Genomic DNA, 144,179 nt, shown 5'->3' on the forward strand with positions numbered 1-144,179 from the left:
TGCTAGGTTGACTAGACATGCAAATATAATTAATCCCTAATCATGCAGCGAATAATACTTATAATATAATCATGAGTTATGGAGAAGCAAATAACTTATCAAGCATTTTCTCTTTCTATTTGTTGTGCAGTGGTTAACAAGGTACATTACGATGCCAGGGGTCCTGGTCCGAATCCCGGACTGGCCGTGTGTGTTCTTTATGATGGTCCTCTCATCAATTTCACATCATTCATTTTCATCTTCATCTTCACGATTAGCCAAAAAGTCAGAAAAGAGAAGTAAAATAAACCAAATCAATCGTTTATATATTTCTATATTAAGTCGCTTTTCTACTTCTTGGGTTAAATGCGACGATGAGGATGAATGATGAACCGAAGGAATGGCGATGGGACAGACATGATACAACCATACCTATCCAATGTCCGAACTTTGGACCTCTGGTTTCGTAGCGTGTTATACTCACGTCAGTGGAATTCTTAGGAAGATAAACTGTAAAAGTAGGGTGAAAAGAAGCAAAGTTGTACGATGCATAAAAGGCCATATTTAGTTCTTCTAAAATCTTCCAATTATCGAGTTCGTGTTTTAAGTCCACTGTATGCACAGTAAGGCGAATCGGGTATCCGAACCACTATGTGCCTCCATCTGGTATCGAACCCGGGACCCCTTGATTACAAAGCGGCGACGCTACCACTGCGTCATCGAGGAGGCCGAGAAAAACTTACAATTAGCCAGTCAAATTAATATTGAGGGACAATGCCTGTGAAGAGTTATTTCATTCGGTTGCACGTGGTCATCACATCGAGTCCCATAGTTTCGAGAGCAGAGTTTGATTCCATATCGCTTTCAAGTACTTCCCAAATTGTCCTCACGATGTTGGAACAGCACAGAAATTGTGGAACTAATACAAGCAGGCACATACCCAGGGAAGGGGCTCGGGGGCTGCAGTCCTTTCTCGAAATCCTACAAATATATGATTTTAATAATGTGTAGTAGTAATTAAATTTACTTCATTAACAGGATTAAACATCTTGTATATGGTAAGTTGCAATATACCAAGAAATTCATCTTCAGCGCATTTACTCCTCCCCCAACCTTTTCGTCTTTAGATGCCGGCTTCCAATAAGGGATAAGCCCCTTCCGAAATCAAATTCTGGCTACCGGCCTGACCACCAGGGACCGAAGCTTGAACCTTTCGATTGATTGATTAATTGAACTGGTGTTTTAAGTCCACTTTATACACAGTAAGGCTAATCGGGACTGGACCTACAGTTTAAAGTGAGATCCGAACAACGAATCGAACCCGGGCAGGTTCTTGAACCTGCCGAACCAAAGACGAGAGCGTAATTATTTGAGCGTGTGGGAACTTTGTTTTATCCAGTGCCATCATATATTCAGTTTTCCACACACAAATGTTTATTGTTAAGATTAATTTTAAGAAATTAAACGTGTGCATATAATTTCTTATCGTCATCATTTCCCCAAGTGAACAATCAGATGATTTAGAAGACTCGGGCCCGCCCTATAGAATAGTGTTTAACGCGGTCGCCTTGAACTAAGAGATACCGGATTCGATTCCGGTATGAACTGTATACATGAGATGCCTAGCTTGAACTCATTACGCACACATTTCATATTTGCACTGTTGCCAATATTTGTAAACCTCGTTCCAGCACTTTATATCTAAAATCCACGGAAAAGAGTTTTATCTACTTCTCAATTTTCTTCCAGTAAATTTTCAAATCTAAAGACTAATAACATTGTTCTTGGTGTATCAGCCATTAAGCTAATGAGTTCATTCTGCATTTAGTTTCTCGAATAATGGCTGTGGATTTCGCGAGAGTATATTCGTAGACTGTTGGGGGCTACAGAAGAAAATGATGTTCCTTTCCAATTTATTGATTGATTGAGTTGATGTTTTAAGTTCACTTTATATACAGTAAGGCTAATCGAGACTGGTTCTACAGTGTAAAGTGGGATCCGAATCACTATGAGCATTCCCCGGGTATCGAACCCGGAACCCCTTGATTACAAGGCGACCATGCTACCATGCGCCACCGAGGAGGCCCTTGCTCCTTTCCAAGACTATATATATATATACACATAGCCTTATATGGTGTATAAATAGTTTGTTAATTTATAATAGTTTGATAGAAAAAAAAATCTTACGTTTGGGCCCCCCCAAATTTATCAACCTAGCTACGTCCCTGAAACAACTAGAGATATAGTGTAGTGGTGAGTAGAAAATTGTTGGCTGACAGGGAATGGTTTATATATATAGTATATAAAGCACACACACATTACATATATGTAGGCCTATGTGGTATATATATATATATATATATATATATATATATACAGGGTGACTGGTAATTAGATGTATTCCCTGAAAGGGGTTAAAGTAGAGACAATTTGCAATAAATTTGACCATATGATACCCCGTCCGAAAATTAGTAGTTTTCGAGATAATCGAGTTTCTATTGTTTTTTCTAAAAATGATAATTTTCTACATAAAAAGATGAATTGAGAAAAAACTGATAATTGTAGGGAACTTATTTAAGCGTTTCCTGATAGCTAACAAACAAGTGGTTCGTTTAAAAAAAAAGTTTTTTCCAAATAACAATCACATGTAAGTACCGGGTGGGTCTAAACTTACAAGTGATGATAAAAAAATGCACTCTTAGTTTACTTGGCAACGTATTAATAACAAAAATGGTATGACACGAACCGTACAAATTACTTAAATTACTTCCTTGAGTCATCAGCTATCCAACAAGGTACAAATGTTGCTAACATTTACATTTGTGTACAAGAAATAATACTTCATTCATCTTCATGTGTATGGAATCAATGAACAATACAATTAAATATATATATATATATATATATATATATATATATATATATATATATATATATAGTTTGCTAGTTTTTAATGGTTGGATAGAAAAATATCTTAGGTCCCCCCCCAAAACAACTAATTAACCTAGCAATGTCCCTGACTGTGTGTAACCAGTTAGGCTTATATGTGAAAAAATAAGAAGAAGAAATATCACGTTAACAACTATGACACTATATTGTGTGGCTTTACGTATTTACTACTACGTAGTACTTATGTCATTGTGATGCAGTTTGTAAAGAGCGTCAATGTCATTTATTTCATGCCTACAGCATTGCATATATAGCTCCTTCCCACCCGGTAAAAAAAAATCCGGTGCCGACCTTGTTTCATCTTACTGCAACAAAAATTTTGGCCTTACCTCGTACAATTCACGGAGAAGCGCGTTCGTCGAGCGTGAATGGGTCGACAAACGCACTATTCAGTGGAGTCGCATGTAGAAGCGACATATTCTACTATGATATCTAACGTTATCGCATGAAACACACTATAACGGGGATCATAGTATGTTCCGGTGACAGGTGACGGTGAGGACACGACCTGAGTGTAAACAAACAACCTCGGGCGTGGCAGTCTTGGATAATTGCTGACGCGGAATGATACATCGATTCGAGATGAGATAGTTTGTTTACAAAGAGTTGGGGAGACGGGAAGAGTCCTAACAAGCCATTTTACTTCAAGCTCTGCTGCGTGTGTGGCTCTTCTTTGCGACGGAAACCTTATGAAGTCGTAAATCAAACATCTGAAAAGAATTGTGCGCTTTATACTGCACAAGGAAAAAATAAATACTTCATGGAATCACCTTCTGGTTTACTTGAGTTAGCAACTCTGTATTAGAACTTCAGCTGCGAAATAGGTATATTGTTGGACTTCATCACAAACTGAGAAGAATGATACCACGTAAGTATTATTATGTGAGTATATATTATTGTTATCTTTTCTAGTGTACATTTCCCTCAATTTACATAAACGTTATCATCGATTGGTTTCTACGTTTATCTGTTATTTCTTCCTATCACTTGGTTAATACTCTCTTTATCGCAATACAATAAATGTAAATACTGTATGTATAAAACTACTTTCTAACACCGAATTTCAGAAGAGGAATATGTATGTATTGTTGAATGCTGTGACAATAAGCATGAACTCTACAGTGAGATGTGAATAGGTGTTCGAATTGAACAAAATATCGGGGAGGCTTTAAAGTTTACTCTTTTTTCACATTTGGAATTAAATGCAACCTTTCGGACCGGAGTAACACTGCAAGCTGCACTGCAGGCATCATTCGGACTAGGCCGTTTTCTCGGTAGTATACATTGTCTCGCCCCGGTCTCTTGGGTTATACTCTCTGGATGGGACCCGTGTTACTTGTCGCTCGTCACTTCGGTTTCAAAATGCTGTGTCACGTGTCGCTTTCTCTTCGGTCTTAAAGCTCCCTAAGTCCCTTCCAACCTTTCCTGTGTACTCAAAAATTATTTTTTAAAGCCTACTTTAAGCTTAGAGGGCAATCGGGAATAGAACTACAATTAGGTGAGCTCTCAACCACAGAAATGTCTCAAGAACACATCTGTGGCGGAGTAATCGGCACCAGAGGTGCCCACGGGGGGATTAAGGCGCAGGTTGCGCCATATTTTTCCAAAATATATGTAAAACTTTTACACCTTATATGCACCATATTTAATCCATTAGATGAAAAAAAGAAAGTGTTTAAGGATATTATCGAATGGGTGGGGGGGGGGGAGAAATATCCAACTCCACCAGAAAGTATTGACACCCCATTAAATTAATATTCTTGAAAGCCTGCAAAGAAATGGATGTAACAATTTTCTTGCTCAATTCGCTCGCAATGATCTGCTGCGTGGATGCGTGTTTGGCACATTACTGAATTGAATGTGAAATTTTACACTACAGCTGCATTACAAGACATAAGCGATGTTCTCGATATCCATTACTTCTTAACGCTTAGTGTTAGTATGCTGCTTAATTTAAAGCAGATGCATCATTTGAAACAAAAATATATCGAATCCACAGTAAAATTTTACTTTAACGAGTTAAATTTACACTGAATATAAGTTATGAGTTAATAAAATATATTTACCCCAAGAAAACGTGGGTTGGTTGGGGAGGGTTCTTTGAAAGAAAAACTGTGTTATGTTATTGCCCTGAGCTTAAGAGCTAGGGTTCTGTAATGTCTCGCGAAACAATCATTGAATCGGTGATGTGGCTGGAGCATGTTACTGTATTTGGTTTGCCAAGGTTGAATTTTCTATCTTTATCTTAAGTTGTGTAACAATTTGTGTTAAATACTCAAATTGTGAGTTTTATAAACCCACTCACAAACACTATTTATATGCATATTTACATAATTTAATTTACTACTTTTAATCAATCAATGTGCGAGCTTTAAGTTTTTTTTGAAAATCAAACAATTAAAAAATATGGACAGTTTAACATGGTATTTCATTCAAATAAACATAATTTATTAAGAATTCAACAAAAATATTTTGGGGGGATTGTGATGAACGATATTAGGGGCGGCCTTGAGTGATGGACCCCCCTGTTTATGGAGGAGGGGCAGATCAAGTGTAGTGCTCAGTAAAGCTGAGGAAAAAGGTTACTTTCGGTAGACACGCTGTAGTAATTAAATACTTTGTGTGGATTACGATATGTTTTGAGGACACCAATGATATGATTTGGGGAGACACATATGATATGATTTGGGGGGACGCATTACGTGATATTGGGGGGATTGCGCCATTGGCCTTGAAGGAGGGGGGATGGGCACCCCTGATCAGCACTGCGTACTGCGATGGCAGGGCTCTTGGGTTCGAATCCCGACCTGGGCGTGGGTGTTATTTGCGAATGTCCCTTCATCAGTTTCATCATTTCATCACTCATCCTCATCGTCGCATTTAGATAGATACAAGTAGTCAATGATAATATTCAATTTTAACTTTTTCAGTGAAACTCACTCTAACTCATGGTCATTTTATTACGTCACGTGTTTCATCTCTGTTGCGAGTTGGAGGAATAAACTTAGTAAATTTGAGGAAAACTACTTCAATTACTCAACCAGACACAAAAGGTAAGTCAATTTCAATAGACCTTAGACTAATTTAATTTATCTCTTTCACCTTCAATAAAGTTAATCTTAAAAAGAGACCATCTACTATGTAATAATGAAGTTTTCTGTAACCATATATTTATGTAGACAGGACAAAGTAATGACGAAATAGCAGAATATAATTTTCAGTTTATATTTCATTTAGGATAAAAGGTTTAGCTTTTTTTTAATGCTATAAAGATGTCAGAAAGTGTAACAAAAAGTTATCCAAATTTATTGAAATCTATACCCTGGCTAGGAAAAATTATAATTAGACTAACAATGTGTATACATTTCAGAAATTCAATTTCTGTCCGTGTTTTGTTTACAATAAATATAATCTGATTACCCTAATATGCCATCCGTACATCGTTATGCAAATAAACATTAATATGAGCAACTTGTTTGCCATCCTGAAAGTAATAGGAAGACTTCTTACGCAAACTCATTTTTTTAATACTCTTGTTTGTTGTGTTACAAGGGCCGACCCTAGGTGGGTACAGGGCCTGGGGACATGCAATATAGGCTGGGGCCTAAAATCCAAAATATTTAGACGTCTGAAAAACTCGGAGATTTTTATTCCTTAGTGTGAAATACAGGTGTCATAATCACAATACTATTAATAAACAATTAATCGTAATATTATCTAAGGGCAATAAACGGAAAATGTGAAAGGTAAAATCCAAGAATTATGGGATGGCAATAAAAGTTTCTTTTCATTTCAAATGTTCCACTGATGCGACGTTCATTATATTTAATTACAAAACTGATTGTGTTCAAAATCAAACTATCATCTTACGTATCAAAGTGCCAATTCTTAATCATATCCAATACCATTCACTATCATAATTCTCTTCTCATTGAATCTTGACGCTGCAGTGAATTATATTGTTTCACAGGAAATAATATTTTCACTTCATGATTTCATTTTATAATTAAATGAATAGTGCATATTAACTATTTTTGATCGAAATAATTGAATGCGATTTTTATGGAGTTCTTTGTTTAGAATGTTATGTCTTTGGATATTTGCTTTTTGGGTTTGGAATGTCAAAACAGTCCACGAAGCCAGGAAAAATCAGATTAGTTGCTTATTTGGAAGCACCAGCTTGTTTCAAATTCGAAAAAGAAAAAAATATACAAACAATTATTTCTATCTGGCACGGGGCCTCGAACGAATGCCCGAGTTGCCTCTCCCTAGGGTCGGCTCTGAGTGTCACAAGCATAGTTGATACAATGTTTATATTGACATTTTTTGTATCAATTTACATGGCTTTACAGCTGTTATCCATAGGAAGGCTTACTCCCCATTTGAAACTCCTGCTAACTGGGCAGAGTATGCTGTAGTTAGGCTGGATGATTTATTGAACTGGGGAAGAAAGGTAACAATCCAGCTTAATATTTTATAATATTTTTTTTTGTAATTTTGATGTTAAATGTGTTATTTGATTTTAAGCCCTTGTGATTCAAGGTACATATTTGTTTGCTTTTGATGTGCATTTTTGTCTTCTGCTCTGTGGAAGAGTGCATACCCTAGTAGTTGTTTTGAAGTCAGAGGATGGCATAGAGTCATTTAATAAGATTACCATTAGGACTCGCTCCGTCGTTGAACTATCACCAATTTTCTACTTAATTTTTGCTCAGCTTTTCAGTGTAGTAAATGACCAGAAGGATAGATGTGTATTTCTGTTACTTTTATCTCAAGCTTTCTGAAAGAAAGAACATGTGATCAGAGGCCCAACCACGAATTTTAGTCTGGGGGAGCTGCAAGTACCAGCATAAACGTACCAACAACAATAATAATAATAACAACAACAATAATAATGACATTATTACTATTATTATTACTACTAGTGGTGGTAGTAGTAATAGTAATATCAAAGACGTTATTATGTTATTATCTTCATAAATTACGGAAGTAGGGGGTAGAATTCGGTGCTAAGGCATTTTTTTGGAACAAACAATTTGAAATATTTTTTCAACACGTTCAATTTCACATTAGCTAATAATATAAAACAAGCACACAAACTGTATTTTTGAATAGCAGAAAATGAATGATAAATGCATTATGGGTACTAAAAACCTCTCAAATTGGCACCAAAAATGATGAAAATATGCACTTAATAAGGCACTATAAACTAAGAAAGGCACTAGAATAGGCACGGAAAAGGCATCAAGGCATATGATGAAATTGGTGAATGGAGACTCGCAAAGAACGCTCATGCCCAGGCCGGGATTCGAACCGGGAACCCCTGACGTCGTTGGCGTCGTTTTGTCCAAGTATGAGTCACAAACAGGTTGTCCAGTTTGCTTACCCTGATTAAACGACATTTGTTATTTCCAAAGATATGACCCACTTTAAACTGTAGGTCCAGTCCCAATTAGCCTTACTGTGCATAAAGTAGGCTTTAAACACCAACTCAATCAATCAGTCAATCAATTAATTAAAGATCTCACATCCCTTGAGACCCTCAAATCTTGGGAATACCATATTTCTGTCACTTCAACACAAACAAAATCATACCTTCTTCAATGTAGGGAAAGCCTAAGGTGCGTAAAAATATCTGAAGTAAACAAAAATGGTAGAATACCTTAGTTCTGTTTAGGCGCACGATTAAGCAAAACAGGGGCTAACCCTGAAAATAGGTATTTCTAGGCATTATAAAAATGCATTTTCGGACTACAAACACCATGAAACGAACTTTAAATATTAAAGCCTGTGTTTTACTACAAAGGAAGCAAAAAGGTAAATAGTCAAATATCCGCAACCTACACATTATATATATATATATATATATATATATATATATATATATATATATACATACATACATACATATACATACACACACACACACACACACACACACACACACACACGAGGCACAAGTAAGTTTCACGACGGACGGGGTGATCCCCTTGTGGCGTCATTCCAAGGACTGATCCTTGGTCTCAGGATCATATATATGTAGCCACGTTTCATCCTCAGTCACTAATCTGTCCAATAAATTCTCTTCACCAGCACGAAACCGAGCCAAAATGGTCTCCGATGACTTCACTCTCCGCAGTTTCTGATCACTGTTCAAGCATTTCAGAACCCGGCAGAAAGTTTCTTCATGTCTAGTACATCATGTCTGATGAATCCTACACGGTCTCGAGAGATGTTCATTATCTCTGCAATCTTCTTGGCTGATATTCGCCGATCCATAAGAATCATGCACAGCATCACATGTTGCCGTATCCGTCACTGATGAAGGGCGACCACTGCGGACCTCGTCTTCGACGCTGAAATGTCCAGTCGTGAATCGAGCTCTCCAGGATTTTATGGTGCTGTATGAAGGACACTTATCTCCCAGTGTTTGTGACATCTCACCTTGAATGTCCTTCGCAGACTTTTCTTGGAGGATCAGAAACTTGATCACACCTTGCCTCATGCTTGCCTCCGCCATGACTACTTCAAACCCGAAAAATAGAAAGAAGCTATTACGGGAGGAATATTATTTTTGCACCATCACATACTCATATTACACACTTTCAAATTAGATATGAATCGCTAATGGGAAACGATGGGAAGAGACCAAAGCCAGGAACTTGTCAGCACCCCCCTCGTACACAGTAATCCCCCAAGTTACGTAAGTAATGCGTTCCGTAAATCTTTACATAACTTGAATTTTAAGTAAGTCGCGTATTACGTAAGCTATGTTACTGTATGTATGTGTGTGTGTGTGTGTGTGTGTGTGTGTGTGCGCGCGCGCGCGCGCAATAGTACGATACATTCCTGTGACTTCAAGTCGTATTATTTAAGAAATGGGAAAGTACTTCTTGCAATCTAACAAATTACTAGAAATATATATTTTATTTCTCCCAGTAAGTTTTGCAGGCTGGCCAGGCTTTTGCGTCTGGATTCACAGCCAGTATAATTCTCTGTGGGGCTCGTGTTGTGTCGTACCTATATGTTTGTGATTCCCACACCATCCATGTCATCACCATTCATCCTGATCTTCGCGATTAGCCAAAAGTGTCAGTATAGCGAAGTTAATTAAACTACCTAAATCAACAAATCCATTAATGAAAGTCATATTTTAGAATTCATGTTTGTAGGATAAGTTTAGTAATAAATCATTTTATGCAGATCATTAATCACATTACTTACTTTTGACTGAAAGCACAAGTTGAGTCACTTAAGAACTTGTTAAAAATGTCTCGCATTTTATTTCCCCATTTTAAACGGGGAGAATATGTTAAAACTAGAGTATATTCTTAATTAAGTTATTTTGAATGACTGTAATCGAAACTTATTATCTATAGTCCATCCGTATTTCAATTTGACTATTAAAAGAAAGTCAAATTAATTACAGTCATATCGATGCATTTTACATTCAAAATCAGGTAGAAATAGAAATAGAAATATTTCAATTCTCCTATATATATTTTTTAAAATTAAATTGGTCCATAATATGTGTGTATTATAACTATATATTCGTGCCTTTTCCACAGGGTTCATTATGGCCCATGTTGTTTGGCCTGGCCTGCTGTGCAGTTGAAATGATGCACATTGCGGCCCCACGATATGATATGGACAGGTTTGGTGTCTTGTTTCGAGCCTCACCCAGGCAGATTGATTGCCTTATTGTTGCTGGTACGGTTACTAACAAAATGGCGCCAGCACTCAGGAAGATTTATGATCAGGTATTTTTGTTTTCTTCTATTGTTGTCTTCAGGCATTAATTAATAGCATTTATATTTCAATAAAGGATATTAAAATATATAAAAAAAATAAGTAGTCTATGCCTGTGGACGGGTCCGAATGGTTTTCATAATATGCAGAATTTGAGATCATGTCCTTATATTTTGGTCTATTTATTTATTGCTTGTTTTCAAGATGCCTGAACCACGGTGGGTGATATCTATGGGAAGCTGTGCAAATGGAGGTGGCTACTATCACCATTCTTATTCTGTGGTCAGAGGCTGTGACAGGATAATACCTGTGGATATTTATGTACCTGGTAAGTTGTAGATGAATGTATCTTACACATATTGTAATGAAAGTTTTACTTTAATTAAACATTATTGTTTTCTCATAGTCCGTGTTCTTAATTTCGTTTTTTGTCATTCACTTACATACACGTCAAATTAATTTAGATAATTTACATCAACATTCACTCACTAGCGTGCGCAGAATTTTTTCAGGGGAGGCTGGACTTGTAAAGGTGGATAGCTGCATTCTAGGAACGGGGATAGACTATTCTTAACATTCGTTTTAAAAGTTGTTCAAAGTAAAAAATGATAATCGGGGGCCATTTTAAGGAGAGTTTACATGTACTAACTCTGCTTTTTCCGAGTTCTTACTGCTTACACCAGATCCCCCCTCCGAACGCAAGTACATTCACTCGATCACATATTCACACGCTACATGCTGCAAAATATATTATTACCTCTTATTAAGAAACCAAAGGAAGCATGAAAAGCTTTTAACCTCTGATACTCCTTTGATCTTTGCAAGCAAACCAGAAACCAAATAAGCCTCAATCTAATATCTGGGAATACACAACTAGAGCCTAAAAAAAATTCAAAATTTCTGGGTATCATTCTGGATGAACACCTTAGCTATACAGAACACATAAACACGTTACAATCAAAATTAAGTAGTGTGTGCTATGCCCTTCGAGAAATGGTAGACATCTCAAGCACCCAAACTGTAAAGTGCCTTTATATGGCAAACTTTGATGCTTTACTAAGATACGGTATTATGGTTTGGGGTAACAAGGGCCACTCCAATGTCCTTTTTATGCTTCAAAAAAGAGCTATAAGAATCATAGCTGGAGTAAAGAAAACTTATTCATGTAGAACTCTTTTCCGTAAACTTAATGTGTTAACTCTCCCCTGCATATACATTTATGAATGCTTAATTTATGTTAAGCAAAATATTTCCAACTTTGCCACAAATGAGGAAATACATGGCCTAAACACAAGAAATAAAGACATACTTCACATAAAACAATGCCGCCTTAACTTATGTAAGAAAAGGTCCCTCAAACTCTTCCATAGATCTCTACAATAAACTACCACAAGATGTGAGGAAAGAACAAAAATTGATGATATTCAAGCACAAGATATAATCAATGCTTCTGAAGCATGTTTTTTATTCTATAGCTGAATACATGGAAGCGACTTTTACATAAGACAAATGTACATAACGTAGTATAATCACATATTATTCTTGTAAAATTAAATGTCAAATGAAAGTGGATAATTAGTATCACCTAGAAGTAGGCTGCAATATTCTATATCTTCTCATGTTATATTTTTTTGTGATTTTGATATAATACCAGAGTAAGACCCAATTTTTTCTACAATTTTTGGCTATATATTTTGTATTTGTAAAATCTATTAATGTAATATTGTATTGTAATGTAAGTATTGACATGTCCTATATTACCATGTACTGTGATTTGTACACACCGGTAGTCCTTGGATGCAAATAAACTATACTAAATTAAACTAATTAATTACAACTACTAATTATCATGCGACTTTGGTACTTTACTAACAGGGTCATTATACAAACTATTGTTCATCTCTCAAGAGTGAAAATCTGTAATTTAAACATTTCTTAATAATTTGTTGGTTGTTCAGTTTCACTAACAATAGCTTTTCAAAATTATCTCTCCATCCACTCCTGTCAACGTCCAATAAGAAACTATTTAGTTATCATGAGATTAGATAAAATTATTTGTTCTAAGTTAATATTGTTCCTAGGTTCAGCTTAAACTGACAAATTCTTCTTGTGTTTCAAGGGTGCCCGCCAACAGCTGAAGCGCTTATGTATGGAATTCTACAACTTCAGAGAAAAGTGAAAAGAATGAAAACTTTGCAGATGTGGTACAGAAAATAACTTATTTCTTCCTTATTAATGTAAGTGCGATTATTTTGTATGAAACAGTGTACATAAATTTTAAAATTATTGTAAAAATAATGAAAAAGCTGTAAAAATAAAGTTAAAAATTAAGATAACAGGGGATATTATGCTGTATCTTCTCAATTGCTTTATATCACCCTTTTTGTTAATCAATGTAAATATATGAGTAATGGTCATAAGAATTTAAAGACCTTTCGTTTTCATCATTGTGAGAATTCCTTTTAAGACACTACATCATCAAACTAGTTTTGCCATATGATACACTGCGTTATTCACTCACCCATTATCGATAGTAATAGCCCGTGACTCGACAGCCCTTGAAGGGCCTAGGATGATCTCCCGACTGCCAGTCTCCCTCCCACGATCCTATAGCTCGACCACAAGGAAAAAAACCTTCCGTCCAAAGCGTTCGCGCAACTTCCCTGCCGTTATCGGTGTTCGGGGCAGTGTTGCCAGGTCAGATTTGAAAAATTCGGGAGATTGTTCCTTGGAAACCAGAAGTTCTGCTACAAAATCCGATGATCTAATAGAAGAGGATGAACGACGTTCCTGGGGGGGAAGGGCGGCATAGTTGTGCGCACTGGGGGGGGGGCAAGGGGGAGTGGCGCGCATTGTTTACGGTGTAAACGTCACAGATACTTTTGTAACAATGGTGCTAAACCCAGCACCCTGTGTTTGGCGAAAATATACCGAAGATCTCCATTTCAGGAGTGGACATGTTTCAAACAAAAGAAAGTAAACCGCCCGAAGGAACCGACCAACATCTTTCATCTCTTCCGCATTTTCCAGTTAGAGGGTGCGTGGAAAACACCCTCAAATTTGCCCTTTCTCAGCATCGACACAAGGGGTTGGGATGCCTCTATTATCGCGAGGAATTTTTATGACAGGAAATGGTAGAAAGTTGTGTTCACAGATGAAGCTAACGTGCCGCCTTTCGTTGTCAGCGATTTTCCACAATCTTTCAAGTCGAATGCTAACAATAACAAATCAATTTGCCTTCTGATGGTGTTCGTGTGCAGCTATTGATAGGGGTGGGCACGCGTCCTGCACCATAATGAAAAAATGCATTACGTGTGTGAAATATATTTGGTGAATTAGACAGCATGTCTTCCTCAATAATTCAAGATAGCAACGCTTATGCTAGGGTGCCACCCATCCTCCCCATCTGCTAGAAATACACACCCACACCCACAAACACATACATGTATAACATAATTTGCCCACGCTACGAAGTCAGTGTTTCTACCTCGTAAGGCAAGGACGTTTCACTGTGTTTGTGTCACTTCATCCATTTCATCAGTTTTTCATTCATCCATATTGTCGTACTTACCCGTAGAGGCACAAAAGCGACGTAAAATAACTAAAATAGAAATAGAGTTTAGGGTGGGACAAAATACAGCCATCTAAAAATAGTAATGTAGTAAAAGTAATAAAATAATGTCCTAGCACAATTGAGTAGCGTTTGACATAATTTCACAGTTCAAACAGCACTTTTCAGGGCTGAGTGGAGTTCCACTCCACATCTCCCCTCCATGTTCAAGTAAAGATGAGCAGGAAACGTGTTTTTGAGCTGGCCGTCGGAGGTGCCATAGCAATAGTTTATTATAGAATCCTACCGAGAAATCAATAGGTCTGGCAACACTGACGTTGGCGACTCTGAAGGCATCTTCCTCCTGTCTTTTTCCCCCACCCGCCAGCGCGATGGGGTCTGCGCAGGTTTCTTTCCTTGTGGTTCCACTATACCTAGAGGTGTGGAGATCTTCAACCGGTAATGGGGTGACGTGGAGTCAGCACGTCAAACCCCCAGCCGTTATGGGAGATTTTCGAGACCGGATTACGCTACTCGCACTCATAGCTCCCCAATTTCCTCACGATAGTGCGTTGCCACCGATCCTATACACAGCCCGAGAACTCAGAGACTGAACCCAGGTGGACTTGAACCCAAGCCGTCCCGCAGTCGGAGTCCAAAGACCGCACGGCCACGGAGGAGGACTCCATTATCGATAGTGGCGTGACAAATATATCATTGTTGGACTTCATATTTTGCTGTCTTCTGTGCAGAAGGGCAAAAACAATTAGAGAATGTCTTAATAAATGATATAGAAGTATAGATGATACTGATGGTGAATAATTACAGATTTGTTGCGAATTAGAGTCTTCCCCATAGGCGTAACTTGGTAGGGACAAAGGGGTACGTGTCCCATCCTAAAGTTGTAATGAGTAGGTTTTATAATTTCGCAAATTTAACAGTTATTTAGCAAAATTGTCCTGGATGCTATTTTTATGGGATAGAAAACTTTTTTGATTCTGTCTCCCCCTCCCCCCCCCAAAGTTAGGTTCCAGGTTACGCTCATGGTGTCACTGATGGCATAGTGGTAACCTCGTCGCCTTGTAATCAAGGGGGTTCAGCTTTGATAGCAGTGGAGATCTGTCTGTGCATAAAATGGACATAATCAAACTAAAAATTGTTGAGAATAAAGAATTTATTGCTTAAATTAATAACATTTCATGTGTATATTCAGGTATGACACAAAATTGAAAACAATAAATGTATGCGTATAGATATTTCAATACAACTTATAAGAGTTGCACCTATCATTAGAAGAAGAAATATGGACAATATCCTGGTCCATTCGGTGGTTGAGCAGGAATTCCACGTTTCACCATCCTGCAGCGATGTTCTTCCAGTCGAGGTATCGCTTGGTTAGCATCTGTAGTCGAATTCAAAGACGACCACAGTTTCTCTGCCACAGCGCTTGCCCTGGGCCAAACACGTTGATGGACACTGTTAGAATCTACCCATTCTCCCCACATACATGCTTCGCCACCCATTATTAGATTCTTCTGTTCTTCTGTGCCTGTGAAATTTTGAGGATCGCACTTGTAAAATTTTTGCCAGTCCCCACCATTTTGTAAATCGGACAGATACCAACATGCAGATAGTAGGGTGCGGAAACCACTAGCTGTTACCTAGATCGAAAAAAGAAAAACATAACGTTGTTTTTAAACATATTTTAATATTTGAAATAACAGTGACAGTCCAAAGTGAATAGTAGAAATATGACAACAGTAATAATTTTTATAATGGTTGTTATAATTACGTATATAACTATTAGAAACTAATAAAAAAACAAATTTATTCAAAATTAAATTGTAATTAAACAGTATTTCTTCCATTGTGAATAGTTATTACGTGACTTGGCTGCAATAGAACTTCGTTGCATCAGTGACAATGCACTCTGGACAGATGCACGATCTCATCACTGCCACCTCTGACGACTTCACTAGCGGGGTGTTTACGTTAGCACGCTACGGCGCAAGGTTTCCGGGTTCGAATACCGGCCTGGGCATGGGTGTTCTTTGTGAGTGTTCCTTCATCAATTTCATCATATCATCACTTATCTTGACCTTCGCGATTAGCCAAAAGTGACAGAAAAGCGAAGTAAAATAAATCAAATCAATTAATCGAAAATTAGAAAAGCAAAACGTGATACACAGTAGACTTTGGGCAGTAACTGCAATATCCGCAATAGATTCTGCAACCAAATAATTATAATGGCTAAAAATAGATACATACATGAGAAAATTAATTGAGACATTGTCAGAGAAATACAAGTTACAAATCCACTTACACGAGCAAGTTCAACTCGATATGAGCCCTTCCACACATGAACAACTGTATCTTCTTGAAGAGTGACTTTGTTGTCGAACACCTCTTGCCATACTATATAACTGGAGTTGAAATCTTCAACAATTCTCAACAAATTATGAATATAATAATCTTCCAGTGCAGCAAAGTCGTCTGACATGTTATTTGCTTGCATATAAGCATTGATTTCTGGATTGCTGGCCCTTCGAAGTAGAAAAATAGAAAAAAACAATGTTAGTAACATTAACATTTTCATAAAACAGTTTCACTGATCGAAACGATGTGGTAGTAGTGTCCGATTGCAGTCTGACAAAAGTGCCATTATATGGATACAATAATCACAGCTCGTGTACAGTGGTGGAAAAAAGTTCTTCCCCATAAGACTTTAATGGCAGTAAATAATGCCGGAAAGGTAGGCAACACACATTGCACCTTTAGGTGATCGGGTGATTCTGTCTGTCTCAAGGGCCAACTCGTCTTTTATGCAATAGCCAACAGACACAGGAAATGTAGGAAAGTCACGTGACATCAGGTGGAATGTTGTTCGTCAAAAAATCGCCTTTTCTCAAGCCAGGTCGCAGAACCGACAAGAGTTATAGCCTATGTCCGAAAATGATTCCCCTAAAACCGTTGAACGAAACGCTAAAATAATTCTTGCCTTAATTACAAAGGCTACTATACTATATGTGCCGCGGTAGCTCGGTCGTTTGGGAGTTTGATTACCATGCGAGAGATCTGAGTTCGATCTCCGACTGGGGAGAATTGGAATTTTGTCCACCTGTTCAAGTGGCTCCGGCGCCCACCCAGCGTCGTATAAAGTGGGTACCTCTAGGAAATTTGTGGGGGGAAGGGGTAAAGGCGGCCAGGGGTGTGGTGCTGATCACATTATCCCCACCTTCGGCCGTAACAAGAAAGTGTGGGACCCTAACTCCGCACCCCCTACACGCCTTCATGGCTTGGTGCAAAGCACAAGGTAGCACTTTGCTCTTTCATTTACTAAACGTCCCGATTTTGTCGGAACAGAACTTTCTAATTTCTATGTGGACTTCTTCCAAGTTCCGTAGGGATGTGAATAGGCTCCAGTTTTTCTTGACACAATTCATTCATGTTATATTTCGTTATAAAAACCACGGCCGATGTCCTGTGTGTGTGTGGGGGGGGGGGGGGCTATAATTCAAACATGTGAGGTGATACTTTTCTCACTACTCCATTCCCCAATTCTTCGTATCCGAAATAACTCTCAATTCCACACACTGAAAATGTAGCATTTCCTAGATCTTAGCATGCAAATATCTAGCAACAAAGTAATGTGTAGGCACATAGTGGTTCGGATACCACTTTAAACAGTAGGTGCATTCCCGATTAGTCTTACTGTGCATAAAGTGGACTTAAGACACCAAATCAACCAACCAACACATTCCCGTTATCGTCCAGATTATTGAAACCAGAAGCTCCGTCGCGAATAACATAAGCAGGAAGACAATGTGAAATTACCCAACAGAAACAGAACCTACAACGGCTAGATTGGATTAAATCGACGATACAGCACGCGTTCTGAAATGAAGAAGAATACGAAAGTTGAAGGACCTCGATACACACACACACTTTTCCTCCCCTCAATGGTAAGATTTCTTTCTTGCAGAGAAGCCTTTAGGTAGGGATTCAAGGCCACGACGAAAAAGTGTTTACATGCAATGACGGGACCAAAACAAGGGTCTAGTTTGATATGAAAGCTGTGTTCCTCCTTATTTCGTACGTCATTGATAACAGGAATGTCTGCTACCCCTAGTTTCGTAGAGCAGACGCTTGTTTGCCACCCTTTGGTTCCGTGACCTTCGCTCGTAGCAAGAGTGAATGACTCACCAGATACCTGTTGTCTGTAAGCTTATGCAAAATAGATATTTCGTTAGCGTTTGGAAGTATTGTTTCATCTGCAGTTATATCAGTTAACGTTCGAATTGTTTCCTAATGGTTAAGTTATTTATAAATTAGTTCTCGAGAGTGAGCTTTCTATCTATTTGTATGGGGGTGGTATACAGCCTGCATGTATTATTTTTTTTCCTGAAACAACAAAAAATTCCAAGACAAAAAAAGAGTCGTAGAAGAGTAGTTAACAAAAAAGAAAGAAGAAAACGAAAATGTAAATGTTTATATAAATTATTGTATAGATCGAGTAAATAATATTTTCTCACGGGGCCTCCTCGATGGCGTAATGATAACGTCGTCACCTTATAATCAAGGGATCCCAGGTTCGATACACGGTGGATGCACGTAGTAGTTCGTATGTCATTTTAAACTGAAGGTCCAGTCCAGATTAGCTTATCTGTGCAGAAAAAGTAAAAAAAAGAAATTGTCACAGTGTAAGAAAAGTTCATGTTCAACCACATACAAAAGGAATAATTTATTCCATGTTGGAGTTCACATTTATAGCATCTAACCAACACAATTATGGATCGCAACGTATTTTCTCAGATCCATTTTAATTATACGTGCATGATAAAATAACAGAAGTTGAGGAAAGAGAAAGCCAAGCAAAACACAGATGCCTTCTCCAGAATTTCAAATCTCGTTACTTAAGGTTCTGGGTTGAAGTCCCGGGCACGCATGACTCTCTTGTTCTTGCCCTTTTATCTGCTTTAATGTATTTAATCATAAATCGTCGTTATGGTTTACCTCCAGGGGAGGAATAATGACAATAATTGCCAATACAAAGCCAATAACGAACAGAACAACAACTCAATTAGGGAGATGTCAAGAAAGAAACAAGACTTTACAATGTCTCCGTCTCTCGGTTTCTCGAATTGAAAATTGCTCTCCCGTTCTCGGTCGGCTAGTTACATAGAGAAATCGAAAAAGTATACATATATTTCATATATCCCGGTTTTATAGGAGATTTCGTGAGATATGAAATAAGTACTCTTCGATCATGTTTATTTTTATTAGTTTTGTTACGTAACATCACTTTTCTTCCCAGCCGTGGACTACTGACCATTACATGAAATTAATGACGAAATACTCAAACACCTGTGACAAGGACGGTACTCAAATCCGGGAACTTTGGTGACGAGATCGAAGGTTGACCACTTAATGAGCTTGCCCACAAAGTCTGCTTAATGTTGCTTGTGTCAGGTAATTCGAAATAACTGTCAATATCCCACATTCATTATCATTTGTTTCATAATTTATCTTATTGATGTTATTAACCCGAAGTCGAAGAAATAGTTGAAAGGCAATAATGCAAGATTGAATGTCTATGATGTTACTTCGTGCCGAATAATATGACGTGATATTATGATATGAATATATTAATAATATAATATGCCTAGTCATTCGATTGATTGATCCAAATGCGCACACAAAATATGGTATAATGTCCACTCCTAACCAACCTCCGTGGCGGAGTGGTTAGCACAGCGCGCTACGACAGCATGGGCCCCTGGTTCGAATCTCGGCTTGGCCATGGGTGTTCTTGGTGAGTGTCCGTTAATCAATGTCATCATATCATCACTCATTACTCATCTTCATCGTCGCTATTTGCCAAAAGTGAAAGAATAGCGACACTAAATAACAAAAATCTAATCAAATGGAACATCTTCACCGATTTAATTCTATACCGTACCAAATTCCCAGTTTATTACTGCTTCTTGCTTCATTTTACAGCATCTCAATTGTTTTCCGGTTCGAAAACAAATGGAATGTTGTTTTGTGGAGTTGATTGTGCATTGTTTCGTTGTTTGGATTGTTTAATTAACGTCGCATTAATTAGTTTTAGACCAATCGTGACAGAGGGAATCGAGAGCACAAAGGAAGGGGAAAAGACAAGTTAGAGACCACGGCTCTCTTTAAAGGTAGGATTCCTTGAACACGACTGAAGTGACTGCAGAATATTATGGATAAAATTTGTTTCGCTTTTTCCTTTTATTTCTGTTTCAGTTATTTTACTTCGCTTTTCTTCTCCCACTGACGTTAATCGTGTCGGTGAGGAAGAATTATAAACTCGTGAAATGGACGATGGGACAAAATAATATATATGTCTCTCCCACGGTTCGAAACTGTAGCCACAAAATATTGTCTTATTTTTAAAATTTACGTCAAATATGGTTTCACTCGTCTCTTTCTCAAGGCGTTCCATTGCCTCTCCGATGGCGTAGTGGTAACGTCTTCGACATGTAATCAAAGGCTTCCGAATTCAATACCAGATAGAGGAACATTTGGTTCGGATCCCACTTTAATCTGTAGGTCCAGTGCATAAAGTGGACTTAAACCATTAGCGTGTGGCATGTGGCCTGTGATGAGAACCATCATTTCAGTGAACCTTCTTGACAATGACTAGTATCACTCGAAAAATATTTTCTTACGAGTAGATCTTGTTAAGAAACCAGTTGCTGAAATGTTCTTCTTGAGGCCACGTAGCACCCAGCTGTTGTTTGTTGTTGCTGGGGCATGAGTCATGTGACTCATGCTATCAATGCTCAATCCTTCCCGAGAACTCAGATCCACCAGACAAACTTAAGCGAATAATTTGTTATTTGGGTTGCATAAACAACAGGCTTTAAGACGTTACGAAATTCTAGGTACCGTGACCCAGGTAATTCTTTCTCCGACTGTACATTGTGGCAGATATGTTGCAAGTTTAGAACTATTTTGTCCTAATTATCTTTCAATAAACGGTTTCTTATATCGAGTGTTAGGTCCCGTGTAATCTCAGATTTACATAAAAATGAATATGGATGTACGAGGCACGTCCAGAAAATGTACCCGTTTGGTACGAAGCAAGTCAGAAAACCTTTTTACACTGAAAGTGCGTATCTTGAGCTATTTTTTCTACATTGATACCCATGGCAATGAGGCACTTATCGTGCCGGGAGACAAAGTTTTGCATACCCTCGTCATACACTTCTGCCGCAAGTCCATTGGCCGAAGGATACTGTATCAGCGGAAGGACACACATGTGACATCCAAGGTCGCTGGTATGAGTCAGTTGTGCGTAAACTTTCGTGCAAGTTGGTAGTCGGTAGTTAAGTACTTTCGGAGTAAAAAGTTTTGTTCAACTAACTTCTTCCGTTTCTTCTTTTGTACAATATCCATATTTTCCTAAATGCTCAAATATTTACTACATGAGACATGCAAATAAATAAAAACTTACCAGCAATCAAATGGGACTTCATCTCCACCTAAATGTATGTATTGGTCCGGAAAGAGTTCGACGGCTTCTTCAAAGAACTCCTGCAAGAATTCATAGCTCGAATTCTTGGTTGGGTCAATGGGTCCAACCTCCCCGTTTGGTTCATCTTCACTGTAACACTCGGTTAATAAGTTCTCCTGGCCAGGACCCCAGGATGTTGTGTGACCTAAAATATTAAAGAGAAAGAGTTATGATTCCATTTATGTTTATTTCTCTTCACCGAATTGCATTTCTTTTGCACTGTGAGTTACATTCTTTATACAATTGTGCATTATGCATTAAACTTTTCATTCGCTAGAATCTGCACAATCGACGGCTAAATTAATGGTAGGAAAATTTTTCTTCTACATTCTGCGTGTATGTTTTTTAGTAATTTTATTTTATTTATGCTGGATCAAAAATTGTTCTCTGTTTATTGACGATTTTGTCAATACTTGAACCTCATTTTGGGGAATACAGAGTGCGTTAATATGGTGATGAACAATTTGTCAACTATTATGTTTGCCATCGGTTGTACTACATGTTCGACTTACATTTAATTTGAGTGATGTTACATACCTGGAGTATCGAACTCTGCAACCACTCGAATTCCTCTTTGACGAGCGTATTCTATTACTTCTCGTATCTCATCTCGAGTGTACACATAGGTAGGGAAATGATAAGAGCCCTTCTCGCTAGAAAAGCAAATGTAATAACGCAAGTCATGAATATATTGTACGGTTACATTGAGTTCATTGATACATTAGTTGTCCTATTCGGTTCTTAAAATTAATTACCATAATAATTGTCATAAACGGTCCACAATAAGCAAAGCAAAATCTTTACAATTGTATTACTGTTGGAAATACGTAGTGAAATCTCATTTAATTGGATGGCGAAATCTCTTCCGAAAGAACTTATCAAATACGAAGTGAGAAGTGAATGTAAGAACAATTGTTTCTCTAGTATGAATCGATCCACATTTTTGTTTTTAATATTATTTCTGTATCTTATGTGGTGAGCAAATAATTTCTATTATGGATCCAATGTTATGCCTGTCATCCGGACTTGTCACGAGGTTAGAAGTTGAAAGAAATACTGGCATGGCTGAGTATTCTTGAGATATTTGCTGCATATAATGTCGTTCATTGTTTGATGGAGGATCATGCTTCTTCAGTTTCTTCAGTCAAAAAGCACATTCATCACTATCCTATCAGAGTTAGTTAATTTCGCCTTCAGTGCCTTATTCAAATAATTTTCCTTTTCAATCTGGCGGTTTTTATAGGTTTCTTTTAATGCATCCTGTGAAAAACATCCTTTACATAGTTGAAGTGATATACATATTTCCGCCACTTAAGGAAATTTCCAACATTAGTATATATTTTGGTCATAAGCGTACAGTGCATAACCATCATGCTACCCCCTAATATTTTGACGATATTTCTTGTTCAAACAAAAAAAGAGTAAAAAGGAAATAAAGGAATCAACTTACTTCAATGCCGGAAACCTGGCACTCTCGTAAGGAAAGCTATGGTCGTCCACAATATGCCAGTGCAAGACGTTGAACTTGTTCATCTCCATTGCATCCAACGTCTCTAAGATAGTGTGCATTGGGAGAAAATGCCGAGAAGTATCAATCATAAGGCCACGGTGAGAAAACCTGGGAAAATCCATGATGGATGTGGCATTTATCTGCAACTGTAAGTTAACATATCCATAATTAACGTAGTAGACAAATTTGTTAAGCGATGGTAACAATCTATAGTTCTTTCTATGAAGAAGGTACGAACTCTGTAAAATTTTTGCGCATTGTGTGAGTTTATAATTTGAATTGTGCATGTTACGCATGAAAGTTCATTGACGTATTTAATGAAGTACAAGTTAAGTTTTGTGTGACTCTGTGAGTCATTTTCTCAAGACTGATTAGATTTGATTAAAAGCGATCTTTCTTATATTATAACGCAACAGAAAAATTTTGACTCACCTAAACTTGCAACTCCTACTTATTTGCTATTGACTAACTGCAGGGTTATCTGACCCTACGATTGCAAATATAAAATTAAAACCTATTAGTTGAAAGATTTAAATATTTTCATCTTCGAGGAGACTGGACCTCGATTATTAATATGATCACTTTCTCCAAATATGACTTGAATCCGATAACTTATAATCATAAAAAAGCTGTAATTGACAACTTCTAAATTTTCGAATGGCATTTACAGTATCATTGGTTGGTGTACTGTAGTGCATGCTTTTAATATTTAGTTGTCGATTCTACTTACCCCAACGCCATCATCAGCAATTGTCAAAAGCTGATAAAACGTTTCTAAGCCTCTCAAAATGCCCCAAATTGTTTGACTTGTTAAATATCCCTCTCCAGGGAGATTAGGACTATCTACTCGAAGTTCATCTACAAAAGAAGATGTAATCAATCAGGAAATTCAATTTTTCTATGTATTTAAATTGAATAGAAATGTGAACTTCAACTGTATTTACTTATGTGTATTTACTTATAAAATGTGTTTGAATAATTGCACTCGACTATTTCGCAAGGTTTTTCTTGTTTCTCCATCACATACGTACATAAATAGCAGACTAATACTTTGTACTTACACATTTCTTCCATGTCTGCTGGCGGCATGTCTTCGCATCCTGCCATAAGTCTGATGTCCAAAGCATCCAGGTAGCCATCGGAAGCCTTGTTTTCCTTCCATGATTTATAGTTATTCCCATTATTTCTACTTCCCTTAGGTATATCGGCTATCAACAGAGAGTAACGTCTCAACGCCGATTGCAGGAGATCACAGCTATTTTCAGATACCTGAAAGAAATTAAGAACATAACTATTCAGCACTGAGTAAAATATCGGAATGTGCCGTCGTCACATAAATTAGACCGAAAAGGGGCCTCCCCGATGGCGTAATGGTTACGTCGTCGCCTTGTAATCAAGGGGTCCCGGGTTCGATACCCGATGGAGGCACAAGGTGGTTCGGATCCCACTTAAAACTGTAGGTTCAGTCCCGACTAGCCTTACTGTGCATAAAGTGGACTTAATACACCAACTCAATCAATAGACCGAAAAGGGACGTTTACTGTTTTGAAAGCTAAATGTAAGAAACTTGATCGGATATACATTGCCTTCATTTAGTTATTGTGTCATTCGAACGCATGCTCGTGTAGCGTCTGGAACCACACCGTGTAACGACCCCGGATCGTCACAAGTAAAGACGGATCCACCTCTAAGTTTGTAGCTTCTATGATCAACTTTGTAACTGTTTAATGTAAATATTGTTAGTTCAAGATTGTGACGAACTCGGATCGTCACAAGTAAAGACGGATCCACCTCTACGTATAATCAACTTTTGTAACTATTTAATGTTAATATAGGTAGTTCCAGTGACGTGCACTGAGGAGTAGCTAGTCTAGCAGAGATAGATCAATCAATCTCACATCTCGAATTATATTCAAATCACAATATTTATTGTCTTGTTAAAGCCACCACAGCTCATACGCAACACTTTCTTTTCCACGCGCTTCTCGTCCATCGGTGTTCGCGGGCAAAGCTGGCTGGATACCCTAGCTCGCTCTTCTTCCGCCAGACCAGTTTTCAGGTAGAAACGGCCAGCCCAAGGAAAAGGAAGATTTCTACCTCTACCTCTCTTGTCCCCTCGCCCCCCGCTGCAATGGTTGAAAGCCCAGGCTTTCAGGTCCCCCAGTCTATCTCCTATAGGACAGATAGGGGATTGGTTTCTCATAGATTTTTTGTAAATACTGTAAAGAACTCAGGGTAAAATTTTCTGCAGTACTTATGTTCTCTGTATTTACACAACCTTTTACACGTTGTACAATATGTGCGTATGGGATGTAGTTTTATTATTTATGAAATGGGAACGTGTTATGTGCAGACAATGATGTTATGCTTTCTTTCTTTTTTTCTTTTACAAATATGAAATATATAATGATTAAATTACAAATATATGCTCAGGCTCTATCTGACTCTCGTTTTAGTAGTGTTTTATTTAAATATACTACTCTTGGTCTCTAACAGTCATAAATACGGATGTATTTATTTGGGCAAGAGAACGCGTGTTCATATTGTTGTTGGTTTGGTTTATTTTACTTCGCGTTTCTGCCACATTTGGTTATCGCGAAAATGAGGATTGAGTGATAATATGATGAAATTGGTTAAGGGACCTCATATGAACAATCCAGGCCAGGATTCGAACCCGTGATGAGTGCGCATTCTTGTCCTATGTGTTGCAGTGAATAATGAAATAATTTGGAATAAAAAATGTATCTCAGAACTCAAAAAGTCAAATGAATATCATTGAAGAAACTACAAAAAAGTGTGTTGTGTTTTGTTACCTGTCACCAAATCAACCAAGCGTTGGGGAGTTGTTATCACAGCGCGCTACGACACCAGGATTTCTGGGTTCGAACCCCGACCCAGGCATTGCGTTCCCTGTGCTCGTCCCTTCATCAATTTCATGGTATCTTCGCAATTAACCAAATGTGACAAAAAAGCGACGCTAAGTAACAAAAGTGAAATCAAATCATTGATTGATTGCTCAATTTGGTGTATTTTACTTCGCTTTTCCGCCACCTTTGGTACGACAAAATTGATGAAGGGACACACACAAAGAACACAAATGGCCAATCCGAGATTCGAACCCAGGATCTCTGGCTTAGAGTCAAATCAAATAGTTTTTTACTTTCGAATGTGGGTGGGGGTTACGTGTACTTTTTTCTAGTACTCATTCATAATTTTGCAATCTTTTCCTGTTATTGACATTCTTCTTTTTTGTAGAAATACTGGCCCTAAAGGGAGGAGGGGTGTGACCCACACCAACCCCCCCCCTTGAGCACGCCACTGACTGCTACCCCAAGTGTCGACGTCACCGCACGTCACTGGGTAGTTCAATATTTTCCCGCTCGCTTACGCTAGCATCGCCGACCTTATATAAAGTCGAAGGCCTGGCGGGCCCAATCGGACCCAAAACGCCGGCCCATTCGACAGGACGTACCGGTGAAGACACCCGCCCGGGAATATCGTCCGAGAACTGCACCTAATTCGACCAATCAGAAACCCGATGCAAGCCAGAGAGACCGTCGTTCTCACGCACCTCAACAGGCCCCTCCCCCTGCTGCAACTTCGACTTCACATCAAGCGTCATTGTTGGAACTGCTCCAACAACTGGCGCAACCTGACGTGATCCCAGGACTGCTACGATTACTCCAGGGACTACAGAAAATCCGGGAAGCTCTGGACTCCTCGACTCGACGTCGGGTAATTATCCAACTCGCCGACGAAATGGTGTCGTAAGGCACAATGTGTTGTATTGTTTTGTTCCTTTATGTATTTTCATGTATGGGTTATTTCTAGGGAATACCAACTAATTCCACCTCTTGCGACAGATGCAGAGGACTACTGTATATGGTGATTGTAAAACTTTATTATTGTAAATAAATTGTATAATAAGACACCTGTAAATGACTAGTGACAGCAAGATGCAGGTCCCCATAATAAATGACATCCTGACCGACAAAGGTCAATAATTAAAAAAAAAATACAAGTTAGTTAGACTCCGCCTGCGGGCGAGAGAAGGTGCCCTCCGCTTATGCGAGAGACCAAACACCTAAAGGAGAGAAGGTGCCTTCCGCTTATGCGAGAGTCCGAGGACAAAGGAGAATTTCTGCTCCGCTTTCGGGCGAGAGAAGGTGCTCTCCACTAAGGCGAGAGTCCAAGCACCATAGAGAAGTTAAACTCCACCTTCTGGTGAAAGAGATAAAATGCCCTTATAATATTTAGTTTCGGCTTAATCCCACCTAATAATGGGGAAAGTGTCTCGGTTGCTTTGTAAGAAAGAGGTTGAAGTAAGAAATGTGTTTTTCCGTTTGCCTACTTGTATATATGTATAGGATAATTTTAGTAAGATTAATGAGTAAGCTTCTCAAGGTAGCTACTTATTATTGTTAACCCTGGGTACTTTTGTTTTTAAAACGTGTATATATATATTATTTTCTTGTTAAGGAAATAAACTGGATTATAAACTTCCATCACCTGTTGTTCATGGCGTTGTGCTAAGCATAGGGGAGCACTTTACCTTTTTTTTACCACCTGTTGTTCTGTTGAGGTAAAAGCTATTGGTCCCATTTCATCTGAAATCTTTGGAGACGCTCTTTTAACACCCGATCCCTGAGAACTATGGAGTCTCATCTCTCCGCTGAAGAGACAGTTAGCATTATGGGTAAATGTATGCACATTACGAAATGTTGTCGTTCTCCGCAACGCGCTCGCCGTGCTGGTGCGTGTCTACGTCGATGACGGTGGAGTGGAGGCCATCCTAAGCGGAGTATGTTGCAACCGCTTGCCGGCGAAATCGGACGTGCGTGCGTATCCCCTCAAGTCAAGTGCATAGAGCATTTTGTAGCTTTCAAAGCCGAGGTTTCGTGAAGTTTCCTTTCGGTAAGCACACTGCAATTGAGCTAACTCTGGTCAACAAACATGGTATCGAGAACAGATCTACGTCTACCACTCTATCTGCCTGTCTGCCATGGATCTCAGTATAGCTATTCTTTAAACAGGTTCATGCGTGTTAAAGAAATATTTATTTGGCTTTTGTGTAGTTCGCTGAAGTGATGAATGATAAACCGGTAAGTGTTATTAGTGCTGTTATAATACCGCAACATAAGTAAACTTTAAAACATGATTCTTATGTGAAAAGAAATTCGTGCGGAAGTATGAGGAGGTGAAATTAAGTGAACTTTCTCAAAATATGTTAAAAATATGTAAACAAGGAAAGATTTCCAAAGTCTTCTGTGACTTGTAATTGTAAAATATTTGAATTAAAATAAATATATGTTCTTGAGTTGAGGTGCTACGCTCATCCGCATTCCCCGGCAAGTGACGTGGTTCCAGCCCCTACACGTGCACTCGTTCGAGTGTCACAATACTAAATGAAGGCACTGTACCTGACGAGGTTAGACTCCCATTGCAAATTGGTTCAGGTTCCAAGAAAGAGGAGGCCTCCCCGATGGCGCAGTGGTAGCTTCGTCGCCTTGTAATCAAGGGGTCCCGGGTTCGATATCCAGTGGAGGCACATAGTGGTTCGGATCCACCTTAAACTGTAGGTCCAGTCCCGATTAGCCTCAATGTGCATAAAGTGGACTTAAAAACACAAACCCAATAAGAAAGAGGACTCCGGATGTATGGAAGGATAGTAAAAATATAGCACTGACCGCTAAAGTTACAAGTACAGCATAAATATTCTCACTAAATTTCTGACCTAGCAAGGTTTAAAATACAATACAAGCATGGACGCCTGCAGATAACTTTCTAAGAGGAATCAAAACCGAAAAATGGTCTCTTTAAGATAGATATACTGACATATGTTTACGTCATCATAAGGAATATGTGTTTTAAGGGAGATAGGAAAAAGATAGATGAAATAAGCTGTAGAGAATTAGAGAAAGGAAGAGAAATAAAAATGTCAAGCTGAGAGAGAGAAAAGGAAAGAGAATAGAAACATGAGAGGCAGATAAAGAAAGAGACATAAAGAAGCGAAATCTACAGAGAAGGGGGGGGGAATGAACTGAAATACAGATCGAGGCTAACACGAGAGGGGAAAGGAAAACGCAGTAGAGAGGGAGAGAGAGAGAGAGAGAGAGAGAAGTAGGAAAGAGATAAAGAGAAAGAGAAATACTATTAAGCGAGAAAATAGAAGAGAGGAGATAGAACGAAGAAAGAAATAGAGGAGCGAGAGGGAGAGGGAGAGAATCGTGACATAAGGAGAGATAATAAAATAGAGAAGCGAGAGGGAGAGAAAAAAGTCGAAATATAAATTTGTACTGTAGAAGTGAAACAAGTAGAAAGAGACACAGAAGGAATAAGAATAGCAGAACATCGATAGAGAAAGAAAGAAGAAACAGAAAATCTGAAGGAAATCATAAAAAAGGAATGATCAAGAAGAGGGGAAATAGATAAAACTAAGTAAAGAAGAGAAGTAAGTTATAAATAAAAGCGCGAGAGAAAGAAGAAGTAAGTCATTTTCCCCTTATTCAAAAGGGAGCCGAAGTGTATCCCCTTGATCCTCTCTGCGGGCAACCATTAACACGAGTATGATAGACGTTTAAAATCAGAGCATGCATTAAATACGGATTGCCAATTGGGAAACCTTACCGTGAACTGGAAAGTGGATGGTCGCACAAGCATATAACCATCGTAGACTTCTCGCAATTGTGGCGCGGGCCATGGTTCTCCTTTCGTTGGCGAAACAACTGATTGGCCTACGAATGCACTAACACTGGCCAACAGGCAGCTCAGTGACAGGACGCCAACACTAACGAGACGCATGTTTATCGCATTTGCCCATACAAAGCGTTTTGCTGGAACTTAAAAAACAAATATTAGAGTGTACTTAGAGTACTGTACTTTGATATGTGTTCTGTAGTTCAAGTATTTTCGAGAGAAATCAAACACTATTGTAAAGAGATATCTTAATTTCCTTTGAGAGTTTGGCTTATGTTATCTTTGTCAAAGCAGATGATATCTTTTCTTTGTTATCAGAGAATATACCTATGTTATGATCCAATCATACTTGACTTCTCGTCTCCTATACCAAAGAAATATTTGAAGATCTCAACAATTTACAAAAGTTCTAAGTCACTTTGTGCACGTATGGGCTAAAATGGGAGAGAGTTTACACTTTCAAGTGGAATTCGAACCACTATGTGTCTCGACCGAGGATCGAACTCGGTAACCTTTGATTACAAGGCAACAACATTACGACGACATCGGGGAGGTCCCAAAGGTCTCAAAACAGAAAGAAAGGAGAAGATAGAGGGAAATAAATTTTACAAGTCGTACAAAAAAGGAACACCATCCATATGAAAGATTTATTCATTCACACAGATGAATTTAGTTTCCTCACTTGTAAAGGGGTCAATCCATATGAAGTCATACAACCTGGTTGCTTGACCATTTCTAAAAAAGTTTATTTTTTGTGAGGTGTGAGCTTCATATATTGACAGTTCAGAACCACTCTTATTTTATTTTTACTATCACCGATTTGAAGATGGCGGGCATTTTTTTATCATGGCGCGCGTCATTTTCTCCATTCGTAAGCAACAGCGGCAACTTTTTTTCTCAGCTCTGGTAAGTCCTACGACAATGAGACAAATCTGTGATGTTAAGCACATTATAGGCTACAATTATATTTCTGTGAAATTTTCTAAATATTATTCCTTCATAATAAATTTGAAGGTCAAAATTGTGTATTTTAATCGCTCAAAATGACATTTTCGGACATTTTTTTTTGGGGGGAAGGCAGTTTGTTTGACACTTGAATTTTTTTGTGCAAGTACCTGTGTACAAAATAGAGTATGTCAAAATTATTTGAAGCTTGAGACTTTAATATTTGTTTTTCTACAGGGTCATAAACATGTACTTTTTGTTAAAAAATTCCAAGTTCAGGGTTAAATATCTCTGGTGGGCAGTTGTTTAAAAATCTGAAATTTGTACACAATACAGTACTTCATGATAAGTAACTTCAGTAAAAATTTTGAGTTTGAGATTTAATTGGTTTAAGAGATACAAAACTCGTGAAAAATTCAACATTTTGCATTAAATATGGCATGTCTAATTTCATTTCTTATTAACATTTTGTGTTGAAATTCTGCAAACTGTAATTTGGAATGTCAATGAACAACATTTCAATCCTGAAATGGCTCTGAAATAAAGTATATATACGAGGGCGTGCTGAAAAGTAACGCTTCCTATGTTTTTTATTTTTTTATTTCACAATTCCGATGACCTCCATCAGTTGCATTTCGCGGCCTTTCATTCCATTCTCTCACATAGCTGAGATTTCTTCAGCTGGGGTTATCTTTACGAGCATGAACAGCCCACGATCGCACAGTACTGATGTCTACACATTCATCCCCATAAAGTGCCCTCAGTCTCAGATGAATGTCAATTTGTAGCACATTTTCTGCGATTAGAAACTCGATCACTGAACGCTACTTCAGGCGATTCACCGACATTGCATGGTTACATGCTGCCATTTTCCTCGCAATAGTTCAGCACCACCTGGCGATATAAGTTTGAAACCTTCAATTGAGAAGCGGGAAAGTCTTAGAAGTGCAATGTATGGTTGCTCAAAATCCAAAATGCGTTTACAAGGTAACAAAGAAAATAAAAACATAGGAAGCGTTACTTTTCAGCACGCCCTCGTATATATACTTTATTTCAGAGCCATTTCAGGATTGTAATGTTGTTCATTGACTTTGCAAATTACAGTTTGCAGAATTTCAACACAAAATGTTAATAAGAAATGAAATTAGACATGCCATATTTAATGCAAAATGTTGAATTTTTCACGAGTTTTGTATCTCTTAAACCAATTAAATCTCAAACTTAAAATTTTTACTGAAGTTACTTATCATGAAGTACTGTATTGTGTACAAATTTCAGATTTTTAAACAACTGCCCACCAGAGATATTTAACCCTGAACTTGGAATTTTTTAACAAAAAGTACATGTTTATGACCCTGTAGAAAAACAAATATTAAAGTCTCAAGCTTCAAATAATTTTAACACACTCTATTGGTACACAGGTACTTGCACAAAAAAATTCAAGTGTCAAACAAACTGCCTTCCCCCCCCCAAAAAAAATGTCCGAAAATGTCATTTTGAGCGATTAAAATACACAATTTTGACCTTCAAATTTATTATGAAGGAATAATATTTAGAAAAGTACACAGAAATATAATTGTAGCCAATAATGTGCTTAACATCACAGATTTTGTCTCATTGTCGTAGGAGTTACCAGAGCTGAGAAAAAAAAGTTGCCGCTGTTGCTTACGAATGGAGAAAATGACGCGCGCCATGATAAAAAATGCCCGCCATCTTCAAATCGGTGATAGTAAAAATAAAATAAGAGTGGTTCTGAACTGTCAATATAAGAGGCTCACACCCCACAAAAAATAAACTTTTTTAAAAATGGTCAAGCAACCAGGTTGTATGACTTCATATGGATTGACCCAAAGGCGCTATTTTTCTTTGAGGTTTGTTTTCAGTGTTACGTTACTGTCTCAAAATGCTTGATAATTTAGTAAGTACATATGTAAACAGGCTTAATAATATATAATCCATCATGGGCAAAACCATGGACAATTGTGTTCGTAAACTTCAAAATCAGATAAATCCCCATGAGAGAAAATTCATTGTTTTCTAGTAAGTGGCTTATTTGCTGCCGCACTAGGCGATACGAACGGAATACTCTAATAGATCGTGCCAGATAAGGGACGGTAAAATCACAAAATGTCATACTTCACCTCGCTTCTAATCTTTCATCATTATCCACTAGAACAGAAAACTCAAAATCGCACGGCAATCAACAATATCTCCCGACCATCGCCTTTTCCTTTGCTGTGTCCTTTGCACCTAAAAGGATCGGAGCAAACAAGAAACTTAATGACGGTTTTTTATCTATTGTCCTCCTGCAATTTATCTTATCTACAAGCAAAGAGAATAAGACTTTGGATCAGCCAACAGAATATCCACCAATTACAATGTGCTATGTTGAATCCTTCTCCAAGGTCGTTTACCATGCTTACAGATAGGAGTTAACTACATAAATTTATTTCGAAGTATTAAGTTTATAATTACTACTGTCATGTGTGTTTTTGTTAATTATGTGAACAATGTAACGGACACACTATGCCCCGAAGTCCATAAATACTTATTCTATGCGGGTAAATGTCCCCGTATGTCAAGAAAGTGGAGAATATTAAGAGAACCATAACTTTTATTTTTTAAAAAAGAACTGAAATTAAGCTGATGATGAATTTGCAATAGGCCTATTCACAATAGAATTTACTTTTTAAAGCGAAAGAAACATATTCGGCTGTTTCCAATATTTTCTAAAGTAAAGAACGGACTATGTAGAATTTTTTAACGAAATAGTGCAGGACACTGGTCCAGGTCTTTGGCATTCTGCGTCATTTCTCTAACAGCTGAGCTACCATTATGCCAGAGCTCTTGATTCGAGTCCTGCTCGAGCCTGCACTTCTAGATAAAATTTCTATATAGTTCATCTTCTGCGTGTGTCACAACCAGAGGCGTATATTCGGGGATATCTAGGCTATCTGCGAAGCCCAGACTCAGGGAATAAAGTACAGAAAAAATATGTATCAGAAAATGTGCATAAAATTGTTCATTTCAATAAGAAGATGAACCTGATTTCTTAGAAGTTGGAAACATTGCCCGCTTTCTTTGAATTCGCGAGACGCCTGGCCCAGTTGGCGGGCAACTCCACGGGGGTGACGGGTAAGCTTGACAGGGCTCCGATCAATGTTGCAAACCAATTTTTCCCACCATGTAATTTCCCCAGGATCGGGGAATTGTGGAGTCAAACTGTTACAGGAGAGAGAACAGGGTTGCATATGGCGGGGTAAAAACCCTCTGAACTTCCTCAACAGTCTGGGTCAATGTTGCAAAACAATTTTTCCCAGAATGTAATCTTCCCAGGAATGGGGAATTATGAAGCCAAATTATCGCGACCAAATGGGAAAGTGTCATGTGGCAGGGACAAGAACATCATTGAACGCTTGCAGAGGAGTTGAAAAAGAGGTCGTTGACCTTCAAACAACTAGATAGAGTGCCACACACGTAAATTTGCCGTTGCGTAGAAACGAATTTTCGTTTCGTCTCCCTCTCTCTTAGCATCATGTGTTCTACCCTGCTCGAAAACCTTCGCTATTGTTGCCACATTGTCATTCCATTCCTGGACACACTCGCGCAAACATCATTGAAAACAATTGAATAGCGCTCCAGCTCGTGGTTCCCACCGTTCGGTAGGGACGCTAATGTGGCAATATAGCACGGCGTAGTGCTTGCTTCTTTTATGCAGTGCATGTTCATTGGCTAGCTAGTAACTAGTGTTGCCAACTGTAATAATGAAGCACTATTTCTGTCACGGAAGGGGAAAAGGCAGGTAAAGTGGCGGTGAGTTTTGTTGGATTGGAAGCACCATATTTTTATTTTATACTAAGTATTTGACCGGTTTGACGTTGTGTGCGTGTATTGCGTGTGTGTATGTAAAAGTGTGTGTTTGCTAATGAACGTTAAATTCCATAATGCCTCCAGTTCTGTCGAAGTTGAAATCAAAAACCTTGCATAGCCAAGCTCGGGAAATTCTAAGCAACGTGCACGAGTTCATGAAGGAGGAAGCCAGTCATGGTGTTAGCATCCCAATAAAGCATTTTGGCAAGAGAGCAGCGAACAGCAGCAACAAATTGTTCATATTTCATAATTTTGGAATTATTCAAAATAAATAAATTATGTGGCTCCAACATCATTTCAACTCTGGCTCCGGCACGTGTTCTTGTAGAAATTGCATAGAGGAGGCTGTCATTTTTGCTGCTTAATGCGATACATATTATTTTCTGTGTTAAAATTGCCATGCTTTGATGGGTGACCAAGTTCATAGCAGGGCCGGCGGAAGGGGAGGGCGAACCGAGCGGCAAAATTTGAAGAGAAGAAAAAAATAAGCCTATTGAAAACTGTGATCGAGCGAGATATTCTTTTGCGCTGAATAGTATTGAAATAGCATAAGAAGTCTCATTATTTATTTTATATTTTGATGTTTTAGTTAGGAATATATTGATTTTCAATTTTCCGTTGCTGCGTAATGACCGGGGGGGGGGGGAGTCGAAATAGAGCGGCATCTGCCGCCACCTCCCAGGGAGGCAAAATGACTAGCGCCGGCCCTGGTTCATAACAAAAGAAAAAGCCGCGCAGCTTATCTTCTAGTGGCAGTATATGTACTTGTTATTGTTGTGGAAGCCGGCATCCTTTGTAAATGTACAACAAAGGCAACCGACTGTCGCAGATCTCAGAGAGGAAATAATAATACTGTTTGAGGAGGAGTGTTATGGTGCAATTGTAGCGGTTTAACACGTTGGCATGTTATTATCTGCCGTTGCAGTTCCATACCAGTGTATACGGGTTTTGGGAGTGAAAAGTTAGAACGCCACCATTGCATTAATGCAATGAAAAATAATATATACGTATATATTTTTTTTTATTTTGTTTGAAATCACTCAAATAAGGAATCGTATGAAGAAGTCTTCTTTGCAGCATTTTTGGTAATTTTACTTATGTGTTAGTTCATATTTTGCGAATTTTTAGTTCATATGTATGTAGCTACATACAAAGCCACTTGTTATTACATATTAATCCTAGTCCTGGTATAATGCATGACGTTTAAAACTCAACGTTAGATAGACCTGAATTCTCTAATTTTATTGTTGTACGTAACAGCTGTGCATCGGAGCACTGCAGCGATTTTTCTATCTGCTCCATTAGCAACACTGCTTCTTTAGTTGTTTCGCGCATCGCACGGCAGAATTAACTGTGCTGGACTCTACAGTGGGGAGTAGAAAATTGTTGGCTGAGCGGGAATGGTTTAACGAAATGACAAGGACCAGTTCTAGTCTAGATCGCGTCGAGTCGTGGTGAGTGGAATTTATTTAGAGGCAGCGTGTGAATACAGTAGTGAGTGGATTGTATTTTTGTGAATTATATGTGCTGTGTGTTGTGTAGTAAACTGAAATGAGGGACATAATTAACAAACTGTCTTTTCGGCTTATGAATGACGATAAGCTCCAAATCGTTGTGGATTTTTCTTTTATGTCCACTTTATGAACAGATAAGCTAATGGGGATCGGACCTACAGTTAAAGTGGTATCTAAACCACCATTCATCGAACCCGGGACACTTTAGTTTCAAGGCAGCGACGTTATTACTGCGCCAACAAGGAGTATCCGAACTTAAAATCGTGAAAATAGGTATGTTGAAATTTTATTTTTATTCTCGTATATAGGCCTACATAATATTTCACAATATGGGCCTCTCATTTATGCAAATAAGAATGAAATTCTTGAAATCTTTTCCTTACTAACAGTGTATATTTCCATGTTTTATTTATGAGGTATATATTTTTAATCACAGAGTCACATCACTTCAACCCGCAACCCCCAAATGAGTTAAAAAAAAACACCCACACCAGCAAATGTTTGTCCATTCGAACACTATGATAAGGTGCGATAGCCCAGGTTCTTAACTCAGTATACGCCTCTGGTCACAACATAAGACAAAAAACGAATGTGTCGAGTTGTCCAATTTCACGTGAACTCACTCTTTCTCTCCCTCGCTCGTTTTCATTCACGGTCATTCATCTGGATCTAGAAGCAGAGCTAATCCAATCACCTGATACAGAAGATGAAATAACCTCCTGGTTCAAGGGAGAGTCACATTTGAGATCACCACCGTCACTCGTATGTACACACTACTTGACTGCACATTCCATTACGCTGACATCATAATCAACACTAAACTTTCGTTTATCGTTGGGTATTTGAAACTAAATATGAACCGAGAAGGGTATTTCATGAAGTAAAATTTTTCGAAAGCCCCTATACTGCCTTTGTAGAAATACATCCTCCTTCCCTCCCGTAGTTTTAACCTCTTGAAATCCTGTTTCAAATTTACTAAATTTAACCCCTTTACCTAGATATTTCATGGCGAGGGTGCAGTGGTAACCACTCTGACCGGGGTCCCATATTCGAATCACCGCTTGGGTACGGGTGTTCCTTTTAGGTATCCCTTCATCAATTTCATCATAGCATCACTCGTCCTCGTCAATAGACAAAAATGGCAGAAAAGCGAAGTAAAATAAACCAAATCAATCAATCTAGATACTTCACTTCTTATATTCGCGGATATACCCAACCACACGCACTACTCTTTTAAGCAATAATGACCTGAAATTTGTTAGTAACTTGGCATACTGGTAAAATATACAAACTACATTTCTCTTCGAGGGGTTTTGATTTGATTTAATCTTTGTTATTTAGTTTCCCTTTTCTTCCACTTTTGACTAATCGAGAATATGAGAATGAGCAATGATGAAATCGATGAAGGGACACTCAGAAAGCACAACCATGCCAAGGCCGGGATTCGAACCCGGGACCCCTGGCGTTGTAGTTCGTTATGCTAACCACTCCACCACGGAGGTCGGCAGGAGGGGCTTTGAAAAGTACAAACAAGATATATCCATGTCCTTATTTTTATGCGAGCTGCGAATGTGTTCCAAGCAAAAGGGAATATGCCGAACCAGTGACAAAGTTTTCCTACCACTATCCCTCCGTTCCAACTTTTCTGAAGTTAGCTACATAGTAAAATCCAAGAATCAATAACACAACACACACACATTTATGTATGTGTGCATATGTACCGTATAAATCGGAAGCCGTGGCGCTCCCAGGAAGGGGAGGTTACGTATACTTTTTCAGCAGTAAGGCAAAGTTCTCAGTGCCGTGAAGGCACATTTAGGGGATCAGCACCACGCTCCGGCCGCCTTTACCTCCCCAGCGTTATCACCACGTGTTCATTGATTTGAGACTGAGGTAGCTCCAGAGCCGCATTATGCGGGAACATGGCCGGAAAAATTCCGAACTTAGATCACTCACCCCGGGAATCGATCCCGGGTCTCTCGCGTGGCAGTCAGACACCCAACTTTTTATTTATTATTATTATTAAATATTATTATTATTACTAAAAGTAATACCCCTATGCGGTAGCATCCCCAGACAAACACAAACATCCATGTCCTAACCGAGATTCGAACCCGGGAGCATTGGCGTCGTACCGCGCTGATCTAACCACTCTGCCACGGAGGCAGACTTAGATCACCGCGGCTATTTTCAGTAGTCAGTCTTGCCATCTTTTATTGCCTTTGACATTCTTTTTTTGTAGGAATACTGGACCAAAGAGGGGGTTATGGCCCCCACTAAGCCCCTCTTGGGCACGCCACTGATCGGAAGCCTGAAGTTCTTCAAAGCTCGAATCCTACGCGTTGGCACGCGTCCAGTGACGGCGCCAGCCTGAAATAAGTGTGTGGGGGGGTACAGATTTCGGAGTCAAATTCTCGGGGGGGGGGGTAACTAATACCGGATAAAAGGTATTTACTTAATACTTTACTACGGTGTAATTTTACCAATGACATATATTACAGTCAGAACCAAAAGATAAACCACCGAGATGTTGCATTTTGTTCCATTACATACAAAACTACTTTTAGGTACGAATTTTTTTGTGTAAAATGAAATGCAATGATTATATTGCATTATTTTCGTAAGCCATTTTTAAGTGGAATAATATCACAGACTTACTATGAACAGAACAAAATAAAATACACCATAAAACCTACACTCATTATCAACTTGCTCGATATACGTATAAATATACACGTAACACTATTTCTATGCAAAGAGTTTTAGTACTTCTTGCTAAAATGAGAGAATGAACCACAGCAAGAAACTGCGATAAGATGTGCCCGTTTTTATGAACAACTACAACCTTGTTTAAATCCAAAGTTTTTGAAAGCTCTTCAAAGAACGGAATAGATAGAGCACTCAAATCTAATTATTGATAACAACTCGTTTGAACCAGTCTCCAAATTCAAATACTTAGGAGTAATATTAACAAATGAAAATTATATTAAAGAGGAAATAAAAAGTAGGCTTAATTCAGGAAATGCATGTTACTACTCTCTTCATAAACTTTTGTCTTCTCGTTTAAACTAAAAGTTAAAATATATAAAACAGTAATTTTGCCTGTAGTATTATATGGATGTGAAACTTGGTCCCTTACATTGAAAGAGGAACAGAAATTGAGGGTATTTGAAAATAAGATCCTTAGGAAAATCTTTGGACCTAAAAGGGATGAGGAGACAGGTGAGTGGAGAAGGTTACATAATTTAGAACTACATAATTTGTATTCATGTCCAGATATTATTAGAATAATTAAATCAAGAAGACTTAGGTGGGCAGGCCATGTGGCACGAATGGGAGAGGAAAGAGGAGTTTACAGGATTCTTGTTGGGAAACCTGATGGTAAGAGACCTGTAGGAAGGCCAAGACGAAGATGGAGGGACAACATTGAGATGGACCTAAGAGAAATCGGTAGGGATGGAAAAGAGTATATAGATCTTGCTGAAGATAGGGAAAGATGGAAGGCCTATGTTGCTGCAGCCATGAACCTTCGGGTTTAAGAAGGCTAGGGAGTTAGTTAGTTAGTTAACCTCTTGTTACCAATTCAATTACAAAGGTATTTGACGCAAACAGACGTTAATGGGATGGGGGTATGTACATTAAGAACTAAAAATTAGAATTAGGAATTCTGTATTCATGGGCGAAGATCAGCCTGTGGCTGCTCTACCACTTCACAATAACACAAAGCTTATAAAGTTCGTAAAAGGCAATTTTGAATGTTTCAATAATTTCGAGCAGTTGCTGAAGGGTCTTTATTTTGAGTTCCTCCTGCCTCATAGTATGTCATAACTAAGGAGCGGAAGTTGATGACCTAAAAATGTAGGTATATGACCTATGAAATGTCCTAAAAAATGGACCAAATAATTTTAAAACAATTTAATCATATATATATATATATATATATATATATATATATATATATATATAGGCCTATGTTCACCTCGGTGAAAAGACTCAAGAATATTACCAAAATGAAAGAAGTGACAAAATATGATGAAACAATACACCGAATATTGCGAAAAATGACGAATAAATGCCGAAAATAGGAAAAAATTACCTAAAACCTGAAAATTGTCAAAAAATGCAAAAAAATGCACTTTTAATTTAAAATTAACTTGTTTGGGTTCTAGACGAAGTGTAATATTGTGTATATTTAATGGGCATCGTGTGCGAGATGTCAGAAAAAAGATGACATTTCATCAACTTCCGCTCCCTAGTCATAACTCTAAACTGTCCAAATCACAACAGTAGGGAGCAGCGAGAGATTGTAGCCTTTCGTTCTTCAGAAAAACGGCACTAACTTAATAAAGTAGCATCAAATAAGCAATACCACTATTGAATAGGAAGTGTGTTAATGATTGATTGATTTAGTTTATTTTACTTTGCGTTTTGTGCATCTTGGCTAATTTGCGAAGATGGGGATGAGTGATGAAATGATGAAATTGATGAATGGACATTCACAAACAACCAAGCCCGAGCGGGATTCGAACCCGGGACCCTTGGCGTCGCACCGCGATATGCTAACCACTCGGCCACAGGGTCCGGAAAAGTGTGTTAATGATACCATTTTCTCTGTCATGATGAAATATCTTACGCTTTCTATTCAACAACTGGAATTCAGAACTTAGGGCTAAAAATGGGGAAGATACGAGAAATACCATTCACTTAGGAGGTGCCACTCTCTATGGGGACAAACATATTTACAGTACTAATTCACCTCCACTAGGAGACAAATATATTGACAGAAAGTAATGATTGTAGTTGCAACCACATGCAACTCTTGTACTGGGCATTTTGATTAGCGAAAATAACTGCTGAAGATTATAATTTTATTTCAGAAAATATTATGCGTAAATTCTGATCAGGATAGGATGTGCTTCAAAAATTGCTTCTCTTGCACTGAATCAAATTTCGCCACTATAACGGTTCTGTAGAAAATATTTTCTAACCTCGAAAATTATAATTAATTAACATAATAGGACTAAGCCTGCGATCAATAATATTCCCAAAGCGTGCTGATTTTCGGACTGTAATGCAATGGTTACTTGATGGATTTGCATTGCATTGAGGTTCACTATATGCACAGAGGCTAATCGGGACGAGAGATATAGCTTCTAGTAGAATCCGAACCACTTAATGTAATCGTGCCCCACCGGGGATCGAACCCGGGACAACTTGATATCAAGGCAGCAGTTTTATCGATAGACTAGCGGTGCTGGGAGCCCAATTTCAATCTTTCAAATTCTTAATATTTGCGAATTAGGTAGTTTGTATAATTTTTGACTCCTTAACATCGTAATTCTCCATCTCTAATATTTGCAGATATGGATAGCTACAACGATGAAACTAATGAGAGCGCATCGCTGACACTCATGTAATTGTCGGTACTCGAATTATAAACTAACAAACATAAAAGAAATAGATTTTCAACGTCGCCCTACTTATAAAAAATCATTTGTCACTCCTGTTAGATCTATTCCGAAATATAGTGAAACGATTTTATCCATTTAGCTATACACGCCAACAAAGAACAATCTCACAGCTACTGAATACGTCCACCTATCAGACAGACAACATATTTCGTAGTAAGTTTGGCGACTCATGATTGACCAATTAGTCTACTTCGTATCAAATGATCAGTGGCAACTGATATCCAGGCATATTTGCAACTTCCCTACCCCCTTTTATTTTATAGAACACATCGTAATAAAGTATACTTGCGATCTAACCAAACTAGAAAATGTACTTGAATATTTTACTTGCGCCAATGAGTTTTATAGTAGAAAATGTAATTTTTTAAAATTTTCATATCGGTCAAAATGCATCTACCGTACTATAAAAATCTAGGGGGACTACAGAGGGGGTTGAGACCTATTTTTGGGGGCTCGAGCCCCCCTAGCTCCCCTGTAGCGCCGTCCCTGTACGCGTCCCACCCCTGGTCAGTGGAATACCGAAGTGCTAACATGGTTCTTGACATTTGTCAAGTGTCAGTGCAGACGTATGTTAGATCTTGTTGCTCAGTGCAGATAGCAACACTATGAAAAAACCCGCGATAGATGGTAGATGATGCGACAAAAAAATATCAAAATATCAGATGTTAATCTACTTGGACAATGGCAACGCAAACTAACCTCTCGAGCAAAGCTAGCTAGCTATCTTCTCACAATAGTATCAGACTTCCAAAATACGTACTTGAGCTGTAAAAGTACTCGAGAAACTTCAGTTGGAGTCTTGCCAGCAAGAGCAATTGGCTCAGTTCCTGTCAAACGTCCTCCACAGGCAGCTGTGATAACCATGCCTTCCGCAGCGTGCAGCGTTCTGTTATTGTGCGGTCTGCTTGTCAGCGTTAGCGCCTTCATCGGAGCGCCGATTGTCCCTCACTCGAAAGGCGAACCATGGCCTGCACCGCAGACTCGAGAGAACTACGATGGGTATTTGATCGTGCGGCCATCTATTTTCCAGTTCACGGTGAGTTATCCATGTAAAGGAGGATATTAAGGTTTCTGCACCCATCCTTTACCTTTTTCTTTTAACCAGGAGACAAACACGAATACGATTGATTTGTGACTTCGATGTATAATTTTATATAAAGTATGTATGTATGTATTTTGTATGTATAAAGGTATTATTGCAAATTACAAATTGAAGAAAGAGAGTTTTATCTTGACATTATTACATTTAATATTGATGTATATTATGATATAATTATATTATATATAAATATCATTATATAATTAATTATAATATATTAATTATATATAGATCTCAAAAAGAAATGTACTATCGCTACCAAGTCCATTAATTATTATTATTATTTTGAAATAAAATTTCTACACACACACACACACGCACACACATACATACATACATACACACAGACAGACACACAGACACACACACACACACACACACACATGTATGTTTGATGTGTGACTCCATTTTAGCAGTGGGGGATATATATATATCATAGTGCGTAATAGGCTTTATTGAATTCTAGAATGTTTTCGAAGACCACGTTCGGTATACTAATCTATTTTTAAGTCTTAATCTTTAACAGATAAGAAGGGCTTAAGATTGCAACGATCTTATCCGATTTCCGGTAGAATATCACATATTCGATAAACGAATTTTTTTACACATAAAAATAGATTCACACATGTGATGTGTGGGGTGTGTAATATTGTGCCTTTTTCCCTGTTGAAACATCAAGTTTTGACAAAACAAGTTGATATCTGTACTTTGACCTTGTCGTATCATGAACGAATGACCTGTAACTTGAACTTTTAAAATTAAATCAATTGTATTCTGAGGTTTTGTGACGTCTGCGAAGTGCAAATCAAACTACTTGACTCGGTAGTATTTTATCTTGCTACAGTGCCAAAGTAAGCATTGTGCCAAGTTTTCTCTTTGAAGTATTTTTTCTACTTTCTTCTGCACTGAATCTCTAAGTTCAAGTACCTAGTTGGGATATGAAATATATCATTAAAAAGTAAATCTTTACCAATCCAATGAACAAAATTTTGTAACTGAACAGACTGTATCGATATCGTATCGAACTGGAAAATCATCGGATACAATTTGATATCAGTTGCTAATAAAGACTTCTATTCAATTGAACTTTACCCAACAAATGAATGTACAAGTCATTTGACAACCAAAAGATTCTCAAGCAAATTAACAGAGCTATTTTAAATACATAGTCCGTTACACTTACAGATTAATTGATATGTTGCTATAAACAAGTTTCGTGATATCAATCAGCAATTTCTTTTTAAAATTGTTTATTCTTTGCATGAAAATTATTTATCAGCATTTGTACACTAATATCTACAATAAGTTACAAAGGTTATAAAATAAGTACATATATTTGATAGCAGGGTCGGTGACCGATTGCGTTAAGTGGTCAACTTTCGATCTCGCCTTCGAAGTTCCGGGTTCAAATCCCGGCCTGGTCATGGGTGACGCTAAATAACGAAAGTATAAATACAAATATATTTTCAAATAGTAAAAATATGTGTATAAACTGACGCTTTTATTATGACTAATTCAAATTTTATGATTGTTCTGTTGCCTTTTTGTTTTCTTCTCAAGCTCTGTAATTGCCCAAAGGCAAGTCCAAATAAATATGGAAGGGAATGAATGTGAATTTTTTTCTCCCCCTCCCCTATTTATTTACATATCAACTAAGAAACTAACAGAGAGTTTCCGTGACCTTGAAGCTACAGGGTATAGGGGAGATGATGATGACATGGCTCAGTGTTTACCGATTTCATCTAACTAAAGAGGGGATAATTTTGTGTGAAGTAGTGAATACATTGTGATAGAAAAATATCAATAATCGGCATGTTATTGTCCATCTATTGTGCAATAGTTGTTTTTAGCACAAGGAAAACTTTTTAGTCAATAAGTAATATATATATATATATTAAATATCGATCCAAGTAGAAAGTATTAATCGCTTAGCAACAGTAACAACAAACAATGCAAGGGTGAGTCACAGTAGCTTTCGTCTGTATTGCTACTGTGTGTGTGTGCACGCACCTGTCAAAAGTAGCACAACAGTCTTTTTCTCACAAGATAAAACCGGTATTTTGTTTTCAAATCATGTGATAAAACTGCCAAACCTGAAAAGCTAACCAGAGGCATTTCATTCGATTAGTGCTGTTAAATACTTGGCGCTGCTACCTGCTTGGATCAATATGCTGCACGTTGCAAGTATTGCGTTGTTATTAAGTTGCTTGACTGACCTGGCCAGTGTTGGCCAGGCCGTTCAAGCAACCAAAGGAGAAGCGTGGCCACTACCACAGAAGAAGGAAAATTATGATGGTTATATGATCGTACGACCATCCATTTTCCAATTCACGGTGAGTAGTTTGTTGGTGCTTTTTAAGTTACATGTATGTAGTGGAGGAATTATGTGTGATTTATTTCAAGGTAGATAGTAGAGATAGGGGTGGAAGAGAAGGGGAAAATATTAGGATGAATAACACGATTAAGCATTAGTCTCAAATGACGTAGCCTTGAAATCAAGGGGTCCCGGATTCGATACCCGGTGGAGGCACATAGTTGTTTAGCCTATTTGTGCATAAAGTGGATTTAAAACAATAAACTCTCAAATGAGTTTATACTTTTAACCTTCACTGCCGCGCGCAATTTATTATATTTACTAGTGAATAATTACAACTTGTTTTAGGTATCCGAGAACAATTGTGATCTTCTGGAGTCAGCGTTAAGACGTTACTTTCTGTTGATATCTGACTCAACCAAGAGAAGCAGAAACACCGGCAATTACAAATCATGGAAGAAAGACAAGGCTTTCGATGGCTACCTGGACACTTTGGACATCAGGCTTATGGCAGAATGCGAAGACATGCCCTCACCAGACATGGAAGAAATGTGTATGTAAGGGTATTAGACCTTATCATTTATCAAGAGCGTTGCTGTTTACCAGCAGTAAAGAGGTGTGGCCAGGAGTCTTGTTTCAGAGAGTCCTGAAATTATCTAAATTTATTTGATGATAATCATACGTAGATAACTTTTACAATACCCATTTGTAATCAAAGTAAATGAAGGTTATTCATTGCTTATTTACTAATTGATCATTCAAAATATCTTCTAATTTCTGTTAGCATCTTTCGTTTATTTACCATCCCACCAAAATATTTGAAACAGATTATTTTCTCAACTATTTTTAATCCAATAAGACGGCATTTTATTTGATTTATTTTACTTTATTTGATCTCGAGTCCTATTGTCGCCTCTGTACCTCATATTATATCTGATAAAGTTACTATATTTTTTCCAATTATATAATGTGTGCATACGCACAGACTTGATTTGTGAATATTGCTGCCTTCTGATCAACCCTCATAATTGCATAATTTATATAAATTATAACAGCAGAAACACCAACCCCTTTCTTCACGTCAGCATTTTATTTTTTTCTTCCAACTTTCGTTCTTCTTTTACTTTTGTATAAGCAGTTTTCGGCTACCTTACAAATGTTAGGCTAATAGTACGTAATGTTCATCGTCGGTGATAAAAGTGAGGAGGGATGCGGGCGGATGCTAACCCCCAAGCTATGAACATTTAAGCAAATCATCTCCCTACTGTCCCATTGTCATCATGTTATGGTTGCGCTGGATCTTTTGCCTACGCCAGTGAAGCAGTTTTCGTAATTTCTTTTCCTATCAAAAATCCGCTACGATTTTCCAAAATATGAAAAATTATATCGCTTAGAATTCCTTCTACACTCAGAGAACTAAATACATCATATCGATTGATGCACCAGAATGCATCGATTGATGCACTAAAGTGTTATTTATGACTTTTTTCGAAGAATCAGATTCACATTTGATGCATTTGGGTGCATTTTTGTATGTCGTGAAAGAAACACCGAAGTGCATCATTTGATTCAAGCGAGGATTTCTTTCAGTCGAGATGCACTTCAATGCATCAGTTGATTTTCCTTGATGCACTCCTACAGAGTTTATGTAGCTCAGACGAAACGTTTAAGCGCATCATCAAAGAAGATGCAGGAAGGTGCATCAAAACTCATCAAGGTGCATCAAAACGCATCAACTGATGCATTGAGGTGCATCTCGACTGAGAGAAATCCTCACTTGAAACAAATGATGAACTTTGGTGTTTCTTTCACGACATACAAAAATGCACCCAAATGCATCAAATGTGAATCTGACTCTTTGAAGAAGCCATAAAACACACTTTAGTGCATCAATCGATGCATTCTGGTGCATCAATCGATATGATGCATTTAGTTCTCTGAGTGTAGAGATTTCACGCGAATCTGCCGCACAAATATTCACGTGACGTGAATGCTCTGAAAGAAATTCTTAAGAGATGCAACTCCTTAGCTAGACTCAAGGCTCGAATGCCGACATCTGTGGAGTTGTTATTACAGCGCGCTACAAAGGCAGGAATCCCGGGTTCGAATCCCGGCCTGGGCGTTGATTTTCTTTGTGAGTGTCCCTTCATCAGTTTCATCATATAATCACTCAGCCTCATCTTCGCGATTAGCTAAAAGTGACAGAAAAGCGAAAGTAAAATAAACTAAATCAATCAATAAAGACTCGAGAAAAGATCCCCACCTAACAATTTCTACTCCTAGCGCTGTTCGTCATATTGTTGTATTGTAACATGATGAATTTGTGAATCAAGAAATATAAGAAATACTTCAAATATGACAGTGATATATGCATGTTTCCTGAATAAAATAAGTTTGAATTCTTTGTCGTTCAATGTTTAGCTGTTATTAATTTATATTATCACAATCTCGTTGAAATAAAATGTGATCTTAAACTAGAGCCACTGTAAATGAAGTTACTTTAAGGACGTCACTTATTCACTTTTATTTTTTCATGAAACATAAAATGTACACCATAATATTTAATTTAACTTTTAATTACTGTACTATATTCAATTTAAATACTTTCTATCACTAGATGAACTTAGAATCGACACCCCTGATCTTCCTGGAGAAGGCTACCTGACTAGTCAAACAGTTTGGGGCATCATGCGAGGGCTTGAAACATTCGTTCAGCTTTTGACAGTAGCCGATGATGGCGTTGCGGTAAGCGATTTGATTCGTAACTTTAATGTTTTCTTTTCTCTTTTGTATAAAGAAACTGGGAGGTAATATTGATATTAACAACAGTACATGGTTAATAATATACCTAAAAATTCAAATTACAGGGGCTATCCAAGAGTAAACAAAGACAAATCGAATCGCACAATCGATTGTGGAACTTTAGCACAGCAACTTCCGGTTAGGTCCAAACATTACTGTAGGCGGGTATTTCAAGTTCGTAAATGTGGCTTTTTTGTGGATTTTTGTGTCAGATGAAATGGATAACATAAAAACACCTCATGACGAGGAAGAGAAGAGATATTGCATCAAGTAGAGGGGTTTTAGATTCACTGGATGAACAACTAAGAAGTAATATGGGATAATTCCAGGATGACATCAGTTTTGCAGCCTGCTGTTATGTTTGGCGATATTTATACATACATATTTGAAAGTACTGTTACCCAAACAAGGCAGACGCTTAAAGCATATAAATCTTTGGATGCCTACAATTACGTTTCAAGAGAAAAAGTGCGAGATGTAAGGATATTAGGTTAAAATGCGGGAAAATATGTTTGTTTTGTTGTTCCTTCGTTTCATGTGTTCATCGAGAAAGTAATATGTAGCTTAACTGACTATACACGGCCCTTAGACCACCTTTTTTTTTTTTTGTTAAGACAAGCAATATTTTTGCTTTATCTTATCCCTAAAACAGAAAGAGAAAATCGATCTTTCAGTGATTTTACTTCCCTGTAATAAAGTGATCACTGCAGACATATTCTAAATTTTCTCCAAAAAATTGAAAAGCTCCTGAAAAATGACAAGATTAGGTAAAGAACATTAACATTTTTTCTTTTTTCCACCAAGCGACAGATCGTATTGTGAGAAATCCACATGCCTAAAGTTTATTAGCAGTTGTACAAGCAACATTGTGACAGGAACACATGTCACAAACTACTCATATAACAAATTACTACAAGGTCTTTCATTATATGTAATGGAACCTGTAAGGTAACTTTGCAAGAAAACTGCTGACATTTTCTCGTGTTATCAGTTATCATGGAACAAATCACCTTCATCGATCAAATTAACATGCATGAAGCATGGCCTAGTTCCCAAGAATACAGCTGTTAATGTTTTGTGACGTCAGTGAGCTGAATGGATCTTGTTCTTCTAGAATTATAAGTTCTGGTTATAAATCTTAGCAATACATACTTATACTTTTGGACGTGCTTGGTAAAAACTGTAAGCTTTAACTCTTTCCCCTTTACACTTCCAACACCACATTTAATATTTGTATTCTCATTATTTTTGGTAGTTTAACGTTACTTCCCTACATTTCTAGGTTAATCACAACAAGGAAATGAATTTGTGACGCATTATTCAGGATTCGAACCTGAACCTCTGATTTGACAGGGCGTTCACACTGTTCCACCATATGAAGGGGAGGGGTCGGGAATACTTTGTGAGGGACCGTAACATTTAATCATTGTTCAGAAAATTATTTTATAAAAGAACTGAGTTACAGTTACTGGGTTCAAGAAGTAACTGGCAATTGAAAAGTAACTATTAGTTACTTTTACAATGATGGTTAATTGTAATGACGACTTAATCTTCAAATATTTATACTATTTAATAAAATAAATGATAGAACAAGGTCTATATTTGAATAAAGTATATCTTAAACAATAACTTCTTTGTAGTTCGACTACCATGTTCCAAATGAATGCAGCAATCCACTCAAAACACTGAAGCCTTCGCGCGCAATTACAAATGACGAATTACAATAAAGCGTGGATGTTCTAAATTTGAAAGCAACGAAGCCTAACATACTTGCCTTAGGCAGTATCATTGAAATAATTTCACCTTAACATCCAGATAAGACACTTACTTGCCTCAGGCAGTCACTAAAATCCTTTCACCTTAACATCCAGAGAAGACACATAGTTAGAAACTGAATCTACAAAACCTTTCCCCACGTTACAAATTTTCAAGTTAACAATTTTAGTGTTGTAAAGTATTATCTGTTGACAACGTTACTTCTATTGCAAAAAGTAATGTACGAGAGAGTTACAGTTACTTACTTTTAAAAGTAATAGAGTTAGGATTTCTAAAAACTAAATGTTACTTCCAAAAACTGCATTTCATATACACCTACAAAGATGCATATTTGAGCTAAAGGAGCATTTATTTATCTACCTTTATTGTTTGCTAGGGGGTGTAAGGGAGTAAACTATCGGTGGGGGCTCCTATCCCTGCTCCCCCTTTGCGCTAGCGTATTAATGAACAAAAATCATTATATTTTAGCAACAAATTGACATAAAGATGACATTTACTAATGCAGATAGAAGGCACGTGTAAACAATATATAACAGTTTTATTAATCTCAGATTTTTATTAGGACTTACATAAAATGAACTTTATATTACCTTCTAGTTGCAGATAAATGCGACATCTATAATGGATTTTCCTCGCTTTTCGCACCGTGGTCTTATGATCGACACATCTCGCCATTTTCTCCCAATGCATACCATCTTGGAGACGTTGGACGCAATGGAAATTAATAAGCTGAACGTCTTGCACTGGCATATTGTGGACGACCAAAGCTTTCCTTACGAAAGTGCAAGGTATCCCGCACTGTGGTAAGTTGATACATCTTAATGGTATTTATTCATTTTTGTACACTTAGGTAAAAAAAAGGTAAAGTGTTCCCCTGTGCATAGCACCACGCCATGAAGGCGTATAGGGGGTGTAGGGGTAACGCCCCACACTTTCTTGATCCGGTCGTGAGTGGGGGTGATGTGATCAGCATCACACAAAAATTAAAGGTAGAGTTAAATCAAATTGGAGACACAATGATTATGAAATAGTTTGATAATAACAATCACTTAGTAATTAATTTACAGAAGGCCGTAGCATAACAGAAATTCTTCAAAGTTTATATTACATAAATCTTTGTTTTGTTAAACTTAGGTGCTTGATTTAATTTTAAAGTAAAGGTGAGCGAGCACTGGCTCACCAACTGAAAATATTAATTACAATAATAATAGGGAATGACTGAGCTCGAGTTCCACGAGATCTTATAAGTTGGTTGCACGGATTGATTTAACAGGTGCTACGTTTATGTATAATGGTAAAAAGAAAAGAAAATTCATTTTGCGAAGGAATCCGCTGCTAATGTATTTTAATTCACTTATTTTTGTTTCAGTGAACTGGGTTCTTTTCATTATCCAACTTACGTGTACACCCGAGATGACATGCGGGAGGTCATCGAATATGGTCGCCAAAGAGGAATTCGAGTATTGGTAGAATTCGACACTCCAGGTATTTTTCCAACTTTCTAAAAGCTTATTGGTCGTTTAATGATCACATTAAGTGCTCGAAGTGGGGGGTGGGGGTACGCGAGAGGTGCTATCCCTCAGTTAGGACAATTTGCATAGATATCTCCTCACCTAGTGCACTGTCTCCATGTTAATCCATAAAACCTTCCCCCATGTATTCCCCAATTGGACAAAGCATCCGCCCTGCTATGAATTTCCACTTCGAGCACTGACCACAGCAATTTGAAACCATGCATATCAGATGCTAATCAATATATTTCATTGAAGAGAAAATTATAAACACACCAGTGTTGCCACTATTGTTTTTCTTTCAGTATCTATGTGCCGTATTTGAATATTAATCTTTCGATTATTTAGGTCACACAACATCTTGGGGGCCTGGGCAGGAGGGCTTGTTAACTGTGTGCTATAGTGGAGAAGAACCGGACGGACGACTTGGACCAATTGACCCATCGAAGAACTCCAACTACGATTTCTTGCAGGGATTCTTTGAGGAGGCTGTGGAACTCTTCCCGGACCAATATATTCATTTGGGAGGAGACGAAGTACCCTTTGATTGCTGGTGAGCATCTTAACTGTTCCATTACTTTCTAGCACATTTCTCATTTACTAAGCTTCAAAATAAACTGATTGGAAGTAATTTCTAGGAGAATAAAATGGGGATTATATTAACCCATATACAGACCACTCCCCTCCCCCCAAAAAAGCCTGAATAACCAGAAAGATGCCAAGTTTAGAGCAATGGAGAAACACTACCAAAAATTGAGAGGAGAATCTTTGAAATTTGAAAGGAGCACAGGACTTTAAGAGGGTGACTGTCTGTGATAAGATAAGTTGTTTAATGTGCTGGAAGATACGTGCTACCTTACTTTTATAAGTATTTTTTAAAATACATTTTTATGTTTTTCTTATTTCGACTGACGAAATCGAACAGAACGTGAATGGATATTAAATATTGAGACGAGACCGAGAACGAGATGGACTTCGTTCATTCCCATCTCGTCTCTGTATTGTTCCTGAAAAAAAACTTTATGAGCCACGAACGAGTAACTATTCTTATCATGTTTAGTTAATTACTTTGCGTATTTTCTACTAAAACTCTGTAGTAAACGCTGAACTTGATACCAAACTGCATGCCCTTCTTACTAGATTACTCGTTCTCGTTTCTCAGTACCGCAACTTGTTTCTATCAAGCACAGAGCATTGTAGACCGCCATATTTGCCATGTATTTGAACTTGTGGTATTTTATGTTGATCCTGTATACATCTCTTAGTTAAACGCGACAACGATGAACAGTGAGTTATGGAAATGAAGGAACACACAGAATGTTATTTCCATGCCATACTCAGGAATCAGTGCCGAATCTACAGTATACATCGAATGCCGTTTACATATTCAAATATGTGTATGTAAAACAATAAACATACAGTAAATTAATTGCCCAACACAGCAGAGCAGATCAGAAAAGACCACCTGAATATTGTAAGGTGAAAGGATTTGTTATTAATTTTAAATTGGCTAAGATGTCGTAGTTTTAGGTTAATAACTTCTGTTGAATGCTCCATACCGCAAACTGAGTATTAATTTAATTTTAACCATGAGTTTTTCTCTTCCCTATCTGTGTGATGTGGGATTGCTAGTTGAGATTGTACTGTATGCGTACATATGAGTTACGAGGTGCAACGGGCCTTACTAACATTCCAACACAGCGGAGCAAGGGAAGAAAATCCCGTGGATATGATTAATTACTATACACTTGAGGGTCATCAAACCTAACCGAACCCAACGCATGACAAACTGATAGCAAAAGGACAGCAATTACAGAGATATTATGAAACATGTATTAGTCCATCATTCTCGGCTGAATGGTCTCTTTACAAAAGTGACTTATCAAAAGTTTCATCTGTGCGCACTGTGATAAAAACTGCCACGGCCCACGGAGATATACTCAGGAGAGATTGGCAGAATTGTATTATGCTTCTCATACATAGATACATTTTGCAAAATCATATATACGGGGTCCAGTGTCTTGAATCCCCGATTGGGCATGGCTGTTCTTTGTAAGTGTTTCTTTATCTATCAATTTCATCTCTCATCGTAAGCTTCGCGATTAGTGACAGAAAGCGACGCTAAATAATATAAATAAAATCTTTCTAGCGGGCGTGCGCACACCCACTCATCCACCCACCCACCCCCACACACACAAACTGAAAAACAGCAAAAGCTTTGACATTTCCTTTTGCAATTGTACGTGTGTTTTATATAGTAACTTAGTAATATTTTGCGGGAGGGCCCAAAATTTATAGATCCGGCACTGTCAGGAATCTATCTAACGTCTAACCTTTGTCGAGTAACGCGTGGACTCATCAAAATTTACCACCTAGTTGAAGATTTGTTCTGAATAACTACCTTCATATACGAGGGGAAGTCAAAAATTATCTACACTTTTGCCACAACTTTTCTCAGGTTGGCCACACTGCCTTCAGCACTTGTGTGCTATAAGGTTGTACTTTTGTGGTCATGTGGCCGAGGTTTGATCTTAATCGCTCCGTTTTTCTTTCATTTGTTACAGATTAAACATGGCTGCTCCACTGGTAGTGTGCACCTAGGAAGAACAGCGATCAGTGATCCGATTTCTCTGCTCTGAAGGTGTGTCATGGACTGAAATTCATCGCAGGCTAGGCTTTCAGTACATCTGATGATGTCAGAATAATCTCTTTGGATGATGGGTGACCATCGGTTCATCAGAATCATCTCTCAAGTTTGTTGAATCTTCCCATCAGTGGTGGAGGTTGATGGGCATCCTACGCTTCGTGTTTTACGCTTCTCCAGCCATTTTTAAACCTCTCGATCAACTTATACACAATTCTACGTGGTAAAGCGCTGTCCCTGTATTGTGCTGAAAGACTGTGATGAATTCCAGTACCTCACACATCTTCAGACCAGAGAAATCGGATCACTGATCGCTGTTCTTCCTTGATGCACACTGCCAGTGGAACGACCATGTTTAATCTGTAACAAATGAACGAAAAATGGAGCGATTAAGATCAAACCTAAGCCACATGACCACAAAAGTACAACCTTATAGCACACAAGCGCTGAAGGCAGTATGGCCAACCTGAGAAAAGTTGTGGCAAAAGTGTAGATAATTTTTTACTTACCCTCGTAGTACAGAAATCAGTAGCGAAAAATAGCACACGATCTTATAGGCAAAATAAGTTAATCTGTCACTTAAAAAGGGAGTAGTGAGAATAATTTCCAGTGTGCAGTGTGGTGCTAAGTTCAACAGCTAGTAGGATGCTTAACATTCCATGGATGACATGAACAAGCATCGTTAAGAAAATTGTAGAGAAGGGAGAGACCACGTGTTTGACATTTACGTACTTGGTTTACTTGAACATAAACTTCCTTGTTGCAAATATGAAAAAAAAGTTCCTATGATGCAAATGAGTCATCCGTTTCCTGGGAAACATTCAACTCATCTGACCCAATTTCCTGTTGATTACATAACTACTCACATCATACTCCTCACTGAGTGCGCCCATTCCATCTGGGTGACTACAGTGAATTTAGTCTTTGCTTTACTAGCAAATTTCTACAAATTTAGATAATCGTAGCGACAGGAAATTTATGATATGATGTAAAGAACGTAAGAACGAGTACAAACATGTATTATATTTTGAAATTCCAATGAACAACCTTTTATGTCGTAGTTACTGATTTCTAAGACCGAGGCGAGAATATCATTTGGCGCTCTTGTACCTTGTTCGGTGCCTCCGCTTGGTGCCAGTCACAAAACTTCGAATTTATGACTTCGCTATAATGACTTGCCTTTTTTCTACGTCATTCAGTAGTTTCTAGAACTAGAATTTCTCTATGAAATAAATTGGTATGCAGAGGTACTAAAACTTGTTGAGTCAGTGATGTCAGATAAGGTAAGGGAATGGGCATTAGCCGGTGTCCGCCCCCTTCCTGCAAATAATAAAATTAGATAAGGAAAGCCCTCTTAGCCCAAATACACATTTGTGCATTAGGAGTATTTCTGTACACAAACGTATTGTTGATTATGTGACTATGCCCCACAGAAGTATTCTCGTCCCTGTCCCTCAATAATTTCGTCTACGAATTTATATAGTATGTTTGAAGCATCTATTTTTTTCCCTATTTATGAAGGTGAAACAATTTTCACTACTAATATCTTGGTTCTATTTAAAGGGAGAGCAATCCAGGCATCACCGATTTTATGCAGGCAAATAACATAACAGACTATTCCATGCTAGAAGATTACTACATTCATAATTTGTTGAGAATTGTGGAGGGTTTCAACTCCAGTTATATAGTATGGCAAGAGGTGTTTGACAATAATGTCAGCCTCCAGGATGATACAGTTGTTCATGTATGGAAGGGTGACCATCAAGTGGAACTTAATACTGTGAGTTGACTTTGAACTTTATGTAAATATTTGTTTGTTATTGTTATGTCAATATTTTTTGCAACTTCGAAAAATCTTGTGCAAAATGTAGTAAACGCTCCTGAATGTTCAATCATTTTCTCCAACTTCTACATGCTCATAAAACGGAAAAATCATATGCACACTATACGGATCTGTTTTTTCATAGGATATGCTGTAAGCATATGATACGATGTAAAACTGGAAATATAATGTGCATATTTTTCTAGATATCAGTACAACCTCATGTCTCGCTGTGTGTGTAAAATATTCACATAAAGACTTGCAAGGGATCGTTTTATGTCCAATTTGTGGTCAGATAAACTAATCGGGAATGAACCTCAAAGTGAAATCTTCCGAACTATTTTACAATAAAATGTCTTCACTAGGAAACGAACCCAGGACCCTTTGGTAATAAGATTATATATAGCATTAGTGTGAAAGTGAAGAGATTCTACGTTACATGAATTAACAGTGATTACAAGAAGCGGGATAAACTTCAGAAGTCATTTCCTCATGCGAAACTGCCACAAACATGGGAAGTATTTACCTAGAATGTTCTCGCTTTGTGTCCATCAGTTAATGTTACTGCTCTGTAACCAACAAATCCCAGATTGAATTTCTGTTTTCGACTTATTTAAGAGTGTAGTAATGTAGTATTGTAGTCCTGATTAACGTATTTCTTCCAAACTTCCGAACATTTTTGTTCGTTGCAATATAATCCACTTATGCGTAATGCACTCGTCAGGAATGTGTTAAAATTAGTTCAGTTGCAGACAGTTCAGAGTGTGAACGGACAAGATAAGTGATCCTTCTCAAGTTGGCGCGATGCCATGCTGAATGAAGAAAGGACTTAAATGGTTTGAAACTTAGTAAAATGTAAAGTAATTAAGCTTCATTGCACTAATTAGCCAAGGCCGCCCGCAGGAGTTTTCTCAGAAAGGGCAGACGCGGTGAGTGGGAGCAATGTGGGGGACGCTATCCCCCCCCCTTCCCCGGTTAAGCAAATTCTTATAAATTGTCCCTGCATCAATTTTATCATATCGTCACTCATCCTCATCGTCGCGATTAATGAAAAGTGGCAGGAAAGCGACGTTAAATAACAAGAATCAAATCAAATCAAAATGCAATTATCTAAAAACTTAATTGTAGAGACATTAATATTTGTAGAAACAGAAATTTCAGTTCATTACTTTAATCATGTGGTTGGTTGATTTGGTGTTTTAAGTCCACTTTATGCAGAGTAAGGCTAATCGGGACTGGACGTACAGTTTAAAGTGGGAACCACTATGTGCCTCCACCGGGTATCGAACCCGGGACTCCTTCTTTAATCATGTGGAAATTGTAATTAGATAGAGTAAATAAATTATGTGTAGACTTTGATGAGCACTACACTAGTGATATATTCGCAGTTGGGTGGCCGTATTATATGTTAGCAATGATTCCCGATGATAATGACTCGAAATATCTCTGTTGTTTTGATATGCAGAGCTGAACTTGGAATTGTTGTTGAGAACGAGTCTCCTCAAAGGACATTCCTAGGAAACACAAATAACATAAATGTGAAACAAAGTATCTAATTCCATGCTTCTTACTCAGGTGACGGCTGGAGGCTTCCGTACTCTGCTGTCCTCATGCTGGTACTTGGATTATTTGGAGTCTGGTGGTGACTGGATAAAATTCTATCAGTGCGATCCTCAGGACTTCGACGGTACCGAGGAACAGAAGAATCTGATCATGGGCGGAGAAGCATGCATGTGGGGTGAAGTAGTGGATTCTACCAACATTCACCAGCGAGTATGGCCCAGGGCAAGTGCTACCGCAGAGAAGTTGTGGTCGGCTGCAAACGCAACAACAGATTCCAACTTGGCAGTGCCTCGACTGGAAGAACATCGATGCAGAATGGTGAAACGTGGAATTCCTGCACAACCAGCAAGCGGACCTGGGTATTGCCCTGAAGTCTTCTTCTGATGTCATATATGACACAAACAACCAAATGGAGTAAAATGTATTATTAAATTTCTTTGCATAAAAGTATTGTTGATTGTAAGCAAATATTTTGTGGAATTTTATAAAATCAAAGCAATAAACTCTTTGTTTATGATTTATTACATCTTAACGACTGTTGTTATAATGGAGTTCCCAGGAAGGGTTGGTGGGGTGATAGCCCCCATTCGTTTGGCTTCGCTGGAAAAAAAAGATATACATGGCTATCCCCTCTCACAATATTCCCAGGAACATTAATACAAAACACACACACACACACACACACACACAGAAACATACTTAGCCAAAAATAGTAGGCTAATTCATGCACACACACACACACACACGCGCTCATAAACACACATACACACACACACACACACACACCCACACACCCACACACCCACACACCCACACACCCACACACACACATATATACAGTACTTTTCTCTGGCGGTACGCAACGGTACGTCGCACACGCACCTTTTCATAGGTGAGAATAAAAAATAATAAACTTCTTGAGTCTGTTTTAAAAATAATGATGTTTTGCACACTTCATACACACTCTGATTTTGTTGAAAATCATTTACGAGTAACGTATCTAGTTATATTTTAACGAAATAAATGTGTGTGTGTGTGTGTGTGTGTGTGTGTGCGCGCGCGTGTGACTGCATAAACGCACGATCATTTATTAGCAAACCACAACATTTTGAGCGGTTCTTACACGGATGCTCGCAGAGAATTTTCCAGGGAAATGTCAAAATCGAGAGCTGCATCTTTAAGATATGTAGATAGAATAGAATAGAATAGAATGGTCTTTATTTAAGCAGGCGTGTTTCAGCCTCATAGGCCGTTCTTACAACCAACCCTTGTCAAAGATACAATAAATGAATTAAAAAAAACACATAATGATCATGATAATACAATAAAGATAATAAAAGATTATACAATGATAAAATAATACACGTACATTGAATAGATTAGTATATATACTGTGGAGTAAAGATAAGTAATAAGTCTTCCGTAGTTCAATGTGTGTGCGGGGGGAGGAGGGTAGGTTAGGTATGCATTATATGATGTATAAGTGCAGGTGCAATTGTTAACATATAAAGGTTAATGAAGTTGTTGGGACAATAGTAAGTTCTTCAGATTTTTCTTAAAACTTTGATGACAAATAATGTTAGTCAATGGTGCAGGCAGTTTGTTCCATTCCCTGATCCCTGTAACAATGAAGGACTTGTTATATGTGGCGGTTTTATGTTTGGGGATTTTTAGATTGTGCTTCTTGCGGATATTATGTTCGGCTGATGTTCTACGAGAACATCTGAATTTTTTTAAGTTTATAGTTTAGGTCCTAGGATATATTACTGTACACTGGAGCGCAATAGTCTAATGTGGATAGGACGAGTGCTTGCATAAGACGATTTTAACATTTAACGTCCAGAGTATGTTTTAAATGATACAAAGATTTAACATTTTACTTCATTATAAGTATACCCCTAATACATAGGTAAAAATAAGTCCCCACCTGATAAAGTCACAAAATGCACCCTGTTTAAATGTCTAGGAAAAATGTCATTTCAGCTAGGAATGAAATTGCGATGCGATGAGTGGAGAATTATCACAGCCTCATCTCGTCTCCTGTGTGGTGAGTTCCTTTTCGTTCATGTTTGTGCTTATTTTTGTTTCGGTTTCCACTCGGAAGTTATTAAAACTTATTCTAGATTCACTTCATGCTCAAATAGGCTAATCGGGACTCTATTTTCAAAAAAAAATCTTAAAATATAGGTATAAGTATAGTTTTCCGTACACCATCTAACAAAGTTATGAAAAATATGAGTGAGGTACAGGAGTACATTGTACCCCCAAGTTGGTCTGTCCTGCCTTGTCTCGTTCATGTAAATATTTCGTTTCGGAAAATTACATTTTAAACATTCAAAGAAAATGGAGTCAGTCATATACTCTTCTGATGAAGATTTGTATCTTATCTTCGAATCGATGCGACCACTTCTTTAGAAAAGTGTACCTCCCTTACGCAAAAGAGCATTCGTCTGCAGCGTGATTTTCTGAGAGCAAATATGGTTCCATCGTTCCACACACATTTTAAACAATTTTCATCTCCTTAAAGAGGCTTCCAAGAACACATGTCAATGAACTAACTAGTAGCAAGCACAATGCAGCAGAATAAGTTTGCAATGGATTTAATTTTTGTGGTAAGGAAGATAATGCTCATAAGTTATAAACAATATGCACTTTTCTTATTGGGCGAATTGAAAATAGGTTATTTTAACAGTAGCACCTTGCGTCTGCTGTCAAATTACCAAAAAAGGGGGTGGGTTACAGGGGGTACAACTCGATTTATGGATTATGGGGGTACAGTACCCCCTTCAAAAATTTGGGGGTGTACAATGTACCCCTGTACTCCCCGTTCCTGCGCCACTGGATATCACGTTTATGTGCCATGTGTTTCAAGGAAGATAGAGAAAAGAGATATAAAAGAAACGGTAGAGTATGAGAGAAAGTAAGAGAAATATAAGTGTCAAACAGAGAGGGAGAAAAGGAAAGAGAAGAGAAATCTACGATAAAGAAAGAAAATTAAAGAAGCAAGACAACACACACGCGCGTGCACGCAGAGAGACAGACAAAGAGAGCGAAAGAGAGAAATACAGCAGCGAGAGAGAGAGAGAGAGAGAGAGAGAAGAAAAGAATGGAAAACGAGAAAGAGAGAGAAGGAATGAAGTAGCAGAAGATCGATAGAGAGAAAGAACAAAGAAGAAACTGACAGGAAAAAAATGGTGAAGAAGAGATGAAGTAAACGAGCGACCACAAGCATAAGAACCTTCGACCAAAAGTCTCCGTGCACCTTCCCTTCCAATCGGTTCAACTCGGCCCGTAAGGAAGCATGCTCGACTCTACCCCATCCCACCACGTGGGAGGTGGATGCACAGGAGTTTGCGCCGGTAGGAAGGGGAAGTAGGATATATTTATTTATTCCAAAAGGCCGCCCATGAGTGATTATGCTGAACACAATCAGTGGCGCAACCACCAATTTTTGTCGGGGGGGGCAAGTACCAGGATAAACGTACCAATAACAATAATAATAACAACAACAATAATGACATTATTATTATATTATTATTTGTGGTAGTAGTAATAGTAGAGGAAAAGGTCTAAATATAGGCCCCCTTTTTATGCTGTCATTTTCGGAGGAAAAAAAATAATATATCGAGCACCTGCCTTTAAAATGCATATATATGAAATGTATACATGTATACATGTAATAGCATGCTAAAGTATAGAAGGTCTCCATTTTTTTTTTTTACTAAAAAGCAATTTCCAAAAAATGGTAAAATGATGTCTTTCAAAATTGTGGTCTAAATATGGGCTACTAGTGGCAATATCACGAAAAGCAATTAAAATTTAAAAAAGCAGTCATTTATCGCTAAAATCCTATAGGTTCAAATGCCGAAGAGGCATTGATATTTCATTGCACGGACTTGTTCTTTATCAATTTATCCTCACCGTCGCGATTAATCTACAGAGCTAGAAAATTGGCACAAAACAACAGTAAAATAAAAAGATATATATTTGGGAGGTTAGAATTCGAAATCTGCTGTCGACCTTGACCACTTAAGAACTGTTATTTAAGGAAGTTTAAAACTTGTCAGTTCTCACGTCTGTTGAACAAGTCAAAGGGTACCTCATCCATAATGCAATTTACACATGCTGACCAAGCTACATTAACGCGTCATCAGTCAGAACAACCGTGTTTCAAGCCCTAATACTGGACTGCTACTGGGACAGAATCGAGGCGAAGAGGAAGCGTCATTGAGAAAGATGCATTTTAAAAATTTTACCTCTCCTTTTTTGTCACTTTAGGTTAATCGCGAAGATACGTATAATTAAGTGAAAGTTTGCCCACCGGGGGCATTACATTTGATTACATGCATTTTTCTTAAAGACGCTTCCGCCCTGAATCCGCTCCAGTGTGCGTCGGTTGGTCACGGACCAGGGCCAGCGCTAGTAATTTTGCCGCCCTGGGCAGTGGCAGCAGATGGAACTCCCTTTCTAACGCCCCCGTCATTCCGCAACAACGGGAAATTGAAAAATCGATATATTCCTAAGTAGAAACATCAAACTATAAAATAAATATTGAGACTTGTTACGCTATTTCAATGCTATTAAAAAAAGGTAAAGTGCTCCCCTGTGCACAGCACCACGCCATGAAGGCGTATAGGTGGTGTGGGGTAACGCCCCACACTTTCTTGATCCGGTCGTGAGTGGGGGTGATGTGATCAGCATCACGCCCCTGACCGCCTTTATGCCCCAGGGTTTCCCCCAGGTACCCATGTTATTCGACGCTGGGTGGGCGCCGGGGCCGCTTCCATCGTTAAAAAAGTTCCCGGAATTGAACCGGCCGGGGATCGAACCCGGGACCTTTAGCATGGTAGTCAGACGCGTTACCGACTTTTTTTTTTTTTTTTTTTTTTTTAAAGGAAAGCCCCTATGCGGAAGCTTCCCCCATCACACTTCATTCACTCATATCATTTCATTCATATTTCAATTTCAGGACTTTTCAGGACAGACAATCACAAACATCCATGGCCGAGCCGGGAATCGAACCCGGGACCCCTGGCGTCGTAGCGCGATGTGCTAACCACTCCGCCACAGGGGCCGCCCACCGACTGAGCCACTGCGGCTATTTCAATGCTATTTAGCACAAAATGATATCTCGCTCGACAGTTACATTTTAAAAAACACGAATTTTATATTATTATTATATTTTATGAAAACTCTCTCTCTCTTAAACGCAGTGGCGTACGCAAAGGGGGGGTTACCGGGTTTAAACCCCCCCTTGAGCTTTTGAAATATTATGGAAAATGCTGTACGTAGAAAAAATTAAAAATGGCTAATTTATCACAGTCAAAGATCTGCGACAGTAATAATAATAATAATAATAATAATAATTTGAATTATTATTCCCATGCAGCATGAAGAAAAACACAACATTCCAAACACAATCTAAGCGGCCGCAAAGTTCAATTTTGCAATATTTTTTGCAAAAAGTCGCGCAGTGACTCTCGCGAGAATTGTGAAAATTCCTTGCTTCGTCCTTATTGCAAACGTTCTTCCCGGTACTGATTTCACATCCCCTTGTGAACTCTTCAAGTGATGCTGAGTCTACATCAACATCATTAAATAATGTTGAAGAAGTGCTTCGTGAATCACCTAGAAGTGATAAATGTGTTGGAATGTCTATAAACTTACTTTTCAACGAAAACATAGACTCAGTGGAATTAAGCAACATGTATTCTTGCGGTTCATCATCATCCTGGGCGAGTTCCATAGGTAAAGGTAATGTAAATTCCCCCGTGCATATAGCACAGTGCCATGAAGCACACGGTGGGCCCCAAAGATTCTCGATCTCGAACTATTTTGCAGGTGATGTGATCAGCACCATGCTCCGGCAGCCTTCATCCCCCAAGGTTGCTCTCAGGTACCCATTGTTATGAGGCTGGGTGCGGAGTGGATAAATTCCAACCAATTCCGGGAATCGAACCCGGATATCCCACGAAGTTGTCAGACTAGACCAGCGCGGCTCCTTGAATGAGTTTCATATTTCGATTATTTCAATAAATTTAATATATTTGCTTGTTTTTATGGATTTTCTTCACACTTAAAATGTGTCACTTATCATTTACAAATAACTGTTGACTAGACAATTATTTTGAAACAAAAGAAATGTAATTTTGTTCTATTTCTTTCATAAATAGCAGCTGCATTAGTAGTAATTAAACTAATTAATTAATTAATTAATTATAAGAATTATTAATTAATTTAATATTATTATTATTAATTAAAGTATAATAAAACAATGGTAAATTGAATTTGTAGAAAGTTTTCGAAATAACACTCCCCTTGATGAAATCCTGCGTACGCTACTGCTTAAACGTATCTTAAATGTAACAAGTATTGGGAAAGAAATGAAGGCTTGACTTCATATGTTTACCGTTGTAGGTCCATGATGTAGATTGGATTTTTAAAAGCATTACATGTAATATTCCCGGATCTCCCGCATTTGTGATCTAAGGTCTGAATGTAATATTCTCTTTCGTATAATGCTATCTTGCATAAAATGGAAACAAGTGTGTTTCAGACATGATTAACCGAAGATAGTGTTTTTATTAGCCTTAATTTCCAAAATGAAACTTTGTTTGCCACTTGCCACAGTTACCGACAATGACAAAGTTAATAAATTCGAAGTTCTACACTCGCATTAGGTGCAAAATCATGACCCTTTATCAGTTTAAGGTCTCCTTTGGTGTAATTGTTTTATTATAGCCGAAAGCACTTTTATTTAGTTCATCTATTATTTCAGTAGCCTTCATGTGTTAACATTCCGGCTACTTTTCAGACAAAAGAGCAGATGACATGTCTTTATGCTTACTAATATCATAAAAGAAATTGAAATGTCACTATGATGTTTAAGCTGCTCGTATCTTATTTAGAGCTAAAATAATCGTCTCGCACTTGGTAATAAAAACTAACTTTGTACCGTTCTTGTGGATCTTCAACAGTTTTATCATACTGTAACTGCTTCTTCTTTCGATTTCTATACAGTGTTGCCTATCTTTGGATCATCTATATCTAAATTCGAAGCCAATTCTATCTCATGAACCGGGACTCACAGGCATAGGCGTGCGCACCGGGGGGAGGGGCAGGGGGGCAAATGCCCTCCCTAATCATGGACCGTCCGCAGATTTTTTTCTACGGAGGGACAAGCAAGGTATTTTTCCATGAGGCATATTACGCCGATTATAGTGTTGCCCCTCAAAAACACCCCTCGAATTTGAAATTGTTGCATTCCTGCATCCCCATTATAATAATTAATGTAAATTTCTATGACTGAAATCAAATTATTAGTGTGAAAATATACTTTTAGGTGAACATTAAATTTCTAAAGGGGAGATGTGGCCATCCTTGCCCCTCTTCCAGACATCCATGCCCTTATATTATTATATTTTTACCCAGAAATTTAGGAAATGGGAATCTTATCGCCGTTATTATACGATATTATTCTTAAAGAAAATGAAATATTTTGAAACCGATGAAAGTTCAAAGCAACTACGGGTAAAGGAGGTGGAGTGGCGCAATCACATGGGGCAGAGTGCATTGCCCCCCCAACCTTGGACGGAAATCAATGTTAGGGGGTCAAACATGGAAGTAAAGGAAAGCAAGACTAGCAGAATTCTTCCAGACGGCCAAGAGCACCTGCAGGGAGGGGGGCCACAGAGCTGCAATTAGCCCCACGATATCAAATTTTATACAAAGAAAAATACATTTCGTAAAGTTTTCTTGCTCGTTTCGCTCGCAATGTTTGTTTTTCTCGCAGTCTTGTCAAGTTCAGAGCGTAAGCGGGAGTTGGCCCTGGACGCCGAACGGTGTAAATGAAAGAAATTGTTAAAAACAATGCCATGGCGCTCCATGAGAATTTTTTCCGTCATATTAAATCAATACCGTTTTCAGTTTGGATCTGAAAATTTTCTTGCTCGCAATTTATTTTCTGTACTGCATTATAAATTAACAAGGAGAGAAGTAAGAACAACTTACAAGGGAGGTTATCTAAGTGTCCCACTCCGATTTCCATGAAACTTGGCCCGACCCTGTGGCCGAGTGGTTAGCACATCGCGCTGCGACGCCAAGGGTCCCGGGTTCGAATCCCGGTCGGGTATGGTTGTTTGTGAATGTCCATTTTCATCCATTTCATCATTTCATCACTCATCCCCATCTTCGCAAATTAGCCAAGAGGCACAAAACGCGAAGTAAAATAAACTAAATCAATCCATCAATCAATCAATCCATGAAACTTGGCAGGTGTATAGAGGGAGCCCAAAGGATGAAATACATGTTTTGTGTTTCAGCTTTAAAAAAAAACTGTTTTAGGGGGCGAAACCCCCCTCAAATGTCAAGATGAAGACAAACTGACGCGGGGATCTGACCCCTGTGTCCCACTCCGATTTCTATGAAACTTGGCAGGTGTATAGAGGGGCCCAAAGGAAGAAATACGTGTTTTTGTGTTTCAGCTAAAAAACCGGCAACCCCCCCCCTCAAATGTCAAAATGAGGAGAAATTGAAGTGGGGATCTGACCCCGAAACCACGTAAATATGACATAGGAAGAAACAGGGGGCATAGGGCCCATCTATACACCTGCCAAATTTCATGAAAATCGGAGGGGGACACAGAGGTCAGATCCCCACGTCAATTTGTCTTCATCTTGACATTTGAGGCGAGTTTTGTTTCCCTAAAACAGTTTTTTTAGCCGAAACAAGAAACACGTATTTCTTCCTTTGAGCCCCTCTATACACCTGCCAAGTTTCATGGAAATCAGAGGTGGACACAGGGGTCAAATGCCCACTTCAATTTGTCCTCATTTTGACATTTGAGGGGGGGGGGTGCGCCCTAAAACAGTTTTTGGCCGAAACAAAAAAGGACATATTTCTTCCTTTGGCCCCCTTTATACACCTGCCAAGTTACATGGAAATCGGAGGGGGACACAGGGGTCAGATCCTCACTTCAATTTGTCCTCATTTTGACATTTGAGGGGGGTTTTGTCCCTAAAACTGTTTTTTAGCTGAAACAAAAAAAAGTATTTCTTCCTTTAGGCCCTTCTATCCACATGCCAAGTAAGTTTCATGGAAATCGGAGGAGGACACAGGGGTCAGATCCCCACTTCAATTAGTCCTCATCTTGACATTTGAGGGTGGGGTTTGCCCCGTAGAACAGTTTTTTAGCCGAAACAAAAAAACACGTATTTCTTCCTTTGAGCCCCTCTATACACCTGCCGAGTTTCATGGAAATCGAAGGGGGGCACTTAGATAACTTCCCTTGTAAGTACAAGTGCTAAACTGTCTGATGGGGATGGGCGCAAAAAAGCAATAAAACTAGAATAGTGAGATAAAATTAGGTTTTTCTTTCCGAACTGAACTTTTATCAATGCATTTGCACCCCTTCCTCCCCTAATCACAGTGTCTGCACACGCCTATGCTCACAGGTCGCCGCCTCCCGACGCCTCCACGAGTGGAGGGAGGGAGACCCTTCTTGGCTGCCAAGTGGCGCTTAAGAAACTGAATTTTTTCATCACTCCTGCTTTTTTCAAAGAGCTGATATATTTGCAAGAAATCTAACAGCATCTAAAATATCGTAGATTAATGTTTTGAAAACATTTGTTCAAAGTGAGCAAAGGAATGTAAAGCCACACAACTGGTTTGTAATACACTGAATCTCATGAGCGACCACCTTGTGGCACTGTGGTTTTAAAGTGAGACTAGGCCTCCCCTATCGCGCAGTCGCCTTGTAATAAAGGGGTCCTGGGTTCGATACCTGGTGGAGGCACATAGTGGTTCTGATCCCACTTTAAACTGTAAGTCCAGTCCCGATTAGCCTTACTGTGCATAAAGCGGACTTAAAACACCAACTCAATAAAGTGAGACTACTGATATGTTCCTTCAAAACGGTGGATTGGCACATATTAACTTCCAAGTTATACAATATAATATAATATTATAACTAAAGTCGTTTTCACGTTCAGAAGACACAACGGCGCTTATGGAGAAACCGCACAGTGTTGCCAATACAGCGCTAGCTCACGTCGCCGGGAAATGATGAGCTTCCTTCACAATGTAGGTGTTACATATTTTATATATATAATGATAATTATATGTAATTATTACTATTAATATTATACTGTGAACATTACAGTTCATTATCATGTCATTTTCCCATTAGATTTAATTTAATACACAGGCACATTTAATATTCATTCGCCTTTCTCTGTAATTATTTCATAGAATAACATTTAGATATGGTAATGTGTTACATATATATGTATATATATATATATACAGTGGTCAGAAGTAGCGAGCTACTTGTAGCGTCGCTACTGTAGCTAGCTACAAAATTTGTAGCTGTAGCTGTAGCGACGCTACATTTTGAAAATTGTAGTTGTAGCGGTAGCGAAGCTACAAAATTCCTGTAGTTGTAGCGAAAATTTCGCTACGCTACATTTTTTCTTGGCAGTGTCTGCTGCCACGTTCTTTTTCTGCTGGAACCTCAAAAAAGATGCGCGTGGCAGCAGACTCGGTTTTTGTCTTATCGTGATTTCATCATGCTATGTATGCAATTACGTCTAACCATAACACATACTGTGAAGTTGTAGCGATTACTTTCACAAAAAATGTTTTAAGATTATGTCCCTTAGCATTCTTCTGATATAAACCTAAATGTTCTTGTAGTTAGGTTAGGTTCTGTTAGCATTAAAATAATATCGCTAAATGCTTTCTAAAGAAAAAGGTTCTAAATTACCTATACATTCATTCACACTAATCATAAACTTGCATTTTTCTCCTCTTCATCTGTTCTTAAGATTTGTAACATCCTCTTAGCAGACTAATTACGTGGCAGCAGCAAATTTGACGCTTATTCTTACTGCTGACACGTGCGTGGCAGCACACTCGGCCTTTTTTCTTGGCATTTTGAGGTGAATTTTGAATGTGGCAACAGTGTCAGAAAAATCGACAATCAATAACCCTTAATGTTGCAGGAGTTAAAATAATATCGCTAAATGCTTTCTAAAGAAAAAGGTTCTAAATTACCTATACATTCATTCACACTAATCATAAACTTGCATTTTTCTCCTCTTCATCTGTTCTTAAGATTTGTAACATCCTCTTAGCAGACTAATTACGTGGCAGCAGCAAATTTGACGCTTATTCTTACTGCTGACACGTGCGTGGCAGCACACTCGGCCTTTTTTCTTGGCATTTTGAGGTGAATTTTGAATGTGGCAACAGTGTCAGAAAAATCGACAATCAATAACCCTTAATGTTGCAGGAGTTAAAATAATATCGCTAAATGCTTTCTAAAGAAAAAGGTTCTAAATTACCTATACATTCATTCACACTAATCATAAACTTGCATTTTTCTCCTCTTCATCTGTTCTTAAGATTTGTAACATCCTCTTAGCAGACGAATTACGTGGCAGCAGCAAATTTGACTCTTATTCTTACTGCTGACACGTGCGTGGCAGCAGACTCGGCCTTTTTTCTTGGCATTTTGAGGTGAATTTTGAATGTGGCAACAGTGTCAGAAAAAATCGACAATCCCGAGGTTTCGAGATTTTTCCCATGATTCTGTGCACGCTATGACGTCATTAAGAGGACAGAATGGAACTTACTTCGTTAGCGTATACGGACGCTTGAGATAAATGGGTCGATTATTTACTTATACACACCTTCAGTGGCGCAGTAACGGGGGGGTACAAAGGTACATTGTACCCCCTAAATTTTTGAAGGCGGTACTGTACCCCCTAAATCCGTAAATCGAGTTGTACTCCCTGTACCCCCCCCCCCCTTGGTAATTTGACAGCAGACGCAAGGTGCTACTGTTAAAAGAACCTATTTTCAGTTCGCCCAATAAAAAGTGTATATTGTTTATAACTTATAAACATTATTTTCCTTACCACAGAAATTCAAACCATTCTAAACTTATTCTACTATTGAGAGACCACAAGGAAAAAACCTTGGACGAAAAGTCCCCGCGCAGCTTTCCCTTCTTCCGTTCAGCTCGGGCCCTAAGGAAGCATGTTCCACTCTCCCCCTCCCCTCCACGTGGGAGTACCGCGCACAGGAGTCGCGGGTGTGCTCAGGTTGTTTTGCTTGTGGTTCCATTATACATTGTGGTTGCTACTAGTTAGTTCATTGACCTAAGTTCTTGGAAACCTCTTTAAGGAGATGAAAATTGTTTAAAATGTGTGTGGAACTATGGAATCAGATTTGCTCTCAGAAAATCAAGCTGCAGACAAATGCTCCTTTGCGTAAGGGGAAGGGGGGTACACTTTTCTAAAGAAATGGTCGCGTCGATTCGAACGGTATATGACTGATCCCATTTTCTTTTGAATATTTAAAATGGAATTGTCCAAAACGAAAAACTTACACGATCGAGACGAGATACTACAGACCAACTTGGGGGGGGGGGGGGGGTTACAATATACTGCTGTACCTCACCCATATTTTTCATAACTTTGTAAGTGGGTGTTCGGAAAACTACACTTAAACCTATATATTAAGATATTTTGAAAATAGAGTCCCGATTAGCCTATCTGAGCATGAAGTGAATCTAGAATAAGTTTTAATGACTTCCGAGTGGAAACCGAAACAAAAATGAACACAAACAAGAACGAGAAGGACCTCGCCACACAGGAGACGAGATGAGGCTGTGACAATTTTCGACTCATTTCATCGCGATATCATTCCTAGGTGAAATGAATTTTTTCCTAGACATTTAAACAAGGTGCAATTTGCGATATTATCAGAGGAGCGGAATTATTTTTACCTCCTATGTATTAGAATTCAACACAAACACAACGCTATTTTAAGTTAAACCCTAAAGTCAATCTGTAAGAAAATTACATTAGTCAGATGAATGCACGAGATAAATGAAACTCACTGCAGGTTCTATTGGTAGATTTTGGATTGGATTCGCAAGGTCTTTGAGTGAGATGAGAATGTTTGATTGATTTATTTGGTTTATTTTACTTCGCATTTCTGCCACTTTTGGCTAATCGCAAAGATGAGGATGGTCGATGATATCATGAAATTGATGAACACTCACATGCCCAACCTGGTACCTCTGGCGTCAAAGCGCCCTATGCCAACCCCTCCGCCACGGAGGCCACCGAGGTGGGAAAGTGTTTTGGATTTTCTTTGTAGATGCGAAAATCTTTAACTGTGACATTAAAGTTTACCTTTTCACATAAACGAGAAATTGACATGTCACCCTAAAACACACGCATGTATCTGCATTTAATACTACTACATACGAAAGGAAACCTTGGGCGGTTCTTCATATTGTCCACCAAAGATTGAAACGAAAAAGAAAAAACATTTTGAGCGTATGCCTTTCCTTGCTTCCTCTGACATCTGAAGTATTTCGGTTTTGTATATGTAATGATAGTACTTTCAATGCTTGAAGAGTGTCATCAGGAACAGCTAATTATATAACAAATAAATGCTTTGTTAAATGTTTCACAAATATTTCAAAGTTAGACTTTTTTACGAGTTGATCGGGAACTATCTCAACTCGGTGTTCGTTTTTTTTTTCTTTTACAACGCCTTACAGATGTCCGAGTAAATACCAAATACATGGCTTCTAAAAGAAATTGGATGTGGTACACATCTGCAAAAAAAATTGTTTAAAGATATTTTTATGCGTAGCTATGGGAATTTTAAATTAGAATGCACTGAACTGAAGTGGAACTCTATAAGTATGATATATTCATAATGTGGTTTCTATAGTCAGTGGGTGGGAGGTGATTATTCCTGGTTGGGGTGGCTCAAGATCCTCCTCACCCCCTTTAATCTCAACCTGCATTAAAATGAATAGATATATCTTTATTCGCAATTTTCACATTTCGAACTCCTGATTTTCCGTTCCGTTAAATTGAAATAAGGCCAGAATGAAGTCCAGAGCTTTATATGTTTCAGAATTCTTATCTGGTTTTAAAATCTGAGAAAAACAAAGAAAAAATAGTTATGCAAATTTTGCATTAAATAACAGGACATTCGTGTGCTGTTCTAAAATAGAATATTTCCCATGCCTTCACATTATACCTAACTATCAAGGACGTATTTAGGAGGGGGTCCAGACACACTCCCGAAAGACTTACCAAGAAATAAAAGTAAATAATCAAAATATAATTGTTTAGCATTTGTTATATAATCAATGGTTATTTCCGCTGAACGTATTGGAAGGCAGGGAATTTGGCTCATACGGCTTTGAAGGGTTCCAAAAGATTTATGCACACAACTAATGATAATATCCATAAAATATTAATCAGAAACTTTACTTTTCGTTAATTGGATCTAACTCCTTGTTTGTTATTCAATAAATAATCAATTCCTTTTCTATTCGACATTAAATTCCTTGCCAGGGCAGTTGTTTATATGCAAATCTTGGCGATCTTAACTACACGTAAGCTAGATAATGAATATATGCTTTTATATCTATTGTTTTACTATCTTTTACCTATTCATGTAAAAACAACAATACAATATTAATTCACTTACATATTTAATTAATATTTTAATTTAATTAAATATAATAATAATAATAATTATTATTATTATTGCAACACTTGGTTGGACCCCCGAAATGTATTTCTAGGTGCAGTAGTATTTGTGTTTATATATATATGGGAGGCTGAATTTTGTACCCCCCCCCCAAATGAAAAACGTTCCTGCGCCACTGCACATCTTTTCATGAATGCCGGTAGAATGAGAACAAATCACCCTGTTTGTGCTCTTGCCACGTGCAATAATAATAGAAGATAATCGCCTGGAATAAAATAATCATTGCTTCGCAAAAATGAAGTTGCTGCAGCAGGATTGATTCAATTTGTTCCTCCAAATTTCGGACTTACTCAGTGGTGCAACCAGTGGCGCAGGAACGGGGGGGGGGGTACAGGGGTACATTGTACCCCCGCAAATTTTTGAAGGGGGTACTGTACCCCCCTAAATCCGTAAATCGAGTTGTACCCCCTGTACCCCCCTTTGGTAATTTGACAGCAGACGGAAGGTGCTACTGTTAAAATTACCTATTATCAATTCGCCCAATAAAAAATGTATTATTGTTTATAAATTTTAAGCATTATAGTCCTTACCACAGAAATTCAAAACATTTAATTGTAAACTTATTATACTACATTGTGCTTGCTACTAGTTAGTTCATTGACCTAAGTTCTTGGAAACCTCTTTAAGGAGATGAAAATTGTTTAAAATGTGTGTGGAACGATGGAATCAGATTGACTCTCAGACAATTATGCTGCAGACGATTGCTGCTTTGCGTAAGGGGGGGTACACATTTCTAAAGCAGTGGTCGCGTCGATTCGAAGATATGATACAAATCTTCATCAGAAGAGTATATGACTGACCCCATTTTCTTTTGAATATTTATAATGGAATTTTCCGAAACGGAACACTTACACGAACGAGACGAGACACGACAGACCAACTGGGGGGGGGGGGGGGGGGATGGATGTGTTACAATGTACTCCTGCACTTCACCCATATTTTTCATAAATTTGTAAGAGGGTGTTGGGAAAACTATACTTAAACCTATAAATTAAGATATATATATATTTTTTAAAAAATAGAGTGCCGATTAGCCTATCTGAGAATGAGGTGAATTTGGAATAAGTTTTCATAACCTCAGAGTGGAAACCGAAAGAAAAATAAGCACAAACAAGAACGAGAAGGACCTCACCACACAGGAGACGAGATGAGGCTCGACTCATCGCATCGCGATATCATTCCTAGGTGAAATGAAATCTTTCCTAGACATTTAAACAGGCTGCAATTTGCGATTTTATCAGAGGGGGGACTATTTTTTACCTATGTATTAGGTATACTTATAATTGGACATAAATTGCTTAAAATCTAATTGTGATATCGAATGCAACACAAACACAACGCCATTTTATGTTAAACTCTAAGTCAAATTGTAAGAAAATTACATTAGTCAGATGAATGCACGAGATAAATGAGACTCACTGCAGGTTCTATTGGTAGATTTTGGATTGGATTTACAAGGTCTCTTGGAGTAAGATGGGAATATTTGATTGATTGATTTGGTTTATTTTACTTCGCATTTCTGCCACTTTTGGCTAATCGCGAAGATGAGGATGAGTGATGATGATATGATGAAATTGATGGACACTCAAAAATAACACCCATGGGCAGGCCAGGATTCGAACCTGGGACCTCAGGCGTCATAGCGTGCTATGCTAACCCCTCCGCCACGGAGTATGGCGAGGTGGGAATGTGTTTTGGATTTTCTTTGTAGATGCGAAAATCTTTAACTGTGATGCGCACATGCTTCTGCTTACATTAAAGTTTACATTTTCACATAAACGAGAAATTGACATGTCATCCTAAAACACACGCATGTATCTGCATTTAATACCACTACATACGAAAATAAACCTTGGCCGGCTCTTCACATTGTCCACCAAAAATTGAAAAGAAAGAATAAACTTTTGAGGGTATGGCTTTCCTTGCTACTTCCGAGAGCTGAAGGATTTCGGTTTTGTAAATGAACCGAATGATATTACTTTCAGTACTTGAAGAGCGTCATTAGGTACAGCTAATTATATTACAAATAAATGATTTGTCATATTTTTCACAAATATTTCAAAGTTAGACTTCTTACGAGTTGATTGGGAACCATCTGAACTCATTTTTTCTTTTTTAATACAACGCCCTAGAAATGTCTGAGAAAATACCAAATACATGGCTTCTAAAAGGCATTGGATATGGTACACACCTGCCATAAATTGTTTAAAGATATTTTTATGCGTAGCTATGGGACTTTTAAAATTGGAAAGAACTCAGAAGAACATAGAAATTTTGAATGTAATATATTTTAACAGTTTTCTAGATGACTAATTCTAAGCAAGTAAGAAGAGGCATATTTTCCTTTATGTCGCTTTCTAATGTATCAGAGAATTTTCTTTGCTTAGTTATATTAAACGATTTAAAACCAGAGAATACTTTATGTCTTTATCCAGACAAGTTGAATCATATATGTATGCACTGCACACAATAAATTTTACATCCGAAAATTAGCACCTATTTTGTACAAAAATTGGCACCTTTTTTTACCTTTATTGGCAAATTTTTGCACCTAAAATTCCTAGCTCTGCTGATCACTAATCGACAGTATGAATGAACTATCACACTTACCTTTGAATTCTCATTAACAGATTCTGTTGTACAGATCAACTTGGAAATTGAAGCCGCGTATTTTAACCTCATTATATTCTAGAATGTTCCGCAGATAAAACGATTCGTTAATGTTGCCAGTAGTTCGACTCCTTCTCTTATTCATGAACGTTCCCTCTCGCGCCTTCCACAGATTAAAAAATTACAATGAATCGCCCTACGTGTGGCGCTACGTTTGCAGCTTCCAAATGCTGACAAGTCTTTACATAGTGCAGCGACAACACCGAAAGCTCAAAAAAAGTTTTAATGCAATATTATCAACAACAGGGTTATAGAATATTCTCCGTGTTGCCTTGGTAAGTATTTCTCTCCTTATATTATCAGCACACTATTCAAGAAAACAAAAACCTAATAAATAAATAAGGGGAGACTCCAGCCCCCTGATCCCACCTTGAATACGCTCTATTAACAATAACAGGGTTACAGAACATTCTGTGTCTTGCCTCGATAATTATTTCTCTCAAATTATCATCACATTATTCAAGAAGCCATGAACCTAATTTTATGTAGCGTAATTTCCTGAAGGGGGTGCTGGAGCCCCCTGATTCCCACCTTGGATACGTGCTTGACTCGATAATTATTTCTGTCCTTAAATTATCGTCACATTATTTTATTTCCGACCACAAGAAACCAAAAACCTCATTTTATCTATTGTAAACCGAAAACTTTCGGGAGGGCTCGAGCCAATAAGCTCTCCCTTGGATACGTGCCTGCTGTGAGTGTAACTTCATCAATTTAAACTAATCATCACTCATCCTGTTCGTCGCGATTAGCCAAAAGTGAAAGAAGACGCTAAATAACAAAAACAAATTTATCCTCATCGTGGCGATCAACTGGAGAATCTTAAAAGTAGCGTAAAAATATTAAAGGGAAATTCCAGAACATTCAGTAAAAAGTCATATCAGGATATGCCCGGACAAGAACTTTCCTTAGAATTATACATTTAAAATAATAACACCATTAAGCCTTGTTTCCATTATTATGAAAAAATATAAATATGCTGACCAAGGCAGTAATTTATTTTATTAAAAACATAAACTAAACGTAACGTTTCAACCTTCTAGCAAGGTTACTTTTGTACTTTATACAGAGTCTGATGAAGACCTTGCTAGAAGTTTGAAACGTTACGTTTAGTTTATGTTTTTAATAAAATAAATTACTGCCTTGGTCAGCATATTTATATTTTTTCATTTAAAATAAATGTAATAGGTTAGCTGGAAAGAAAAGCCGGCAGTGGACTACAGCCTACAGGGACAAGATATCACTAAAAAAATAAACTATGCATTGTTTCGGGTATTCTTCTATCGCGTATTTGATCTCTTGTTGTCAAATTAAATTAACAGCTTTGGTGTATAATATCAAAAGATGCATGAAAACAACACGTTTCGTGGGCCATCTGCTACATTCTACGCATAGCTTTCTTCCGCTCGTGTCCTCTTGGTGATGTCACAAGCTCTAGCCAATAACGTGCAAGTCGCGGAGTGGTCCCCTCTGCATAAAGACAGTCTATTACATGGAGATACAGATTATCTAGATTGTAGATTATAGATATCTGCGTAATTTATTTAATTAGTATCTGAAGAATTCAGATATCCAGATAACTAAGTGACATATATGAATATATTCCTGCTAACAGCTACGTTCTTTTTAGCTGCATCGCTATTTTGGGGAGAAACATGCCTCGTTTGCTGCACCACTGGAAAAAAGTGCCTCATTTGCGTCACCCCCGGAACAAATCCTGTGGATTTTCATGGTTTAAGAGACGCCAAAATGTCATTAATTGCTGTGTAAGACACAACTTGCAGTGCAAAAACGAGCGATGGAATTTCCACTGCACTGACAAGGGAATAGTGCCAGCAATAAATGGCTCAGTACGTTAACAGCATTGATCATCGTCAGTATATAAGATCTCACCAGCAAGAAATTATTGAATGAAGAGTTTCTGGAATTACAGTTATTTTCGAGATAGTATTTGTTCACAAATTTTAAAATTACAATACGTTTAGAACACTCAGGTTTACACGACAGTTTCCTCAATAATTTTATCATATTGCAAAAAGTATGTACAAGTTATTGACTTTCCTGCAGAAACGACAATTTTCTTTAGTTAATATACATAGTTTTCAAATTTATGTATTTCTCCTACTTTTGCGTCACTTATCGGTAACTTTTGCTAATCATGACATCATCATCATCATCCTTCGCTGTTTCCTGCCTCTGGCTGGGTCGGCATAGAAGTCAAGCCTCTCCATTTTTTCCCTGGTCTTTCACAACTCCTCTCTTTCCAAGGTGTTCCAATCTTGTCTCCTAACACTCTCCACTATCTGCTCTTTCCACCGACATCTTAGTCTCCCCCTTGGCCTTATTCCCACTCCTTATGTCTCCGAACCATCTCATCTGTGCCTGATCTATTCTGTCCCGAAGCTTCACTACACCCACTGTCTGTCAAATCTTCTCATTTCTCATTCTATCCCTTCTAGTCTTCCTCACAAGACTCCTTAAAAAATTAATCTCCACTGCCTGCATCTTTTCTTTGTCTCTCTATGTCATTGTCCAAGTCTCTGCTCCATACGTAATTATTGGCACATAGTATGTGTTACATATTACCTTCTTGCATTTCATAGATACATCCCTATTCCATATTAATCTTCGAACGCTTTGATATAGTCCACCACCATTCATTTGTCCTCCTTTGTTTACCTCCTCATCTATTCTTCCACTTCTCTCAATCATAACAATGAGGATAAATGGTTTATTTAATTATTCTCTTATCTATAGTTGCTTTCTGCCACTTTCGGCTAATTGTGAGAACGAGGAAGAATGATAATGAAATATTTATTCTCACGAAAAATATGTTGATGTGAACATAAATATGTACTTAATTCTACCAAATTTTATTTGTGTATAATTGTAATAATTATGTAATTTGGGTAACAACCTAATTGCAATTATTCATATATCAAATTTGAATTGATATGCTACTTGCATAGGTATGGTATTCTCAAAAACTATAGTAAAAATAAGTAACTGAAGTAACATTGCTATCAAAATTATCAAATGACTGGAATCATTATAATGAATAACAGAATCTATTTACCAGTAGTAGGGGATTTTTTTTTAATACCCATATCGTTGTTTTTAAGTTATTTTTTATGCAGAAGTAGCTCAAAAAGTAGCAAAGTAGCGAGTAGCGAATAGGAGTAGCGTAGCGAGCTACTTTTTGGTAAATGTAGCTGTAGCTGTAACGAAGCTACATTTTGGAAGAGTAGCTGTAGTTGTAGCGAAGCTACTTTTAAAATGTAGCGTTGTGATCACTGTATATATATATATATATATATATATATATATATATATATATATATATAAATTCATTATTATCTATGAATTTATGTGTACGTTGGAAACTGAAAGGTGATCTTCATTTCAGTATTAACGTCGACAGTAATGTAAACAAAAACAACGTGTATTTGCGACAGCACTAATGTTGCTCACAACAGCAGCATTGGAAATAATTGTCAATTATTAAATTAAAGTAATTGCAATTCTATTATAACAAACTGAATGAAGTTAATATTTTTACTGAATGGAAATAAAATAACAACTCGAAAACTTGGTGGTGATTAGCCGGAATGCTGCGGTGAGTCGGCTCAAGATGGCCAGACAACGTCCCCTTACTTCACGCGCGTTCGGGTTAAAAAGAAACTCCAAATGCATGGAAGTAATATTTCTGGGAACCTTTGAGTGGTTATAAAAAATAATTTCATTATTTTCTTCACAACTTTGTCGCTGGAAATTTTGTTTTCACAGAAAATTTGAGTTTTTAATTTATCTAAAAATATGTAAACAAGTTACCACTTTTTTGTGCTCACCATCATATTCTCTACAAAATTTCCTGCAAAACTGCAGGTACCGATTTTACGTAAGCTAAATTTGTAAATCGAGAAATTTCACAACAGCGCGCTCGTATTTCCCATAAGAAAAGCATTGTCCATAAGAGCCCGTTGTGTCTTCTCAGCGGGAAAACGACTATAGGGCTAGGATTTTGATGTCCTTAAAATTGCCAAAAATGACCTTTAAAAAATGCATTTATGACCTAATGCATGCAAGAAAATGCCCTATAAACTTAGAAAAATGACCTAAAAATTCTGAGAGATTTGTAAAACAAATTTATAAACTACCAAAAGAAATTCAAATTACAAATTAACGTTAGAGTATCTGGAGCGAATTGACAATATAGAGAAAGTCTCCAATTTTGTTAATTTTCGGTATACTAACTAATTTTGGCCTCCTAATCACGAATCTGTTGTAAAAAACCGGGGGTCACGTCTGGAAATTTGAAAAAAAGCAGATTGAATTTTTTATATATATAGGTGTATATGCGTAGTTTTACGAACGAAAATGTAATCTCCTGTCATTGTTTCGAACCACGCCTTTGTTTTACAAGAAAATTATTTATGATGTTCAACTTTAGTACGAATCCTATTTTCTCGATCAATTTAGGGGTGACATGAATGCTAATGGAACCTAACCTAACAGACCTAACCTAACCTCGTGTGAATGGTTTGTGGGGCTACCCGTGGATGATTTTTGGGGCCAACGTCAATGATTTGTGGGGATACCCATGGAATGTTTCATCAAAATGTACAATTTCCAGACGTGACCCCCGGTTTTTTACAACAGATTCGTGATTAGGACGCCAAAATTAGTTAGTGTACCGAAAATTAACAAAATTACAGAATTTCTCTATATTTTCAGTTCTTACCCAGTATCTATCACATGTTCATTGCGTATGGTAGTACAAGTAAGAAAGTTCACTTTTTGTCATCTTTTACACTTTAAGTATTGAGTTGCAGTACACAACGAAAGTCATATGCAAATTTTCAAAAGTGAATGATTGTCGGTTTTCGGACAAGAGAGCCTTGTACACGGAAAAATTTCTCTCGACTTCCACCGACACAAGAAGAGCGTACTTGAAATGAACAATATCACTTGCTGTTAAGTCACTTTCAATTCCATAGAGTGCAAATTGCTTCCCTGACAAAATGTCCAACACAGAGCACAAAACATTGTACCCCCCTTTTTTTTAAAAAAAAAATCCGTCTGGCGACAATGTATTTACTGACAGAGGGGGAAATCACATTGTCTGAGCTGAAATGTTGCATAGCAACTTGTGTCAACAAGACTGCACAGAATTCCTTTGTTTCTTCAAACACAGTCCTTCAGAACCGCGCCGAAGACAATGAGACGAGAGTAGTTAACCTCTCTCCTTCAAAGGGTTACATTTGCAATGCCCCTTCTTTCACCAAAATGTAGGAAATTGCATAATATTACTTTTAAAAGACCGAAAAATGATAAACGGTTTAAAAAGTTTAAAAAATGACCTTTACTCCAAAAAGGGTCAAAAAATGAAAATAAATGTCCTAACAAAGGCATCCCAATTAATTCACTTAAGTGTAAAACACGTTCCTATCTACTTATGCAATGTGTCTGCCTTACCAAAAGAAAGATGCATTTGCATCAAAATTTTAGCCCTAATTATAACTTTCAAGTTTTCAATAAGCTTATTCTTTTCTTCTCTTCAAATTTTGCCGCTCTGGGCGGTGGCACGGTTCGACCCCCCCCCCCCTTCCGCTGGCCCTGTAGCGGACTCTACCATACCAATAGCCCAAACCGGAACTGAACCCAGATTTACCCAGTAAATCCCTGATTGAATTTATTTCCTCGAGTTTAGTCAAATTAGTCGAAGGAACTCAAGTAGTTTTGGTTTTAGCCGCAAACCGTTGTGAAGCGCCACATGCAGTTCGTTCAAATATTTGACGTGTATTTGACTGCGTTCATTTCATATAGTTCTCTTGGTTCTCTGTTACACCACTAGGGGGTCAAGAAGTGTGTGTGATAAACAAAACATGGAGGACTCTGTTGTTAAAAAGACCCCTCTACCGCCCAAGCCAGCACCCAAACCGGGTATATATAATTGTTACTACAGAATGTGGTGTTGTTTGTATTTTATATCGTAAACGTGTCTGTGATGTAAAATGCATAAATGAATACCAGAAATGTTCGCATCGTAATTTCATTTAGTCTTCCTGAAAACTTTAGTACAAGGGAAAATATATGTTATTAAAAAGTTTGAACGACATAGGTCTTACAGCCGGAGGAAAACGGACAGAATATTTCTCTGACTTTTGTTTAGCTTAAATTGTTATGAAGACCCTCCCCCTCTTCCTCCTCCGGTCTTGTCAGGGAGTTAATTGTAAATGAATGCTAGAAATTTAGGACTGATTCTACCAGTTATATATATGCCAATACTTCGACAGAATGTCGCAACATTTACTATTTAGGCTACATGTAATATTATTGTTTGCCATCCCCTCCCTCTTAGCTGTGGCTCTGATGATGTGTAAGAATTAATGGTATTCACAGTGTACGTTTTCTTGGGAGACTTATTCAGCACTTAAATTACAATTCTGTAGGTTGAGATTTGCTGTCTACAACTCTGGGTAACTGTCTGATATCGCCCGAACGGATTTCTTCAAATTTACAGGAGAAACTACAGTAAATATGCGATATCGCCCGGGCGGATTTCTTCAAATTTACAGGGGAAAGTACTTACTGAAATGAGTTTCATGAGCATTCTGGACGTTCTTGGAGGTATTTTCTTTCACGGAAAGTAAGAACTTCGTTTTTGAATGCTGCCGAACAAGAATTAATCACTTTTTACGTAAGAAATTGGCATTGCCTGCCACATTATGCCGTTGTTTCCATTGTGTGCAGGCAGATGGCGAGAGCGTTGAAAGTCACGCAACGTGCCTTTTTCTTACGAGAATTTTTTTTTTAACTATGCTTACCTAACCCAGCCTAACCTAACCATGCCGGAAATGGTCCGTGGGGCTATCGTGAATGTTTTTTTGGGCTATCGCGAAGGTTTTTTGGGGCTATCGTGAATGTTTTTTTTTGGGCTATTGCGAAGGTTTTTTGGGGCTATCCGTGAATGGTTTTTGGGGCTATCGTGAATGGTTGTTTGGGGCTATACATCAATGGTTTGTGATGACATAATAAACACGAAATTAGGTATTTTTCGGTGGAGAAGGTTGAAACACTGCATACCCACTCCAAATCTACAAAACAAGCACGATGCATGATGATCCGTGACGAGTGCACGCCATATTGTCTATTACAGAAGCGGAACAAGTAAGACAAATAATCAATCGTAATATGAAAAGTTGACACTATTTTATGGAAAAAGGCATAACTTCACCTTAAAGAATGTCCCGCAAGGCAAAATAGCTAAGTACCAGTGGTAAAATTAAGGAAATAAACGAGTGAAAGGTGTCCGGGCATTATCGCATATTTACTGAAATCACTTTCTGTATCATTGTCGAGGTTCTTTGAGGTATTGTCTTTCGCGGAAACTAAAAACTTCACCATAGAATGCTGCAGAACAATAAATAATCAGTTGTTACGTAAGGAACTTGCATCTTCTGTAACATTAGGCCGTTATTTCCATTATGTACGTGCAGATGGGGCGAGCATCTTAAGTCACACGGTCTCAGCAGTGTTTCCAAACGTGCCTTTTTTTACGAGATTTTTTTTTAACTATGCTTACCTAACCTAACGTTGCCGGAAATGGTCCGTGGGGCTATCCGTCAATGGTTCGTGGGGCTATCGTGAATGGTTTTTGGGGCTATCCATCAATGGTTTATGATGACATAATAAACACGAAAGTAGGTATTTTTCGGTTAAGAAGGTTGAAACACTGTATACCCACTCCAAATCAACAAAACACCAGCACTACTGCACGCCATATTGTCTGTTACCCAAGCATAACAAGGAAGACAAATGATGACTTGTAATATGAAAAGTTGACACTATTTTATGGAAAAAGACATAACTTCACCTTAAAGAATCTTCCGCAATGCAGAATATGTAAGTTCAATGCTAAAATTAAGGAAATAAACGAGTGAGAGGTGTTCGGGCCTTATCAGACAAGTACCCAACTCTATCCCAATAACAATACATTAAGGGAAAAATAATACTGGACCAAGTTCCTTTTGTTTTATTGCGATTTCATCATGCTATGAATGCAATTTTTACATGGTTCGATTTCGATGTATGTCTGTTAACACATACTGCGGAGTTTTAGCAATTACTTAAGGTTTTGTTCAATATATGCTTCATGGTTAGCTTATGCAGGTTAGGTTTGGTTCCCTTAGCATTAACATAAAGTCCCTAAATGCATTATACTAAGGTTCCAATTTACTTCTACATTCATTCCCACGCTTCTACAATATTTACTGTCGCTTGTCCATGAGAAGTGCGTAAAGTAATTTTCAAGTTTTTTTTTCAACATAAATAACTTTTTTTTCAAGTCCAAACAGTGCTCATTATTTTAAGGAAGGTTCAAGTTTCGTGTGACAATGATTTCCAAAATTCTACAAAAATTAGTCTTTGTGCTAGGAGAAATCATAAAACAATCAGAACCATTACCGTGTAAGGTTTTTTTTTCAACATAAATAACTTTTTCGAAATCCAAACAATGTTCACTACTTTAAGGAAGGTTCAAATTTCGTGTGACAATGATTGCCAAAACTCTACGATAATTAGTCTTCCTGCTAGGAGAATTTGAAAATGAAGAATCAAAGAACAATCTGAACAATTACCGGGTCCGTTGACCCACTGTACTTCCTCGAGAATTATGCCATTTTTTTTTTTTTTATCTACAGATTTCAATGTTTTACGTAACATAAAAGTGGGTTAAGCGTTAGGGAAACACGAATAACATTTGAGATATTTGATCCCAAAGTATCACCCGTGTAGGTAAAACAAACTCCTGGCCCTCCTAACCTAACAACCATTTCCAGTATGAACAATATATAATTTTTCATAGTACTAGCCTTAAAAAATGCACTTTCTGCTACGTGGTTGCAGGGGCAAAGTGTCAAATGGCAGATGAATCACGCCTCACACAGGGTATCTTTCACACTAAAGATGCATGCTCACCTTCCAAACAAAAATCAAGTACCATGTGACAGGAACCAAAACATCGTCTGCAGTAAATCTCATGCTCCCTGACGTAACACAGGATTGTCAACCTTCAATCTTCGATATTTCGAATACGGCTCCAAGTTACAAAACACAAACAACGTAACAACATGTCAGATTCCATTCACATTCATTTCCCATTCTTCCTGCAAGTCATAACTTTCAAAACCACTACCTTTCTGTACAAACACTACGAAAGTAATGCATAACACACAATGCCACAGATTTAGTTCATAGCACATGGAGATGGTAACAATGCACATGGTGTCATAAATAGTACCATAAAATAAACTCTTATTACTCCACTATAATACATCTCCGTGAGCTAAAAACAACAGAAATCGTTCATATGGAACATAATCTTCATAAATGATGCAAAAATTATCATATTCTCACAGGGGTAGCTCAGGATTGGTAAAGAGAGGCTTTCAAGCCAAGAAAAAGGTGAAAATATATGCGAATAACAATCTTCTAAGGTAGTTTATATGTTAATACCAAGTTTAATGATGTAAATGAAAGTCAATGATATTATGAAGATGTATGTACAGGTAAGTACTGATAAAAAAATGAAATTATAAGGGGCAAATTGAAAATTTCTCCCTGTACAAACCGTGGCCTTCAAAGATCTCTGATCATCTAGGATTTTGTAGGTACAAGGTTTATCTCCCTGTATAGTCCACATAGGCATAGCATATTCCTTCGGCACTTGCACTGAATTGAAATGTCTCATAATAAGGTATATGAGGGTTATCATGCTAATTATAATCTGTCATACAAGTTTTGTGATATAATCATGATCACTATATCTCTTGCTAGTGTAAAATCGCAAACAAACAGATTTGTGTGTATTATAATATAAGAAACCAACATAGACTTATGGTAAATCACTATGATCTTACAAGTCTTCTCAAGTTAACAGCCAGGTTAAATCTGCGTTAGCTTCCAACGTTTCAAGTTCATACATTGCTTTCATCATCAGGGAATGTAAAAAATAGAAACCAGTGTAGGGTTAAATACATGACTGTGATGGGGCGGAGCTTTGATACTGTCTTCCTATTGGCTCGCTCTGGATCCTGGTGTTCTTATTGGCTGGTGTCATATTATGACAGAGGAGTGGGTTCCAGGCATGACTGAGTTGGAGTCCCATGTTAGTTAATTGACATTAGTGCTTTCTCATGAAATGGCTATGGCTTCCTTTACTCGTCGGTTCCAGTCCTTGTAAGGGCCTCGTCCTCATCTTCGGCTTCTCTGGGTTGTGAAGAATCAACCCTTCTAAGGGACACACTTGTCCTTGGTTGGTCTCTGCTGAGATGAAACTGTTTTGTTGATATCTCTAATGTGGTATCCATTCTGCTGTAGTGTGGTTCTGAGATGAGTGAATTCTGACTGTAGATTCTCCTGGTCCGAAATGCTTACTTCCTTGTGGGTAAGAGTGTTCTGAACAGCTAGACGCTGTGCTTTATGATGGAAGCGATTGGCATTTAGGTACAGGTCGTTTTCTATACACACTATGTCCTAGGGTGCCATCTGGTTTGCGGTGGATTAGGATGTCCAGGAACAGGAGGCAGTCATAGTCTTCTATCTTCATGGTGAACTGGATGTTTGTTTGAATGCTGGTTGTTCAGGAAATCGAGGAAAGTGTGTAATGCCAGTCGTCCATGTGGCCAAATGATGAAACTGTCATCCACATATCTGTAAAAACAGGAAGATTGGTTGGGAGCGTCTTCTGGAGCTCCATGTTCAAAATGTTCCATGTAGAAATTCACGACCGTCGGTTAAAGTGGTGAACCCATGGCAACTTCGTCAGTTTGTTCGTAATATTTCCCATCGTAGAGGAAATATATGGAAGTGAGTGTGTGGCGGAAAAGATTAACTATGGCTTTTGGAAAGTGGCTTCCCAGAAGTTCCAATGTGTATTCTGGTGATTTTTTTACATTCCCTGATGATAAGATCAATGTATGTGCTCGAAACGTAGGAAGCTGATGCCGATTTAACCTGGCTGGGTAACCTGAAAACACTTGTTCGAATCACATCACCAGGAAAGATGATCTTATACCTATAATTTTTCAATTAAAAGTTTTTTCTATGATATCTCTTCATTCATTATAATGAGTTAAAATGACTGCCAAAATTCACTCTCATATAGTAGAGAGCATGATGTTCAACTAATTTCCCTTACTCTAAGCACATTTTTTTAAATACATGTAACATGTAATTTACATGTACATTCTAAAATAGTAGTTTTCCTTTTTTAAGGAAAAGTGAAAGTCATGAGGGCTCTGTACAACTATACTGCACAGTATGTAAGTACCTATTGCCATTTTTTTGTTTTCTTTTTGCTTTTGTAAGGTCAACACAAATTGAATATTATTGTGATGTGAAGAGTGTGTTATTGATATGCTTTTATACACACTTTCTAAACTTGATTTTAATTTCATGTAGAAAGATGGAAATATGAATTAAAAACAATTGGATAATATCAGAGCATGCTAAGTACTGAGTAATGCTAGTATACATATACAAACTTATGAAAATTTAATGTGGATTTGAAAATATGCTGTCAGTAATTGTTTTTTTGGGATTGTACGAATTTAGCAGTTGAACTAGAAAAAGATAAGGAATGACTTGAGATGACCGGACCCCTCTCCAATTTTCTTCATATTTGGCATACTCACTAATTAAGGCCTCCTAATCACGCATCTGAAGTTAAAACTTGTCAGAAACGTCTAGAAATTGCAAAATAAGCTAAAATAAGGCGTTAGCTTTCGGAATGGAAACTGTCGATTTTCATTTATTTTTTTGTTTCACAAGCAAATATATATATTCCTGATACTACCGCGACACCAAATTTTACCTATGTTTGCCTAACCTAACCGAAACTAACGTAACCACGTGCCAATGGTTCGCAATTATTTGCAATTTCTAGATCCTGATACTACCACGACACAAAATTTTAACTATGTTTGCCTAACCGAAACTAACCTAACCACGTGCCAATGGTTAGTGGGGCTAGCGCCAATGGTTCGTGAGGCTAGCGTCAATAGTTCGAAATTTCTAGACGTTTCCGACAAATTTTAAGGGGACCTCAATTAGTGACTATGTCAAATATGAAGAAAATCGGAGAGGGGTCCGGTCATCTCAAGTCATACCAAAGATAATTTAATAGGTGTGTGCTCTGTTATGCATATTTTACAAATAAAATTTATATAATAATATAAATTATTTCATTTTGCAGCCTGATGAGTTAAGTTTCACGGAAGGTGATGTACTTTATGTTTATGATCAAGTGTCAGATCCTAACTGGTGGAAAGCACGATGTGGGGACAAGACAGGTCTAATTCCAAGTAACTATGGTAAGTACTACATTTTTTTATATGATGGCCAAGTTTTAAAATTTCAAATAAAATACCTAATATAGAACCAGTGATCATGATGGCTGCTTTAATAAATCATAATGATTATATGCAGATTCAACTGTGTTACTATACAGGGTGGCTCAATAAGTCACTTAACACCCTCAGTACAAGGCCACTGCGACATGGAATGTGAAAATGGCGATGACCAATCATTGCCTGGCCAAGGGGGAACCACATTGACGCCACCCACACGGTTGGCGGCAATCTTGAATTCAACTTCAGAATTTTAAATGGGAAGGGGTTCATGCGACATATCAAAATGGGCTAGAATTTCACGAGAAATGCAATGGTGAAGGTTTTTTCGACGTATCTTTAACCAGTAAAAAGTTATGACTGAATTCTTGTACCAATTTGCTCCTTTTCGAGGTGTTAGAAAAATGCCTTAAAATTTGTTTAGCGCATCGGTAATGCATCGAGATCAAAGTGACGTCTAGGGAGAAAAGTTCGCATGCCATTGCATACGATATTAATCGGATACATCCATGAAGAGCTGCGCATTATAAATGGTTGTCGCGAACAATTTACAGTGTGACGCTTCCATTAAATGAAAAGTCCTTCACAGTGACAAGGCTAATGTTTATGTTCAGAAGGAAGTTCATAAACAGAATATTCGATGCTTTTTATCTGATAACCCATTTTCGACAGATCAAAGCTGAATGGTTAGTGTTGGTAAGTTAATGGTGTGGCGTGCTGTGTGGAACACGATTGGTTAGTCAATTTTCCATCAACGGAACCTTAAATGCTTAGGGCTACTTGGATTTGTTAAATAAACAGTTTTTTTCATCCTTGCTTATGGAAGAAGGTACTTTTTACAGAGTTTTTTCAATAGGGAAGAAAACCAGAACACTTATGGGAACGTTATGAACCTGTTTTTGTCCAAAGTTAGTTATCAGATGACAAGGGTCGCATATTCTGTTTATGAACTTCCTTCTGAACATAAACATTAGCCTTGTCACTGTGAAGGACTTTTAATTCAATGGAAGTGTCACACTGTAAATTGTTCGCGACAACCATTTATAATGCACAGCTCTTCATGGATGTATCCGATTAATATCGTATGCAATGGCATGCAAACTTTTCTCCCTAGACGTCACTTTGATCTCGATGCATTACCGATGCGCTAAACAAATTTTAAGGCATTTTTCTAACACCTCGAAAAGGAGCAAATTGGTACAAGAATTCAGTCATAACTTTTTACTGGTTAAAGATACGTCGAAAAAACCTTCACCATTGCATTTCTCGTGAAATTCTAGCCCATTTTGATATAACGCACGAACCCCTTCCCATTTAAAATTCTGAAGTTGAATTCAAGATGGCCGCCAACCGTGTGGGTGGCGTCAATGTGGTTCCCCCTTGGCCAGGCAATGATTGGTCATCGCCATTTTCACATTCCATGCCGCAGTGGCCTTGTACTGAGGGTCTTAAGTGACTTATTGAGCCACCCTGTATATTCATTTACATACATGAACTTCACTTTATTTGTATTATGATAGATTTCTGCCAGCAAATATCAAAGATAGCATTACATACTTTCTATTTCTAAGGCTTAATTTTTATATGCAATATGTAGAAATGCACACTACTAGAGTGCTGATGTAATTGTGAATTGATTGTAATTTGCTCTTTTTATGTTTCAGTCGAAACCCAGACAGAGGAAGTTGAACTTCCTCTACATGAAGCAGCCAGGCGAGGAAATTTGAGCTTTCTAAAGGAGTGCCTTCAGCAGGGAGTGTCTGGAACAGCATTGGATCGAGCTCACAATACGCCTCTGTACTGGGCAAGCCATGCTGGACATATTGAGTGTGTTACTGAACTTCTTTCTCTTTCAAGCCCTGCAGTTAATGCTCAAGTAAGTTGGAAAAATAGCTGTAAATAGTGCTGTAACAGGAACAATGCTTTCAAGATTCATGTCAATATTAGTACTTGAACATTGTAACAACTTACAGTTGTTTAGAGCAGGCATAAATGTTAGAATTTAGGTTTTTTATTGCTACTGTACCATGCCAGTGTGCCAAAGTATTGCTTTAAAATATTCACGGATTCAACATAAGATAAAGATAATGGGAATATTAAAATAACTGCCATTTTATATTGAAATGTGGCACAAAATTAAGGAAATTTGTGCATTTTACACTGTTGCCCATTAAATTGCTCTCTAATATTAACTTACTACCTGTTTAGGAGCTAATAATAATGAAATGAGAAAAAATGTTGGACTTTTTCTTTTAATTTTGGGTCTCTTCTTAGTCATTAAATGACTTGCCCAACTTACTATCATTGCTGAGTTGCAACTGATGAAAGTTAATCCTTTTGACTATACGTAAAGGATAATATCTTTAAAATTATAATTATAATATTTATTACAATTAAAATAATATTTTCCCCTTCCAGAACAAGCTTGGTGATTCTCCCCTCCATGCTGCTGCATCTCGAAGTCATTTTAAGATTGTCGAGCTCTTGTTACAGTGTGGTGCAGATCCTAACCTTCATAACAATGACGGCCAAACACCATTGGAACTCGCAATGAACCCTGCTGTCAGAAATGTTCTTCAAGCAAATATGACACCCAGAGCTCGCAGCAGTGATGTAACATATGCTGCAGCAGAGTATGATGGAGGAGAAGATTCAGATTAGTTAGAAACAAGAATCAGAGGAAAAGAATCTGCATTGCGAGGTTTAGCAAAGTGTCTGCAACAAGATTCACATTCACAGAAACCATCATGTTCAATATGAATCATTCCTAGTCTAATAAACTTTCCTAAAGCATATATAATCCATAGATGTGTATTCTGTTGTCATATTTTTTGGCACAATTGTATTTTTTAGTGAACTAACATATTTTTTGTAGACTTTCTTTTTTGTAGATACTCTTTTCTGAGATGAAATTGTTAAATATAAATTAAGTATTTTATATAACTGACAGGTATTATATAATGTAATATTTTTAAATAAGTACACTTTTTTTAGTATAATGTAAATGAATATGTGGAAAATCTTCATAAAACAGTGGACATTTTCACGAAATTTCTTTATATCTATTGTAAAAGGCATTTGAGTGAAAATGATTCCTGCAGTTCCTCATGTTTATCTGTGTTTTAAAACAAACGTGAGACTTCCAATGTTGTGATACCACCAGGAAGCTGTCAGTATGAATAATAATAATATTTTCTTCTCATTTTTGTGGCTCATGCTAAGGGAAATTTCAGACCAAAGAGTGATACTTGTCCCTTGGGAACAAATCTACAGAAACAAATACAACATTTCTTACCGGAGTGACACTACAAGCTTCATGTATTACTCAGACTGGGCCATTTTCTGTGTTGTCTTGGATCTTTCATGTACCACAGTAAATGCTTTTTTATAGACTGAAAAGGTCCATGTCACATGTGACACTGATGTGAACCCCATTGTCGCTTGTCATTCCGATATGAAAGCTCCATAACTTTACGAGCAAGCCAAAGATACTGAATGTTATACTAAACAAATATTGTCAGAATTGCTGTGGCAATACAGAGGATGTTTGTTTCCGCTGCTTTGATGCTGCATTCAAGTATATTTTGTTGAAGGAAATTAAATGTCTCCTAGATATTTAGCACATTTCGTTTATTTGTTATAAGCAAAATATATGGCTTTATAACATATTCCATATTCTAGTGGAAATGTCCATTATAAACACGATATTAACACGAGGACATATTAAAATTCACGCCTACCCAGCATCGAATAACATGGGTACCTGGGGGAAACCCTGGGGGGTAAAGGCGGTCAGGGGCGTGATGCTGATCACATCACCCCCACTCACGACCGGATCAATAAAGTGTGGGGCGTTACCCCCACACCCCCTATACGCCTTCATGGCGTGGTGCTATGCACAGGGGAACACTTTACTTTTTCTTTTTTTTTACTGTAAATTTTATTTTTGATTCTGCCTAACTTTCAGTATATTTATTAACAGCTTTTCAAAATGTTTTGTTTTTTTAGCTCTTACTGGCAATCGAGTTATATTCTTGTAAACAGGTCTTCAGGTATGGGGGCATACATACATTGTATGGAATCCATGTAAAACTATATCTCTGGTACCCATTGGTTATTGTTTGCAAGTATTGTTTTTTTTTGTTTTTTTCCTGTTTACAGAGATGTTGTTAGAGTTCTTAAAATAGCTGGACCAAGGTTTAATACAGTGGAACCTCGACTTTACGTTTTTTTAGGGGCTAAGCCGGAAAAACTAAAATCGAGGTACATTTGGTACAATTTTTCTATGTTGGGATCATCAAGATTGAATGTATAATGTGGGAAAATGTGAAATCCGGGAATGTAGAATCAGGATTCCATTGTATTAACATAAAGACTGCATGTGGACCAGAAAGTGTGTGTGTCACATGCTCTGGTTCCTTGCCCATGAGATTTTGTATCTGGGCTAATCCTTAATTTATAGTTCAGAGGGGTTACATATAAAGTGTATGGTAGTGGTGCTATAGAGTTGCAGGATTTAATCCTTGTAATAGATGTGCAATATCATGTATGTTAAAAAATACAATAACTTATTTTCACCAAAGAGTTTGCGCTAATTTAACAGAAATGAATTAATTGAAGTGCTTCCCTCTTCAGCATTGTTATAAACTAACTACATGTGTATTATTGCAAACTAATTAGATGTGTATAACAGTATAATAATGTTTTTGAAACACGCTTTTATATTGTGTGTCAGAAATATAATGAACATCAAATATCATATGCTTCCAATTTAAAAAGTGCCTTTTTTCCATATTCATTGTGTATGAAAAAATGATATGATTAGTAATTGATCAAATGGTATAATTGCATCTTATGGCTTATATTTCTGTAATATTGTAGTTCTTATTTTCATGCAAGTCATTCTATTGTCGGTAATGAATTTTTACATGGTTCATAAGAGTTGATGAACTTGACGTGCATGATATTGTTTGAGATTGCATGTGTTACTGAACCTAACAAATGTATTTTTGTGTTTTGGAATGTATGTACCTAGAACAGCTTTCAATCGAATTTTAATTAAAATGTTAGGTAGGCCTATCTATGGTCTTTAATTTTTCTGTAGTAATAAATCAAGCCTTATTGAGTGAAAGACTGTAACAAGAAAAACATATACCATAGAATTTATTTGTATGTACAATACTAACATATTTCTGCTATCAAGAATGAAATATGTGTAAATAATTGGATTTAAAAGCTTTATAGTGACAAATGTTATTTGGATATTGCCATCTCTTGCTTATCTGAGAACATAATTTCTACTTATTGGTACAATTAAAAATGACAGAAGTATGTATTGAATCTACATAAGCACATCAATTTGCATGTTTACATTTGCAAGAATTTAACTTGACTTGGTGAAGTGATTAACCAAAGTCTGCAAGATACTTAATTGAAATACGAATATTAAAGGAAAGATTTTTTTTTCCAGTTCTAATCATGAACATATTTTAGTACTTCTTTCGTGCAGTTAATTTGGAATGTTAAAGTATGTACATTTAGACATAGAAATGTAGCCGAAATATTATTTCTCAGTAAGCATTATAAATGGAAGGGTCAGGGAAAAATCAGGCAAGTTAATTTTCTGTCGTAAGCGACGCAGTGGTGTCATTTCTTGCCATGCAGATCCTAGGCTGGACTTTAGAACATGCTTTCTTTCATTTTATACATTTGAAACTTCCATTCGTCGAATCGTATGTTTTTTTTTTTTACATTTTCATTTACATGTCCAGTAACGTTTTAGAATGAAAATTTCATTTTTGGAATTTGACTTAGCTGTTTTTTTCCCCCAGACCCTTCAATTATTGTAAATGGTAAATTATATAGTACTTAAAGATCTCAACACAGATGTTCACACAATGTATTAAATATAGAGGGTGCTAGTAGAAATGTTTCACCAAATTCAATTCATAATAGAAAAAATTGTTAATAAAATAATTTGTTGTATGATCTCTGGAACTGTGATAAGTATGTAATAATTCACTATTCTAAGGGGCCAATTTTGTTAGTATTGTATTGAAACAAACTATTTTTGCATTGTTGCTAACTTAATAAACTTTAATATGCTCACCAGAATTGTTTAGTATTTTGCTGGTAACAGTGTTGTGGAAAGTAAAAAGATGATTAGAATTTTTCGATATCAAATTCTTAATGTTTATGATATCATCTGACACCATATGCCAGAAAAAATATTTTCATTACAGCATGTGCAACATTAAAACTCAATAATTCACTGAACCATATCCAAAGAATTAGGTATGGAAAGGCCGAATCCTTGTGGACTTTTCATCAAGTTTATGATAGGTCTGATATGAAGGAGCTATTGATGAAATTTCACAAGATTTAGTGTTGCAATAATAATATTGTTATTGTGTGTTGTATATTATCATCTTCGATTTTTTTTTACTGCATACTGCTTAGTTAGGGGTGTGTCAGATTCCAAAAAGTCTGGATTGGGATAAAAATTTCTCATCCTGATCCCAACTTCAGGAAATTATATCCTGACTTGTCAGGATCCCTAAAAGACAGGAAATTCCTAATTATTGTGTTTAAAGGTGTTTTTCACTGTAAGCGTCTGAAAAATCTTGAAATTACTAGTTTTTATTTTAAGTAAGAAGTGTAAAAATAATTACTTGAGAAAATAGTGTGTAGAATTGAGATTTTTATAGTGTTAGGCAAATATTTCCCATCCCCAACGTCGCAATTTTAAAAAAATATCATCCCAACCAAAAAATTTCCATCCCACACACCTCTATGCTTAACACAAACATTGCATTTGTGATATTGTGGTTCCAAAACTTTGTGAACACCAGGGCATTATCAGGAAAGAAAAAGCACCATCATTGCATTATATCACTTCTACTCAAAATAAATAAATGCAGTAAATTGTTATATTGTAGGAGACGAGCATATCAAATGAAAATATTAGTGGTATGCAACATCCTGAAATAATGGTACTGGGACCAGAAAAAAATGCCCACTGATTTCAGTCTGAAAATTTTGGATGGTCATGTATTAAAAATAGGTTATCGAAAGTTTTCTCTTAATTGCCAGAAATTTCTTGTAAATGGGAGTTTTCATTCCAGAAATGCAAAAACTGTCACTAGTGCAAAATAAGTATAAAATGTGTGATTTTCAATGTCTGGTAATGTCAACATGACATCCCACCCAGACGTTAAAATTCCCACCTTGCACATTAGAAAAAAATATATACCGGTATTGCATCCACATTTTTGCCAAATATGATCAACTGATTTACCAGCAAGAATTGTGGCTGGTGAATTTTTTGAATGGTCGGCTATCAATACTAACTATCTAACTCTCTAGCCTTCTTAAACCCGAAGGTTCATGGCTGCAGCAACACAGGCCCTTCCATCTGTCCCTATCTTGAGCAAGATCTATATACTCTTTCCATCCCTACCGATTTCCTTTAGGTCCATCTCAATGTTGTCCCTCCATCTTCGTCTTGGCCTTCCTACAGGTCTCTTACCATCAGGTTTCCCAACAAGAATCCTGTAAACTCCTCTTTCCTCTCCCATTCGTGCCACATGGCCTGCCCACCTAAGTCTTCTTGATTTAATCATTCTAATAATATCTGGACATGAATACAAATTATGTAGTTCTAAATTATGTAACCTTCTCCACTCACCTGTCTCCTCATCCCTTTTAGGTCCAAAGATTTTCCTAAGGATCTTATTTTCAAATACTCTCAATTTATGTTCCTCTTTCAATGTAAGGGACCAAGTTTCACACCCCCACACCCCCTATATGCCTTCATGGCGTGGTGCTATGCACAGGGAAGCAAAATAATAATAATAATAATACTACAGGCAAACTTACTGTTTTGTATATTTTAACTTTTAGTTTCTTAGATATTAAACAAGAAAAGTTTATGAAGAGAGAAGTAACATGCATTTCCTCAATTAAGCCTACTTTTTATTTACTCTTTAATATAATTTTCACTTGTTAATATTACTCCTAAGTATTTGAATTTGGAAACTGGTTCAAACGAGTTTTTATGAATAATTAGATTTTGATTATTACCTAACACTTGGTTTCGGCCTGTAAGCTATATTTAGTTTTCTCTTTGTTAACTTCCAAACCTATCTCTTTAGCAGTTTTGAAAAATATTTTAGCATTATTCTTAATTGTATTTATATCATCCCCTAATAAGTCTACATCATCTGCATATGCTAACAACTGAGTCACACCATTTAATTTTAGTCCTCCTTTAGTTTCTTTTACCTTCCTAACAGCATATTCTAAGGCAAAATTAAAGAGCAATGGAGATAATGCATCTCCTTGTTTTAACCCATCATGAATTGTAAATTTGTCAGACACATTAATACCCACACGAATTTTACTTTCTGTTTCACTGGTGCATACTTTTATCATAGTAACAAGGTTAATACTAGTTGACACGTTAAACTAGCATTTTGAAATTAATACTTTTCTGAATTCATGATGGATGCGGTAAACACGGTTTATGTATTACATACGTGAAGGTTCTGCATTGCAGAATTGGATAGGTTTTTTCCGATTAATTTTGAAGGCTCACTGCCTTCGTTCACCCCAGAGGCCATACCCATACCTTCACGTATGTAATACTTATGTAAATGTTAGTGACAATGGTTCTATGCTAGCGTGCAATGTTAATTGGAGATTACCAATTCAATCTTCATGTTTCGAGAGAGCACATCTCCCATTTTCAACTGGACAAATTCTTTATTGGTGGTGATAGGGATTGAATGTACAACTGCAATTTACTACAAATCCAGACAAGTGAGTAGTCTGTTAGCATGCTAGATTTGTAGTAAATTGAGAGGTCCAGTGTAGGCTTGATCCCCACCACCACCAGCAAAGATGAGAACAGATGCCTCTCAAAATGTAACGTTAGTAAAAGGACTAGACAATGGATAGTGTCCAATTGATATTGCATGCTAATTTTTGCATTATCAGCCATACCCAGAACCTTTCCTACACATTCCCCAACTCCAAAGAGCACTATAAAAGGGATAAACAACCTGCCTTGGGAGGAGAGCACCTGGAGCCAGTCACGAGGTTCATGTCAAATTTGCGGAAGTGAGACTGTTGCCAGTTGTGGAGAGGAACCAAGTCTACTATAGGGTTGCCAGAAACTTCAGGCCAGCTAGTCGATCATTCCAATGCCAAGACTCGATCAAGAGACCAGTGATAAGTACCTGCCCTGTTAGGGTGCTAACTCAACTTTTCACCCCTGCTCACCTCACCTCTCCTCTAAATTGAACGTAAGTCGGGTGCTCTTATACAGCCCCTAGCCAAATTATTAGACGCACCGCCAAATTTTATGCAAAATTTTAAGGATGTTATTATCTCGTCTAATTTTTTTGTTCTTCTCTATTTCTTTTATTTATATTTTATTAAATGAAATATTACATTGATTACATGTGAACCTTAACAAAAAACAACAATTACTTGATACATTAATAGTTACAAATATAATTTCTTACTGTGTTTCTTGAATATTAGCTATATAATATGTACATATGACTGGAAGTCAATTTTAATATTTGGTTGAGCCGCCTTTGGTCTTGATCAGTGCTTGGATTCGTCTTGGCATACTATCAATGCATGCTTGTACTCTCTCTTTCATATGAGGATGGTGATTCCACACTTGAATTATTTTTTCAATTAGGCCAATTCTCGTCGTAATTGTTTGCTTTGCCACGTCTTTTTTCACTAGATACCAAACATTTTAAATTGGGTTCATATCTGGAGAGTTTCCCGGCCAGGGCAAGAGAGGGACATTTTCACTCTGTGGAAACTGTTCTATTGATTTTGCGGTATGGCATGAGGCTCCATCCTGCATGAATACGAACGGTTCTCCATTTGGGAACCATTCTCTTACTTGAGGTAGCAATTTTCTTCTAAGCACTTCCCTATACTGTTCTTACCTCATTGTTCCTTGAACCACATACAGACGTCCTGTACCTTTGCCACTAATGACTGACCAAATCATAACTTTTATCGGATGTTTGACAGTCTGCACAACACAATGAGAATTGTATTTTTTACCTGGACGTCTTCTCACAAACAGATTTATTTCCCAAGATTTCAAACGTGCACTCGTCACTAAAGCAAACAGATCTCCAAAAGTTCAAATCTTTTTCTTTGTGAGCTTTTGCCCCACGAAAACGTTTACGGATCATAGCAGGGGTTAATTTTGGCTTCTTAGCAGATCTGAGTGCTTTCAGGTTCATATCAGAGAGCCTATGCCTTACTGTTCTTTCAGATGCACGAACGCTACTCTTTTCAAGTTTATCTTTAAGTTCCTTTGTACTCCCAAATCTATTCGTGAGGCAAATGTTCTTCAAACAGCATAAGGATCTTGGAGTAAAAATTGTTTTACATCCACATCTGTCCTTCTTTTGTGGCTCACTGTCCACCATATTCAATTTCTTCTTTATTCGCCTCACCGATGCTTCAGACACAATGAGATTATCGAGAAATCTCACGATTAGAGAAAATTTTTGTCTTTATTACTGTCTTAATTTCAGCCATCTTTCTCCGTGTCAAGTCACTTTTATTACACATGACTTCCTAATGTTAATAATTAAATTTTAAAAAATATACTGACAGTGTACAAAAACAATATCACTGCAAAATTTAGCACAAATACGATTCACTATTCGCAAGACATCCTCCTCTCAACTCAGCTTGAATTGAACTGCGGCATGTTCGTTCAACAATAAAGACGTTTGGTGTTGGTGGTATTGTTTGTAACAACAGTACCTCCTCTTTTCATATTGTTCATTACAATAATCAAAGTTCAGCCACAAAGAACCCTATTGCAACATTTTAAATGTGAAAAGTAAGCGAACTGTTAAAATTGTCCACTGTGTTGAATTTCAAAAAAAAATTGTGGTGCGTCTAATAATATGGCCAGGGGCTGTATTACTGACGAGAATAAAGACATTCAATTGTAAATTGTGTAAGTAAATTTTCTCTGTCTCGGCTCCCATTGGTCAACAGAACCCCACCTTCCCTCCATCCTGGCTAAGGTGGTACCGTCGGCACTCCGTACCCCCACGATAAGGTGGTGATTTTTGTGCCATTTATAAAGATTATGTTCTATACGAAAGATTTGTGTTGTTTTTTGGCTTTAGGAGGTGTATTATAGTGGAGTAATAAGAGTTTTTTGATGGGAGTAATTCTCGAGGGGGTACAATGGGTCGAGGGCCCATGGTAAGGTGAATGCATCCATTTCTCCAGAAAACTGCCCTGGGACGAAAACTTTACACCGAAACATTGAGATTTCCCACTTCTTCCTTTTGTCATTTTATGATGAAAACATTTAATACTAGAATGTCTGGGGGGCCAAATTTACCCTTTTCCAAAGTCTGTGTGTTTGTATTTCCCAAGCACCCAGGCAGAAAAAAACTTTATATTTAATATTTTGGTCTACAGACATAGTAAATAGACATTAACACCTACCTAAATTACAAATTGTGAGGCCCGTAGTCAGTAGGTAATTAGAAGTTTTCTTCCATGACAAAAATAGTCCAATAGTTGCATGTTTCATGCAGAAGCACCTGTATTTTCAAAAGCAATGATTTTCTATTTGACATACATTGGCAACAGAAAACAACATTTATTTTGCATAGCGTTTCTGGAAGCAGTTCTCTTGCAGTGTTCAACTGAGTCTGTCTTTACACACGTTAAAGGAGACAGTGGACTAGATTTCTCACCATACACACAGGAGTGATAAATTTTTGGGGAACTTCTAATAATACAAGAGAATTAATACATGTTGAATTGGGTTGCACCATGAATAGAGATGCTGAGTGGCTCTCATTGAGACACATTGTCTCAATGAGAGCCAGTCATCATCTCTGTTTGATAACTTTTTGGTAACATTATAGTATAGGGGTGACGGATTTCTTCAAATTTACAGGAGAAAGTACTTTCGGAAATCATTTTCTGTAGCATTGTGGAAGTTCGTGAATGTAGTTTTGATCCATTTTAACGCGAATACATGTTGTTTTCTGCGAAAATCTCTGTCCGACATGCTGTTTCTGCTGCCGCCATTTGCTTTCTGCACGAGAGCACAATGTTCCTTGTCAGATGACGTAACCCGTGGTCACTGTTTCAAACTCGCCGTGTTTTTTCACTAGAACATGAGATGTCGAGTATTTTTAATTTTTTTTTACTATGCTTGCTTAACCTAACCTTACGGAAAATTGTTCTTGGGGCTAACGTCAAAGGTTTTTGGGGGCTAACGTCAATGGTCAATTTCAAGTCCAAGCACGAAAGTAGGTATTTTCTGGTGAACGAGGTTGCAACACTACATACATCCACAAAACACTCTCACAATGCACGAAATAACAAGTAACAGTAAGTACTCGTAAATGTAAGAAATAGACATTATCTTAGTTAGAAATGCATTATTTCACCTTAGGAAATGTTCCGCATTCCAAAATAGTACGTTAGCAATGTAAAAAAGTGAGAAATATATGATTTATAGGTGTCACCCCCATACTATAATAGTACCAACTTTTATCCATGGTACAACCCAATTCAACATGTATTAATTCATGTTAAAATCACACATTTTTGGGAGATAAATCAATAATGGAATTAGAAAAAATATAATATTTACTGATAGAAATGCCTATATTCTTTAAAAAAGAATTACAAATCACTACAACATGCTCGATTTGTAAACATGGAATGAATCAATGTAAATTAATTTATTTTAAAATGCCTTTCTCCATTCAGAAGGATTTACATCATAATTTTCCATCCTTTTCCTCAGCATCCACCATCGATTTAGAAATCCAACATCAATAATTCGTTCACGAAAAGACGCAAGATCAGGCCTTGAATACACACATGTTTCACGGAAGAGTCCACAGCCTTCACTGCTATTATCTAACCACATCACAGAAAATACTCCAAAACTAAGCCTTCGAAGCAATTTTTGATTATGCCACTCCTGAAGATTGCTGACATACTCTGCAGAAATTGGATTTCGTACACTTTTACCCACTAGGAGAACATCCGCTCTGTTACTTATTAAATGTTGATGGAAAGTCTGTTCGTCAGGATTTTGGTACGTGCAATAGCCAAAGAATAGAAGACCTCCAACAATAATAGATGTTTTTACAGGCTTTGCTTTGGCATCTGCTATTGTTTCTACAACAACATCACGATAGTCAAAATATACACTTTCCAAATATTTACTCCATTTTTGCAAAATTGAATTACTGTGGATTTTTGGAAGTACAGAAGAAAATTTAGTACTCCAACGACTCCACTTATTGCTGCTTCGAAGCAGGTTCATTTTTTATTATACTGCAACAATCCTCTAGCAGAACACATTACCGCAGATTAACAACTTCACACAACAGATGAACGAGCGTCGTCCTTATTCAATAAGTACCTCACCGCGCAGCAGGCAGTAATTAATAAGTGACCGCAGAATTATCGTTAATTTAGGTTAAACAAATATCGGTTATGTGCCGATGATGCTCAGATTGAGATTTGTGTTCACCCTCTACAAGTTAATGTTCGATTTCCAACTGTAATTTCTTCTATTGTGCAGGACAATTAGTTTGTACACGGGATTATTCTTTAAGTAAATATGTCCACAACATGTTGAGCAGCAAATTGGGCTAAAACGAAAGACAAAAGATTGTTTTTCGATATAGTGACTTTTTGTTCCTACATATGTAATAAGGGCGTACTGTGACAGATATTTTGTAGCAAACAACGATTGTTAATATTAAATCTAATTTCATCCCATGAACTTCTCTACAGGACAAATCATAATATACAAATCGATCATTCAATGTTTCGTAGATTTGATGTTGGATTGATGTTTTATTTGGGTGAATTTGTTACTAACTTATATTTCTTTACCTAGGAGAAGAGTGAAATAAGGCCAGAACAAAAATATCAATTAGTTATTATACTAGTAACAGTGGTCGTTAATGAATGAGCAATTTGCCGTGCACTAAAATAAAGTGATAAGAAAGTACTAAGTTTCCATATGTCATCTAAGATCATCTGTTACTTGAACTAAAATTTATAGAATTGCGCTATGCACATGTCAAGATTGGAAATTAACTTACGGCGCCTACTATCGCAGTGTGAACATCTAGCTACAGAAGATCCAAGGAAAGACTGGAGACTAGCTAAGGTGTGTATATGCGTAATCGTGTGATATTTGATTATTTGAGTGATAGGCTATTGACCGTATTTTCACCGCATAATCGACGAACCCTGTTTTTCAGTCCAAAAATTGGTTTATAACATTTCATTGCGTATTCGGTGCATCAGATAACGAAACCAATGATAGCGGAATTTTTGGACACAGATGATTAGGTTTTTTTTAGGCCGCAACATCACATTTCACTTCAAGGTCACCTCGATTTATTTTACACTTATCCTTAACATTACTGAATTCTTCCACTTGTACCGCTAATTTTCCTTCTGACTTTGCCACTGCAATTCCCATTTCTTTCTTAATCTCTTCATGAACCTCGTTACACCATTCACGATGCAATCACAACTCTTCCCTATGTAACGAACCTGAGAGTTTAAGATTTTATATTTATAAGAAGTTAAGATTTTTTAAATGTTTGTTATTTCAAATAATGTGCAAGTTGTCACAGATAATTATACTTAGACTGATACAGTTGTAGTTGCAACTTTTATACATGTTTAGAAATACGTCAAAATCTGTTCGTGTTGACGTCACTTTCTAATCTCAGCCGAGGAAATGAACTAACCTGAATGTTTCTCACCTGACGACAGACTGAGTTTGAAAAACAATTGAAGGTGAAAAATAATAAGAACTTGGAAACGGAGAGAATTGAAGTATAGATTTTGGTTTTTCGAGTTTTCTTCTTGCCGATAAGTTGAAAGTAAACAATTAATTATGTTCTATTGACTTTCGCTTTATGTGAGGGAATATACCAACGTTAGTAGTGAATGTTCTAGTGTTGTACTGGTAAGTGATTATGAAATATACGCGTTTATAAAACTGCGTTTTAACTTTGAAAACAGTGTTGTGTTTTCTTTTCTACCCAGCAAGCCCTGATGATTTGCAGATTCTCATGTTCCCGACTAAAGGAGTAGCGGAGTAACTTTCTGACGACTGGTGTCCAACTGGAGTACGTTGCACCTAACACATTCCACACTAACTATTTTACTTTCTAACACTTGAAAACGCTGGAGCATTTCACTCTTATCTTCTTCGCTTTGTTTCACCTTACATTCTAACTTCTTGTTTTGTTCTTCAAATTTCACATCCATTTTCTCCGAGTTCACTAACAGCCGTCAGAGCATTTCCATCACATTCGCATTACTCATATCATCCCTTTTCTGATCTTACACTACATCCTCCCCAACGGATTCATTTTTCTCCGTCCCAATGAACTTTACACATCTAAACACTTTTTTCTTCTCATTCACAAAAGACTCTAACTCAACATTAGTCATACTTTCACATGAATTGTGTTTCCAAAGTTTACACTCGCTACATTCTATGCTTCCATCTTCGCTCAGCATCTTGCCACAACACTCTAAAGTAATGTCCCAGTTAATTTCAGGGGCGTCGTCTCTTAATTTAGGGGTAATATACTTTCTTCTTGCCATTTTTTTGCTAAACTGTCATGAAGAAATGATGTGCATTGATTTGGACTATATTCACGAGTATTCTGTGCATTCTAATCTTGCACCAAAGATAGTTTACCTAGTAATAAATAATGGCCCAAGTTCCTTTTGTTTTGTTGCAATTTCATCATGCTTTGAATGCAATTTTTACATGGTTCAATTTCTATGTACGTCTGTTAACATATACTACAGAGTTTTAGCGATTAAGATTTTGTTCCAATATATGCTTTCATGGTTAGGTTGGACAGGTCAGGTTTGGTTCTCTTAGCATTAAAATAAAGTCCCTAAATGCATTCTACTAAGGTTCTGATTTATTTCTACATTCATTCCCACTCTTCTACGATACTTACTGTCGCTTGTCAATGGAGAATACCTTGTCCATGGGAAGTGCACATGCTTGCATATGGTAATTTTTAAGTTGTTTTTTTTCGAGTCCAAGCAGTGGTTATTACTTTAAGGAAGGTTCAAATTTTTGTGTGGCAATGATTTCCAAAATTCTACGATAATTAGTCTTTGTGCTAGGAAGCGTTATCTAAATAATTATTAAGTACCTGTAATATCGGCACAATTTTTTTTTTAAAATGCTTAATATAATGGTCACACCCCACTTTTTGCCAAAAAAATTGGCATAAAATCTGCAACGATTATGCAGTGAAATATGGTATATTATGAAATAGAAGATACATGCCAGAACTGACGTAAGGTCTTTGAAAAAGATTATGACAACACCATCTTGTACTCCTCAACATTAAAATATTCTGCTGTGTGATATTACAGCATGTATCCCCCTCCCCCACATCTTCCAGAGCGAAAGATTGTAAATGGAAATAAGGTACTACTTTACTATACCAGAGACACCTGTCGATGATTTATTTCACACTTTTTTACATTGCTAACGTACTATTCTGTATTGCGGAACATTTATTTAGGTGAAATAATGAATTTCTAACGAAAATAATGTCTATTTCTTACATTAACGAGTACTTACTGTTCTTCCTTATTTCCACACAATATGGCGATAGCTTACCCGTTCATCGTGCGTTGTGACAGTGTTTTGTCGATTTGGAGTGTGCATGCAGTGTTGCAACCTTGTTCACTGAAAAATAACTAAATTAAAAAAAAAAAACACCACGAAATTTTTTCACGAAAAAAGTTCAATTTTTGACAGAAAGAGTAATTATTAAACCATTGACGTTAGCCCCAAAAACCATCCACGGGTAGCCCCAAAAACCATTGACGTTAGCCCAAAAATTCACGATAGCCCCACGTACCATCACGGGGACGAGGTATGCTTACTAGGTTAGGTTAGGCCTGTTAGGTTAGGTTCCATTAGCACTCCTTTAATTGAATTTAGCATATACGGACAACAACACGTCATCTAATAGCGAAAAGATGGCGTGGGTTGAAACACTGACTACGGCATTTATGTCATCAAACACTTGGAACATTGTGCTCTCATGCAGAAAGCAAATGGCGGCAGCAGCAATAGCACGTCGGAAAGAGATTTTCGTAGAAAACCACATGGATTCGCATTAAAATGGATCAAAACTACATTACCGAACATCAACAACGCTACAGAAAATGATTTGCGTAAGTACTTTCTCCTGTAAATTTGAAGAAATCCGTCTCTGGTATAGTAAAGTGTTACCGGAAATAACAGTGTATTCGGTCCAACTTCCAATTGGATGCTAATTTTGTTGGCATGAATGCACCTGTTCTACATCACATGAGTTAAGTCATGCATGCACACATCACGTTGTACATGGGTATAAGGATTACTCATTGCATTTTACTAACCCCAAGTCTTCACCAACTCTCCTAACGTTTTCCACTTCAAGTGCTGGGACTAAGGGAGTAAGCTTTGTTTGGAGTCTGTGCTGTAGTAGTTTGCAAAGAAGAGAAAAACCCATCTCATAATTTGTTGTAATAATGTAAAAATACAGACTTGTATTATGTGCCAGAAAAATATAAACACATGTAGGTCTTCATGTATTTAATTTATTACAATTAATGATGATTGTGTGTAATTTGTAAGAAAATTCCCATGAGTTACTTTTTGCAAGGAGTAAATGTAACTCAGATACTTTCTGAGCCATGTAACAGTAACTCAGTTACTTTTTACCTTTAACCGGTGACCACCCATTTTGTGTCGTAGAATCCTGTATAATAGTTTGACACCTGTCAAGCCTGGTTCTTCTTTGATATAAACAGCAATTGCTAAGCTCTTTCTTACTTAGTCATGAATATGTTCTACACCAATTTGTTAAAAAATAGTAACAGGTGCATTTGTGACATAGCATACTGTAAGGAGAGGTCATTGAAAAAGAAACAAAATTTAGGTAAAGAATTCTTTATATATCAAATAATCAAGAAGGATAAGAAAAGAAAACATTGAGATCCTGTTAGACTAAACAAAGAACATTATTTTTAGAAAAACAAAACTATAATGTCAAGCATGACAAAAACCACAATACATAAAAATTAACAAGAAAAGTTAGTAATTTTTTTTTTTTTTGCATCACACTCTTTGCAAATGTTGTAATTGCAAGTCAAACAAATTGACTTTTTGCACTCAAAGTAAACATTGAGGTCCTCTTAGACTAATCAAAGAAAAAAAATATTTTTAGAGAAAACAAAACTATAATGTCAAGCATGACAAAAACTTTCTATTTCACAGTCAGAATCACCACCTGCTTCACTGTCTTCAGATTCTAGGCTGTTATATCAAGCCAGAGCTACTTCCTCAGAGCCAGGATCCGTTACACGAATGCTATGTGACGTACTTGCTCTAGAAGCCATTCTAAATTATCCAAAAGCAAATGCAACCGATTCGCAAAGCACTACGTTAACAGTGACGTGGAGTCTCACCGACTCCGATGTGCTGTTTTCGTCACAAAGGCTGAACGAACACTGCCGCTAATAACATGTAGACAAACTATCCCCACTACTAGGAAGGTACTAGGTCACATGTTGCCGGCAGTGAAACCGTTTAAGAGTTATTGAAAGAATTTCTTCTTGAGGAGTCTCCCAAACTCCACGTCACCGGTCACGGGTTAAAAAGTAGCTTTATTAACACTTGTCGTTATAATAATTACACTTAACAGAGGCAGAAGGGCAACACAGAATAACCAAAATTCAATGAATTGTGTACCCAATTATCTGGAATCAATAAATATAACGCAGCTAGCAATATTTTCTCAAAGCATTCCTCCAACTGTGTCATTGACATCATAGGACCAACCTGCAACTAACTCAACACCCTTTCCCTCCCCTCCCTAACAATTTCCACGTCAAGGGCTGATAAGAACCATGTCAAAATTGGAAACCTAATGGATTAACATTGCCAAACAAAAAATTACAGTCACATTTTACGACCAGAAATTTCGAACACATTTCTCATCCTCTTGTACACATAACAAAAGTATCTTCCAGCATAGAGAAGTAAGAATCCTAGCTCAATAAGGACAATGAACTGATGCATCAAAAGTTACCAAAGTACTCAGATGTATATTTATGTTTTATGATATTACCATTACACATCCCATCCTCTTTACCTCTCAGTTTTATTTTAGTTCCAGGAGGACAACTACTGTAAATAGGAATTCATTATGCAAAGCACCATGTTTTCATGATGTAGACTCTTAAAATTATACAGAAATGGTATTCAAATAATATGTTCAATAGCTTAAAATAACCATGTAATTACTAACGGTGATTATTTCCTTTCAGTACATTGCATCCCTTGATGAAATGGTTTGTGATCTGCAGAAGATGGTTAAGTAAGTATAGAGGAAGAAGCTTAAGGCAGTAAGTTTATTGAAATTATATTCAGGCAAACATTCTTTATGCAAATAAATATTATTTTATGCACAAAGATAGGCATTTTTAAGTGATTGGCTTATTTAATTTTCCAAAGAATATATAAGAGTCTTGTATATAAATATATAAAATAGAATACATGCCATATCTTGGATGAGATGTGTCTTGTCTAGTAGGAATTACTATTGTATGGCTTGTATCTGTTATGATGCTTTCTAAATGGTGCATGGTATGAAACTCAGCCTATGTGGTAAATATAAACTTTCAGGGAGAACTAAATAACCATTGCATCTGCTCCTCTGTTCCTTCCAGCAATAGTAACCATTCTTCATTCCTCTACTAAGAAATTAAAATGAAATATATATGTATAATGAATAAGTTCCAACCTGCATGACCATTCTTATGTCATTTTCCTAATGAAGAGAGTGAGTTAATATATATCAATTACAGGGCAAAGGCCAAATTAGTTACACATACACTTCAATGAAGGAAATTACAAAATATAAGTTATTATTAAGTAATTTTTGGAGATGGTGGTCCAGTTGGTATGCCATCTGATGTAGGGTGACCAGACGTCCTCTGTTATCCGGACATGTCCTCCTTTGTTGGTGTCTGTTTGGCATCTGGGCAGATTTTTTAAGAATCTGTAAATGGCCTAATTTTTTTGGATAAATGCTTTCACTTATAACGATCAACCAGGTGTTATTTTACATGTAAAACATATCTCTTGAGGTGCGATAATTATTCTATCAATGCTAATTGACCACCTGGAAGCTCAACCACTATCATTTTGTCCAAATGAGCCTTCAACTCGTCCCAGACTGCAGTTCCTTTTCGAGTTATACATAATACGGGACACAGAAACGCGGAATGAGAAATTTGATTATTAAGTAATATTTACATTTTTAAATACCAAAGTGCAAGCCTCCATGACGGAGTGGTTAGCACACAGCGCTACGATGAAAAAGGTCCTTGGTTCGAGTCCCGAAATTGGAAAACATTGGCGGGCCTAGAAGTTGTAGTTGGGAGGGGCAAATTTCAGTTGGGTATCTCACCCCACAGCAAATCAATTCCAACCTACAGTTGCACTAATCTATACAAAGGAGAAGAAGTACTATAAACAGGAACAATATTGTTTTGCAAAAATAGGAATCCAGGGCTGGAATAGATTGTTGTTATATGGTTGGAAGAAGCACATTTTAGATACGTACCTATTTATAGCAATGGCAAATGTGCTGCAATTTTTTGCGGTGTCCTCTTTTTTGCCATGCCCTGTCCTCCTTTTTGAATGTATGTGCCTGGTCACCCTAATCTGATGACCATGTGGGTCCTTTACCTTATCGTATCTACTAACTTATTTGCTTTCTCAATTTATGAAAATATATTTAAAACTTCATCCTCCATTTTAATAGAACATTTTTGGCACAAGCATAAGAAATCAACTATTACTTCCCTTTCAGATGTGGAGATGATCCCTTGATTTATTCTATTCCCCAGTATCTCTATTTAGAGCATTTCAACCCTCAAACTTATTCAGGGCACTAACTTCTATACACTGGAAATTGGTGACAGATTTAAGAGAATTACTTAAGATAATGTGTGAAAAGTTGCAACATTAAGAAATGCAATACATTCTCAATATCATGTCCAGATATTATTAGAATAATTAAATCAAGAAGACTTAGGTGGGCAGGCCATGTGGCACGAATGGGAGAGGGTTTACAGGATTCTTGTTGGAAAACCTGATGGTAAGAGACCTGTAGGAAAGCCAAGATGAAGATGGAGGGACAACGTTGAGATGGACCTAAAGGAAATCGGTAGGGATGGAAAAGAGTATATAGATCTTGCTCAAGATAGGTACAGATGGAAGGCCTGTGTTGCTGCAGCCATGAACCTTCGGGTTTAAGAAGGCTAGAGAGTTAGTTAGTTAGTTAGTTAGTCATACATTCTCAATGAGTTATCATATATTAAAGTACAAATGCAGTGATGCATTTTATAGAAATAAATTAACATGTACCTGAATAATTGTATCTGAGATATCCAACAACTTCTCTATCCATTTGTTTTTTCCTAAAGCTTTGTATCTACATCTGGCAATGTAAGATTTTTCCCCCTCGTCATAAAGAAATTTGAGTATTCAAATATTCAGGTAGATATCAGTTTCTTTGAAGGTTGTGTTTATAATGTTGGCACAAGGCATGAAATTGTATATTGATTTATGTGATAAGTTTGTTGTAGCTTGTTTTGTACATGTATGATGTGTTGTGGACACATTTTTCTATTTGAATTGTATCATACCCTTTTTTTTCTTCAGTAAACCAAATAAGGATACAATGTCTGAGTACATCAGGAGAGTGGAATTTCTAAAAGGACTGATAGAGACCCAAAAATTGGTATGTGAACAAGTAATGTACAAAAATTAAATTTATACTTATGTTGTACAATATCCTAGATAAAATAAATTTGTCCCAGTGATTGATGATTTGTTGTGCACTTGATAGCTGTGATTTTTATTTTCATCCCCATTTCTTTGATTGTGTTCAGAAATTATAGTTTGGCATGATATACAACTTATTAAATGTAATGCAATCAGTATTCACCTTTCACATCTATAATCACCATCTATATCACATCTAAAAAAAGAGCCAACATCGAGAATATGTGGGGACCCTACTTCCACATCCCCTCTATATGTGCCTTCATGGCTGGTGCTTACCTTGCATCCATAAATTTAAATCAAAGTGTAAATTGTTTTTTTTTTTTTTAGATGTTCATATGTTGTGTAAGGGGTACTGATATTTATTTTTGACATTAGTATTATTTTCATTGTCTGTATACAAAACTGTATGTGAATAATGCTCTTATTTACACAATTTGATTATCATTTGGCATACATTTGGTCTTGCAGATTGTTCATGGTATTAGGCCTAAGTGCAAGAATAATATAGTTGTGAATACTTTTATTTGTTGACCAATGCAATCAAGTCCTTTGGCCCATTATCAGGAAGGAAATGGTGAAGAATCGATAAGTGTGTTTTTGTCACATGTTCTTTAATAGACATGCTAGGTGTTGGGATGGCTTCATGTGGTCCTAGAGGCTGACATTTTTGGAAGGCACTGGAATGTCAGCCTCTCTTGCACACCTAAAAACTGTATTCTTACAGGTAACTAGGCTGTGGCACCTTAATCCACAGACAATATAATTCTCTGTAGGGTTTACAGTCTTGTCATTTAATGTGTGTTGGTCAGGGGCGGCTCATGCTACTTATTGTTAGGAGGGCTGCATTCATAAAAAAAAAATACCTTACCTTAACTATTTGAAGATGAACTCCATGCGGCGGTCTTTCATTCAATTATTCATTTTTACTTGTACGATTTACCATTCAGAACACCAGATTATATATAACTTACTGCCAGAAAACAAATAAATAACTCTTGGAATCGATTCAAAAACTTAAACTATCACGCACTTACTGACAAGCGAAACGGATGCATTACATAACCGGTCACTGTTTCTCTCAGTAATCTCATGTTTATACGCGGTGGCTGCCATCATAGTGAGAGCTTTCTATTTCTACCACTTGGCAGCGCCACCGTACATTGGGTTGCGTTGAATGCAGACCCCTTTTTAGCATTGACAAGGGCCTAGCAGGGAGGGAAGTGGAAGCAGTGCTTACGTTAGAGATAACATGGAGATGTACTGGCAGTCCCCGAGGGGGAAGCTGCTTCATATACCAGTTTGCCGCTTATCGCGTACCTAGTGAATTTGAAAGCTCCACAAAGCGCAACGGGACGCAGTAAGATAGCGGAAGTATAAATATTTAACTTTTGCACTAATGGCAACAAAATATGCAACCCCCCTTCATCAGCCGCCACTGATGTTGGTGTTGTCCCTTCAGTCATTTCATCTAATCAGTTCACTGATAGGATAGGCACCGGGAGGGGGGGGGGAGTTTATATTGTTATGGCTGTGATTTTTTTAGAAGCAGCAATGTTTTATGTGTTAAAATATGAAAAATATAGATGAATATAAATAAATATTTACAAACCGAACAACCCCGGGAGACTCATTGTGTCCATCTACATTTCACCCGCTGAACGCATATCAGCCTTTCTAGACTCTCGCCTCCAACCCCTCGTCCAAGCCCTGCCTTCCTACCTCCGTGACACCAACCACTTCCTTAACATCATCCAAAACTTACCATCCCTACCACCAAACGCCATCCTCACAACAGTTGATGTCACATCCCTCTACACCAATATTCCCCATGCCCATGGCCTCCGTGCCACGGAATCATTCCTTAACAGCCGACCCAAACCCCACAATCCCAGCACTTACTTCTTGATACAACTAGTCAACCTTGTACTTACCTGCAACAACTTCTGCTTCAGTGACCAACATTACCTCCAGATATGTGGCACAGCTATGGGTACCCGCATGGCCCCCTCTTATGCCAACCTGTTCATCGGCAGGCTGGAACAGGAATTCCTTGACTCCCAGCAACTGAAACCACTCCTCTGGCTAAGATTCATAGATGACATTTTCCTCCTCTGGACACATGGCGACCCCTCCCTCACTACATTCCTAAACCAACTTAACGACTTCACCACCCTCAAATTCACCTGGTTCCACTCAAAAGACCAAGTGACCTTCCTAGATGTGGACATCCACATTGTGGGAGATCACTTGGAAACTTCCATACACATCAAACCGACCAACCACCTCCAGTATCTGCACTACTCCAGTTCACACCCCTACCACACCAAAAACCCAACCGTGGCTACCCCTCCACCCTCATCAACAAACAAATCACTAGAGCCACCTCCCACAACTGCACCAAACAACCCAAAACCAACCTTCCAGCTCTGATCACCCAATATCACCCCCACATTACGAAAATCAGACATACCCTCCACTCCCTCCTCCCCATCCTGCACAGTGATCCTGACACCAGGGACATCTTTCGGGATAAACCGAGGTCGTCTTCCGTCGCCCCCCCCCCCAACCTCCAAAACATCTTGGTCTGAAACACTTCCACCCTTTCCACACCTCTCCCCCCAGCTCACAGGTGCAACAAACCCAGATGCAAGACCTGCCCCATAATTATCACCTCCCCCACCCTCCTGATCCCCACAGCAGCAGGTGAGTTCACCCTTCACCCTAAGGGCACCTGCCACTCATCCAATATGATTTACACCCTCATCTGCCAAATCTGTGGCAACTTCTACTTAGGCGAAACCTCCACCCCCTTGAACCTAAGGATTAATAATCACCGTTCCTTAACCCAAAACTCCGATTTCACAGTTGCCATCCACACCACCTTCAATAACTGTTTCCGTGTTGCCATCATCCATCTTTTACCCCCCCCCCCCACACTCTGACACATCTTTCCACAGGCGATGGGAAAGGGCCTATATAGCAGGCATGCATGCCATTATACCCTCTGGACTCAACCTAGCCAACCAGTAACCCTTTCCTCTCCTCATCGAAACCACCCACCTTACAGTAAACACTGGTTAACGTACTTTTTGTTCTCTATCAACTGTTTCTGGCAACACTGACTGTAGTGATGCTACGGTCAGTATTCTGTGCCTCTACTCTACGTGACACCGATCTATCTATCTTCTACTTTGAAAATGCGATATATATCGCGAAATATTGAACTATTTCTCTTCGTGTGGTAAGCGTTTACTGTCTCCCTCATCATTTGTATACAGCGTGTTTCAAAAAGAATATACGTATTTCGCATGCATATATTTATTAAACTTTAAAACATACGAAGATTAAACTTGACACACATACTTACGAACCTCTCAAGTTCAGATTACAGATGTTCAATATGTCCTCCAGCAGTGACACGAACAATATCACATCGATACTCAAATTCCTCCCATACTCGGGCAAGCATGTCCTTCGTCACTGATGTTACGGCAGTACCGATCCGGTTCTTCAACTCTTCCAGGTTCTGTGGGAGTGGTGGTACATAAACATTGTCTTTAATGAAACCCCACAGGAAGAAGTCACAGGGTGTCAAATCTGGTGACCGTGGAGCCCAGCTGATACATGCTAAGTCGCCAGCTCCTTGACGACCAATCCAACGGTTCGGTAGAGTTTCATTCAGATAATCACGCACTTGGCGACTCCAGTGAGGGGGTGCCCCATCTTGTTGAAAAATGAAGTTGTCTTCGTGCAGCCTCAGAAACAACCAGTTTTATAACATAGAGAGATACTGCTGACCGTTAACCGTGTTTCCATCAAAGAAGAATTGGCCGTAAACAGATGATCGAGATATCGCGCAAAACACATTCACTTTGGGCGAATCTCGTACATGTTCAATGAATGCATGTGGGTTCTGTAGGCCCCAAATGCGAACATTATGTTTGTTTACCTGACCACGGACATGAAACGCAGCTTCATCACTAAACACGATGCGTTGTGCGAAAGTGTTGTCATTGTCAATAGCATCAAGAATCTCGTTACAAAATGCCACACGTTTGCGTTTGTCATCAGGACGCAGAGCTTGTAACAGCTGTACCTTGTACGGCTTCATAACCAGCCGACGTCTCAAAACACGCCAAATTGTTGTTATAGGAAGTTGAAACTCCCGACTGGCACGACGAGTTGATTTTGAAGGGCTACGTTGGAAAGCAGTTTGAATTCGTGCAACATTTTCTTCAGGAACACGAGGGCGGCCAGGACTCCTTCCTTTACATACACATCCTGTATCTACAAACTGTCGATACCATCTGCGAATGTTCCACCCATTCGGAGGATCAATTTGGTACCTCAACCTGAAACGTCTTTGCACTGTAATCAAGTAATTGAACTTCGCAAACTCGAGAACACAAAATTATTTCTGCTGCGGAGTAGCCATTTCAAACAACTGACGGTTACCAAGCAAAACAGAACACAACTGACATCTAGCGGCTATTATATAAACTAGACTATGTATTCGTTTCTCTAATAGCCGAGCCGGGGCGCAGCGATCGATAGTTTGGACAAAATAATACTTTGTAATAAAGGTAAAAAAGGTAAAGTGTTCCCCTGTGCTTAGCACCACGCCATGAAGGCGTATAGGGGGTGTGGGGGTAACGCCCCACACTTTCTTGATCCGGTCGTGAGTGGGGGTGATGTGATCAGCATCACGCCCCTGACCGCCTTTACCCCCCAGGGTTTCCCCCAGGTACCCATGTTATTCGACGCTGGGTAGGCGCCGGGGCCGCTTCCACCGTTAGAAAAGTTCCCGGATTTGAACCGGCCGGGGATCAACCCCGGGACCTTTAGCATGGTAGTCAGATGCGTTACCGACTGAGCCACCGCGGCTACATTTTCTATAGTGGCAATCAGGATTTGCAATATGCCTGGACTGGATAAAACATACATTGATCTAAATTTGAATTGTGTAAATTTTAGTGAAGTAATGAGTTAGTTATGTTGTTATACTTTGTAATACGTATATTATTTTTGAAACACGCTGTGTATATATAGATGATGAAAATGTTCCTATATTATTTTTATTTCAGTCCTTCCTTCATCTGATTAATGAAAAATAGCAATTAAAAATTTGTACAGAAACCTTAAAAGTTATTTTAAAACTGGGCATAACAGGGCCAGTGGGGAGAAAATCTGAGATATCTTGACTTTTGTTGCTTTCTGCCCCCACCTCACCCCTTGGTTCCACAACCCTTACGCTGAACATTGAACAGATGGTGTTTCCAGTTTGTGCCGGAGGCTGGAGTAATAAAATAATCTGAAACAGACAGATATATTAGGGTAGGCCTGACCTCCAGGTCTCTTGCGAGGCTTCAGCACTGAATACAAGACATGAGATGTTAGGTATTGAGTTCTTGTTTTACATTCACTTTATGCACAGAAGGGTAATCAGGATAAGACTTACAGTTTAAGCTGGGATCCGAATCACTATGTGCCTTCATCGGGTGTCAATCCCGGGGCCTCTTGCTTTTAAGGTGACTGCTTTACCACTATGCCATCTGGGAGCCTGCATGAGATGTTAGCATGCAATACAATAATGACATATATTTGCCAAAGCAGTGATTCATGGTAAAATAACAGTTAGAATGTTCCCTACCAAATAATCCAAAATTACCTTGTGATTCACCACATTTTCTATAGTGGCAATCAGGATTTGCAATATGCCTGGACTGGATAAAACATACATTGATCTAAATTTGAATTGTGTAAATTTTAGTGAAGTAATGAGTTAGTTATGTTGCTCAGCCAGGGTCCTAGGTTTGAACACTGATTGTCACACTTTTCATTAATATTTCAACGAGATATTAGAAGCAGTGATATTATGTGAAACTTTTGTGTATCTCTTCCAGTCAACTCCAGCAGAAAAAGTCGTGGCCGCTCAGCTTCTTTCCCCAGGCCCAGTGTCCTCATCAGAAGTTATAACTAAGGAGATCCATCACAAAACTACATCCAGATACACAAAAGAACTACGAGAACAGCTTTTCCAGAAAGAAAGAGGTATGGGACACCCCAAACTTTTTTTTTTATGTTCAGTACCATTGCAATATTTCTGTGATTGGTGGCAGGTTATATTACGAGGGCAGGCTGAAAAGTAATGTCTGCTATTTTTTTGTGACGGTGTAAACACATTTTGGATTTTGAACAACCATGCATTGTACTCTTCAGACTTTCCCCCCTCTCCATTCCAATTTTCAAACTTCTATCACCAGGGATTGCTGAACTAGAGTGAGGGAAATGGCAGCGTGTAACCATACTATATAGTGGACACCTGAAACTGCGTGAATTGGAAGTTGAGTGTTCCTCAGGAAGGTTTTTCATTGTGATCATGAACAGTGCTGACATTACACATTAATTGCCATAAGAAGCCTTCATTCTCTGATGAATGTCAATTGGGGACACATTTTCTGCAGTTAGAAACTCTGTCACCACATGCAGTTTCAGGTGCACCGACATAGTAAGGTTACATGCTGCCATTTTCCTCGCTCTAGTTCAGCAATCCCTGGTGATAGAAGTTTGAAACTTGGAATGGAGAAAGGGGAAAGTCTGAAGAGTACAATGCATGGTTGCTTAAAATCCAAAATGTCTTTACACTGTCACAAAAAAATAGCAGACATTACTTTCCAGCCCACCCTCGTACATTTAACTTACACTAAAGATAATGCCTCAAAATAAAGTTTCAGGTTTTGTAAGTGCCAAGCAGTGTTAGGAAAGTTACTTTTTAAAAGTAACAGAGTTACTGGTATTTGAAAAGTAATCATGAGATACTTTTACATTTGCTTTCTGTTGGCCATTTTCTTGCAAACAAATTACACACAATCAATCATCACAATCATTAATTGTGATAAAATAACTATATGTATACTTACATGTGTTTTATATTTCTGGTACATAATGTATGTTTCGTATATTTATATTATTACAAGAAATTTAAAAATGATGAAACAAGGATCTTTGCTTGAATGATCATTCATTTAATTTTACTCTCTCTCGAGACATTTATTTATCTCAACACTTACTTTCAGTAAAGAGTGACTTCTTCCTACCTGCAAATGAATGCAGCAATCCACCCAAAACACTGACATATTGCAATCAATTCTTGATCGTGCAATTCCCAGGCATTCAGATGTCACAGTGCCCCGATATTGGCAGCAATGGGTACGTGAGAGCACCTACACATACCATGGAGGTTCCTGTAGAATAAAATTGACCACACCAGGGGAAGATCGCAGTATTGTGCGTCAAGCATTAAGCAAACACGTCACATCTGCTACCTGGACAGATGTACAGGACTCCACAACACCCCATGTCATCCCGCACCACTGGGTTTAGACTGTTAGCAGCCAGACTACGGATTCTCCGTCCTATGCGGAGGCTGCCGTTAACACCAGAGCACAGGATTGGAATGGTAACATCGTAGTGTAGTGAGTCATAGGGTATGGCCTCGGATCACCTCTGGTAGTGGTTCGTGGGACTCTGATTGCACAGTGGTACGCCACGGACATCCTGCATCCTCATGTGTTACCAATCATGAGAAAGCATATTGGTAGTCTTTCAACAAGACAATGCTCGTCCACACACGGCACATGTGTGTATCGTATCAATCCCTAAGATTGTATATTTATTTTTATTAAAGTCTCTCTGAACGCTTCACGTTGACCAGGGCATTCACTGGTTTTTCTCAGTTGTCTCAACCTCTGAGGCATGTTTACAATGCATTGTGTTGTGCCATGCAAACCTCCTGAGCATTCAGGAAACAGGTAATACTTCTGGTTATAGAGTCAGAAGTTTGCATGGTAGCAATTAAATAACACGATTCGGCATAGAGGAAGAGCTCGATGGCCTGGTAATATAGAGGTGAGACAAGCTGAGGGGGGACTGACTTTTGGGATTGAGTGGAGAGAGAGAAGGTGGTCAGCAAGGCAGTAGGTCAGAAGTGGAACGACGCTCTGGTCGACGAATTGGAGAAGCTTACAGAGGACTTCGCTTATTTGATTCAGCTAAAGACTTCAGATAGACAGGTAATATTCCTACACCCAGCCATGATTCAGGTACAACGGTTCATAAAACCCAACGAGTGACCATTGTCTTTTCTGTAGTCTAGTTCCTTAGTGTGATTTTGTACCTTTCGCATTGCCAAGCATTAACTCGTCATGCCAATGACGAGTGGTCTCATCAAGAGGATGAATGATGAGTAGTTTACATCACCCCAGCAATTAATTGCATAAACAACTGCTTCAGATCCCCTCATTCTTTAGAATGACACGGTATGGACTGCTTGCATCATTTTGAGGTACTCCCATGGCCAGCAAGATCCCCTGATCTGTCCCCAATAGAATGTGTGTGGGACCAGCTCAGACATCAACTCCGACCCAGTGCCCATCTGCAGGATATCGAGGGGTTACAACTACTGTGGGATACAACGGCTCTACAACTCGTTTGATCTGATTTTGTAGTCATTGCAAAACAGTCACATTATCTGTCAAAAATTGCAGTTTCATTTCATTTCCACCACTCCTTCTAGGTGCTTCATTTTTTTTGTCAATGAGTGAGTGTACTTTCTACATCAGCATTTGTTTCGAACGGGCTCCAGATGACTCTGAGTAGGAAAACTTTAATTATGACCACAAGGTATTAAATTTGGATGTTGATAGGAGTGCATGATGATTGTTAATGCATAAAGTAACATTGATATTTCATCAAATAACATGCAAGACTTTTGAGACTTTACTCACAGATTAATGAAAACCATAGTTCCCTTGTCAATTTTTTTCTATGCATTCAGTTTCAGATGATGGTGTACGGCAGAGAAAGCAAAAGACATCAGATGAAGATTTGGATGTTCTCTTGAAGTACCACCATTCCATGCAGGAAAAGATAGCAGAAGATATGCTTATTTTAGCAAGAAATCTTAAGGAGCAATCCAAGTTGGCACATGACATCATCAGGAAGGACACAGAGGTAAGAATTCGTTAGAAACTTTTCAAACCTTAAGTGTCATTAAGAAGAAAAATAAGTTACTGACTACAGTGCAATTAAAATACATGTTAAAAATATGTCATTGTCATGAAGGTCAAAATTTGACAAAATTTCTTGTAAATCAGAACCACTCAGTTTATTGATACACTTGAGTTCCACGCTCAGAAAATAAAGTTTAAACCAGCTATTCTCTTCTCTCTCTCTATCCTAACTATTGTTGCAATATGTGTGCATAGCCCACTTGTTTATCAGCAATAGTCAGGTTTAAAGTTTCACTTACATTAGTGAAATGAGATGATGAAAAAACATTTTGAGGATCCCATGTCGTCTTTGTCAATTTATTTTCATCATACTTCACGAAACTCCAAAATAGAAAGAACTAGTAAGAAGAATCATTGTTGCTAACTATTGATTCTTTTAAACTTTCTCCATGAAACGAGATAAAAATAACTTGACAAAGCAGATCTTTTGTTCAAATTGCAGTACTTTTTTTTTAAAGTAAGAATTTTCCACTGTAGAAAACACTGATTTTACACAAATAATATATCAATATCCCAAGATTAAGTTCAGAACTAGGATGGCATCACCTCCATAACAAAAGTGTAACACTACAACTGTGGATGCAAAATAATACAGTTATTTAGGTGTTTTTATGTTTAATTTTTCATGCAATGTTTCATCTGGTTTCCAAGAACTTTCTCCAGCCAAGATAACCACACGCATACATGACAAGTTACTCTACATTTCTAAGGAATGTCCTTGTTTCTTCCTAGGAAAATGTTTTTTTTCCACCTTGCTCCACCTCCCCAGGTGTCACAACCGGTTGTTTCTTTCCTTCCCCTTCATCTTGTGACCTACTCTGTTGTGTTGTGTGGTTATCTTGGCTTGAGAAAGTTCTGGGAAACCAGGATGAAACATCACACAAAAATAAAATACAGTAAACCCTCGTTAACACGAATCCCAAGGGACCGAAAATTCAAGGGTTCGTGTTAAAAAAATTTGGTGCTAACCGGGGATACAGTTCTTTCTACACATAAACCTGATGCAGCAGAATTAAGAATTTTGTCACGATCTTTAAGTATTGCAGATAATGTGGATTTGGCAATTTCATACTGCTCAGCAATTGTCGTTTTGTTCAATGCACCACGGTCTACTTCCTCTAGAATTTTTAGTTTTGTTTGCAGATCTATGCCTGTCTGCTTCCTCTTAGCCGTGACTCCCCATCTTACTGCTTGCAACTTGATGTTACTCGTACTGGCTACGTTTTAAAGAATAGAAAAACACATCTGTACACACAACTGAATTTGTTGGTTAAATACGTATAAGCTCAGTGTTGACGCGATGATCGTGATTGTCGAGCAATTGCACCCAAGTTTTAATCTTGATGTTACTCGTACTGGCTATGTTTTAAAGAATAGAAAAACACATTTGAACACATTGTTGATCTGAATCTGTTGGTTACAATACTGTATAAGTTGATTGTTGACAAGATGATGAGATTGTTGAGCAATTTCTTACATACCTAATAGAGGAACGACACAAAGAAAATTATGAAAAACTTTGAAAGTTTGTGTTAAATGAGATCTAATGACACAACGGACTAAAGAACAGTTTGTAATTCATGTTAACCAAGTGTTAGTCTTAAGCGATTTTGTGTTAACGAGGGTTTACTGTAATAATCACTTAAAATAACTGTATATTATTTTGCATTTATAAAAAGTGGTTATGTGAACCTTTAAGAAAATCTAGATGTACAGCTGTGATGGGTTTGCACTTAAAAATAATGTAACAACATATTATTTATAGAATTTGGTACAATTTCATTATATTTACTAAATCAATGTTACATCTACGCCATCGGGGAGGCCCCTGTTCCCTCATATGAATTTTTCTTCATTACACATGATAACCATACTAGTAGATCTGTGTGTTATTTATTCACTTATCATTATATTTACAGACAATAGATAAGTCTTCAGGTTTAGCAGATCAGAATTTTTCAAGACTGAAAGTTGAATCCGAAAGGCTCGAGGATCACAGCAAGCGGGCATGTAAATGCTGGATATGGGTGATGATGGTGGTTGTAATGGCTGTATTTGTAGGTAAGTGATAATTAATTTATAATGTAAAACCAGTTTCACTTCTTTTCAATTATATGTTGTAACAATGAAGTTCACTGAAACTTTGTAGTTGGTAAGATTCAGCTATTGATAATCTACAATCTACCTCAAAACAGTAATAAAGATTGAATTTAAAATACGCATAAACATTATAAATCAAATACAAGTGCAGTAATTACAGTCAGCTCTCTCTTCAAAGACCCCAGGAATATCATGCCTCTTGAAGTAACGCCCCTTTTCCTAGGAATTGTGAAAAATTTGGGGGAAAAAAAAGGTCGAAAATTTGAAGGAAATCGGCCAAAAAATATGTTTGTTGCTGTGTTGCAATTCTCATTGCAAGTATTGTACCACATGTAAAGACCTCTATTTTTGACTACATATACTTGGCCATTGAGGTTTCGGTCACTGGGAAAACCATGCAAGGTGGTGGCCATGTGATTCTTGCCACTGTGCAATATTAGGCTGATGTGCGGTCTTGTTGGTTTGAACATTTTGACGGCAATTCAGTGGTTGTAACTGCACTTGCGGGTTATCCTTTAAAATCGGAGGATGCCCACCGTTAAAATAATAGTTTTACTTATAAAGAACTTATAATTTTCAGTGCCCAACTGTTATATTAGGTCCCTCGATTCAAAGCTTCATATTTTTTTGAAACACAAAAGGGCTGGGCTACCTTTTAAAATAAATTGTTATTTCATTAATTCCTGGGAACCATTCAAGGTAGTACAGTAAAATAGAGAGTTCACAGTATCTTGTGAAAATCTTTAAAATTATGTCTGCACTGTATCGACATGCACCTGGATTTTGATCTTTGAATTTTTGGAACATCATTGAACACCTTTAAAGTTTTTAAGGTATTTAGAAGAAGAAAATGTTTGTATTTTTTTAAAGTTTGTGCAAAATTTCAGCTATGGTTGGAAGATTTAATATCTCACAATAATTGCCATAAAAAACTAATGTCGGGTAACTTGTGGGTAGGATCTAAGCCCCACGACAGGTTAAGTTTGCAGACGGTTTTATGTATTAATCCACTTGATAATGCCACTAAGCATCCGCATGCCAGTCTCGCCTTAACCGCCGGACTGTTTATATGACAGACAGCGAGAAAATCAGCACTATTACAGCGGAACTACATGGTGCGTGCACGTTTGGGTTTATATATGCGAAAAGTTGCTGCAAACTTAACCTGTCGCGGGGCTTAGAACTCCTACCACTGGTGGAGTGACTGGAGAAGGGAGGAGGTGGTAGGTACTTCTATCACATTTAATCAGTGCTTTTTTTTCTGGGAAGAAAAGTTGGTTTGTTCATCATAAGAACTACTTTAAAAACATTGTGGTATGTTAATAAATAATCACCTATAAAACAGGTGCTGGTACGGCATACCATTGCATATCACAAGAAAAAAACCCACTGCATTTAATGGTATCTCGTTACCTGAAGATGAGCAAAAGATATCAATCCTTTTATGACCATTATTTCCAATGTTCTGTATTTATATTGTGACACAACCAAGCATGTCAACGTTCTTTGTTCTTTTTCGTAAGTCTGAAAAATTAAATGTTGAGGAATGTTAATGAGGAAGAGATATTTTCACATTGGGAGATCATCCAAGCAGTTACAGCGTAACGTGTGGTCAACACAAGGAACCCCCAGTCGTTATTGTAGGTTTCATGGTCAGGTTTCGCTACCCATTACAAGGTTGATAATATATTCAAGTATTCATTAAACTTTATTGAATTAGTCATTTCACCATAATTCCAACAAATTTCACAATTTTCTGCTCAATGCTACTGGCAGATAAATCGGATGATAAACCTAATCTCTCAGGTAGACTTTTCACAAGCCTAAGATCGTTATTTAAATATGTGCTTCTCTTAGATCATTAGTATGAATATGTGCTATTCAGCATGGCGTTGTATTAGAGAAAAAATATTAGATGATGCAATTTTACATATTGATCGTACACAATTCTCTGTTCATTAGATTAATGCATAAAATTGCTTATTTCCAGGTATGGTAATGTTTATGAAAGTCTTTAGAAAAAGATGAAAAAGGTCATTGGCCATCATCAAGAAATATTTATTGTTGTTCTGTTTATTTCATGTATATTTTGACATATGTAATAAAAAAACATCAAATTATTTTCATTTATGCACTTAATTTAAATGTAAATATGTATGCAATATTATTCATTCTGCATTACAAAGGCATAAAGTGATATTGTGACAGTATAATTTTTAATTGTTAGTACATGGAAGCCTCTTCCGATGGCCATCTTTCCAGGTGCTTGCTTTCCAAATGTGCTGTGATGAAAAAAAAAAAAAAGAACAGCCAATTGGTGTGAATTACAAGACACCAATGGAAGTGAAATTTATACATTTTCCCTCCAAATAATGAGTCCTTAAGAAAAGAAAATAATGATTATAATTTTACACTAAAAGTTCTTCATTGGTCACCACAAAAAACTAAAAGTCCATGGTTGACCTCATATCTTCGGAAGTCCTGCTTTTGCTTTAAAATGAACAGGAATGCAAGTAAGTGCAGGGGTCATTTTTCTATGCTGCAGTTTTTACAACTGAAGTAAAAACAATGACTAAAGTTTCATTGCCAACTCACAAATAAAAAATGCAATAGCAGTGTAAATAAATAAAACTATTGCAATTATAACTAAAGACATGACAGCCACAGGCAGATTTGCAAAATACCTCCTCATTTCTAATTGGTGTGTTTATTTGTAGTATTTTCTTTATCCAAACATGTTCAATCCAGTGAACCCCCCTCCTCCCAACTTTCCTTTTTTGGGGAAAGGAGACTGTAATGAAGGAGACAATGTGCTTGTTTAGGCAATTCCAAGGTAATAAGAACATCAATGGTATTATCAACTTTCAAGCAGGCACATTTGAAAAGACAACAGTGCTTTGAAACCGAGAAATCATGATCACTGGTAGCTCTGCGTGGAGTGACAAACTTGTCACAGATTAACATTATGATTTTCCATCCACACACAATTATATCATAGTTCACATTTAAGAAAAATTAAAATGCAAGTAAGTTGTGAACAATTTTTTTTAGTCATTATAGCATATATAAGCAATGCACGTTAGCAAGAAATTGTGAATGAAAAGTAGTAACCCATTCATGTTATGATTACATTGTTACAAAACAATAGTCTTATTAACCCTGTCCAGTTGGTTACAAAGGGCAACATTGAATCATCTACTTTGTTGATTTGGCATCTGCACTGTTTGCAATACGTTCTAGTGTGGTGTATGGTCACATGGTACGTGCTAGCCAATCAAATTAACAGTAAAAGCAGCAGACAGGAATTTTCTGAACTTGAAAATTGCTCTTTTTGCATACAGTATCTACTTGGTTGACCACAATTCCCTTGCACCAACCCGACACCGTGTCAATAAGTAGAATGAACTAGATGGGGGGCCATTGTTTTGTAGTTAGAATATCCCATAACTTAATATGTAGGCATATAAATGAACAAAAAGGACAACTGAAATTTTGGAGAAATGACATGTTAATATCTACTGGTAGCACATGGTAACGATTGTGTACCAGCCATTCGCAATGGTTAATAGGAATGGACCAATACAAAAATTTTGCTGATAATATAAAATTGCAAATGTTCTTGAACATGAATGGTTCCTTAACTTCCTTAATTAATATACGTAACCAGTTGGCTATAGTGGGTTTTGCTCTGTAAACAACAATGAAATGGCAAAATTTTGCACTTATAGGAACAGTTTATATATGACACTTATAGTAAATATAAAAGCGATATGCCTATAGAGTACCAATCAATATCCCATCCCTATTTTTTTAAAAAAATATTTTCACAAAGCATGAAAATAAAATCCGAAATAAGGAATGAGAAATGTGAAAAATCAAAATGCTGTGGAAATACCTTCTTTAATTTATTAATATAATTGAAAACATACAACAACTTTCCATTACTCTTCTCAGCAGTCTTTTTGGTGCAGTGTATGACACAGTGCTCTAATATCATAAAATTAGGTAAATCACATCAGACAGTTTATTTCACAGGATGAATAGTTGCACAGTAAAGTGACCATGTGTTGTAGAGGAGGCCTGAAGTGCACCCAAAAAAAAATAGCACATCTGCCTCCTTTTAACCATAGTTTGCCAGGTTATGAGTGTATAGGTAAACCAACAGACAAAAGGACCTGAGTTGTATTTGTGCTTGTAGTTATGTTCCAAACAAGAAACACTCATTTTCAATCCTTGTAAATATTAAAGCCACAGAAGATAGTTTTTGTTTACAATATGCACATGTTATTTAAAAGTGAGATCTTTGAAACATTTACCGTACAGATAGTAATGAAACTGAATTCTTATGCAGATATTGGCCACATTCGTCTATCCTTGAAGGCTTTACTTACATATGACGAATTGGATGAAATCTGATATGAAGTCTATAAAGAGTTTTGAATTAACAGATGTTTTTTATGCATTGCAGAATAAAATTTTTCGTATAAGTGACTTAAGCCTTATGTCTTGGAAAAACATTAAAAATATCTTCGTTGTGTCAATACATCCCAAATTAAACATAAATGCCAATGTTTCCATCATGAGTAATTCTAGCACACTATAATTCATTTCGGTTTACAAACCCTATATTCTTCATAAACAATCTCATGCTATTACAGGTGAAAGTTTGATTTATATGAGTAAAAATAGGCAACATTTATATATGTAATAGTCTATTCATGGTACTTTATATAATCTACAGATCACTGACATAATGTCTGAAAAAATTTAATATTCAAGCTCAGCTTACTTGTGTGGCTGAGCTTAACATACATACAAACAAGCCTTATGTCCTTTCCAACAAATACTCTTCCCATTGCAAACAAGTTTTTACCACAGCCCATCATTAGACATAGTCTTGTACATGCAATTACAGAAATGCACACTTATGCACAAAAATTAATGTAATCAATTGTATCGTCATACTTGTGCCACCTGCAATGTCTCTTGCTACAGAAATCACTAATTTTGCTTATCTGGAATGCATAAGTTGAGCATTTCTTGTTCGATATGCAAATTAAGATAAACATGCAAATAAAGAAACTTAACATATATATATATAGGTATGACACTAACATTTTTTAAAAAAATGTTTCTAACAATAACATCTACTAGTAATCACACATGTGAACAATCCAAAAGTTTATCACACACACCCAGGATTTTTATAATGGAACAAACAACCTGGGGAATGTAATTGAAATCACTATCACATACAATTTTTCTATCCTAAAAACAAAGCTATAAATACAGCCACAAAAAGATTACAACTAAAATGAAATACAAAACCTTAATTTCAGTGTGCACATCCAAGCACACAAGAAAAGTGAAGTAGTGTACAGCCAATGTAAATTATCAGAAAATTATCTGTGTGATGCTAGTACATACATAGGCTCTACAGTGGATAATACAAGCAAATTTGACAAAAAATACTGACAATGCATGAAAAAATGTAACATTTCGTTTTCAAGTGTATATCTCATTTTCCTTTTTGCCCTAAATTTGTTCAACATCCCAAACTGCAATTTACTGACCCTTCTTTAAAGTAGCATCAACAGCAACCTCTGCAGCTGCAAGAGAAAAACAAAGTTAGAATTGCATGTTTGGTTTGTTAACCATTAGATTTCACTTTAATTTTTATACAGCCAGCCGTAAATAACCTGTTACAACAATCAAACAAATATGAAAGAAAACTACTTGCATACTGTATAAAACAGATTAGGAAGTAACGAAAACAAAAATTCCAAGTACACAATAAAAGAAGTGCAATTGGCACTCTATTTGCATTGTTTTGTGTGTGGAGAGAGAGAGCGAGAGCGTGCGCTAGCTAGCTTAATAAATAATTTTCTGAAGAGTACTTACTATGCTCAAAAGAGTGAGAATCAGAGCTCAAAATTCAAGTTTTGATGGAACGTGGACCACATGCCATCTCTTCTTCAATAAATTATGTCATACTTGCTTTTTAAATTTATTCGAGCTTTCACCACTTCATGTGGCTTCCTCAAGAGTTAAGGCAAGAATAGCAAAAGTTTAAAAACTTGTACAAAGGAAGTTTGGTTGAAAGAGGTTAAAAATCGTAGGTAAAACACAATCCAGAGTTCCCTGTCACTTGCTTCCTAATTGCTTAATCATCTTCGTTGCCAGCCTAAGATAAAGCAAGTGTCTGGAATTCATTTTCATTGTTAACCTCTGAGGTTTCACACAAGCAGCATATCTTCAGAAACTACACTCAACTTACATTACAAAAATAAACTATTTTCTCACTTTCTTTCTGCCATTTTCTTTATTTAGTTTTCATTCTTACATATCTCAGGTTCACCAGTGGTGTTTTTTTATTCATTTACCTTTCTTTCACTTGTTTATGTCCAACATTCAGGTGCATCACGCTCACAACTTGATTTTGAGAACAATTCATGCATGTACACAAGTTCTTTCCACGTGTTACCCAAGACTTTGAACATGTAATTTTAACCAAGACATCTCAATGGATCAACTAGCATGCAATAAGAACTCTAGTATTCATTAGAGCGTACCACATCTTCTGTTTCTTGCAATACTGGAAAGATTTACGAAATACAGATACCATTGAAGCAAGCAATGGAAAACTATGTTGAAACCTCTTAGTCAACTTGCACTTACAGTTATTGAAATAAAAACTCTCTCCCAGAGGAGACATTTTGTTATCAACACCTTGGTAATATTTTTTATTCCTATCTTATGGCAACATTCTTTTCAAGATGTAACTAATTCAAAAATCAATAGAATGAACTTTCTTTAGAGAAATAAGCAGAAGGGATGGCAGGCCAGAATTGCAATGTTCAAAAACACCTACAAATATGATTGAAAGTAGTATCTTTGAAACAATGATCATGGCGGTGCGACTGGTTTAAAATAACACAAATTAATTAAAGAAAGGAAAAAAGGCAAGATGAAATCGGCCGATCCTTCTGCCTCAGGATCGGAGAAAAGTTGCACTGTTGCCAAACTGATGCTCGCTAAATGCTGCTTTCCCTATAGTTTCAGTACAATGCAAGTGTGTGACCGAGGTGTCTTTCTTCGCCCTTCTCTCTCCACAAAAATGAGAGTGTACAATTGACAACAGGACTATCACCATTCCCTTTTTACCCATGGATTTACAGAATCCTTCCTAGTAGATGGGGACGAAAAAAAAGGGGGTGGGCTTGTTTGTGAAAAGTTTTAGTTTCTTCTTGTCTGCCATGTTGGCAATGAAAAAATTAAGAAGGGTTTGCCAACCTCTTGTTATCCGTTATCTTTTCTATGGGCGATATTTTACTCCCTGATGGAAAAATATTCTTGTCAAAACAATTATTGGGGGGGTTTGAAGTTTCGACACTTATTTTTCTGTGGGGCAGAGAATGCCTTTTTTTAAAATGTAGATTATGTGACGTGTGTTGTAGAGTGACTGGGCCAGGAAAAAGGAGTATAAACAAGAAGGATGCAGCAATATTTTCTGGGGCAGTCAAATTTTGTACACATCTAAATATGATACAAATACATATTTGGGCCTAAATAGCACATATTTATCTACATTTTTTCGTATTTGCTGGAGGGGCGGACAGGTAAACTCAAGGAGAGAATTTACCCTCCTCATCGTCCATATGGTAATCATTACTGGTTTTGTAATTACTAAAAAGTGTCATGATTTTCTTGGGCATGTAGAAGAGAGCCTCTTACACGAGACATCTGAACCAATAACGTAAGGGCAAAAAGTGATTGTCCCTTCTCCTTTCCGTTGACATCTAAAATTAAGCAGTCACTCCTGGATAGGTACATTGAACAAACATAGCATGCTACAAGAAAAAAACAAAAAAGGCCCCCAACCTTTCCCCATGTGAACTTATTAATCTGGTGTCCACGGCTAATGCAATAATTGTATACTTCTCTTTTTGTTAATGCCCATATCTCCATAGCATTGACAGCATGAAGCAGTGATCCTTTTTTTCAGTCATAAATGTCTGGGGGCTGTTGCCAGCACCAGTGTTTGCCTCCTTGCTCCAAAGCAATGACATCCATCGTAAAGGACGAAAACGGCATTGTTTTGAATTTGCACTCACAAGGCCATTTTGCTTTGATGTTTACAAAATATGGGGAGGAGTTAAAGACAAGCTTTTTTTTCCCCTGCCTTCCGATAAACAAAACCGAACTCTATCTGACAACTAACACAAGAATAAACATCTTGAACACACAGAGCAGTGCAGAAAGGAAATGCACACAATGCTAAGTGTAATATTATAGTTGCTTTTCTTCAGAACCATTCACATGCTGAAAATAAATTACACCATGTTCAATGTAGGAATGGATGCTGATACCAATGAAAAACACATTATTTACGGGGAAACTATTAGTTGAAGGGGAGTTTGCCCTCTGCAAGACTGCTAAATCCAACAATAAATCATCTATTAATGTGAGTGTAAATAACAATCCCCCCTATTGTGACGTCCAAAGATGTGCAAGTTTGACAGCTTGTTTTGAGTTCATTTTATGCTGTTTGGCTAATTGGGACTGGATACATATGCAATTTAAAGTGGGATATGAACCATTCTACAGGTCTTCACTGTGAACTGAATCCAGGCCACTTTGATTACAGTATATAAAAATAATAGTCGCTTGATGTCCAGCTATAAATGATCACTTGCCCCCTTTACTAAAGATGTCCAAAACTAGCAACTAATTACCAATTTACAGATTAAACAAGTGATCCCACACAATCTGATGTATAAATTGAACATAATACGCAGCAGTTTGAAGCAGTATTCCACCACCCCAGTCTCATTTATCTGCCACTGATTTTCATAGTATGTCTTGCTTTTTTCTTAGGAATTCATAACCTTACTTCTTTCCCGTTGTTAAATTATATCTAACATGTTATACTCCCTCAAAAGTTGATTCTGTAGTTGTTTCTTAAACGTTTCTCAATATACATACACAACTTACCGTTATGGGCCAGGTCTTGGAGCCTTTGGGTTGCAGAAGCAAATGCACTGTCCAGCTCAGCTTCATGTTTCAAGAAGATTGGACGAACTACACGCTTATACAAAATAGAAGATCCATTCAGAGGTAGTGGCAAAAAGCACCAGAGCAGGAACGTACACTGAAAAAATTAGATGAAAAATTTGTATACACTTAGAACAGTTTTGGAAAGTGAAAATAACCTACGTAGAGAGTAATATGAAGCAACATATCCCAGAGAGATGTGAGTAGAAGTGTTATATATTGATGGCTGCCATTTATAGTTTCACATGTTTTGATCTTGGATGTCACAAAAGTGTCAAAATATCTCATTCACAAATCCACTTATTTCCAAAGAACACTGAACAATTCACATGCATTTTTCATATTGACATTTCCACCTGAACGTATTCATTTTTTGTCCTGCCACAATATGTCTCTATGAATAATTAAAAGCAATTCAGTAAGTTGTAACTAACTAGTTAAAAAAATAATTCAATATCTGATTAAAAAGACAAAAGCAAGTCGTACACAGTATTTAATTTTGTATTCAACCAAGGATGGATCTAATTGAAACTTTCCATTTGTGTCGCCCCTGTCGAATCTAGACATGTTTTCATTTGCAAATAGGGAGTTCAACATTTGTGAGTGCATAAATTATCTGTGACTTGCACAAGATTAGCATGTTCGAATTAATCTTAATTTCTTAAAAACAACAAAATTAATAATTATGTAAATGCTTTTGACATTGAAAAAATATATTAGAAAGGTACGTTATTTACAACTTTGACTATTTTATGTAAATATTGTAAAAATCTAAACTGCATGATGTAGTTATGTAAATCCATAGATATGTGTAAATATCAACCAAGTTTCCTTGGCATTTTGTAAACAACCATTTAGTATAAAAAGGAACCCAATTTCTGTATATTTCGGCTACCTTACCCTTACCCGATTAAGTCTACCTTGTAGGGAGAACTGCCCGGTCCTTTGTGGACGCAGCAATTTGCTTGGGTTAGTTTCTCATAAACCTGCTGCTTCAGCTCTAGTGTCTTGCGATACCAAAAGCAATCGTGAATAATCTTGGAAGGGTTACCCGTTTCAGATTTACCATCAAATCTGCATCAGTTAACTTAAATCCAAGATTGCCAGTGGATAAGTGTTATTGTATATTGTGCATTAACGGAAATAAACCAGACTTTATTGGAAGAAAGTTCCATACCTTTTCATTCTTAATTTAAGAAAAAGGTATACAATCCGACACCAATGACCAAGTCAGGGCCTCCAATTTAGTTACCCTAATAAGCTAACTGAGAAGTCCGATCCAAGGTAACTTAGTAACCAGGCCCTACAAGACCAGTGTAGGTGCATGTCAACTTCCAGCATATGTTTTGCGCCCTCAGTTGAGGAAGGCAGGCAGCAGAGAGAGAGAGCAAAGGATAATGTTGACACAAACAAAAAAAATAACATAGGCAGTAGTGAAAAATGTAGAATATAATTATCACTTCCTCAATCAATATACAGTGTATTTTGAAAGTCATGCAGGATTCTAAAAAGCTATAACTTTAAAGTAATATGTTTTATTACAACGAAATATTGTTGAAAATTTAAAATTCTGTTCTGCTCACACTGATGAATGATGTATGTGTACAGGTGATCACATGATTTTAAAACCCACTACATTTTGTGTCCTGAGTGAATTTGTGTGTAAAAGGAATACTGCAACTAAATAGTTACAATCTAACTTCAAAGCACGTAAAACATTTTGTAATATTAAGATAAAATGTGAAGCAATACTATCAACTAAATGAGCACATACATTCCTACATTACAGCCACTAAAGATGAACAGAAATTAAATTGATTAAAATTTTTTACCTTAGCAAGCCAGTAGAATGGGAACCAACTCAAAAATAGATCAGAGAAATATTCACAAAGTGAGAACAATGCAAATACTATCCAATAAGTCAGCCATTTGGTGTCATCTTCCCTATTTGCACTTTCAACTGCTTTTATTGAGGCATATGCAGGATATACAAAACCAATCACATTGCAAACCAATTGTGCTCCAAAACCAAAAACCATATAAAGTGCTAAGAATGCCACAACACCTGTAAAGAAAACAAAAGCTCCATAAGCAATAGTTCTAATATATAACCGTTAATAGCCGATAATTTAGCGTGTAGGAAGAGCAGTGTTGGTCTAGTCGGTAGGGTGCCTGACTGCCATGTGGGAGACCCAGGTTCGATTCATGAGGTGAGTGATCTGGTTGGAATTTTTCCATCTCACCAAGCCTCAAATCAATGGGTATCTGGGACAACACTAGAGGGTAAAGGTGGTTGGAGCATGGTGCCAAGATTGAGAATGTGTAGGTCCCTACCTCCACATCCCCTAAATGTGCCTTCATGGAAGGGTGATATATACACAGGGAACTTTACCTTAGTGTGCAGGGTCAGAATTTTTTTAAAAATTAATATTCTTTATGATATTGTGTCAATTGTACCAGCCGATCTCTGTGGCAAGAGTGGCTTAGATGTCAGGGGTTTCAGGTACAAATCCCAGCCTGAGCATGGGTGTTCTTTGTGAGTGCCCCTACATCAATTTCATCATATCATCACTCATCCTCATCATCGCAATTAGCCAAAAGTAGCGGTAAAGGGAAGTATAATAAACCCAAAAGAATCAGTTTTTCGACAATTTTAACAACTGCTGTTTATCAATTAGCAATAATTTTTGGGAACATATTTATTACAGAACCAATACTACTTCTAAAACTTAGTGTGAATTCAAAATAAGTATAATCAATTATGTGTGCTCTAATACTTGTAATAAAAAACTGAAGCAGAACTACAATTTTTCCTGTACTAACACCACGGTAAATATTTCATGTGCAATGGAACTAAATATTAAAAAAAAAAAAAAAAAAAATCGCATACAATATTCATGCACACATTACCTATACATTACACACACACACACATTTTTTGTACAGCACATAACGTCGTTCGGAAAGTAAGTTCCATCATGCAATAAAATGAAAAATATAAATAGTAATATCGCGACCTTTATAGGGATGAGAATATGTACATGGTACAACATTCACACATAATCGCCATAAGAATTCAAGCACGCATCATAGAGAGATACCAAGTTCGTTATACCCCTATCATAGAACGTTTCCGCCTGAATGGAGAACCATTGGGAAACTGCACGTTTCAGTTCTTTGTCAGTACCATTCCAGCAAGGAATGCCTTAAGGTGGAGGAACAAATGAAAATCAGATGGGGCAAGATCAGGACTGTAAGGGGGGTGTGGTAGTTTTTCCCAATGGAAGGTCGTCAGGAGTTCCTGAGTTGCATTTGCCACATGCGGATGAGCATTGTTGTGGAGGAGAATGACACCCCGACTGAATATGCCACGTCGTTTGTTTTGGATTGCACGACGCAGGTTTTGAAGTGTCACACAATAGGTTTCGGCATTGATGTGCTGTCCATGCTCCATAAATTCCACAAGCAATACTCCATGCCTATCCCAAAACACAGTGCACATGATTTATTTGTTCGTAAGCTTTGGTTTTGGTTGCGTTTTCCGCGGTGACGCAGAGTGCCTCCACTCCATGGTGTTTTGTTTCTGTTCTGGGGTTTCATGCAAAACCCATGTCTCGTCTCCAGTCACAATCCGATCCAACAACTCTTCCCCCTCCTCACTATACCGTTTCAAAAACTCTAATGCACTTCCCATTCTTTCCTTTTTGGCATTTTCGGAGAGCTGGTGAGGGACCCAACGGTTACACAATTTGCGAAATTTCAAATTCACTGTCAATTTCATACAGCACAGTTCTGGAGATTTGTGGAAACTCTAATGACAGCTCAGACAAAGTGAATCGTCTGTTCTCCCTAATCTGCTCTTCCACTAAACGAACCAAATTGGGATTCACATCAGATGGTCGACCACTTCGTTCTGCATCATGAACACTAACCCGTCCACCACGAAACTGTCTCACCCATCTTCTTACCATTGAAGCACTCATTATTCCTTCTCCATACACCTCACAAATCTGATGGTGGATCTCCGCAGCTGGAACATTACGTGCATCCAGAAAATGGATCGCACCTCACACATGGCGGGAGTTTGGATTGTCTGAAACATAACAACAACGCACTACGATCCTGACCAACCTGCCTCAGACTGACGTCTGCACTTCATCAAGGTTGTGGCTACACAAGGTGCATGCGCATTCACACTGCCCCGCTTGCAGCCAGAGACCTGCACAAGACCCGGAGAAAACCCGTCTGCGAGGAGGCGTGCCTACAATAATATGCAACACGCACATCAAGCCCAGGTGTTCGACATCGCGCAAGCGAGCTTCACGTCACAGTGTTGCACAGGCTTCGATGCCTGCCAGGCTTTTCTATTACCCGGGTCTTAAGAAGACCCGTGAGACTCGATGTAGTTCTTGCAGGTAGACGGCGAGCACTACTGTCAGTGTTGCCAGCGGCCATTATATTTCACTACGCATGGAAATATTTGAATTTCTGCTAGGCGCAGGTGCCTTGAGGTTGTAGAATCATTGGCGTAGCAAGGGGTGAGCGAAGTGGGCGACCACCCTGGGCCTCGCGCATATAGGGGCCTCGCGTCCTATGAGGTTGATACGAAAAACGTAATAAATGGAAGTGAGAAAGATAGAAAAGGCTATTTTTTGTGGGCAATAAAATTAAGACCTTTTTAACTGGCTTTATATTCTAGTTTAACGTTATAATTTGAATGAATACGTCAAATCAGAGGCGGGCGGGAGCTCTAAGCCTAAGGGGCCCCGAAAAAGTCAAAATAATTCTCATTTCTCATGTGAAACATCAACGCAAAAATTGCTTGGACAATTTTATCCATTTTTCTTCTGTGTCGTGACCTTGCATAGCCTACCCGATTTTAATATGTTAACGGTAAAGCACCTCAAACTGCCACGGAGCAAAGTATGGGGCATTTAAATGCTTCTGGTGTTTTAAACTGAAGAAGGGTATGGATAATATTAGCAGTTCTTCCTTCGTTCCTACAACTTCAGACGCAGCTATTGCCCTCTGTAACGGGCACGAAGATGATTTATCTTCCGAATTTCCTGATCAAGTTCTATGTTTCAGGAATGTGAAATCTGAAATCAAGTGCTTTAGGAAAGTTTCTTCTCCTTGATAGCTCTACACTAACTTCCAGTGTTCTCTGTATCCTGTACTGCCTTCTGTTTGGGGGAAGGGATAAGTAAGTATTTGTATTTTCTTCTTTTGAATACATAAATGTCAAAGAAAGATATGTTGTAATATGTGAAAATTCAGAGTTAGAGCATCGATTTGTATAGTTATTAATGTAAGTGCAGCCACAACCAGCCATTCTAAGTAATTACGTAAATTTCCTGGAAGAAGCTGACTGTACTTGAGGGTCCCAAGTTTATTTCTTGCGGACGCGTACTTTACGATTTTGTTACGCCACTGCGTCAAATATTTAATATTACAAGAACATTAAGACGTAACAACAAAATGAGATTCACAGTTATTATTATCATCTAAGTCCTAAAATTCAAAGTTAACTGGTACAATTTATGTGCAACAAAGTCAAAATTGCTAATTAAAAAAAAGTCAAAATTGCTAATTTAAAAAAAAAGTCAAATTAGCTGTATCAGTTGATTACACCAAACATTTCACATTTATTGTGCAAATGACTATCGTTTTAAGATTTGCTGATGTTGAAACCGATTGTGTAGAAGAGCTTGTAGGTAGATACATTGGGCCCCTAGACAGGATTGTGATTTAGCGCACTCCCTTCCCCCCGCTCTATCAAGCACTGACATTTTATGTGCATCCTTCCATATTTTCTACTTAAGCCATGGTTTGTGACATTTACATTCTACAAACTTCGAAATGAGGAAACAAAGAACGACTCATTAAATAATATATAGGTTATATTTCAAGATTCTTACTTTGTATTTCTGATTTTTTTTAAAAAAAGTTTAGCACACTTAAGGATATTTCAGTTATCTTACTGCCTAAAGAACATCTTAAAAAACGTACTATTACTACTACTTAGGTTAATGAAAATTCCAGCAGCATGTTACTATAGCTCTGCCAAGTGTAAATTTCTCTGTCGCGTACTATTAAATATAATTTTCGTCAGAAATTAATTATTATTGTAGGCTATTATATAAATATGATAATTTGCTGACGTTTCCTTGATGACTGTGTATCGATTTACATTGATATTTCAAACTTAAAGAATGATGGGGCCTTGCATTCAAATCTCGCCCAGGACCTCGCGATATGTTGCTAAGCCACTGCACCTAAGATTTTGTAACTTCTCAAATTAGTGTCATTATTATGTCAAACCAACTACCACATATTTTCTAAATTTGTTTCGATGGTCTTGAAATGGGTTTGTGTGTCTTGTTCATTTTATGTCACGTTTCTGGTCTTGAAATCGTAAATCTTCTGTCGGTTTCATTTTTACGTTGTTTGTTTGTTGAAATGTGTAAATAGCATTGCCTGTTATTTGCACCCGTGTGAAAATACAAGCTAACAATTATATTTTGTATCGTATTACTATCAATGCTGTCTGAGAACAAGATAACTAGCAACAACACTAGCGAACGACGATTTGTTGAAAGAGATGACAATATTCAAAAACCTTTTATAATGCAAATTCTGATTTCATGTTCCATTTTATGGACCATCGTGCCTTAGTGTTCAAAGGGGGGGGGGGGATCTTGAGAAACTAATTCGGATATTGAATTGTCAAAATTACACCAGAGAGAAAATCTGTTTGATTGATTGATTCATTTATTTGGTCAATTTATGCACAATAAGGCTAATCGGGACTGGACCTATAGTTTAAAGTGGGATCTGAACCATCATGTGCTTCCACCGGGTATCGAACCTGGTACCCTATGATTACAAGGCGACGACACTACCACTGCGTCATAGGGGAGCACCCCCAAAAAAGTATAATGTAGAACAACCACCAGTCACACAAAGTTCCAAAGTATTTACGATGGCACTTTTTGCGAAACTTGGTTCGTACTCCTGTACAGGTGTCAGCAGTGGCAGCAATTAGGGGCGGGGCCGAGAGAGTGCAGTTGCCCCCCCCCCACTTTTTGCTACTTTTGCACCAGGCTAACCTCATGTACCAAGGGAAATTAAATTATCCTAGCCCCCCCCCCCCACTTTTTGCTACTTTTGCACCACGCTAACCTCATGTACCAAGGGAAATTAAATTATCCTTGCCCCCCCACCCCGGCGTGAGCGATACAAATGTTTTCCAGCAAGGAATAAATGTCTGCAATTTCAAATTGATAAAAGTGATGAACATTTTAAGTGCTCCTAGAACAGTTTAGAATCTAAAAGTTGGCAACGGTGACTGCGTGACTCATGTATCTGGAGACGGTGCAAAACCGGAATGAGCGTTCGCTGAAGACAAGCAAGCTTCGTCTTGCAAGGCCTTCCAGTTACCCGTGGGCTTTCGATGCTTGACGGGTCAAAAACCAGGTATATAGTTTTACTCGCCCGCCCGACCAACCAGGCGGGCCTAGTAAGCGATTCTGGCCGTTGTGCAGCCCTCTGCTTGCAGCGCCATGGTATTCATCAGTGGAACTTACTTTACGAACGACGTAATACAATACTTAATTTTGACACCCAATTGCAATTTTGCCTCAACACATATATATCCACATATTTCCACTACTAAATTCAAATCAACGTTTTCTGTTCGTAATATAATATTGTTATTACCTGACCTTTACTTACTATTATTATACTACTTATTTAAGTCATTCTTAGTAGCCACTTCTGTATTTATGTTCATATTTTGATGGGTAATTTTTACATCTATGTATTACACAACAATTCTACAGGTAACATCTTTAAGAATATACAAAATAGTGCAATAGAATATAATTTTTGCATGATCAAAAGAAAATCATATTTGGTACACTATTTGAACATTGCTACTATTCTCTTACTTGGATATAGAAAAAGAATAGGTGAATCAACACAACCTGAGAGAAAAAAAAAAATCTGACTGCATCATATTGCCTTACTTAATGACTACCCAGAACAAAATTAATAAAACATAATTTGCAAAAAAATCCCATGTGGTTAATGTCCATTAGAAGAGACAAGGCTTAATGCCATACCAAAATAAGTGTCTCACTCACAGGTGTTATTTTAATAGAGCACATGGACCACAGAAATGTATAGAGGACATTGAAACAAACAACTTCTCTCAGTAACGTTTTTACCGTTGGTGCGTAGTTTCGGTGCTGGTTGTTCAAAAAAAGCCCATTTTGCCGTCTCTGTGCTGGCAACCCAACATTGTGAGGAATGTATCCAGTAGACCAACAGAACCAACAATACGAAAAATATTAGAAAAACAACGTATTCAAAAATAAGTGGTAGTATCAGATTTTGTCTCTCAGCCTACATGTTAAATATTTGCAAATCTCTTTGCAAGGTTGATATCTACAGATTAGTCATTCCACTTGTCCTGATACATGCATTGTGGTATTAGGGTGCTGATAAGGGAAGCATCCAAGGTTCACATTGTTACGTAATGGCTAAAACATGTACAACCACAGTAACAACCTAATGATGAATCAGCAGCGAATATTCTGCAACGTTCACAGTTGCCAACCATTACATGCTGCATAGATGTTCAGGATCTAACAAGAATGTTACAGTCGACGGAGAGTTTCTTTTACTATTACTTATATCCCTGTATTTTTATCCAATCTTGCCCTTTCTTAATGGCATAGTGGTAACGCCGTTGCCTTGTAATCAAGGGGTCCTGGGTTAGATACCCAGTGGAGGCACATTGCACAGTGGTTCACATCCCAGTTTAAACTGTAGGTCCAGTTCCGATTAACCTGTCTGTGCATAAAGTGACTTTAAACAACAAGTCAATCCAATTGTCCCTTGCTGCATAATGCCCTAAATATTATATTACAGTTATGTATAACTTACCTTTGAAATTTTGAGTTTTCATTTTTTATTTGTTCACCTGTTCACTGTGTCGCAGACAACCAGAATCAGAAAGGCAAGTGGATAGACTAAACCATATATGTCAACTTGGCGACCAAGATTTGGAAATATTTGACATGTAGACTGAAAGACAAAATCCGATATTACCACTTCCTTTTGAATACATTGTTTTTCTACCATTTTTCGCATCATTGGTTCACTTCCTGTTGGTCTATTGGACACATCCCATGCTTCGTTTTACAGCACATAATGTTGTTTTCACAAGATTTGTGTGTTCCTTGCAACACTGTTTCACCAATGGATAAGACAACACAGATGCGATGTTGGGTTGCCAACATACAGGTGACATGAATGTAGTGCCGAAATGATGCACCAACGATAAAAATTACTGAGAAAAGTCGTTTGTTCGGATGTCCTATATACATTTCTGTGGATAGTGTGGCTTGTCCAAGGCTGAAATGTTTGTGTACGTAAATTTTGTAATCACATGCAGCCAAGGCTTTCCCGATGACACAGTGGTAACGTTGTAGTCTCGTCATCAAGGGGTTCCAGGTTCAATTTTCAGTAGAGGCACATTGCACAGTGGTTCACATCCACTTTAAACTGAAGGTCCAGTCCCGATTAGCCTATCTGTGCATAAAGTGGAATTAAAATAATTCGAACACACACAGCCAAACAAGAATGACGCTTCATGATCATCAAGTTTAAATGACATGAAGCTATGTATATATCAAATTTGTTCTAAAATCATATTTATTGTGTGAAATAACAAGTATCCTCTTCTATACTTTTATGATGAACAAAATTGGTAGTAAGCCACTCACTACTATCAATCATAGTTTTTGTTCAATTGGTTTAGCATTCCAAACTTTAGCATGTTTTTCATAAAGTGAAGTAATGTTTCTGTGGAAATAACTAATTATTGATTATTAGCAACAATGTCTCCCTACAGATTATTCAGGGTGGCCACTTTAGGACCATGTTGAATATTCAAGTATAATTCCTGGTTTTTAAGGCGAACTTTTAACAAATTCAAGGGTAAAAGCAGATTTTTCCTCCATTTCAACCTTATGTATTACTGTCTACCCCCCCCCCCACACACACACACAAATATATTAACAATATAAAGGATCTGTGTGATTCAAATGTACTGAAAAAATCTAATTCTATTCAATTAAGCAGTATCGTATATTTAAATATTTAATTTAAGGTGTGGAGTTTTCACTTGCCATTTCACATATTTAGACTTGAAATACATCTTCAAACACAAGTCACAAATGTTATGGAATATAATAATCTACGAAAAATTGTTAATTGTATAGGAATTTCAAATATAACTAATCAATTTGAAGATATTATATATCTTGCAATAACCTTCCATCTGTCTGACTGATTGTTCTGCAAAGGCCACTAACAAAGTAAACGGACTGAGATAATTCATTTTCCATGCAACTTTATTTTTCTTCCTCGACGAAAAGGCCTCAGGGCATTTATAAATATGTATAAATTCAAATAGCGTTTGGATTAACAAAAGTTGCAATTTTTCATGTCTACGGAGAAAAAATCATGCATAATTCCCGGAGCCAATAACACACCTAATTTGCATAATTTCCAGAATTCAAGGAATTCCCGGTGAGTAGCTACCCTGTTATTGCATTGTTTATTCAACAAACATTCATACAAAATCTGCTCCTGTGGATAACTGAAAGTAAAAGTATTCTATTGCCAGGTTTAATATAACTGTATTGAAGCAGACTTAAAAATACCTTCTCTCTTAGAAACAAAATGATTTCCAGTTGCTTGCAAAATGTGTTAAAGGAAGGCTCCATAGGACCCATAATGGTGCATCTATTCCTGATATGCTTTTTTAAAAAATGAACTGTGGATAATGGTTCTAATTTGTATGTAATGATTTTCACAATTTGTATGAAATATTAAGCAAGGTATTAACATTACTGGAAATGAATCTGAAAGTGGATAAAGTTGAGAGAAACAGTGAGTGTGCAGCAATTTCAATCCAAAACTCTGTCTGCGAGTTGCTGGCTGTAATATTGTTTTCTGGTTTCTAAAATGATATAGCCTATGTGCACATAAATAAAAAATTAATACTAAAAGCAGACCAGGGGGACAACCAATGCATGTAAACATATAAAAGGAGTATGATTGGAATCAGGGTGGAGACAAATCATGTCTTTTATTAAAGTAAATAAAAAAATTTAATAAATATATATTTTTTAACATGGTTCGATTTCTAATTATGTCTGTTAACACATACCTCAGAGTATTAGTGATTACACATTTTGTAGCTGTGGTGCGTATCACTCACAATTCCAGTATATAAAAAGACGTTAAAAAGTTAACATTAAAAACTTTACTTATGTATGCGAGTATGTTGTTCCTATTTTATCTTTCTTTAGAACTACGTTTCGGAGATTAACTATCCCCTTCTTCAGGTTCGTATGAAAAAACTAGGTACTTTGCACAGTACCACGTCAAAAAGTAATAAAAGGATTGTGGACAAGGGTTGGTGTGGATACATTTAAGATATTATATCCTCACCCCAGACGTATATAAAAAGCTCGTCGTTCACTAAATACTTGCACAAATTCTCATGTTTAAAAAAAAATTAAAAAAAACTGTGTCACACTATATACAACTTGCAGGTTCGGCCATTCTTGCTCAACTGTGCTTCCTAATCTACATGAAGGTCACTCCTCCATGAACGCTTTCCTCTCCCCTTTATTTCCTCATTTCCCCTTACCACGTCACCAATCCAACGTAAATTCTCATTCTTCTCGAGCAGCTTGGATAACTTCCGGAGTGACGTGGAAACTGATATTGGCTTTGTCCCATTTTTTGAGGAAATTGATCCACACTACTTCTAAATTTCCTTAATCCCTATTAACATTATTCTTCCCCCGTCTACAAATATTCGTTGTTTCATACACATTTCTTCCTAACTTCCTCTTTTCCTTCTTCTTCCTTTTTTGCAATTCTATGTCCGCTTTCCAAAATGTGTTCCGAGAGGCCTGTTTTGGGAACACAGACTACCACCTAACCTAACTACAAAAGCATTTGTTGTTATTAAAATTCTAAGGGAACTAAACCTGACCCTCCTAACCTAAGCACGAAAGCATTTGAACAAAGAATTTGAACATTTATATTTGAAATATAATAAACAAATGTTATTGTAAGATATATGCTACATATGCTTAGAAAGGTAAACTGTCAAAGTTCACAAGTGTTCTATGTGAGCACCTCGCGTAACATGGCACACATCAAGCCGACAGTCTATCTCCTGCCACACCTTGTCAATATCAGCAATGGCTGCTGTGATACAGGCACGCAGGTCATCCAATGATGATGGAAGTGGTGGTACGTAAACATGATCCTTGACAAAACCCCACATAAAGAAATCACATGGGGTCAAGTCGGGGGGAATGAGGTGGCCAATGAAGGTGAGGTCGATCCTCCGGAGATGCACAGCCTATCCAACGTTGTTCCAATGCCCCATTGAGATGGTCCCGAATGCTGCCATGGTAATGCGCAGGGGCAACATCCAATTGGAGAATGAAATCTGTGCTATCCTCTGCAAGCTGTGGAAGGAGCCATAGTTGCAGCATATCAAGGAAAACAAGTCCTATCACAGTACTTTCATGGAAGAAAAAGGGCCCATAAATATTTTCATGGGAAATGGCACAAAAGGCATTCACTTTGGCAGAATCGCGTTCGACAAATTCATGGGGGTTAGCAGTTCCCCAAATCCTTATGTTGTGTCTATTCACTTTCCCTGGAAGGTGAAAAGTTGTTTCATCACTGTAAATTAACCTCTCAGAGAACCCATCAGTTTCCAATAATGCGAGGAAATCAGCACAGAAGGATGCGTGCAAAGCATAATCAGTGTCTTTTAAGACTTGAAATCACAGACTTGTTCACATGATAATAAAGCACACAGAAAGATCTCTGTTCTCCAGTCAACGCCATTTTCCTGCTCGCTGCCGTCTCCTAGCGGTAGAAAGTGGAAACTAAACTTTGAAAGTTAACCTTTCGAAGCGCATGTCGCACAATAACAAATGTTTATTAGATTTCACAGAATAAATTTCTGTAATCTGGTCCATCATTTTGACTTACCCTGTATATTGGGCATTGCAGTATTACATGTTGCAGATCTCCACTTTCCCAGCCACATTCACATCTCCTATTGGGCATGAGTTTACAATACCAGACCACTCTCCAATTTCTATAAAATTTCGCCTACTTGCTAATTTCGGTGTCCTGTAGTTCATATTTGGTGGTCACTTGTTAAAATTGTACATTTAAGTGTAGAACTTGTAAAATAATCTTGCGATTTACCATGGTGATTGTCCATACACAGTAATTCGGAACCATCTTTCTTTCGCAATTCATTAATGGTCTCCCTTTACGCACAACAATCTTACTGACGTCAGACAAGGAATGACTACGAGGTTAGGTTAGGCCTGTTAGGTTCCATTAGCATAAATACAAACAAAAATTAATATTTTAGCTAAGAGAACTATATCTTGTCTTGCCTGTTGATTTCTTCATGTTGGGAAAATGGCATCTTCCGTGAAGCTATTTCTTATGGTAGGGTTACATTACGTTAAGAAAACATAGTTTGGTAACAGTTCGTGATATCGGAGACACATTAAAATCTGATATTTTGTGTTTCACATGGTTTGTACTTACAAATTGTGTATTACGGAACAAAGTTGAAGGTGCCATTATGGTTTTTACACGAAAGGTCATTCCATGCCAAACCATCCAATGGTGGTTGCATGACCATTTTAGAAAAATTTCATTTTTAGTACATAGGTTTGTACATGTTTCTAGATATCAAAATCAATGTTCAAAAAAATATATTGTCTTTAGTTCTCCTGGGGCAGCCATTTTTCCAACATGGGGCATGGCTTTTTTTGCTCATGTAGCAGTATACAGAAACCTTAATAACTCAAAAACTATTAAATCTAGAGACCGGAAACAAAATTCATTTTGTAGCTAATGAAGTATACTTCCTATGATATTCACGTATGTTTTGCTTGAAATTGCATCGTAAGTACGAATATTATGGTGGAAAATGGGGTAACAATAATTAAAAAATTGAATTTTTAAGCCCAATTTTTTTAATGAAGGGGTTTAGTCTAAGGCTTGATCTTTATTTCATGTGTAGACCTACCTGCAGGGTGTCTGTAAATAAAATATCAGTGCTTAGAAATGCACCCCTTTTTTACAGCATGGGCTCAAACATGGCCGTTCATTGAATTTTGAGTTTTCGGGGTTAAATATCTTAGATGGGTCCCCTTTAAAAATTCTGAAATTTGGCACATAGGAAGCCTTTCAGGAACCTAACTCACAACAAAAATCTCAACTTTTAGATTCAACTAGTTTTGGTCAATATGAGGTAACGTATGTCACCTAATTTCTGACGTTGCAAAGTAAGGTTAAACTACATTCCACACTTAGAATAATGAAGTCTTTTCTTTTTCTATTTTTAAATTTGGGTTAAATAAAGGCTCAGAAAATATAGTAACATAAGGTTTTAATACTTGACTTACCATAAATTGAAATTACAAGGTATGACAATTGAAAATCTGTGAAATTTCATTGCAAAAGATTTATTAGGTACCCACGACCAGTTGGTATTGTCAGTCCCAGTTTCCTAATCATTCTCTTTGTTAAATCAGGCAGGATTCTTTGTTCTTTCAGTAAGGTCCTAAGTAAATTATCAGAAACTTTCAGTTCATCACATATATTTCTTCTTGGCCAAGTCTTAGCAATCAAACTGATGATTCTGAACTTTTCAACATTAGTTTTTGCTCATTAACATTTTTCTTCTTATAATTTCAATTATATGATTGTACTGGCCACGCAAAGGATTGTCACACTTGCTTTCCTTTTCTTCAGTTTTAATACTTAGTGAAAAGCAACTTTCCAGTTTCCTTTGCACTCCTTGTAGGATGTGAATAGTTTTTCGAACAAGATCACCTTATTGTTTTTCTGCAATCAGCTTCCTCAGTTTTGAAACAGAGATGCATAAA

The 144,179-nt window shown here is 37.5% G+C and overlaps 6 protein-coding genes across 10 annotated transcripts in view; 4 read left to right on the forward strand and 2 right to left on the reverse strand.

Annotated features, from left to right (window-relative positions):
- The first annotated feature begins 3,549 nt into the window (after positions 1–3,549).
- LOC145995137 (NADH-quinone oxidoreductase subunit B 2-like) lies at positions 3,550–12,923 on the forward strand. Its single transcript, XM_083131678.1, has 6 exons — positions 3,550–3,796; positions 5,859–5,981; positions 7,281–7,381; positions 10,497–10,688; positions 10,882–11,005; positions 12,797–12,923. Exons 1-6 carry the CDS (start codon positions 3,787–3,789, stop codon positions 12,892–12,894), a joined length of 648 nt encoding a protein of 215 aa, XP_082987804.1. The 5' UTR covers positions 3,550–3,786; the 3' UTR covers positions 12,895–12,923.
- Positions 12,924–15,414: 2,491 nt separating this feature from the next.
- On the reverse strand, positions 15,415–42,608 carry LOC145994625 (beta-hexosaminidase subunit beta-like). 2 transcript variants are annotated; one of them, XM_083130701.1, is made up of 9 exons: positions 42,540–42,608; positions 29,911–30,122; positions 24,345–24,552; positions 24,014–24,141; positions 23,224–23,429; positions 22,311–22,426; positions 21,714–21,918; positions 16,551–16,770; positions 15,415–15,888 (listed from the first exon to the last, which is right to left on the reverse strand). In XM_083130701.1, exons 2-9 carry the CDS (start codon positions 30,082–30,084, stop codon positions 15,517–15,519), a joined length of 1,629 nt encoding a protein of 542 aa, XP_082986827.1. In that variant the 5' UTR covers positions 30,085–30,122; positions 42,540–42,608; the 3' UTR covers positions 15,415–15,516. The 2 variants fall into 2 exon arrangements, with proteins under 2 accessions (XP_082986827.1, XP_082986828.1); XM_083130702.1 differs by lacking the exon at positions 42,540–42,608 and adding an exon at positions 33,066–33,139.
- On the forward strand, positions 42,399–57,823 carry LOC145994624 (beta-hexosaminidase subunit alpha-like). Of its 2 annotated transcripts, none has more exons than XM_083130699.1 (8): positions 42,399–42,815; positions 45,541–45,745; positions 47,810–47,937; positions 50,368–50,573; positions 51,140–51,255; positions 51,630–51,834; positions 55,489–55,705; positions 57,323–57,823. In XM_083130699.1, exons 1-8 carry the CDS (start codon positions 42,411–42,413, stop codon positions 57,692–57,694), a joined length of 1,854 nt encoding a protein of 617 aa, XP_082986825.1. In that variant the 5' UTR covers positions 42,399–42,410; the 3' UTR covers positions 57,695–57,823. The 2 variants fall into 2 exon arrangements, with proteins under 2 accessions (XP_082986825.1, XP_082986826.1); XM_083130700.1 differs by lacking the exon at positions 42,399–42,815 and adding an exon at positions 44,939–45,211.
- A 22,594-nt stretch (positions 57,824–80,417) lies between these two features.
- On the forward strand, positions 80,418–90,704 carry LOC145995138 (osteoclast-stimulating factor 1-like). Its single transcript, XM_083131679.1, has 5 exons — positions 80,418–80,509; positions 85,844–85,890; positions 86,823–86,940; positions 88,641–88,852; positions 89,395–90,704. Exons 1-5 carry the CDS (start codon positions 80,452–80,454, stop codon positions 89,635–89,637), a joined length of 678 nt encoding a protein of 225 aa, XP_082987805.1. The 5' UTR covers positions 80,418–80,451; the 3' UTR covers positions 89,638–90,704.
- Positions 90,705–100,654: 9,950 nt separating this feature from the next.
- Positions 100,655–122,205, forward strand: Use1 (Vesicle transport protein Use1). 2 transcript variants are annotated; one of them, XM_083131681.1, is made up of 7 exons: positions 100,655–101,194; positions 106,402–106,479; positions 108,806–108,884; positions 114,835–114,982; positions 117,768–117,943; positions 119,922–120,063; positions 122,093–122,205. In XM_083131681.1, the coding sequence occupies exons 2-7, from the start codon at positions 106,418–106,420 to the stop codon at positions 122,128–122,130; spliced, it is 645 nt and encodes a 214-aa protein (XP_082987807.1). In that variant the 5' UTR covers positions 100,655–101,194; positions 106,402–106,417; the 3' UTR covers positions 122,131–122,205. The 2 variants fall into 2 exon arrangements, with proteins under 2 accessions (XP_082987807.1, XP_082987806.1); XM_083131680.1 differs by having other exon boundaries at positions 100,661–101,194; positions 106,402–106,451.
- Positions 122,206–123,994: 1,789 nt separating this feature from the next.
- The window catches only part of LOC145994626 (receptor expression-enhancing protein 5-like), a 29,560-nt gene continuing 9,375 nt past the window's right edge, over positions 123,995–144,179 (reverse strand). The window contains exons 2-4 of one of the 2 annotated variants that reach the window (XM_083130703.1): positions 130,989–131,221; positions 129,097–129,253; positions 123,995–125,711 (exon numbers count right to left, since the gene is read on the reverse strand). In XM_083130703.1, coding sequence (XP_082986829.1) covers positions 125,668–125,711; positions 129,097–129,253; positions 130,989–131,221 — 434 coding nt within the window. In that variant the 3' untranslated portion in view covers positions 123,995–125,667. Of the gene's footprint in view, positions 125,712–126,518; positions 126,698–129,096; positions 129,254–130,988; positions 131,222–144,179 lie in introns of those variants that run through there. The other variant, XM_083130704.1, reaches the window with a different exon arrangement.

Source organism: Lepisma saccharinum, chromosome 11 (assembly GCF_977018435.1).
Source record: "Lepisma saccharinum chromosome 11, izLepSacc3.1, whole genome shotgun sequence".
In the NCBI taxonomy this organism is placed as follows: Eukaryota; Metazoa; Arthropoda; class Insecta; order Zygentoma; family Lepismatidae; genus Lepisma; species Lepisma saccharinum.

Excerpts from the sequence above, each read along its gene's own strand:
- Use1 (XM_083131680.1), top strand. The coding sequence starts at position 101,096 with ATGCACATGTCAAGATTGGAAATTAACTTACGGCGCCTACTATCGCAG. Across the intron at positions 101,195-106,401 it reads AAGACTGGAGACTAGCTAAG|TACATTGCATCCCTTGATGA; the intron begins GTGTGTATATGC and ends ATTTCCTTTCAG. Across the intron at positions 117,944-119,921 it reads TCATCAGGAAGGACACAGAG|ACAATAGATAAGTCTTCAGG; the intron begins GTAAGAATTCGT and ends TTATATTTACAG.
- LOC145995137 (XM_083131678.1), top strand. Across the intron at positions 5,982-7,280 it reads TACTCAACCAGACACAAAAG|CTGTTATCCATAGGAAGGCT; the intron begins GTAAGTCAATTT and ends ATGGCTTTACAG. Across the intron at positions 10,689-10,881 it reads TCAGGAAGATTTATGATCAG|ATGCCTGAACCACGGTGGGT; the intron begins GTATTTTTGTTT and ends CTTGTTTTCAAG.
- LOC145995138 (XM_083131679.1), top strand. The coding sequence starts at position 80,452 with ATGGAGGACTCTGTTGTTAAAAAGACCCCTCTACCGCCCAAGCCAGCA. Across the intron at positions 80,510-85,843 it reads CAAGCCAGCACCCAAACCGG|GAAAAGTGAAAGTCATGAGG; the intron begins GTATATATAATT and ends TCCTTTTTTAAG. Across the intron at positions 86,941-88,640 it reads TCTAATTCCAAGTAACTATG|TCGAAACCCAGACAGAGGAA; the intron begins GTAAGTACTACA and ends TTTATGTTTCAG.
- LOC145994624 (XM_083130699.1), top strand. The coding sequence starts at position 42,411 with ATGATGCGACAAAAAAATATCAAAATATCAGATGTTAATCTACTTGGA. Across the intron at positions 51,835-55,488 it reads GAAGTACCCTTTGATTGCTG|GGAGAGCAATCCAGGCATCA; the intron begins GTGAGCATCTTA and ends TTCTATTTAAAG. Across the intron at positions 55,706-57,322 it reads ATCAAGTGGAACTTAATACT|GTGACGGCTGGAGGCTTCCG; the intron begins GTGAGTTGACTT and ends CTTCTTACTCAG.
- LOC145994625 (XM_083130701.1), bottom strand. The coding sequence starts at position 30,084 with ATGCGTCTCGTTAGTGTTGGCGTCCTGTCACTGAGCTGCCTGTTGGCC. Across the intron at positions 22,427-23,223 it reads GCCAGGTTTCCGGCATTGAA|CGAGAAGGGCTCTTATCATT; the intron begins GTAAGTTGATTC and ends TTGCTTTTCTAG. Across the intron at positions 16,771-21,713 it reads GAAGTCCCATTTGATTGCTG|GGCCAGCAATCCAGAAATCA; the intron begins GTAAGTTTTTAT and ends TCTACTTCGAAG.